This window comes from Colobus angolensis, unplaced genomic scaffold (assembly GCF_000951035.1).
Source record: "Colobus angolensis palliatus isolate OR3802 unplaced genomic scaffold, Cang.pa_1.0 Scaffold144, whole genome shotgun sequence".
In the NCBI taxonomy this organism is placed as follows: domain Eukaryota; kingdom Metazoa; phylum Chordata; class Mammalia; order Primates; family Cercopithecidae; genus Colobus; species Colobus angolensis.
Window position 1 is genome coordinate 3043199 of NW_012114533.1, and position 103374 is coordinate 3146572.

At 39.9% G+C, this 103374-nt stretch overlaps 3 protein-coding genes and 1 pseudogene across 4 annotated transcripts in view; 3 read left to right on the forward strand and 1 right to left on the reverse strand.

Moving 5' to 3' along the window:
• The window catches only part of LOC105507166, a 2663-nt pseudogene extending 1319 nt beyond the window's left edge, over nucleotides 1–1344 (reverse strand).
• The window catches only part of CWF19L1 (CWF19-like 1, cell cycle control (S. pombe)), a 41038-nt gene extending 27631 nt beyond the window's left edge, over nucleotides 1–13407 (forward strand). For both annotated transcript variants that reach the window (XM_011935556.1, XM_011935555.1), the window contains 6 exons: nucleotides 1499–1578; nucleotides 7192–7401; nucleotides 8466–8585; nucleotides 9624–9721; nucleotides 12021–12700; nucleotides 13014–13407. In XM_011935556.1, the coding sequence (XP_011790946.1) occupies nucleotides 1499–1578; nucleotides 7192–7401; nucleotides 8466–8585; nucleotides 9624–9721; nucleotides 12021–12165 (653 nt within the window). In that variant the 3' untranslated portion in view covers nucleotides 12166–12700; nucleotides 13014–13407. The remainder of the gene's footprint in view (nucleotides 1–1498; nucleotides 1579–7191; nucleotides 7402–8465; nucleotides 8586–9623; nucleotides 9722–12020; nucleotides 12701–13013) is intronic.
• Nucleotides 13408–16393: 2986 nt separating this feature from the next.
• Nucleotides 16394–59832, forward strand: CHUK (conserved helix-loop-helix ubiquitous kinase). Its single transcript, XM_011935557.1, has 21 exons — nucleotides 16394–16585; nucleotides 20004–20098; nucleotides 23004–23118; nucleotides 23803–23872; nucleotides 25632–25720; nucleotides 26942–27031; nucleotides 27169–27293; nucleotides 27479–27586; nucleotides 28177–28312; nucleotides 36851–37045; nucleotides 39294–39396; nucleotides 42628–42751; nucleotides 43181–43332; nucleotides 45986–46047; nucleotides 47337–47446; nucleotides 48106–48155; nucleotides 53673–53769; nucleotides 54067–54214; nucleotides 54782–54915; nucleotides 57230–57329; nucleotides 58571–59832. The coding sequence occupies exons 1-21, from the start codon at nucleotides 16481–16483 to the stop codon at nucleotides 58598–58600; spliced, it is 2238 nt and encodes a 745-aa protein (XP_011790947.1). The 5' UTR covers nucleotides 16394–16480; the 3' UTR covers nucleotides 58601–59832.
• A 2297-nt stretch (nucleotides 59833–62129) lies between these two features.
• ERLIN1 (ER lipid raft associated 1) lies at nucleotides 62130–97748 on the forward strand. Its single transcript, XM_011935558.1, has 12 exons — nucleotides 62130–62219; nucleotides 62541–62664; nucleotides 64357–64438; nucleotides 69139–69185; nucleotides 70181–70242; nucleotides 72352–72477; nucleotides 74411–74484; nucleotides 80990–81048; nucleotides 84002–84093; nucleotides 91853–91942; nucleotides 92801–92880; nucleotides 95488–97748. The coding sequence occupies exons 2-12, from the start codon at nucleotides 62552–62554 to the stop codon at nucleotides 95707–95709; spliced, it is 1047 nt and encodes a 348-aa protein (XP_011790948.1). The 5' UTR covers nucleotides 62130–62219; nucleotides 62541–62551; the 3' UTR covers nucleotides 95710–97748.
• Nucleotides 97749–103374: the final 5626 nt, after the last annotated feature.

Sequence of the window (103374 nt, forward strand, 5' to 3'; positions counted from 1 at the left end):
AGCCAGGATGGTCTTGATCTCCTGACCTCGTGATCCGCCCGTCTCGGCCTCCCAAAGTGCTGGGATTACAGGCTTGAGCCACCGCGCCCGGCCAGGGTGATGCTTTTATATACTTCTTGGACTCTCTGTATTTTCAGCCCATCTACTTGAGAGAGATGAGTTCCTTTTGCTAATTACCATTTAAAGAGATTTTCTTTGTCCTGAAAAGGCAGTCTTCTGTTGCTTATATACCCATATTGGGATAAAAATGTTGATATTCTTGGCCAGGTGTGGTGGCTCATGCCTGTAATTCCAGCACTTTGGGAGGCTGAGCCAGGCGGATCATGAGTTCAGAATTTCGAGACCAGCCTGGCCAACATAGTGGACTCCTTCTCTACTAAAAATACAAAAATTAGCCAAGTGTGGTGGCATGCGCCTCTAGTCCCAGCTACTTGGGAGGCTGAAGTGGGAGAATTGCTTGAATCCGGGAGGTGGAGGTTGCAGTGAGCCAAGACCATGCCATTGTACTCCAGCCTGGGTAACAGAGTGAGACTCCATCTCAAAAAAAAAATTGATATTCTTTTTATAGCTTCAGATTCAGAAACTAGAGCTACATGAATTTTTATCTAGATTTATGTAATGCTGCAAACTGATTCACACTAAGTGTAATCCCAGCACTCTGGTAGGCCAAACAGCTGGATCACTTGAGGCCAGGAGTTCGAGACCAGCCTGGCCAACATGTTGAAACCCTGTCTCTACTAAAAATACAAAAAATTAGCAGGGCGTGGTGGCACCCACCTGCAGTCCCAGCTCCTCGGGAGGCTGAGGCAGGAGAATCGCTTGAACCGAAGAGGTGGAGATTGCAGTGAGCCAAGATCGCGCCACTGCACTCCAGCCTGGGTGACAGAGCAAGGCCTTGTCTTGAAAAAATAAAATAAGACTGGCCTGACTTTTAGGCTGTTCTGAGGCGCTTCCTGCAAGAACTATGGAAAAAGCATCTTTCCTTTATGTCTGTAAAACATGATGAGGTAAAGAGCCTCCAAAACCAATATAGGTTCATAAAATAATAGAATGATCAAACTCGGAGGAAGGACTTTAAGGGTGTTTCATTGAGATTCTCTTTCTTCGTCTTTTTGTTTCACGGAAGAAGCTGACCTTAGGAGGGTAAATTTTCCAGGGTCATCGCTAATGGCGTAGTTGGGGCTATAATTAGGGCTCCTGATACCCTGTTCAGTGTTCTTTTGTTGTAGCCTATTGCCAGTTATGTGCTACTTTAGTCAGTGTGTGATTTTGCACTTGTGGGTTACCTACCTGTGGATTGGTTACAAATTCTAATGGAAGTTTAATTTCATTGAAAATGTTCATAGGGGGTCATAGTGAGGAACACAGGCTCAGCCCATTGTGGCAGTGTTGTATACCAGTCTTTTCAGGATATAAAAATCAGATAAGGCTAAGTTCTGTGGGGTGATTATATGCTGTGCTTGGACCATAGTAACACCCGGCTTTCTTTTACATGAAGCTCAGCCTCCAGGACCCTGCTGGTTTTGCCTTGCTAGCCCTGAAGTGGAAAAGCATTTGGTGGTCAACATCGGCACACATGTGAGTTACTTCCTTGGACCTTTATAGAGAAGGAGATGCCTATTTGTTTTTTAGTAACTTTATTGAGGCATAATCTACATATAACATTTACCCATGTTTAAGTGTACGATTCAGTGATTTTCATAAGGTTACTGAGTTATGCCACCATCACATAGTATAGTTTTAGAACATTTTTATCATGGCAGTAAGATCTCTTATGCCCATTTACAGTTAATCCCTGTTCCCAACTTTAGCCTCAGGCAGCAAGTAGTCTACTTACTATCTCCATAGTTTGCCTTTTTTGGACATTTCTTATAAATGGAATCATACAACATGTAGTCTTTTGTGTCTAGCTGTTTTTACTTAGCATCATATTCTTGAGGTTCATCCATGTTGCAGCATGTATCAGTATTTCATTCCTTTTTATTGCCAAATCATATTCCAGTATATAGATATACCACATTTTGTCTATATCTGTTCATCAGTTGATGGACATTTGGGTTGTTTCTACTTTATGGCTATTAGAAATAATGCTCCCATAAAATATCTGCATGCAAGTCTTTGTGTGGATATATGTTATTTATTTTGGATACACCTGGAATGGATTTGCTAGGTTATATGGTAAATTTATGTTTAACTTTTTAAGAAACTGCTAAACTGCTTTCCAAAATGACTGCACCATCTTATATTCCCACAAGCAATGTATGAAGGCTTCTGCTTTTCCACATTCCTGTCAACATTTGTTATAGCAATAACCAGTTTTACAAGATAGGTCTCTCTTTTCCTCTCTCATAAATAGGTATGGTTCTCCAGGGGTGATGCTTTTATATACTTCTTGGACTGTCTGTATTTTTTAGCCCATCTACTTGAGAGTGATGAGTTCCTTTTGCTAATTACCATTTAAAGTGATTTTCTTTGTCCTAAAAAGGCAGTCTTCTGATGCTTATGTACCTGTATTGGGTTAAAAATGTTGATACTCTTTATAGCTTCAGATTCAGAAGCTAGAGCTTTATGAATATATATATATATATATTTGAGATGGAGTCTTGCTCTGTTGCACAGGCTGGAGTGCAATGGCACGATCTCAGCTCACTGCAACCTCTGCATCCCGGGTTCAAGTGATTCTCTCTCTTCGTCTTTTTGTTTCACGGAAGAAGCTGACCTTAGGAGGGTAAATTTTCCAGGGTCATCGCTAATGGCATAGTTGGGGCTATAATTAGGGCTACTGACACCCTGTTCAGTGTTCTTTTGTTGTAGCATATTGCCAGTTATGTGCTACTTTAGTCAGTGTGTGATTTTGCACTTGCTTCCTGAGTAGCTGGGATTACAGGCACCTACCATCATGCCCAGCCAATTTTTGTATTTTTAGTAGAGACAGGGTTTCACCATGCTGGCCACGCTGGCCTCAAACTCCCCATCTCAGGTGATCTGCCCGCCTCAGCCTCCCAAAGTGTTGGGATTACAGGCATGAGCCGCCACACCCGGTCTATTAATTTTTATCTAGAATTATGTAATGCTGGAAACTGATTCACAGTAACTGATCACATCAAAGATAAAATTTCAGTTTTGCTTAGTAGTGGAGGGTGTAGCTTACTAATGACAGGAATACCCATATTCACACTCCTGGTGTGAGTATCTAGGAACCCAAGATGATGATAAAGTTGTTTAGTAAGTATTGAATCAGACTATGAGAACGGGACAGTCTTGAGTATGATTTTATTCAGGTGGTGGAAAGCTTGAATGTGTGTGTCTCATGGGAAAGTCATTCTACTTCACATTTCCCCAGATACTTTTCCTTGTGTAGGGCTGGATTAGATATTAAATAATACCCGTCTTCGACTCTCTTTTCCCTGGGTTTTCTATAGACCATTGTTCTTTTTCATTCATTTAGAATGCAGAAAGCTTAATTTTTAACACTGTAGTCACTGATGACTGGAACTGGATGTTCCCCAGGATTCCTGAGGAAAATATTTACAAGCTGTTTTTGTTTTGTGACGGTTTTGGGAGGTGGGGCCTAATAAGTGGTGATTAGGTCATGAGGACTCTGCCCTCATGAATGGATTAATGTTATCACAGGAGTGGGTTCTCATGAGAGTGGCTTTGTTAAAGTGAGTTCAGGTCCCCTTTTGCTCCTTTACTCTCACCCTCACTTGCCCTTCTGCCATGGGGTGATGCAGCACAAAGGCCATTGCCAGGTGTCAGTGCTATGCACTTGGACTTCCCAGTCTACAGAACCACAAGCCAAATAGATTGCTATTCATATAAATTATAGTCTGTGGTATTCTATTATAGCAACACAAGATGGACTAAGACAGTTCCTTAAATGTATAGTGCTTCTGAAGACAGGTGCTGTCATCCATTTCTCATTGATTTGTTCTACTTTTGGTTTCCGGGGTTGATCCTTTCAACTTATCCTAACAATCTGAGGACCCTTTTTTGTGTCTTCCTTCCTATAGACTGACTAGCGTTTCAATTTCATCTTGTACTTTAAGGGGTTACTCTTCTGCCTGTGTTGTTTCCACCTGCAGAGTCTCAGTCTTTTACATTTTAAAAAATGTCTTGGCCAGGTGTGGTGGCTCACGCCTGTAATCCCAGCACTTTGGGAAGCTGAGGCGGGTAGATCACGAGGTCAGGAGTTCACGACCAACCTGGCCATGATCGTGAAACCCCGTCTCTACTAAAAATACAAAATTTATCCGGGCGTGGTGGCGGGTGCCTGTAATCCCAGCTGCTCAGGAGGCTGAGGCAGAGAATTGCTTGAACCTGGGAGGCGGAGGTTGCAGGCCGAGATAGTGCCACGGCACTTCAGCCTGGGGGACAGAGCGAGACTCTTGTCACAAAAACAAAAAAAAAGTCTTAATTAGTGGCACACTCCTATCTCTAGGGGGAGCACTAATGGGGTCAAAGCCTATGACTCAACTGAGCCACAGAACCTATTGGATGACATCTTGGGTGGAATAAGAGCAAACTTGAGAAGCTCTAGCTTTTACAGCAGTGCCCTGTTTGGATGATCTCTTTTGCATCTTTTTTCCTTTTTGGATTAGTTTATGCCATTTTTCTCTCCCACACAATTTGTATAGTAAGGCAGGCTTTGAATTGCCTTCTGTTTGGGAAGCTTCTGTAGGTTCAAGATCACACGCAGGAGATAAGAGATTTGGAATGTGTGACATAACTCAGTGCTGCTCTAGGCCTCAGTGAGAAGAAGTGACTTTTCTTTTCCATTCATCTTTCTGTTGTCCAGGTTATCTAACTCAGGGTGTGGGCCTGGGCAACAATCAAGGAAATCTGTTTTCTTCTCATCTAGGCTTGAAACTAGAGGGGAAAAGGTCTTGTTTGTGGGCCAACCCAACATCCCAAGTAGGCCACATGAGTATTTGAGCCTCAAGCCTACACTGTCCTTAGGTAGAAACCGCTTACAAACCTGTAATGACCTTTGGGTGTCTGGGGAAGGGTTTGGGATCTCCTCCCTGCACCTTTTCTTTTTGATTGCCTTTTTTTGTTTGTTAAATTTTTTTCCCCTGGCTTTCTCTTTGCCATGCCTTCCTCAAAGGTAGTACATAGAATTGTGCTGATGGTCCATAGCCACAGATTAATTAAAAGGGGGAAGGGCTGCTGACAGTCTAAAAAGTTATTGCAAAATCAATGCATTTTACTTATGGGGAGAACCATTTATTCAGGTCCTATTTATACATGGTTAGAGATAATTCTAGTATGGAACAGATTAGAAGGCGAGATTTTGAAAGAGAGAGGAGATTAGGCAAGTGTGAAACTATTCACAAAAATTGCAAGTACAGGATTAGAGATGGTGCGGAGGAGCTATTTAGTTTAGACATCATTACCTAAAGAATGCATATCATCATAGAAAAGCTGATGTTTATGGCAGTGACCTTCTGACAAAAAAAGCTAGAAGACTCAGGTGTCTAGAGTAACCTTTTAAACAAATACAATATAAAGCGGTTATTATAAAAATAAAAAAAAATTTTAGTGCCTATGAGGTTTTCATCAACTTTAGTCATCTGGAAAATTAACTTTGTCAACATGCCCAGTCCTCTCTGCCAAACAAATCAAGGACAATCATGCTTTAGTATCTTTCCAATACATATCCTGTCATTCTATTGGACTTTCTTATTTAGATGAGAAATTATTATCTCCTTCAGCCTTAACTTTGAGCCCACCACACTAAGAGTATACTTGGGATAAGGTTTTTTTTTTTTTTTTTTTTCCCCCCGAGACAGAGTCTTGCTCTGTCATCCAGGCTGGAGTACAGCGGCACGATCTCGGCTCACTGTAGCCTCCATCTTCCAGGTTCAAGCAATTCACCTGCCTCAGCCTCCCAAGTAGCTGGGATTATAGGCGTGCGCCACCATGCCTAGCTAATTTTTGTATTTTTAGTAGAGATGGGGTTTCACCTTGTTGGCCAGGCTGGTCTTGAACTCCTGACCTCACGATCCACTCGCCTCGGCCTCCCAAAGTGCTGGGATTACAGGCATGAGCCAGTGCGCCCAGTCTGAATAATTGTTTTCTAACATATCTATGTTTGCCTATACTGCTACTCAATGGGCCCTTCTGTGCTCACTCATGGCATCTTCCCATCAGAAAATATCTGAGTGGTAGAACATTCTTGCATGTTTTGGTTTTTTACAGAAATATTTTTAGTTGCCATTAAAGGCTGACATCCATTGTTGGAAACCATTCTTTTCTGCCTCTTTGGATGCATCTGAGTTTGAGGTTTTACTTTCCTTCTACCCCATTAGGTTGTATGTTTGCTTTTGTTTTGTCGAGTTTAGTCAGCAGCTTAAGGCTTAGGAACATTAGATACTAAGCATGCCATCTTAGCCTTTTTTGTGAGCCCAAGGAGTAAGTATATTTGGGGGTGGGGGGTGGGAATGAAAGCTACTGGGGAGGCAGAAAGTGGTCATTTTCTTTTTTTTTTGAGACGGAGTCTCACTCTGTCACCCAGGCTGGAGTATAGTGGCACGATCTTGGCTCACTGCAACCTCTGCCTCTCGGGTTCAAGCAGTTCTCCTGTCTCAGTCTCTCAAGTAGCTGGGGGACTGCAGGCATATACCATCACAGGCCTGGCTAGTTTTTGTATTTTTAGTTAAAATGAGGTTTCACCATATTGGTCAGCCTGGTCTGGAACTTCTGACCTCAGGCGGTCCACCTGCCTCGGCCTCTCAGAGTGTTGGGATTACAGGCGTGAGCCACTACCCCAGCCATAAGTGGTCATTTTGAAATCAGAAGTTGTATCTTTTTGTGGTTCAGGGTGATAAAAACTGAAAAACTGTTTTCAAGTTTGGAGCCTGGGAGGGAAAACGCAGCGATTTGTTCTGGTCTCCCTCAGCTCAGTGTGTTTGAAGCCAAAAGCCTGTTTGTGTGCCTCTCCCAATTCATTTACTCCTAGTTCATTTGCTACTTGTATAGAAATTTTTTATGTCTAATCTGATTCTTCAGCGGATACTTGAGAACATTGTTGCTGCTATCTCTAAAATCAGAGTTTTTAAAGAAAGAATTTTTATTAATAACCTCAAGTACTTCCCCTACATCCTAAGACTCACTCTTTGTATAAGATTTTCTCCCTGGAGAATCCTACATGCTGTATTGATGTCTCAATTCTGTGTGCTGCTTCTTCAGTGCTACCTCGCCCTGGCCAAAGGAGGCTTATCTGATGACCATGTCCTCATCCTGCCCATTGGACACTACCAGTCAGTGGTGGAGCTTTCAGCAGAGGTGGTAGAAGAGGTGGAGAAGTATAAGGCCACACTGAGACGGTTCTTTAAGAGTCGAGGGAAACGGTGTGTTGTATTTGAGAGAAATTATAAGAGCCATCACCTCCAGCTACAGGTAGGTGATCTGTTCATAGAAACTTGGAAGGGCACTGTGGGGACCTTCATATTGGTAAATAAATATTTAAATAGGCCGGGCGAAGTGGCTTATGCATGTAATCTTAGCACTTTGGGAGGCCAAGGTGGTTGGATTGCCTGAGCTCAGGAGTTCGAGACCAGCCTGGGGAACACGGTGAAACCCCGTCTCTACTAAAAATACAAAAAAATTAGCTGGGCGTGGTGGTGGGCGCCTGTAATGCCAGCTACTCTGGAGGCTGAGACAGGAGAATCGTTGGAACCTGGGAGGTGGAGTTTGCAGTGAGCCGAGATTGTGCCACTGCACTCCAGCCTGGGTGACAGAACGAGACTCCATCTTAAAAAAAAAAAATTTAAATAATGTTTAGCTTTAATATTTAAAGTATTTAATATTTTTATATTAATATTTAAATAACGTTCATTTAAAAAGTTTTTAAAAAGTATCTAGTGGTAACCCCAGAGACTTCACAGAGAAGTGTGTGGTCAGTACATGTAAACAGCATAGATAGTAAGTTCTTTGTTTAGAAAAGGAATGGGTAGTTGAGGAAGTTCCAAGGAAGTGCCAAAGAAGATGTGCAGCTTGTTGGATAAGAATTTGGAAGAAAGTGAGTATTTTGTGTGGAGGCCCAGCATAAGGGAAAACTTAGTGGCAGGAAATAGTCTCAAAGCCTGCATGGGGCTAGCAGCTCAGAAAATCAGATTGTAGATCATTTGTAGTTGTGGTGGTTTTCTTTTTGGCACATTTGTTAAGTTTTCAAATGGGCCTAACTCTGCCACATATATAATATCGGAGATGGCAAAGGCTTGTGACAGAGATATCTCTCTTAAGCCTTTCCTGCATCAGAGAATGACTCCCACATGTGGCAGGCTATCTCATAAGTTTAAGTCCTTACAGCCGGCTGACACAGGCTTGTCTGGCCTGAGGAGATTCTGTGCTGAGGGGTGTTTCTCTACCCCTGTGATGGATTTGCTACTTCTCAGAGACCGTGCAGGCACAACTTCTCTGGGACCTGCACAAAGAATTTCTCCTTTCTCCCCAACCCCCAGGTCATTCCTGTCCCAGTCAGCTGCTGTGCTACTGGTGACATTAAAGATGCCTTCATTACCCAGGCCCAGGAGCAGCAGATAGAGCTGTTGGAAATCCCAGAGCACTCTGACATCAAGCAGGTGAAACGGGATGGTGATATTCAGTGAAGAATAAAGATCTGTTTTTTCTGTTGTTGTTGTTTCTTTGTGTTTTTGAGACAGAGTCTCGCTCTGTTGCCCAGGTTGGAGTGCAGTGGCACAATCTTGGCTCACTGCAACCTCCGCCTTCCAGCTTCAAGTGATTCTCCCGCCTCAGCCTCCCTAGTTGTTGGGACTACAGGCATGTGCCACCATACGTGGCTACTTTTTGTATTTTCAGTAGAGATGGGGTTTCACCATATTGGTCCGGCTGGTCTCGAACTCCTGACCTTGTGACCTGCCCGTCTCGGCCTCCCAAAGTGCTGGTGTTACAGACGTGAGCCACCCATGCCCGGCAAGATCTGGTTTTTGACTTGTTGAGCCTAAGGTGCTATCAGGCATTCCAAAAATGTTATTAAATAGGCAATGGGTTGGGTATGGTGGCTCACACCTGTAATCCCGAGGCGGGAGGAGCACTTGAAGCCAGGAGTTCAATACCAGCCTGGGCAACAAAGTGAGACACCTTGTCTCTACAAAAAATTAAAAACTAAGCTGTGCATGGTGGCACGTGCCTGTAGTCTTAGCTACTCGGGAGGCTGAGAGTCAGGAGGATCACTTGAGCCTAGGAGTTTGAGGATGCAGTGAGGTGTGATTGCACCACTGGACTTCAGCCTGGGCAACATAGCAAAACCCTGTCTCAAATAAAAAACAAAAGAGGCAGTGGACAATTTGGAACTAGAGTACTGGGTATTGACTAGACTGGAGATGAAGAGGGCATTACTCCAAAGTTTAGTGCTTTCCTGGGAAGAACAGGAAATTAGAATTTCCTAAGGTAGGAACTTAGAAGGATGGATGCCACTGGGAGGATATTGGTAGTATCTTCCAGTTAGGCTTTTTAAGCCCTAAGTGGCTTGGGATCTGTAGCAACATACACATCTTTTTTCTTGTGCATTTAGACTGAATTCTTTGCCTAGAGATAAACTAGGATTATCGATTTTTAAAGCATTATTGGACATCCTCATACAACTCTGTTTACTTTAGATTGCACAGCCAGGAACAGCATATTTTTATGTTGAACTTGACACAGGAGAAAAGCTTTTCCACAGAATTAAAAAGAATTTTCCTTTGCAGTTTGGAAGGTATGTTTTTCTTCTTTTCAATGTATTTTCACTAGACTTTGTATGAACAAAGTGGTGGGTACATGGGACAATTGATAAAAAGCTAAATTGTAAACAGTCCTTGCCCCAAAGGACCCATGGTCTTAGGGCAGATGTTTACATATATGACAGTAATGAAATGTAGAATGTGAAGAGTACCATGACAGAGTTTTGGAGAACAATGTGCTGTAGAAATTCAGAAAAGGGACAGCTCATTTCTACTTGGTGAAAACCTTTAGGAAAGTGGCAAAGTTGAACCTGAGAGTCATATTTAGAGGGCAAAGATTGGGGTGAGGGCATTCTAGCCAGAAGTGCTATGGAACTTTAATTGAGCACATACCCTGTGCCAAGAACTGTGCCAAGAACTTTACACATACATGACTCATTTAATCTTCACAACTCTGTAAGGTAGGTACTGTCATCCCGATTTACCAGCGTGGAGAATGAGGCGCTAGAGTAGTGCCCAGTAGACTTTTCACAACGATGGAAATGCTCAAATATATGCACTGTCCAATACAGTAGTGACTAGCCACTTGTGGCCACTGAGTGCTGAAATATGGCTAATGTGACTGACGAACTAAATTTTTGATTTTATTTAATTAATTAGAATTTAAATTTAAATAGCCATACCTGGCTTATGGTTACCCCACTGGATAGCAGGCTGTAGAGAGGTTAGGTAACTTGTCCGTAGTCACACAGTGGTAGGTTCAAATGCAGGCCTGTTGGACCTCAAAACTTGAGATCTTAACCTCAGTGTTCTACAGTATGGTAAAGTCCTGGAGGAGGCTTCAGTTCCTTTCCTCGTATCAGGCAAAACATGACTGCAAAACCATAGAGGGAGTAACATAACTTAGGTAAAGATTGAAGATGGGAAGTTGCTGACAAGAAGATACAGTTTGAAGGGGAGTGGAAAGTGTGTAGAAGAGAGTATCTGATGCTGGTGTCTGTGATTTGCAGCTATTTCTTCTCCTCTAGTTAACAATGGGCTTTGAGTGAGCCTTAAACCTGTCTTGGACTAATTCAGAAAGCCTCCAAGAGACTTGCCCCCTTAGATAAGTCCAGTAAATGTAGTTGCCTGCATTTTTCAGAAAGATAAATGGGAACAAGTGTGTTGTGAGCTTCAGACATCTGACATGATTTTTTGTTGTTGCCTCAGCAACAGATGCAGTTATGAACATTGACAACATAAGCACACGATTGCAGATACACATAGGTGTATAAAGCACACAAAAAGGAGATTCTCTGAATGGTTTTGTGCTTATGATAGTTGTATTTTCAATATTGAGTAATTATCAAGATACTAATTTATAGTTATATAGCATTTTATAGTTAACAAAATATTTGAAATGGCATTTTTTTCAGCTGTACAAGAAAGGTAGTTCTATTTTCCTTTTACATTTGAAATAGGCTCAAAGTTTGCCTATTGAAAAGAGCGTAGGTTCTTTGACTTTTAGAGCATTCGTGATTTGTTTCTAACTCTTCTATTTATTGTAACTTCAAAGTGGAAAATGAACCACATAAATGGGTAATAGAATTATTTCTAATATATCAAAATAAATAAAAATAAAAATATAAAGCAATGGCAATTAGAAGGCAGCTTGTGTGTGTGTGTCTGTATGTAGTTATTCTTTAGTCCTGAGAACCAAGATAAGTTGTTTTGTTGATATTGGGCTTATGCTGCTGTTATGTGGGCCTGAGTCCCCTAGAAGGAGAGGCAGAGGAGTTTTAAATCAGAGTGGGTATGACTAGGCTCCTGACTCTGCAAACTCATGTCTAGTTGAGGTGACAAAACTACAGTTTAAGGCAGGTTGTAATCACAGTTAATACGGCACTTTGTGTTATCTCTGTACCTCACAAAAACCCTGTATAGTGGGTATTCTTATTTGCATTTCATAGGTGAGGAAATCAAGACTCAGAGATGAAATATTCTGTCTGAATCATAGATAGCAAGCGGCAAAGCTGGAAATGGAATCCAGTCTCTGATCTTTCTCACACCAGGGCCTGCCCTTTTTCTACTATGTGGTGTTGCTTCTCTAAGTACCAATAATATAGTTCCGAGTTTTTTAAGAGAGGGAGAAGCAAGTGGAGTTTGAAGGATCAGGAAATAAATAGTGCCTGAGCCGGTCATTTAAAATGGGTATGATTTGATCAATAGTATGCCAGAGATGGCACTCAGGGCAGGAGAGCAAAGTCAGATAAATCTGCATACCTTCTTTGGGTGATGTTGAGGAGAACTCAGGCTTTTAGTTTCCATTTTGACTTCTTTGTGCTCTTTCTGCAGGGAGGTCCTGGCCAGTGAAGCCATCCTTAATATTCCTGGTAAGTCTGACTGGAGGCAGTGTCAGATCAGCAAGGAAGACGAGGAGACCCTGGCTCGCCGCTTCCGGAAAGACTTTGAGCCCTATGACTTTACTCTGGATGACTAAACAAAGGGAAGACCTTTTTATGAACTTCATAGGAAGTAGTAAAGCCTTTTTGTTTTTTATTTTAATTAAAAGAATTTTTTTCAAGACAAGGTCTCGCTCTGTCACCCAAGCAGGACTGCAGTGGCGCAATTGTGGCTCACTGTAGCCTCAACCTCCTGGGCTCTAGAGTTCTTCCCACCTCAGCCTCCTGAGTAGCTGGGACCACCAGGCGCATGCTACCATGCCTGGAAAACTTTTTAAATTTTTGGGTAGAGGGTAGAGACGGGGGTCTCCCTGTGTTGCCCAGGCTGGTCTGTAATGCCTAGGCTCAAGGGATCCTCCGCCTTGCCTTGGCTTCTTAACCTGCTGGGATTACAAGCATGAGCCACCATTCCTGGCCTAGAAGCATATTTTTAAAGAAACTACAATCTCCCATGGGGACTGTTTCCCCGCCTCTTTTGTGCAGTCCCATGGAACTTGCCTGCAGCAAGAGGCCTAAGATTGAATCTTTTTGGGGAAAAGTCATTCTAGGATGAAAATCCTATGTGAAGGCTGGGCGTGGTGGCTCACGCTTATAATCCCAGCACTTTGGGAGGCCAAGGCGGGCAGATCACAAGGTCAAGAGATGGAGACCATCCTGGCCAACATGGTGAAACCCCGTCTCTACTAACAGTACAAAAATCAGCTGGGTGTGGTGGCGCGCACCTGTAGTCCCAGCTACTCAGGAGGCTGAGGCAGGACAATTGCTTGAACCTGGGAGGCGGAGGTTGCAGTAAGCCAAGCTCGCACCACTGCACTCCAGCCTGGCAACAGAGTGAGACTCTGTCTAAAAAAGAAAAAAAATTCCTATGTTAAAAGCATGTCGCCAGGCACAGTGGCTCATGCCTGTAATCCCAGGACTTTGGGAGGCTGAGGCAGGTGGATCACCTGAGGACTGGAGTTTGAGACCAGCCTGGCCAACATGGTGAAACCCCGTCTTTACTAAAACTACAAAAATTAGCTGGGTGTGGGGCCAGGCACTTGTAATCTCAGCCACTCGGGAGGCTGAGGCAGGAGAATGGCTTGAACCCGGGAGGTGGAGGTTGCAGTGAGCCGAGATTGCTCCATTGCACTCCAGCCTGGGTGACAGCGAAACTCCATCTCAAAAATAAAATAAAAAAATAAAAGTATGTCTGTCATCCAGCTTCAAGTACAGCTTGTGTATATCAACATTTTCAAAAACCTTTAAACTACTAAATGAAATCCAGATGTTTTTCCATGGTTGAGAAGTGTCTTATGTTCATGTTGCCTATGACCATTGAAATGAAGTAGTATGTGTAATTGGAGGGGCTAGAGCTTTAGGCCCAGCTGTTACTCCAGAATCACACAGGGTGGTTTCTCCCTGAGCAACCCAAAGTGGAGAAGGGATCCAAGGCTTTTACTACTTTTCTCTTAAAGCATTCATCTTATTCATAGATAACAGCCCATTTAGTCCTTCAAATATTTAACTCTTATGTGCCAGGCATTTTTCTAAGCTCCAGGACCATAGTCATGTACCAATATGGTCCCTGTTGTCCCAGAGATTACAGTTTAATGGGGAAGAGAAAGGACAGATTTTTAAAAAAAAGATAAATTCTGCTTTGGATATTGTTGTTTTATGTGCTTAATATATCTAATGTGTGTCTTTTTTGCTGCTGGGCAGTTCTAAACTCATTGGTACCTGGGTTGGTTACAGGGCTTTGGGGATCATCAGGGTTTAGGCCATAGGTGAAATTAAGATAGGGTAAATAACAGTCCTGAGCTGAAGATGATTACCTAAGAAATATCAGTTTTTTTTTTTTTTTTTTTTTTTTTTTGGAGACAGAGTCTTGCTCTGTCGCCCAGGCTGGAGCGCAGTGGCCGGATCTCAGCTCACTGCAAGCTCCGCCTCCCAGGTTTATGCCATTCTCCTGCCTCAGCCTCCCGAGTAGCTGGGACTACAGGTGCCCACCACCACGCCCGGCAAATTTTTTGTATTTTTAGTAGAGACGGGGTTTCACCGTGTTAGCCAGGATGGTCTTGATCTCCTGACCTCATGATCCACCCGTCTCGGCCTCCCAAAGTGCTGGGATTACAGGCTTGAGCCACCGCGTCCGGCCAGAAATATCAGTATTTAAGGAGGGCTTGAAAATAGTGATCTAACATTTACATGGAGAAGGAGCAAAGAGAATACTACATAGTAGGAGCAAAAAGAAAAATATTTTTACCTTTATATTGGGCACTTATGGTCCAGACACTGTTTCATTTAATCTTCACAAAATCTCTGTGAGGTAGGTATTACCTCTATTTTACACATGAAAAAGAATAAAAACTGAAGACTCAGAAAATTGAAGATTGTGGAGCCTGGGGTCAACAGGCTTAGGCTTTTTAAAAAATTTGAAGGCTGGGCGAGGTGGCTCACGCCTGTAATCACAGCACTTTGGGAGACTGAGATCAGGAGTTTGAGAGCAGCTTAACCAACATGGTGAAACCCTGTCTCTACTAAAATAGAAAAAATTAGCTGGGCATGGTGGCACGCGCCTGTAATGCCAGCTACTTGGGAGGCTGAGGCAGTAGAATTGCTTGAACCCGGGCGGTGGAGGTTGCAGTGAGCTGAGATCACACCATTGCACTCCAGCCTGGGTGACAGGAGTGAAACTCTTGTCTCAACAACAAAAAACAACTCAAATTACTCATGGCCCTGGGAATGGGGGCATTTAAAAAGTTAACAAAGGCAACCAACCTGGTTTCCACAAAGATGGCCACTTCCAGGTCAACCCAATCATCAGTATCCCTGGGTCCTCAGCATCCCTTCCTTGTTTGAGTGGGAATTATGAGATTACAGCCCCACCTATGGAAATTGAGCACACTAGCACTGGCCATGCTGTACATACAGCAAATGAGAGGGCTTCATACTGTTATAACAATCTGTACCACAATTCTCTGTGCGGTCTGCCCAGGTCTAAATGACATGTCCTCAGAGGCACCATCATCTCCAAGTCCATGGAAACCATGCACTTACAGAAACCAGAACCTCCCATACCACGTTACTAATGACCTACAACATCGACTTGGTCTGTATCATGCAGTGCTCAACATTCTGGTTGCAGCATCACATTTCTCAAGAATTTGATTCCATGCTGACTCCTTTACTTGGAGTATTGAGATTCCCCAGGTACAGTGAAAGTATGAGCCTCTGAAATGGAAGACCAGGAGCTGGTTTCCCTATGCTATGGCAATCCGCCACCCGGAAGCACTTGCTGCACCAACAGCATTCCCACAGCTTGCCTCTGCAGCCCTGCAGCACCCATTAGAAACACTTCTCACAATGAACTACTGTGCTGGCAGAGCCATAACTAGACTGCTGGACAGCAAGCTCTGTGAGGCATCTAGGAGAAAAGTTCCCGAAATCCTGAGAAACATTCTTCACTCCGGAATAGCGTCACATCATTGAGTCATTTGGGATGATGGGGGATATGATGGAGCAGGTGTATTGGGAAGTCAGTGAACAATAAGGCTAATTCATTAGTGGGCCCGCTGGCGTAGTATTTTTCCGATTCCGCAGCCGTTAAATCATTGGTGGTCTTTAGCGTGCCGGAACAGCGGGTGGTGGAGTTGGAAGATAGATGGCAGGGATCTGAAGAAAGGTGAAGTGTAGACAGGAGTGGAGACAATGTGAAGTTTAGAAAAAACTAATTGCCGGGCGTGGTGGCTCACGTCTATAATCCCAGAACTTTGGGTTGCCGAGGTGGGAGGACTGCTTGAGGCCAGGAGTTCGGGACCAGCCTGGGCAACGTAGCAAGACCATGTCTCTACCAAAAAAAAAAAAAAGCCAAGCGAGGTGGTGCGCTCCTGCAATCCCAACTACTCGGGAGGTGGGAAGATCGCTCAATTCCGGGAGGTCGAGGCAGCAGTAAGCCGTGATCATGCCACTGCACTCCAGCCTGGGCAACGGAGCGAGACCCCATCTTAATTAAAAAAATATATATGTATTTAATACAGGAGAGACTGGATTGCTTTGAAAAGTTGATTTGATGGGAATGTGAGGTTGGAGAGATCTTATGTTTTCCAAGACTAGAAAAACATTGTGGTTCCGTTCAGCCCTCCCGGAAAATACCTAGGGGACATAAAGAGCGGACCGAGTACCTGTTCGTTTCCCCAGCCCTTGGCCGGCAGGGCTCCGGCAGCGCCCTGGGAAAACTTAGGGAAGGGCAGGTCTCACAGCGGTTACCGGAAGTGACGCATTCATTCTCGCGAGAAGGAAGACGCGCGAGCATCGGCGGCCCGGAACCGGCCTTGGAACAACGGCGGAGCCTGAGGCCGCTTTCCCTCCCGCCCCATGGAGCGGCCCCCGGGGCTGCGGCCGGGCGCGGGCGGGCCCTGGGAGATGCGGGAGCGGTTGGGCACCGGCGGCTTCGGGAACGTCTGTCTGTACCAGCATCGGGTGAGGCGGGGCGCGAGAGGGAGCGGCGGTGGTTTTGAGCGTCTGTGGAACACAGAGCTGACAGTGTGGGATAGATGGTTGGTGGGACCTTGGGCCGTGTTTGTGGGCCAGTGGGCTTGTGTGTGTGTATGAGAGGGAAGGATACTCTGCCTGTATGTCCAAAGTTGTATCTGAGGTACTGGGCACAGATAGAGCTGTTGCGGGGAACTTGGGTATGACTGTCAGGCTGTGACCAGGTGTTTAGTGAGTGTGACAGTGCGCGTGTGTCTCTGTGAATGTAGACTGTCAGGGTGTGTGAGGCAGATGCACGTCACAGTGTGTATGTGCGAGCACGAATGTGTGAGAAGAGGGTTCCACATTCCAACTGCCTGTTGGAATGTGTGCGTTCGTGTGTGTGGGTCCGTGTGTGCGCGCGCGCGCGCTTGGAGGCCGTGTGGTATCAGTGGGGACTGCAGTAGACAAGGAAGGCTTCACGATGGGTCGAGAGTTAAACCTTTGGAAACATGGATGGCCTTTGGAATTGGGGATGTATTCCAGGTCGGGACAGTATGAGGGTAAGTTGGTGCAGATCATGGCTTCAAACGGAAGGCGATATTAATAGACTGGAGATGGGAGGCGCTCCAGTCGGTGGAGGACAGTTAACATCAGACTCAATAATTTTACTTTGATTTAATAGAGAATGTTTAACCATTGTAGCAGCAGTTAAAAAATAATATTTGGGTCATGTTTGTGTGTTTGTTTGTTTTTTGTTTTCGAGACGGAGTCTCACTCTGTTGCCCAGGCTGGAATGTAGTGGCGTGATCGTGGCTCACTGTAGCCTCCTCGTCCGGGGTTCAAGCGATTCTCCTGCCTCAGCCTCCTGAGTAGCTGGGATTACAGGCGCCCGCCACCACGCCCGGCTAATTTTTTTGTATTTTTAGTAGAGACAGGGTTTCACCATGTTGGCCAGGCTGGTCTCGAACTCCTGACCTCAGGTGATCCACCTGTCTCAGCCTCCCAAAGTGCAGGGATTATAGGCGTGAGCCACTGCGTCAGGCCTGGGACATGTATTTTTTGATATAAAAAATGATAATAAAAGCTATGAACCCTTTCCCCAGAAAAATTCACAGATGCACATCCACACAACCATGCATTGCCATTTGAGAGGTTCATGCTTTCCTAAAGGACATTTTAGGTAAATAGACCCTGGACTAACACTTCCTGTAATACAGACTTTGTTTTGTTCCCTGTAAAATAGGTATAGTATAATACTTGCATGCATCATGGGTTTGAGAGTTAAATAAAATAATAATGTATGTAAAGCTAAATACAGTACCTGACCCGTGAAAGCCCTCAACTGTTAGTACCTGCTGCTACTTTGTTGTTGCTGCTGCTATGATCATAATGCTCCTCATTAATTGGCCTTAAACAAGGAAATGTCAAGATTAAAAGTGTTGTTCTAGGAAAATGGTTTTGTGGAGGATAAATTTGAGTGGAACAACATGTGGGACAAGATGAACAGTTAAGATTTTACTAAAATGCCTGGGCTTGGATTGTGAATAGAGAAATGAATTCAAGAGGAAAAGTAATAATTTGTTATCTAAAGGAACATGGGTGTAGTGAGAAAGCTCATAATTTGGAGTGGGAGAAAGGGGAGATAGGTGTCTACCTTGGGGAAATAGACATGTTTAGGGTAATTAGAATGACAACTGAAACTGATAGAACTGAGGAAGTTTTGTGAACCAGGTTTCTAGATAGGGCATGGGAGAAAATCTTGGAGAAAGAGAATGGAAGGTGAAGGACTAAGGCATTAAATCCTGTGATAGCAGGATAAGTAGTAAATTTAATAATTCTCACCATCAGAGGGAATATAACACACTAAAAAAAAAAGTGGGAGCCAAGTGCTTCCAGTGGCATGTTGCCTGTGTTATCTAAGCCTGCCTATCGACTGGTCATAAGGAAAAAGGATGCATGTTGGCAGCTTTTGTGACTTCTTTTTTTGGTCCCTGGGTGGGGATGGATGAATTCGTCACTTTTTGTTTTATTATGGTAAAGTATACATAACACAACATTTATCACTTTATTTTTAAGTGTACAGTTAGGTAGCATTAAGTATATTGACGTTGTTGTACAGCCATCACCCTATCCCCAGAATATTCCAGCTTTTTAAGCACATAACTTTGTTGTTGTTGTTGTTGTACATCTATAAACTTCCCATGGAACATTCTTTGTGAAAAGGTAGAATTTCACAGAGTGGATGAAATATAAATTAAGGAGTTGAAGGATCTTACAAAGTGGGATTTTTGAAATAGATAACTTACTGCTCCATTAACATGAGCATTTAGGACTCAGTGCTGTTCGTGGTTGTGTCTGATTCTCATCTCCATGGTGGTAAAGGCCTGCATGGGACATAGATATAACTGGCCACCTGCTCATAACAAAAGGAAGACTGAAGGGAGTGAGAACTGTGGGTAGGCTAGCTTGTAGTCTATCCTATTTTCCTTCTTCTCTATGCACCAAGTATCATCTTATCTCTAGCCTCTTTTTTCCTCTCAGCCCCCAATTCACACTACCCTATCCAAGCTGTGTCTTGCTTCCCCACCTATAATATATTTTTTCTGTCCTGGCCCCTGGGCTCTTCTTTCTTTATTCATACATAGCCTTTATTACAACTCTGGTTTTTGTCAGAGATTACATATGTTGGAAATTCTTTTGAAATCTCTTCGTGATATCAGAAACATAGTGTAGCCTGTTTTGCCCTGGCTGCTGTTTCTGAGCTGCATTATTAGTGTTGCCAGAATATCATGGGATCTGGCTATTTCCTGTAATGTACATCAGAATGGGTTTAATTTCAGTCAGAATTGCCTAAATTACTAGTCACAGACCAGAGATATTAGGTTCATTGTGTAGGTATGGAAACAGAAGTACACTCATTGGTAGGATTTTTTTCCTTCATGTCATTTGAAATGCATACAGTAAGATTAGAGTTTTTTGCTTTAGGCTTGGTTATATTAAAACTTTCTCTTGCTGTTTGGAGTCCAGGAAGCCCTGAATTACCTTCTTCATTCTAGTTATGCTGGGAGCTGGGGCCCATATTAGTTGTCTTGATTAAGCTCTGAATGAGATTTGCTGGGGAGACAGGATCTTTTTTTTTCTGACATTACACACGAGAGACAGTTCCAAAGAGACCAGTTGTAAAATCAGTTTCAGTCACTTTTCCCTTGTGTGCTGTTGTGTGTTTGAAGGTCAGTTTTAAAGCATTGGTGTAATAGTCTCATGGTTTATCTTTTTAAAAAAGCGTTACTTCAAGAGAGCTGTGAATAAATATATTTAATTAGTAAAGCTAAAAAGTTTTGTTTTAGGTTATTTCTTTGGTAGCAAATAAATCTGCACAAGAACCTAATTTTTTTTTTTTTCTGTTGATTTTCTATTTTGGCAGGAACTTGATCTCAAAATAGCAATTAAGTCTTGTCGCCTAGAGCTAAGTACCAAAAACAGAGAACGATGGTGCCACGAAATCCAGATTATGAAGAAGTAAGTGTACTCCTTGACTTATATTCCCCTGGTTCTACAGCCCAACCAGATGTCATCATCGGGAAAGAGACCAGGAATCCACTCCTCTCAGGATCTTTTCGGGAACATGTATTTTTTTCTCTCATTAAATATATTATGTTTCAAATAACATCACATTAGGATTAAGAAGGTTTAGTTAAAATCAGCTAGGACACTTACACACTGTTGGTAGGAATGTAAAATTGTGCAGCTGTTATGGAAAACAGTATGGTAACTCCTAAAAAATTAAAAATAGAATTACCATATGATCTAGCAATTCCATTTCTGGGTATATACAAAAATGAATTGAAAGCAGGGACTTCAATAGTAATTTGTACACTCATATTCATAGCATTATTTTTCACAATAGCCTAAAGGTAAAAGCAACCCAGTATCTACCAACAGAGACATGTATAAACAAAATGTGGTATACTCATGAAATGGAATGTCATGCAGCCTTAAAAAGGAAGGAAACTGACACATGCCACAGCATGGATGAATCTTGTGGAGATTATGCTAAATGAAATAAGCCAGTCACAAAAAGACAAATACTGTTTTATTCCACTTATATGTGGTACCTAGTCTAGTCAAACTCACAGTGAAAGAAAGTAGGATGGTGTTTGCCAGACAGTGAAGGGACCAGCAAATAGAGAATAATTTTTAATAGGTGCGGAGTTTCAGCTTTGCAGAATTCAACAGTTTTGTGCAGTATAGTGATAGTAGCAAAATAATGTGAAAATATTTGATGCTAGGCTGGGCACGATGGCTCACACTGTAATTCGATCACTTTGGGAGGCTGAGGCGGGTGGATTGCTTGAGCTCAGGAGTTCGAGACCCGCCTGGGCAACCTGGCAAAACCCCATCTCTACAAAAAATACAAAAATTAGCCGGGTGTGGTGGTACATGCCTGTAGTCCCAGTTACTCGGGAGGCTGAGGTGGGAAGATTGCTTGAGCCCAGGAGGTCGAGGCTACAGTGAGCTGAGATCATACCAGTGTACTCTAGCCTGGGTGACAAGAGCAAGACCCTGTCTGAAAAAAAAGGAAAGCATCTGATGCTACTAAACCATACACTTAAAAATGGTTAAGGTAGTAAATTTTATGCTATGTGTATTTTACCACAGTCAAAAAAGTATTTCATTTCAGTTAACGAAAGTCAGTTAGGGTATGGTGACTCACACCTATAATCCCAGCACTTTGGGAGGCCAAGGTGGGTGGATCACCTGAGGTCAGGAGTTTGAGACCAGCCTGGTCAACATGGCAAAACTCCATCTGTACTAAAAATACAAAAATTAGCCGGGCGTGGTGGTGGGCGCATGTAGTCCCAGCTACTTGGGAGGCTGAGGCAGGAGAATTGCTTGAACCTGGGAGGCAGAGGTTGCAGTGAACTGAGATCATGCCACTGCACCCCAGCCTGGGCGACTCTGTCTCAAAAATAAATAAATTACCCCAACATTTTGTGGCTTAAAATAGCAAACATTTAGTATCTTATAGTTTCTGTGACTTAGGAATTTAGGAGTGGCTTAGCTGGGTGATTCTAGCTTAGAATCTTTCCTGAGACATCTCAAGATACTGGTTGGAGCTACAGTAATCCAAAGGCTTAACTGGCACTGGAGTATCTGCTTCCATGCTCACTTATATGACTGTTGGCCAGAAGCATCAGTTCTTCACCGCGTGGGCCTCTTCATGGGGAAGCTTGAATGTCTTCATGACATGGAAGCTAGCTTCCCCAGAAAGATCTTTTCCCCAGGAAGAGTGAGTGATCTGAGAGACAGAGACAGTGAATGAGCGAGCAAGATGAAAACTGACATATCTTTTATGATCTTTCCTCGGAAGTGAGACTCCATCCTTTTCCACCATATTCTGTTTGTTACGGTGAGTCACTAAGTACGGCCTACATTCAAGGGGAGGAGAGTTAAGCTTTTAAAAAGAGAAGTAGACATATTTTAAAACTTCCACAGGTAGTGTGCTAAGTGCTTTACAGATCATTCTTCCAGTTATCACAGCAATCTTATATTTAGGTATTATTTTGTAAGTGAGGAAGTTGAAGCATATAGAGTCACATGGTTGGTAAAGTGTGGATTTGAAATAAATGCTTTCTGACTCTAATATATCTATGCTTAATTTCATTTTGCTTCTCAAACTTGGTTATGTGGCAGAATCACCAGGAAAGCTTAACAATATAAATTATCAGGCCCTACATGTACATGGAAATTATGTTTGTTTCTTTTTTTTTTTTTCTTTTTTTTTTTTAAAGAGATGTGGTCTTGCTGTGTTACCCAGGCTTGACTTGAACTCCTGGGCTCAAGTAGTCCTCCTATCTCAGCCTCTGGAGTAGCTGGGACTGTAGGCATGTGCCACCACACCTGGCTAATTTTTAATTTTTTGTAGAGATGAGGTCTCAGTGTTACCCATGCTGATCTCAAACTCCTGGCCTCAAGCAATCCTCCCACCTCAGCCTCCCGAATTGTTGGGATTACAGTTGCAACTGCATCCAGCCTTTTTAAAACGCCCGATTTGAATCCTTACTTGACTACCTACTGACTGTGTTACTTAGCCAATTTGTGCTTCAATTTTCTCCTGTGTGGTGAAAGTATTAATAAATCTACCTATATTAGGATTATTGTGACAAGTAATTGAGTTAATATATTTAAAATGCTTACTGCTTGGCACTTAGAAATGTAATAGTAGTAATAGTGATGGTATTTTTATGTATGTTTTCTTTTAAAAAATTACTAATTTTTAATTATACAAATCAGAGATTAGAGTATATAAATAATACCGATCTTTCCCTCTCTGTTCATCCACCCTCAATTAAGTAGCATTTCAAATCCAGTCCCTTTTTATTGGAAATAATTTTTTTATTGTAATGTTTTTCTTTCTTATTAGGTTGAACCATGCCAACGTTGTAAAGGCCTGTGATGTTCCTGAAGAACTGAATATTTTGATTCATGATGTGCCTCTTCTAGCAATGGAATACTGTTCTGGAGGAGATCTCCGAAAGGTAGTGTGGATGTTTTGAGATGAGAGATAGTAAATCTCAAACTTTAGCATTATTTGAATCATGTTAAATATAATAAACTAGAATAAGGATCGGAAAAACTATGGTCTGCTTCCTGTTTTGTAAATAGTTTTATTGGAACACAGCCACATTCATTTCTTTACACATTGTCTATGGCTGCTTTCTTATGACTACAGAATTGAGTAGTTTAACAGAGGCTATGTGACTTGCAAAACCTAAAGTATTTACCATATGGTTCCTTACAGAAAATGTTTGTTGACTCCTGATTTAGAAAATGCATTTTTGTTGTTGCTGTTTGATGGGACTATAGCAGTGGTATTAGATGAAATTTTCAGTGGTTAAGGTTCTTGTAAAAAGTTGTTTTCTGTATTGCAATCTTTCTTTTCTACCTAATTTTAAATGTGCCCATATGACCATTTTTATATATATCCCTGAGATTTGTCAGCCTTTTCCAGTTTCAAGTGCTTTTTGCTTCTTTTTACTTTTATGAGCCTTATCATGAAATTTACATGCCCTCAATATGGATTTGGTAATTGTATTCCCTTGTATTTTATTATGACTTATTTTCTCATTGAATATTCTCTTAGAGTATAGTAATTAATGTGTGGTCACTATTACAGCCCAGCAATTTGCAGAACACATTTTTAGATTTCTTTCTTTTTTTAGCTGCTCAACAAACCAGAAAATTGTTGTGGACTTAAAGAAAGCCAGATACTTTCTTTACTAAGTGATATAGGTATGTAATCAGTATTAAAATACCATTGTGATGTAATTCCCCTTTGGTCCATAAAAGATTCTGTACCTTTTTGGGAATTCAGGAGAATTGTTGATACACTGTACAAAGTCTATAGAATTTCAACATCTATAAGAAGTTATCATATAAATCTATTACTGTTGATGCTAAATTAAAACTAGGATATTTTGACTGGGTGCGGTGGCTCACGCCTGTAATCTCAGCACTTTGGGTGGCTGAGATGGGTGGATCACGACGTCAGGAGTCCAAGACCAGCCTGGCCAACATAGTGAAACTCCATCTCTACTAAAAATACAAAATGCCTGTAATCCCAGCACTTTGGGAGGCCGAGGCAGGCGGATCACAAGGTCAGGAGATCAACACCATCCTGGCTAACACAGTGACACCCCGTCTCTACTAAAAAATCCAAAAAATTAGCTGGGTGTGTTGCGGGTGCCTGTAGTCCCAGCTATTTGGGAGGCTGAGGCAGGAGAATGGCGTGAACCCAGGAGGCAGAGCTTGCAATGAGCCGAGATCACGCCACTGCACTCCAGCCTGGGCGACAGAGCGAGACTCCGTCTCAAAAAAATAAAAATAAAAATAAAAATAGAAAAATTAGCTGGGCACGATGCCACATGCCTGTAGTCCCAGTTACTCGGGTGGCTGAGGCAGGAGAATTGCTTGAACTCAGGAGGTGGAGGTTGCAGTGAGCCAAGATCGCGCCACTGCACTCCAGCTTGGGCAACAGAGTGAGACTTTGTCACACACACACACACACACACACACACACACACACACACACACACAAACTAGGATATTTTATTTATTTTTGGCTAAGAGTCCTTTTTTTATCTAATAGGTGTTCCAATAGCTGACAAAAAAATCATGTGAAATGACCTTACTCAATTTCACTCCCCTTACACCATTGACATAGTAATTTTTTTTACAGTGGAATTACATCTCCTTGAGAGATGGGTCCTCAAGTCGACTCTTTTTTGTTTGTTTTGAGATGGAGTCTAGCCATGTCACCCAGGCTGGAGTGCAGTGGTACAATCTCAGCTCACTGCAAGCTCTGCCTCCCAGGTTCAAGTGATTCTCCTGCCTCAGCCTCCTGAGTAGCTGGGATTACAGGCGCCCGCCACCATGCCTGGCTAATTTTTGTATTTTTAATAGAGACCTGGTTTCACTGTGTTGGCCTGGCTAGTCTCAAACTTCTGACCTCATGATCCGCCCGCCTCGGCCTCCCAAAGTGCTGGGATTACAAGCGTGAGCCACCACGCCAGGCCAAGTCAACTCTTGGGGTGAAAAATCTCTGCTTAATCAGAATGACTCCAGAAAAATTCCTAAAATAACCAGTACCTAACCTTTTGGAGGAACCTCAAAAACCAAAAATTTGTTTCCGCGTAGATTTTGGTTTTGCCTCTTTTCCAAGGTCATGAGAGCTAAAGTCCAGTTTAAATGGTTGATTTAGTTGGGAGAAGGGGGCTTATTAGAGTTACAGGGATTTTCCCAATTGCTTGTTGCATTTCTATTTAATGTTAATTCTAATGAGTTAAATGAACATATAGTATAATTTTGTAGTATTTGTTTAATGTTACGTTTTTCTGTGAAGAAAACCTGAACTACTGTAATATTAGTTGTGTAGTTACGATGATCCATATAAACTTGAGCATCAGAGCAGATTTGTACAAAATGTGAGGTGAATTTTTCTTTTAACTCAATGCTTTCTGTTACTTCAAAGTGTATTTTAAACTTTATTTAGGGTCTGGGATTCGATATTTGCATGAAAACAAAATTATACATCGAGATCTAAAACCTGAAAACATAGTTCTTCAGGACGTTGGTGGAAAGGTAGGTGAAACCTGAAGTAATGTTTCATGCCTATTGAATATAGTCTGTCTGATATAGTTAGTCCTTGAGCTTTGGTGTCTTTGCTGTATGCCCGTAACACTCTTACTTTTTCCATTTCAGACCTTACCACACTGAACTGTAGTTTTGTGTTTAGTTTTTTGTCCCTTCTGCTAAACAGTGGTTCCATTAAAGAAGGAACTACACTTGTCTTTTCTTTTTCTTTTTTTTCATTTTTCATACTTAACCCAGCTCCTAGACTTCACCTGTCTTGTTCATGTCTGTTTTTCCAGCATAGTATCTAGCAAAGATACTGGCAGTGAATACATAATATGTTAACACTTACTATTTTATTCTTATGAAGCACATCCAAAACACATACACACACATCCTGGGTTCACTTTAAGAAAAAAAAGCAAGTATATATATCTTTAAAACTTATTTTCCTTCCCCTAATTTAAATGAGTTATCTGGAGAAGAACCAGAAATTGTGAATTGACTCTTAAAATGTTCATTTAATTAGTAATTTTTAAGCAGTTTTCTTGTTTCCAGCATCCAAATTTCATTCCAGTAAAGACTGAAAAGCCAAGAGTCTGCGCCTTGTGTTGAGTTGTGTGTGCTGTCTCTTCAGTTAGTGAAGATAGTTGTTGGTCTTGTGGGAGTGTTGGAAGCTTAGTGATGCTTCTTCTCTTAGGAGCCTTTCATGTATGCTTGGCACCAAATATCTCTGCTTTTTTTTTTTTTTTAATCCAAAGACTTCAGGACATTCTTGAAGTTAGATCTCAGTATTTACTCACATTTAATCCACTCTAAGGGGGTATGATGCTTCTTCAAGTTTGGAAGTCACCCTTGCCTTTACTTTCCAGTTTAATGGATCGAGCAAATTTTGATTATAGCAAAATAAAAATTAATAGCCCACCTGTATTTAATTTTTACCATGTACCAAGCACTGTATTACCTTCTTTACTTTCATTATTTCATTGGATCCTAATAACAATTCTGTGAAGTAGGGACTGTTAGTCGTCCAATTAGATGAGAGAGGTTAAATAACTTGGTAGATCACACACCTAGTTAAGTGGTGGCACTCAGACTTGAAATATTTTTGTGATATTACAGAGCCCAAGCTCCTCACCACCACCTTCTCTATAGCCTTATAAGGATATTGTTGTCTTTCCTTTTTAAATTTCTCTACCATTTAATACTTAATCTGTCATTATTTTTCAGATAATACATAAAATAATTGATCTGGGATATGCCAAAGATGTTGATCAAGGAAGTCTGTGTACATCTTTTGTGGGAACACTGCAGTATCTGGTGAGGCCTGTATTGTTTCTTTGAATTTAAGTGTGTGTAGGATTCTCTTATTTCTGAAGATCATGAATATAGTAGTTCAAAAATAAAGTAGTTTTTCCCATACAGTGTTGGTGTTTAAAACATTTTCTCTTTTGAAGGCCCCAGAGCTCTTTGAGAATAAGCCTTACACAGCCACTGTTGATTATTGGAGCTTTGGGACCATGGTATTTGAATGTATTGCTGGATATAGGCCTTTTTTGCATCATCTGCAGCCATTTACCTGGTAAGAAATGGATGAGAACTTGGGCATGCTTAATGGGAATGGAAATATTTTCATTTGTCTGCTTTTTTTTTCTTTCTTTGTTTAATTGCCTTTGAATATACAATTGAATATAATTAAATGGCAAGAAATCTTAAGAGTATTTGTAAGAATCACTTTGTCAGCTGAGGTAGCTTTTGATTTTATAGGCATGAGAAGATTAAGAAGAAGGATCCAAAGTGTATATTTGCATGTGAAGAGATGTCAGGAGAAGTTCGGTTTAGTAGCCATTTACCTCAACCAAATAGCCTTTGTAGGTAAGTATATTTTAGTTAAGAAAGTTTGCCTCAGTTTCTCCGGAGTTGTAAAGGAACAGTAGAGTAGTTTTCTGTTTCAAGTTGCATTATCCAGTAGCACTTTCTGTGATGATGTAGAAACTTTCTATATCTCTGTTCGCCACATGAGGCTATTGACTACTTGACAGGTAGCTAGTTTGGCTAGGTAACTGAATTTTGAATAAATACTAAATGTAAACAGCCATTTGGGACTGACTAGTGGCTACCATATCGGACAGCACAGATCTAGTGGAAACAAGAACTGCCATTTGACTGATTGACATAGGTCCTAAGAAGGTTCTTAGGATAATGAAGGGAATGGGTTCTTTGCAGAATGGATTTGGACTCATCTGTTGAAGTTGTCAGTAACTAACATGTGGAGTTTTGAGTAGTTTTTGATGGAAAAGAGTTTGTTCCCTGTCATTTCATGAATTTGAAAGTAAGTTATGAAATGGTATAGACAAGTGATGTGGGAAAGAAAGTGGACAACCTACAAAATTACCTTTCTAACAGTATAAAGGGAAATTGGAACATAATGATTTGCTTTTCACCCTATTTTGTATGTTTTCTAGTTTAATAGTAGAACCCATGGAAAACTGGCTACAGTTGATGTTGAACTGGGACCCTCAGCAGAGAGGAGGACCTGTTGACCTTACTTTGAAGCAGCCGAGATGTTTTGTACTAATGGATCACATTTTGAATTTGAAGGTTAGTCTTAATGGGTCTACTGCATAAGACCAGCATTGAAATTAACAAGTTTATTTGGAAAATTAGCATAAATGTAGTTTAATAATCTTTTCCTGTTGCTTACTTATTTATTTATTTTGAGTCAGGGTCTCGCTCTGTCACCTAGGCTGGAGTGCGGTGGCACGTTTTAAGCCCACTGCAACCTTCATCTCCCAGGTTCAAGCAATTCTTTTGCCTCAGCCTCCCAAGTAGCTGGGACTACAGGTGCATGCCACCACACCCAGCTAATTTTTGTATATTTAGTAGAGAGAGGGTTTCACCACGTTGTCCAGGCTGGTCTTGAACTCCTGACCTCAGGTGATCCGCCTGCCTTGGCCTTCCAAAGTGGGATTACAGGCATGAGCCACTGCGTCCAGCCCTGATGCTTATTTGAAAAAAGAAAATTATATTCTTAGAGCTGATTTTTATTTTATTTTATTTTATTTTGAGATGGAGTCTCACTCTATTGCCCGGGCTGGAGTGCAGTGGCCGGATCTCAGCTCACTGCAAGCTCTGCCTCCCGGGTTTACGCCATTCTCCTGCCTGAGCCTCCCGAGTAGCTGGGACTACAGGCGCCCACCACCGCGCCCAGCTAGTTTTTTGTATTTTTTTAGTAGAGACGGGGTTTCACTGTGTTAGCCAGGATGGTCTTGATATCCTGACCTCGTGATCCCCCCGTCTCGGCCTCCCAAAGTGCTGGGATTACAGGCTTGAGCCACCGCGCCCAGCCTAGAGCTGATTTTTTAAAAAAAATTTCTTTAGCAAGCTGTCTCAGTTTGCTTCTCTGTGGTCTTTGTTGATTACTCCTTTGAAGCAACTTTTTAATTTACCTTTTCCCATGTTGTTGCCATTATCCTCATTCATTTAGGTCTAGTCATACTGGATTTTATTTGGTAAGGAAGGTGCCTATCTGCCTTTCATGGCTCTGCACTTACTCCCTAACCTATAGTTAATTCAATATGTACTACCTATCTCATCTTCTGAAAATGCTTTTTTATTCTTCTGCCCAAGAAACTAACATAGTTCTTTTTTTTTTTTTTTTTAACAAGTCAAGTGTAAACTGATCTGCTTGGCTTTTTTGGGGGGCTTTCCCTAACCAAGTTTTGCCTTGTACCTGCCTCTCTTAACCTTTACCTCATACAAGACCAGCTTGTCACTACTCCTTATACCTCAAACCCATTATCTACCTTTATGCTTTGACAGATGCTATCCTTCTGCCTAGTATGATATCCATTTCTGTGTATCTCCTCACCTACACTGGCATGTCTTCAAGAACTTTTCTTTAAATGGTCTCTGTCACACAATTTGTCATTTAAAGGCTATATTCTCTATTTCTCATCTTCCATTCATGCATCCTCATATAGATGGTTTTCTTCTTCAATGTTGGGATTGTTTTACTACTTTTATTAACAATCACCCACCCTACCCATCCTAACCATGGCAGAGCAGAGCAGGGCATGTATCAGGTTCTTAGTAAATTATTTATTGATATGAATGACAGCTATAGATAGTTCTGTTGGGCAGTGTACCCAGAAACAACTCTCATCAATAGTCTTTACATTTTTATTGATAGTTTATAGTATACAGGTTTCTAAAATTGAAATGAGAAATTATAATCATTTAATGTTAGAGTACATGGCGAGATAGTTCACTTTAGTCTGGAACTCCTGAGCTCACGTGATCCTCCTGCCTCAGCCTACAGAGTAAATGGGACTGCAGGTGTGCGCCAGCTCTCCTGCCTAATTTTTAAATTTTTGGTAGAAATGGGGTCTCGCTGTGTTGTCCAGGCTGGTTTTGAACTCCTGGCCTCAAGTGATCCTCCTACGTTGACTTCTCAAAGTGCTGGGATTACAGATGTGAGCCACTGTGCCCGATCTTGGCATACTTTATTAAATAGAAACTTGAGGCCATGTGGATGTCATTCTTGGCTAACACTGAAAAGATACCTAGCTTCTTCTTGATTTGGTTTCCTTCTACTGTGCCAAAGAATAAATTATCCTTCAGTGCGTTAGGAAAGCAGGGCTTTAGTTCTGTGTTGCCTCTGAAACATTTCGGTTGTGAATGAATCACATCTCTTATTTGTTTCATACTCGTCTTAGGAATTATAGCATCATTTCTGCTTTGAAGGGCATGTGTGAGCCTCTTGTTTTAGGGCATGGGGAAAGATTCCACATTATGGAGTTTGTAGTTTACAGACTTAAATTCAGTTTGCAGCACCACTATTTACCTATCTGTGAACCTGAGCAAATGTTTTTTGTCTATCTCAAGGACAGTAATATCTTCCTCAAAGCATCAATATTATTATGAGGTTATACAGAGTAAGGTATATATAAGGTACTAGTTATAGTAGTTCAAAAAGCTTCAAGGATGCTTGTTAGACATGATAATAGGACTGAATTTTGAAGAATGAGACTTTTTAGGGAAAGGGTGGGGGTGGGATAGATTTATAGGCAGCAGAGCATCATGAGCAAAAGTACAGAAGTATGAACTACAAAACAGCTTGGTGTTACTGTAGGACATTTTCAAATCTGAAATGTTTATATATATTGTACAAGAAAGGAATGATGTCTGATTTTCACTTAAAAAAGGAAGCAACAAAACAGTTACTATTTCCCTTTTGAAAAAACAGCTTAGCAAGTCTGATTGTATGCATACTTTCCAACTGTTTATTATGAAATTCTTTAGATATGTAGAAGAGTTGGAAAAAATGTACTGAACCTACCACTAAAAATAATGGTGAAACAGCAACATTTAATTATTTTTTTCTTTGCCTCCTCTTTCATGCCCCTAAGTGTAACTATATTCTGAATCTCTTCTTGGTTCTTTTTCCATTACATTTCCTTTTTTTTCTTAGGCAGTCTCTTCAACTGTATAGCTTTACCTATAAACTGCACATGGATAACTCCTAAGGTTATTTCTCTCCATAGCTTTGACTTTTCCACCAAGGACTTATAACTGTCGTATAACTGTATAACTAACTGTATAACTATCTGGTTGTTCCACTGGCACTTAAGACTTAATTTATTAAAAACTGAACACATTTGTTCTATCCATTACATTTTTTTCTTTTTTTTGTTTGTTTTTGAGATGGAGCTTCACTGTGTCTCACAATCTCAGCTCACTGCAACCTACACCTCCTGGGTTCAAGTGATTCTCCTGCCTCAGCCTCCTGAGTAGCTGGGATTACAGGCGCCCACCACCATGTCTGGCTAATTTTTATATTTTTAGTAGAGATGGGGTTTCACCATGTTGGCCAGGCTGGTCTTGACACCCTGACCTCAGGTGATCCTCCCACCTTGGCCTTCCAAAGTGCTGGGATTACAGGCATGAGCCACTGCACCTGGCCCCATTAAATCTACCTCTATAGATTTCCTGCACTCTTATTTGCACTGTCACCTTTTCAGTTACCCAGATGGGAAACTTTGGCTGTCTTGACTCTTCCTTTCTCTTCAATCGATATATCCAATTATTTTATAAATTTATCTTTTGAATATCTTAATAATTTTGAGCTTGCCAGGTTCTCAATTTAGAAAGGCTTGCATAGTTCTCTTTCACTTATTGAATAAAGTTCAGACCCTTTCATTGGTACTCAGAACCTATCTTGGTTTCATATCAATTTATACTTCCGGACTTACTCTTACTAATGCCCCGAGAGAGCATCATTTTAGGTACATTTGAACTGGATTAATTGTATTCTCTGATTATGCCCATCCCTTTCTACTTTTCTGCTTCTGCTCGCCTTGTTTTCTGCCTAAAGGAACTTATTTTTCAGCCCTTTCCCATTTCAGTCTTTCTTTCATTTCAAAGTTTAGCTCAAGTAGTGCCTCCTTTATGAAGTGCCCGCTTCCTACTGCCAAGTGTATGATACTTTACGCTGATTATAACACCTATCACATTTTACCTGGTACTTTAGTTCTCTTAGTATATCTTAATACCTTCTGTTTGACTATAACTGTATGGAGGGCAAGGATCATCAGGTACTCAGTTTGTATACCCACTACTACCACCACAACACATTTAATATTATGTGCCAACAGTATGTACATACCAATAGTAGGTACTCATTAAATATTATAGTGAACAAAAAAATAAATTTAGGTTGTATTTCCTCTTTTTTCTTTTGCTCCCTTCTGGTCTGGAGCTTTGGTAGTGGGATGCCATGATGACATATCCTAATATCCTGTGTAAAAGTAGATGTCCATTATAGGATTTTCATCCTAAGTTTCTGCTATTGCTATAAATGGCAGCTGTCATAGTGTGAAATCTGCCTAAATTGGGAAGGCGTGGAAAGTCTTAGGTAGTATAATTGTATTGTAAATCCATATCAGTTTTGAAGATTTCCCTACTCCCCTTTTAAACATAAAAGATTTATATTAAAGAGAAGTCTCTTAATAAGAGAAATACTGGCAATCATGTTGTGACATTTGGAATTCACATGAAAAGGATCAACTTCAGGTTATAAAAACAGTTTGGTATTTCTTTTTAAAAATTTTGTTAATACAGGTGCGGTGGCTCATGCCTATAATCCCAGCACTTTGGGAGGCGGAGTCAGGCAGATCACTTGAGGTCAGGAGTTCAAGACCAACCTGGCCAACATGGTGAAACCCCATCTCTACTAAAAATACAAAAATTAGCCAGGGAGGGTAGTGCGTGCCTGTAATCCCAGCTACTCGGGAGGCTGAGGCAGGAGAGTTGCTTAAACCCGGGAGGTGGAGGCCGCAGTGAGACGAGATCGCAACACTGCACTCCAGCCTGGGCAACAGAGAGAGAGACTCTGTGTCAAAAACAAACAAAATTGTTAATATACTTTTAAGGTTTTTTTTGTTTTTTTGTTTGTTTTGTTTTTTTGAGATAGAGTTTTGTTCTGTCACCCAGGCTGGAGTACCATGGTGCGATCTCCACTCACTGCAGCCTTCACCTCCCGGACTCAAGTGATTCTCTCGTGCCTCAGCCTCCCACATAGTTGGAATTACAGGTGTGTGCCATCATGGCCGACTAATTTTTTTGTATTTTTAGTAGAGACAGGTTTTCGCCATGTTGGCCAGGATGGTCTCAAACTCCTGTCCTCAAGTGATCCACCTGTCTTGGCCTCCCAAAGGGCTGGGATTACAGGTGCGAGCCACTGCACCCAGCCTAATTTTTTAAATTGACAAATAATTGTACATATTCATGGGTAAATAGTGATGTTTCAATACATATACTGTGTAGTGATTAGATTAGGATAATTAGCATATCCATCATCTCAAACATCATTTCTTTGTGTTGGGAATATTCAGTATCCCTTTCTTTCTTTTTTCTTTTTCTTTCTTTTTTTTTTGTTTTTGAGACGGAGTCTCGTTCTGTCGCCGAGGCTGGAGTGCAGTGGCCGGATCTTGGCTCACTGCAAGCTCCGCCTCCCGGGTTTACACCATTCTCCTGCCTCAGCCTCCCGAGTAGCTGGGACTACAGGCGCCCGCCACCTCGCCCGGCTAGTTTTTTTTTTTGTATTTTTAGTAGAGATGAAGTTTCACCATGTTGGCCAGTCTGGTCTTGAACTCCTGACCTCAAGTGATCCACCTGTTTTGTAATCCCAAAGTGCTGGGATTACAGGCGTGAGCCGCCATGCCCAGTCTCAGTTTAGTATTTCTGTAGCACCACTTATTTGGGCATCTGTGTTAGGATTTGTAAGTGGAAATAATAGTGGGCCTTTAAACTAAAAACTGTACAGCAAAGGAAGCAATTAACAAAACGAAAAAGCAACCCATGGATTGGGAAAAGATACACACCATACATCCAATAAGAAATTAACATCCTAAATTTATAAGAAACTCATGCAACTCAATACCAAAAATGTAACTAACCCAATTAAAAAATGTGCAAAGGACCTAAATTAGACACTTCTCAGAAGAAGAAATTCAGATGGCCAACAAACATATGAAAAGGTGCTCAACAATTCTTAGCATCAGGGAGATGCAAATCAAAACCACACTAAGCACCCCCCACCTGTTGGGATGGCTATTATGCAAAAGAAAAAAGGTTAGAGTTAGGATGTGGGAAAAAAGAAATCCCTTCTGCACTGTTGGTGGGAATGTAAATTATTACAGCTATCTTGGGAAACAGTATAAAAGTCCCTCAAAATTAAAAATAGGACTACTGGCCAGGCGTGGTGGCTCACACCTGTAATCCCAGCACTTTGGGAGGCTGAGACAGGTGGATCATGTGAGCTCAAGAGTTTGGGACCAGCCTGGGCAATATGCGGAAACCCCGTCTCCACTAAAATTACAAAAATTAGTTGGGCATGGTGGTGCACATCTGTAATCCCAGCTACTCAGTAGGCTGAGGCAGGATAATTGCTTGAACCCAGGAGGTGGAAGTTGTAGTGAGCTGAGATCATGCCACTGCACACCAGCCTGCATGACACAGCAAGACTCTGTCTCCAAAAAAGAAAAAAAAAATAGAACTGTAAGATTCAGTAATCTCACTTCTGGGTATCTATCCAAAGGATTTTAAAGCAGGCTTGTGAAGAGATATTTGCACTCCCATGTTCATCGCAGCATTATTCACAATAGTCAAGATATGGAAATAGCCTAAATGTCCTTTGGCAGATGAATAGATAGGGAAAAGGTGGCATATATACACAGTGGAATAGTATTCAACCTCAAGAAAAAGAAGGAAATTCTGCCATTTAGGACAATGTGGATGAACCTGGAGGACATGCTAAGTAAACTAAGCAAGACACAGAAAGAGAAATACTGCATGATCTCACTTACATGTGGAATCTATAATAGTTAATAGAAGCAGACAGTAGCATCATAGTTGCCAGGGGCTGCAGGGACGGGGGTGGGGAGGTGTATGTAGAGATGTTCATCAAAAGGTCCAAACATGGCAGCAAAAGAAAAAAATACAAAAATGACAACTATGAAGAGGTGACAGATATATTAATTAGCTGAAATGTGATAATTTCACAATGTATATCAAAACATCAAGTTGTATATCTCAAATATATAACATTTTTATATGTCAAAAAAATTAAATTGTCACAAAATAAAATATTTAAAAGATAAAGCAGTAAATGAGGAGAGGGCTATGACAGATGAAACAAGATAGGCTCTATGTAAATGATGGTTGAAACTAGGTGAGGTATTCACGGTTTTGGGAGGGGGCTTATTATTACTGGGGCTTATTATTACTGTTGTCTATAGTTTTGTGTCTTTGAAAACATCAATTCAAATTTGTGTTTTAAAGGGAAAAAAAGAAGTAATAGTGGCCTTGGATTAATGCCCACATTTGTAGTAAGGATTTTCAGCAGAGAGAATTTTAATCATTTGCATACACTAGTCAATGTAAGGCATGGAGAAATGTAGGCATTAATTTTGTATGGCTTTTCTAAGGACACTAGAAGGAAGAGAATTTAAAATCATGTTCTTTTCAAAAGACTGAAGTCCAACTCTGTTGCTGTCCACGCTTACATGGGCAGAGCCCCACCTGACTCAGCCTCACACTCACTTGGCCTGTATCAGGTTACTTTTACTGAGGCTTTAGGAGAGAGTGATAAAACTGTTCTTGTTTGATTTTGGGCCCTTAGGCAGGTTGCTGCTCTGGGGTTAGGTTGCCTTATAAAAAGGTAACTCACCACGCATAACAATGCTTTTTCCTGTTTAAAGAGAGACCTAGTTCTTCTATCAGATGATTTCTTAAGGCAGCACAAAGTAGCCAGATACAAAAAGAGTTAAGATCCAAGCTCTACCAGTTATTACCTGTGTGATCCCTAACAAGTTATTTAACTTAGAACTCTGGTTTCTTTCTCTGTTTAAAATGGAGATTAAAAGATCTAATTATTGGGGATGTTATGTGAAAGTGGTTTACCAGTCGGGTGCGGTGGCTCACGCCTGTAATCCCAGCACTTTGGGAGGCCAAGGCGGCAGATCACAAGGTCAGATCGAGACCATCCTGGCTAACACGGTGAAACCCCGTCTCCACTAAAAAATACAAAATATTAGCTGGGTGTGGTGGCGGGTGCCTGTAGTCCCAGCTACTGGGGAGGCTGAGGCAGGAGAATGGTGGGAACCCAGGAGGTGGAGCTTGCAGTGAGCCGAGATTGTGCCACTGCACTCCAGCCTGGGTGACAGAGCAAGATTGTCTCAAAAAAAAAAAATAAAGAAAGAAAGAAAGTGGTTTACCCCAGTGGTTGTCTTCTGTTAGGCACTTCATGAATTGGAATGTTTCCTTTTAGGTCTATGATAATGTTTTTTTCAAAATAAATAACTGTTCTTTCAAATTGGGATTTTTATTTATTCATTTTGTGCATCCCTATAACTTTGAAATTTTATTGTTGGAACTAACATCTATTGTAGAAAAGGAAATTGTTCAGTTTTCAGAATGTCATTTTGTAATTATAAAAGGAGATCTCACTTTGGAGAATGAGTGAACCTTGTTTAATGTAGAAACAATGCCTGTTGATATTCACCTTTTAGTATCTGGCAGTGAATCTTTTATGTAGCAAATGATCAATAAATTTACCTTTTTTTCTCATTTATACAGATAGTACACATCCTAAATATGACTTCTGCAAAGATAATTTCTTTTCTGTTACCACCTGATGAAAGTCTTCATTCACTACAGTCTCGTATTGAGCGTGAAACTGGAATAAATACTGGTTCTCAAGAACTTCTTTCAGAGACAGGAATTTCTCTGGATCCTCGGAAACCAGCCTCTCAATGTGTTCTAGATGGAGTTGTAAGAAAATTAATTATAATATCCCTAGAGTATATGAAATCTAGAGGGATTGCATGCCCTGCAATTTTTATGCATACTTGGAATTCCTTGGTCTGGGGAGCACATTCTGTTTTGGTTTTGTCCTACTCCCAACTCTTATCATTGCTTTGCAAGGTGAACAGGATAGAAATGAAACATTTGTTGTTTTGATCTGTGGTGCCAGTTTTCTGCTCCTGTACCCAGACCAAACTGAGGGTCAGGCTGCTTACTCTCTCGGCCCAATAACGAGATGCAGATGAACTGGGAGAGGAGGGAGTTTTTATTTCAGTAACCAGTTACAGGTAGAAGGCCTGGAAATTATTGCCAGACCAACTCAAAATTACAAAGTTTTCCCAGAGTTTATATATCCTCTAAGCTATATGTCTATGTGTAAGTTTGCATTCATCTAAAGACATAAATGATTATTTTAATCTCTAACTAAGGTCTGAGTCTTGACATTCCTCTGGAGCCTCGGTAAATTTATTTACTCTAAATGGGTCCAGGTGCTGGGGTGATTGCCTTTATCTTGTCTCCTATTAAATCACAGAGGTTTGAGGAGTTCCTACAGACCTCCAATAAACTTGTTTGTGGAAGCCTGAGGACTTTCTTGAGACCCCCAATAAAACATTTAATCCTAAATGGGTCCTGTTAAGAATTCCTTCATTATTTTGCTTTTAGGCCCAGGAAAGGCCTGGGTGGAACTCTTGGTAGGCTTTGGTTACATTTCAGCCGTTGTGTAAGGGCACTGGCTCTTCCAGTTGTTGTTGTTGTTGTTGTTGTTTTTGAGACAGTCTTGCCCTGTTGCCCAGGCTGAAGTGCAATGGCGCAATCTCAGTTCACTGCAACCTCTGCCTCCTGGGTTCAAGTGATTCTCCCTGCCACAGCCTCCCAAGTAGCTGGGATTATAGGCGCCCGACACCACGCCCAGCTAGTTTTTTGTATCTTTGGTAGAGACGGGGTTTCACCACTCCTGACCGACCTCAGGTGATTGGCCCACCTCGGCCTCCCAAAGTGCTGGGATTACAGGCGTGAGCCACTGTGCCTGGCTGCTCTTTCAGCTTTTAGTATTTAACTTCACCACTCAATGAGTGCTGAAACAGTTGTTATGGAGGCCTGTGTTAGTGAGACCTGGCCTGCCACACTCCCACTTATTATTCCTTCTTGGCTTGGTGCAGTGGCACATGCCTGTAATCCCAGGACTTTGGGAACCCAGGGTGAGTGGATTGCTTGAGTTCAGGAGTCGAGACCTGCCTGAGCAACATGGTGAAGCCCTGTTTCTACAAAAACTACAAAAATTAGCTGGGTTTGGTGGTGCAGCCCTGTAGTCTTAGCTACTTGGGGAGCTGAGGTGGGAGAATCACTTGAGTCCAGGGAGGTTGAGGCTGCAATGAGCCATGATCACGCCACTGCACTCCAGCCTGGGTGACAGAGCAAGACCCTGTCTCAAACAAAAAAATTTCTTTTCATATTTGAAGTCCAGTACTCTGAAACTACTGTGAGACCAGCAGTCTCATAGTTTCTGCCAAAGGATGGATGGGTGGTAAAATACGACTGGTCATGACTTTTTTCCCTATTTTTCTTTTTATGACTTTATTCAGGCATATTAATTATCATGTTAGTTCTCATTTAAGGAGTACAATATAGTGATTTTTTGTTTCTTTTTTATTAACTTGTCACTGACTTGATGCTCAATTGCAGTGATTTTTTTTAAATTTACCAAATTTGCAGCTATCACCATAAATCAGCTTAAAAACGTTTCCATTAACAGTCCATTAACTGTTAATCTCCATTCTGCCCACCCCAGGCAACCAGGAATCTATTTTTTATCTCCAAAAGTTTACCTTTTCTGAACATTCCATATAAATGAAATTATGTAATATATAGTCTCCTGTCTGACTTTTTTTACTTGCCTTGTATTTTTGAAGTCCATGCATGTTGTAGCATGTATCAGTACTTAATTCCTTTTGATTACTGAATAGTTTTTTCACTGTATATATCTTTTTGCATTTGTTCTTTGGGTTTTGGTGATTGTTCACTTTAGCCCATACAAAAGTTTGGGTCTTTTTCCTCAACAAAAGTATGGACTCTGTTATTTGTAAGAGATATGCTAATACACATTGACTTTGTTCATTTGCATTTCAAAGTAGAAAATCTGGTGCATAAGTATTTAGAAAACCTAGGATTTTCAAAGATCCTTGAGCAGGATTTTAATTGTTTGTTTCTTTTTCAGAGAGGCTGTGATAGCTATATGGTTTATTTGTTTGATAAAAGTAAAACTGTGTATGAAGGGCCATTTGCTTCCAGAAGTTTATCTGATTGTGTAAATTATATTGGTAAGTCCAGTCTGTTTAGCGGCTGAGCTTTAAACATGAATTAATTTAACTTTAACTCTCAGTATGATTAGTAGAAATGGACTTTTGATGTTGTGTTCTGTATCTCATACTTGAAGTTTCTATATGGGGTTATACGAGAATTCTGAAAAATTGATTTATATAGTTTGGAAGGTGAAAAGGTAGATATTAAATCTCCACCAGATCATTCATTTAAGAGGAGATTTAATTTCTTGAGGATAGGACTCTTACAGGAGAATGAAACTTCATTATTAGTTAAACCTACTTTTTAATTGTCTCTTCATTGTCTAAGCATGTTCAAGTATTTATTTCATTTTTCCTGTGAATACTGCTTGATGTTCAAATGTTTTAATTTATCATGTGAAAATTATTCTTTTCTTTTGAACAAGTTAAGTGTTTGATCACTGTATGTCTACCCAAATAAAATAAAGCACAAAATTACAAAATCAACAACAAAATTGAGCAGAGGGGCTGAAATATATGTAATCTTACTTTTTAAAAAATCTTTTTATTAGTTTTCTTTTGAAATTTTCGTTTAAATTGAGGCAGTTTACATAGAGTGAAATTTACATAGTGTGAAATTCACAGATCATGTATTTTGCTAACTTTTGACAAATTTATATACTTGTGTAATCCACACCACAGTCACGATGTAGATCATTTCCTTCACCTCAGAAAGTTCCCTCATGTCTCATTTCAGTCAACTCCCCTTGCCCCAGACTTTATTATTATTAATTTACTAATGGACTTTTTTTTTTAAAGAATGGTTTTAGATTTGCCAAAAAATTGGGCAGATAGTACAGAGTTTTCATATAACTCTCCTCACTCACGCATGTAGTTTTTCCTATTGTTAACATTTTACCTGGGAGGTGGAGGTTACAGTGAGCCAATGTCACACCACTGCATTTCACCCTGGGCAATAGAGTGAGACCCTTTCTCAAAAAAATAAATAAAAAACATAAAATATTAAAAAATATTAAAAAGTTAAAAAAATCTATTTTACATTAGTATGATGCATTTGTTACATTTAATGAACCCATATATTATTAATTGAAACCCATACTTTATTCACATTTCCTTCATTTTTACCTAATATCCTTTTTCTGTTCTAAGATCTCATCTAGGATACCACATATTTAGTTGTCATGTCTCTTTAGCTCCTCTTTGCTGTGACATTTTCTCAGACTTCAAATAGTCCTTGTTTTTGATGACCTTTTGATGACAGTTCTAAGGAATACTAGTCAAGTATTTTGTAAGATATCCCTCTGCTGAAATTTGTCTTTTTTTTTTTTTGAGACGGAGTTTCAGTCTTGTCGCCTAGGCTGGAGTACAGTGGCGCAATTTTGGCTCACTGCAACCTCCACCTCCCGGGTACAAACGATTCTCCTGTCTCAGCCTCCCGAGTAGCTGGGATTACAGGCACGCACCACCATGCCCAGCTAATTTTTGTATTTTTAGTAGAGACAGGGTTTTGCCATGTTGGCCAGGCTGGTTTTGAACTCCTGACCTCAGGTGATCCGCCTGCCTTGGCCTCCCAAAGTGCTGGGATTACAGGCATGAGCCACCGTGCCTGGCCCTTTTTTTTTTTTCATGATTAGACTGGGGCAGTGGGTTTTTGAGAGAAAGGTCACGGAAGTAAGATTGCAGTGAATTGAGATCATGCCACTACATTCCAGCCAGGGTGACAGAGCGAGACCCTGCCTCAAAAAAAAAAAAAAAAAAAAGAGGGAGTTATGTTCCCCTCTTTTAGGACAGAGTATCTACATAATTTATTTGGAATTCTTCTGCATAGGAGATTTGTCCTTGCTCTCCCATTTATTAATTTCAGTCATTTATTTATATTAGTATGGATTCATGGATTTTTTTTTTATACTTTATATTATAACCCAATACTAGTTTATTCTGTTGCTCAGATTGTTCCAGCTTTGGCCATTTGGAGCTCCTTCAGTGGGCTCCTGTACCTCTTTTACATGCCCCCATCAATGAGTTGTTTTTGTTTTATTTTGTTTAAAAAGTTTGATTTTTTTTTGGTCTGTTGTAGGAAGCCACAGGTGGAAGTTTGGGTATACAATAGGAGAAAAGTTAACTGAGAATATTAATAATTATTAAGGGAGGCAAATATTTTTCCATTTATATAGCTTAATTTATTTAAAGTCTGCTTCAGATGATGTGTTTTCTCATAGGAACACTAGTGTGTAGCAAGTTTTGCCTAACCTTTCTCTGAAGTTTTCATTAGAAAAAAGTAACAGAGAATATACTTGCTACCTTACAGTATGAATCTGTTTCAATGTTGGAGAATTTCATATGTTAAAGCAGAATTTCATTGAACTTAACACATGGTTTTAGAAAAGTAGCATTCCCTTTACCAAAGAATGGGTAAGATAAAATCACAAATAGATAACTTTTTAAAGTCTGGCATTGAAGAAAGCATATTTTATTAAACTGCCATTTACCCTCTGTGTTTTCTTTTTTTTTTTTTTTTTGAGGTAGAGTCTCACTCTGTCACCCAGGCTGGAGTACAGTGGTGTGATCTTGGCTCACTGTAACATCCACCTCCTGGGTTCAAGCGATTCTTTTGCCTCAGCCTCCTGAGTAGCTGGGACTGTAGATGTGCATCACTATGCCCAGCTAATTTTTGTATTTTTAGTAAAGACAGGGTTTCACTATGTTGGCCAGGCTGGTCTTGAACTCCTGACCTCAAGGGATCCGCCCGCCTTGGCCTCCCAAAGTGCTGGGATTACAGGCGTGAGCCATCACATCTGACTCTTGTGTGTATTCTTAATGCTGGATTGTTGGTCCAGGATATGATATTTATTATTTAGAGGTAGGAAAGACCCAGAGGAGATGGGACTTGATTTAGAACTTGAAAGAAATAATTTGGATTAGCAGAGAGAAAAAGAGTATTCCAGGTTGCAGAAAAGCAAACAAAAAAGACGGATATAGGAATAATCTCAGGCTCTGTGAGTGTAGTGATTATGTCATTCATTTTTTTTCCCCTCTTGTATCTGGAGCAGGGCTTATGTATTGCAGGTGCTCTGTAAATGTATATTGAACTGAATTAAATGGAAACAAGTGGCTGTTTTAGCATCAGTTTCTAGCATCTATGGGAATCCTGTTTTTGTAGACAGAAAATCACAGAGAACGATAAATCACCTCTAAAATCCTCAAAAGTAACTAACTCCCTTGCCCCTTTTCTCATCTTCTTGTATATAGTACAGGACAGCAAAATACAGCTTCCAATTATACAGCTGCGTAAAGTGTGGGCTGAAGCAGTGCACTATGTGTCTGGACTAAAAGAAGACTACAGCAGGCTCTTTCAGGGACAAAGGGCAGCAATGTAAGTGGATTCTGTTGTTTATAAGCACAATGCAATGTGCATCATATACTCAAGAATTAATCTTGCTGGTTTTCACTAATCAGTATTTCATGTAATAGTAACATACTGGGCCAATTTGAAGTGTAATGTTCTGATTAAACTTGTAGAATTCTCACTAATGGACTGAGACCATTCTATTATAATGACTTGAGGGTAATAATTCCCATATGGTCCTAGTATAAAAAGATTGTTTATCACAGAATATTATAGGCAGGAAGTCTTTAGAGATCAGATTCTAGAGATCAGTTATTTCTCATAGATTGATAATAGAAACTTAGGCTTTGGCCTTGTGGCAGTTTATGTTTTTAATTTATTATTCAATGTTTCTGAATGCTGAATGCTGATAATATCTTTTTTCTTTTTCTTTTTTTTTTTTTTGCTATGGTTTAGGTTAAGTCTTCTTAGATATAATGCTAACTTAACAAAAATGAAGAACACTTTGATCTCAGCATCACAACAACTAAAAGCTAAATTGGAGTTTTTTCACAAAAGCATTCAGCTTGACTTGGAGAGATACAGCGAGCAGATGACGTATGGGATATGTAAGTGTCTGAGTAATATATTTCAAAGGAATATCTGGTTTCTTAAAGCCATCTGTTGTTTTGCCTTGTTAACTCACCCAGTTGTTTTACTTACCTTCACATTAGAACAGGAGACAGGACAACTTAGATTACCATAAACCATGTTTGTTTTGAATGTTACCTCTTTTTAAAAATTTGCTTAGTTGAGCAATTTAGTTTCACAATTGGGCTAAAATTATGTAGCTCCAAAAAAATACAGAAGCAATTTAATAATCTTGAATTTCAAACCTAATTTAAAAATAAATACAAAATCTGGACTTCTTAGCCAGTGCTGTGGACTGAATGTTTGTGTCCCCCATGAAAAACATATGTTGAAATTCTGACCCCGAAGGTGAAGGTGTTGGTAGGTGGAGTCTTTGGGAAGTGACTAGGTCATGAGAGTGAAGCCTTCGTGTTTGGGATTAATGCTCTTACAAAAGAGGCCTGAATGAGATCCCTCATCCCTTCTGCATGTGAGGACAGAGCAATAAGATAGTCATCAGGAACCAGAAAGCAGGCCTCACCAGATACCAAATCTGCCTTGTTCTTGGACTTCCCAGCCTTCAGAACTGTAAGAAATAAATGTCTATTGTTTTTATGGCACTTAGTCTATGGTATTTTGTTATAGTAGCCCAAATGGACTAAGACAACCAGGGGAGTCTTAAACTACTTACCTTTCTGTAAATAATGACACAAATATTCTAAGGCTATGATTTTTTTCAAACCATCTACTGTGGAGTCCTACTATTTTTTGCGTACACGGTCTCCAAATTTTCAGTATTTGACTCCAAGCTTATCTCCTTCAGATGCACTAAGGAAATGTAAAAAGACAGAGTTAAAATATGAGTAAATTGAAGGAGTCACTACCAGTATTTCTGTTTTCTTTTATAAAACAAATCCTTTTTAGGAAACAAATACTGCTTGTACACTTGTCCTGAGCAAGGTATGTGTATCTCAGAATAAACAATCAATAGTGTCCAGTTGGGTGAATGAATTTACTCTCCAGAACTGGTTTTATTAATGTTATTGTTATTTTATCTCTATTTGTATATTATTGACATTCTGGCAAGGGATAAAACATAATTATTTCATTAAAATACCTTAGACTTGTCAAAGGCTTATTATACAATTGTTAAAGAAGAATGAGGTAGATCTATATGTGCTTTTATTAAAAGATCACCTGGGTCTTTAGTTGACAGCAAAGTTTTAAATTGTGGGAAAAAATAAAGAGTATACCGGTGGTTTCACTTGTGAGGGAGCAGGGTATGTGTCTGTGTAACAAATAATCATAGTAAGGTCTGTTGAGGTGGATGGTAGAAGGGAAGAAGAGAGAGTCTTTTCTGTTTATATCCTTTTATAGTATTTAATTTTAAAAAATCACATTCAAGTATTAAATTTCTTTTCTGGCCAGGTGTGGTGACTCACGCCTGTAATCCCAACACTTTGGGAGGCCGAAGCTGGTGGATCCCTTGAGCTCAGGAGTTCAAGACTAACCTGGGCAATGTGGGGTGGAACCCCATCTCTACAAAAAATACAAAAATTAGCCGGACATGGTGGTGCACACCTCAGCTATTCAGGAGGCCGAGGTGGAAGGATCACTTGAGCCCTGGAGATAGAGGTTGCAGTGAGCCGAGATCATGCCACTGCACTCCAGCCTGGGTAACAGAGTGAGATACTATCTCAAAAAAAAAAAAATTATTTTTTCCTTTATCCACCTATCTCCACACTGATATACATATTTTTTTTTTAAGAAAACAATTGGCCGGGCACAGTGGCTCATGCCTGTAATCCCAGCACTTTGGGAGGCCGAGGTGGGCAGATCACGAGGTCAGGAGGTCAAGATCATCCTGGCTAACACGGTGAAACCCTATCTCTACTAAAAAATACAAAAAATTAGCCAGGCATGGTGGTGGGCGCCTATAGTCTCAGCTACTCGGGAGGCTGAGGCAGGAGAATGGTGTGAACCTGGGAGGCGGAGCTTGCAGTGAGCTGAGATTGCACCACTGCACTCCAGCCTGGGTGACAGAGTAAGACTCCGTCTCCAAAAAAAAAAAAGAAAGAAAGAAAACAGTCATCTGTATTCATTTCGTAAGGGTTCCATAATAAAATCCCATAACCTGGGTGGCTTCAGCAATAGAAACTTATTGTCTCACAGTCCTGGAGGCTAAAAGTCCAAAATCGAGGTGTTGGCAGGGCCATGTTTTCTCTGAAATCCGTAGAGAAGAATCTTTATTTGTTTCTCTCTAGCTTCTTATGGTCTTATGGTCTGCCAGCCATCATTGGCATTCCTTGGCTTACAGTTGGAGCACCTTAATCTGTCTCCATTGTCACATAGCATTCTCCCCTGTGTATCTGTATCCTGTGTCTCGTCTTTTCTAAGTACACTGGTCATATTGGATTAAGAGCCCAGACCATTCCTGTATGAGTATTAATTTATCTAATTACTTCTGTAACGACCTTATTTCCAAATAGGTCACATTTTGAGATATTGGGGGTTAGGAATTCCACATATCTTTTGGGGGGCCACAATTCAACTCATAACACATCTTTGATGTTGATATGGCAAGGAAGCAGGCAGGCCAGTAATTAAAGATATGGCTATTTCTGAGATAACCAATTTAGACTTTTCTTTTAGCTTCAGAAAAAATGCTAAAAGCATGGAAAGAAATGGAAGAAAAGGCCATCCACTATGCTGAGGTAAAATCATTGACCTCATTCTATATACTTATTAATTCTTGATGTCTCCATTAGAAACTGTCTTTGGTTTTGGTATATAAAGAGCATTTTTCATGTCATTCCCGAAATTCAGACAAAATTCTAGTAGATGCTTTGTATATAAAGAGGGAGGTATCATAGTGATTAACAACAAGGGCTTTTTGAAAATTACCTAGTGCCTTACTGAGCTTCAGTTTCCTTTATTTATTTATTTATTTTTTGAGACAGGGTCTCACTGTGTTGCCCAGGTTGGAGTGCAGTGGCATGATCAAAGCTCACTGCAGCCTCAATTTCCCAGGCTCAAGCAAGTCCTCCCATCATTTTAGCCTCCTGTGTAGCTGGGACAAGAGGTGCACCACCATGCCTGGCTAACTTTTACATTTTTTTAGTGACAGGGTCTCACTATATTGCCCAGACTTGCATCAAACTCCTGGGCTTAAGCAATCCTCCCACCTCAGCCTCCCATAGAGCTGAGATTACAGGCGTGAGCCACCACATCCAGCTAGTTTCCATATTATGGGCACAATTTCTTTTCTAGTAGGGTTATGAAGATTAAATGGGAGTCAGTATTATTTTTGTGACTGGTTTAGATAGGATGGCTGCACATCTGGGTTTACTGGGACTGTCCCAGTTTATACCTAATATCTTGCCATAATTATCAGTAGTAGTCCCTTTCACTCTCAGAATTACACTGGTTTGGACAATAAATTATATGGTGTCCCTAGGCATAGATCATTCTCTAGGTGGCAGATTTTTTTCCCCTTATCCTGTACATTTGTCCATGGTCCTAAGTTATTACACTCCTTAATGTCAGTACTTAACCCTGAGGATGTGGGTGGGAATACCCATGGTGTCCTGGGGTGGGAAATCCAATGTCTTTATCTTTTTGTGTCCCTATTGAAGGCAGTGGGGGCCAGGAGGCAATCAAAATCATAGAGCCAAGATACAAGTAATACCAGTGGTTTTGGTCTTTCTTGTTAGTTGACACCTGTTGTACCTTTTTGCTTCTCCAGAGGTAAAAGCAAATACTAGTAGTTTACTGTTGTCAGGAGAGAAAAGAAAGACGACTAAGAATAAGTGTGTTCTTATGTGAAGGATTAAGTGTCAGAATCTGGAGAATAGAAAGGCTTTAACAATATCAGTGTTTCATATTATATTATTTAGTTCTCTAATGAAGCAGGAGGTCATTCTGTATCCTTAAGATCTGAATTATGTTTCCAATGATGTAGTGGTAAGCCTTTCATTTCTTTTGTATTTTCATCATATTTTAGGTTGGTGTCATTGGATACCTGGAGGATCAGATTATGTCTTTGCATGCTGAAATCATGGAGCTACAGAAGAGCCCCTATGGAAGACGTCAGGGAGACTTGATGGAATCTCTGTAAGGATGTACTTGTGTTGTTGGTCTTGACATCTGTAATATTTTGTAGCAGATTGTTCTTTCTGCTTACATCTGGCAAATTAAACCTCTGTGTGGTTCTTTTCTAAATATATTTCCTTTCCCCAAATATATTGGCATTATCTTTAAAGTGGAAGCTTTTTCTTAGTCACAGGAAACTTCAGAAATAATTCTTTGGGTTGGTCTTTTTTGGTTTTGAATAAAAAGCATTCATTTCATATGAGTGTTAAGAATTTTCCAAGTATAACTAAGTTACAAACTGTTTCCCTACTCATAGTACCTCTGGTCCAAGGTATTGACTCTTAAATGCCCTAAAACTTGAGATTTTTTCTGAATTAAAGTTCTGGATTAAAAACTTCAGATATTTTCTCTAATTATAGGTCATAATTTTTGTCTGTTTAAGTGTCTCTGAAATGTCCTCATGGTAGATCAGAATAGATATGAACTATATTAAACTTTGCATTTTAAGAACTTGTGTAGTTCTTATTACTCAATAAAATGCTCTGTGAAATACTCGTTGGCAATATGAACTTGCTTTAAAATGGGTTCATTATTCAAATAAAATAATATTGTTTCAAGTTGTAGATTACTGAAGTCATTAAATTACCTTCACATATCAGAGCATGTTTTCTCTTTTACAGGGAACAGCGTGCCATTGATCTATATAAGCAGTTAAAACACAGACCTTCAGGTAAGACACTTCTATCACAGTGCCTGAAGGCATTTTAGGTAACTATCACTAGCCTAACAAATGTGGGGGATTTAATATTTTTAAGTTAAAAATTTTCTTAAAGCTGCAGAATAAATTCCAGTTTTGGTATTGCCATTGAGACATGGTATAATAAGTTTTAAGTTTGTGAGAATTTAGGAGATTAAAAAGAGAAAGTAACAGAGAAAATGTAGAAAAATTTTAGAAGGGGATGTGAAAAGAAAGAATGGAAGACAGAAAAAAGGAACTCAAAGAGGAAGAAGCAGCAAGAAGATGTTTAGAAAGATGAAAAAAAATAAGTGTTGCTTAAGATTGGAGAGGTTGGGCAGGTTGTGGTGGCTCATACCTGTTATCCCAGCACTTTGGGAGGCCAAGGTGGGTGGATCACCTGAGGTCAGGAGTTCAAAACGAGCTTGGCCAACATGGTGAAACCCCATCTCTACTAAAAATACAAAAGTTAGCCGGGCCTGGTGGCACGTGCCTATAATACCAGCTACTTAGGAGGCTGAGGCAGGAGAATCGCTTGAACCTGGGAGGAGGAGGTTGCAGTGAGCCAAGATCGCACCACTGTGCTCCAACCTGGGTGACAGAGTGAGATTCTGTCTCAAAACAAAACAAAACAAAAAAATATTTAGAGAGGTTGGAAAGAATTTGAGGCAATGGGTTCAGGTTTGGAATGGTTAGAGGGAAGGCCTGTGCTGTTCTAGGCCAAAGCAGATTGCCTTGAAAATAATGCCTTCATCTGCACTGGTCACTGATGACTTATTTTGTTGGTAAAACAATTCCTGTTGAACACTTGCTAAATACTGAGCAAGGTCTGCTGGAAAGAGTACTGGATGGGGAATCAGAAGGCTTGAATTCTAGATTGAGTAATTTACCGACCGTTACCTCAGACAAATCTCCGTTTCCCATTTCCTTCTGCAAAATGGGGTGGAAACCTAGCGTTCCTACTCAGTGAGTATATTGTGACAATGTATTTAAGAGGATGTTTGTGAAAATGCTTTGAAAACTGTAAACTGTTATGTACCTGCAAGATATTATCATTTAGTTAAAAATTTGTTTTGAAGGGTAACAGAAGAAATAAAGTCTGTGTCCTAATGTGCATTATACTTAAATGCATATGTTAAAAAAAGATATACTTTTATACTTTAAAATTTGTAGACACATAGAACACATGCAAATTAATATACATGTGAAACTGTATTTCATATACTCTTTTCACATTTAAAAAAGAACACTATCTCCTCTTATACTGCTTTTATTTTACTGAAATGTATTCAGTTTAGTCTGACCAGCAGTTTTCAAAATGTGGCATATGGACCTGTGAGAATCCTTGAAACTTTGTCAGAGAGTCTGTGAGGTTAGAACCATTTTCATAATAAGATGTTATTTGTGTTTTTCACCATGTTGACATTTTCACTGATGGTGCAACGTAAAATGGCTTGCATCTTAGTATGAATCAAGGCACTAGCGCCAAACTATGCTAGTAGTCGTTATATTTTTTATCACCATGCATTCAATTTTTAAAAAATGACAGTTTCACTTAAAAATGTTCTTGATAAAGCAGTAAAAATAGTATTTTATTTAAATCTCAACCTTTGAGTATGTGTTTTTAATATTTTGTGTGATGAAATGGGAAGTACTCATAAAAGTGTTTCTTGTATACAGTGAAGTATGATGATTGTCTTAAGGAAAACCACTTCAGTAATTGTTTACGTTGCCAGTTGTCTGGCCTCTTTCAGGGAAGACACCGTTTTTACTTGGAAGAGCAACTGTCAGGCAAACTATGATTATTCAGATTTGCATACATGAGATAATTTCTAAGAAATTAAATGAAAATAAAAAGTATAGCGCACTTACTACTTTAAGGGAAAAAAAACAATATTTGTTGTCAATGATAACATTCCATGTTTCAAGCAAAAAGAATTTTAGAAAACTTGTATTTACCAGCTGGAATTTGTCAGCTTCTCAGCACTTAAAAACTTTTCTGACAAGATCAGTAGTATATCAGAAAGATTTGCAAAAATGTAAAACAGTGCAAGGGTTCTAACCCACTAAAATTTTTTTGATTTAGAAAATAATGTTTTTTTGGTTTTTGTTTTTAGAGGTGGGCTCTCGCTATGTTGACCAGGCTGCTCTTGGACTCCCTGGGTTCAAGCAATCCTTCCACCTCAGGTTTCCAAGTATCTCAGGTAGCAGTAGCCAGGTGAAAGGAGGTGGCTCTCATAGATATGAGTATTCTGTGTAAAGACATGTATGTATAGTACTTAGCATGTCTGAGGAAATGCAGTATGACTGGAGTCTAGAGTTTCAGGAGAGAGAGAAAACCTAAATACAGGAGAGAGAGAAAACCTAAATAAAGGTTTTTTTGTGTGTGTATGTTTTTAATAAAAACATGTTAGTGGGCAATAGGTTTGTTGTTTTTAAATGAATTAAGACACGAGTATTTTTAAATTTCTGTTTAATTCCTGAAAAACCTTTTGGAGTTCTCGAGAATTTTCTAGTGTAAAGGTGTTCTGAGACCAAAAAGTTGGAGAACTGCTTATCTAGACTATTCTCAGAAGCTTGGCTGCTCAGGAAAGAAGAGAGGTGGGTGAGTAGCTAAAAGGAGATGTAGAGCCAAGGGAGGTCACTTCTCAGAAGGAAGACTTAAACATCAGGTGCCACATGATGATGTTTTAGTTAACAACAAGCTGTGCATACTATGGTAGTCCCATAGAGATTATACTACTGTATTTTCACTATGTATTTTCTATGTTTACATGCACAAATACTTACCAATGTGTTACCGTTGCCTACAGTATTCAGTACAGTCACTTGGTGAACAGGTATGTAGCCTATTGTCAAAAGGCTATACCATACAGCTTAAGTATATATAGCAGGCTATACCATCAGGGTTTGCATAAGTACACTCTAATATTCACACAGTGACGAAAATGGCCGGTGATGTATTTCTCAGAACATATATTCGGGGCCAAAAAACCCTGTGGAGAGGGAGGTCCCTGAACAAGTTGAAAAATTGGCTCCAAAGAACAGTAGGAGGGATTAGCCTTGATACTATTGATATTGGAAAGAGAATGAGTGTGGATACAGATACTTTTTTGGGAGTAGAGGTTGGAAGGTCAGGGTCTTACTGCCTGCCTGAGGTCAGGCCTCTTATCCTGCAGTGGTAAGTGAGGTTAACTGAAATGGAAGAGGTGATGACCTCATAGATTTGAATAGTGTGCTAAAGACTTCTAAAGGCCATTGTGTGCAGTGGAAGATGTTGCTGACCCAAAACATACATTAAGAATCCAGGCCAGGTGGCTCATATCTGTGATACTGGGGGCTTTGGGAGGCCGAGGCAGGAGGATCATTTGAGGCCAACAGTTTGAGACCAGTCTAGGCAACATAGTGAGACCCTGTCTCTACAATAAATAAATAAATAAATAAATAAAATTTTAAAAAAGCTGGGTGTGGTAGTGTATGCTTGTAGTCCCAGCTACTCGGGAGGCTGAAGTAGCAGGATCGCTTGAGGCCCAGGAGGTCAAGGCTGCAGTGAGCCAAGATTACACTATTGCACTTCAACCTGGGTGACAGAGCAAGACTTTTTCTCTAAAAAAAGAAAAGTACCCAGAGCAGAAATGAAAAACCTGTGAATTAGCAGTGGCAAATAGTGAACAGTAATATTAATTTTTTGTTGATAATTTAGTAGCTTGGATACAGGAACTGATAGAGCAGATGGTTGGATTAATCCAAGGTTAGGATTTTGCTGATGGAATAAGAGGATAAAAAGGTTGACGATGTTAACAAAATAGTGATTTAAGTAATAGAAGTTGTTGTAGCTACAGTAAAATATTAAAATCTAAGATTTCAAATAGAGCAAGTCCAATTCTTTTTCTTTAATCAATATTTCTGGGCCAGGCGTGGTGGCACATGCCTGTAATCCCAGCTAATCTGGAGGCTGAGGCAGGAGAATCACTTGAACCAGGGAGGCGGAGCTTGCAGTGAGCCAAGATTGTGCCACTGCACTCCAGCCTGGGCGACAGAAAAAAAAATTGTGACTTCCAGTCTTCTGGCTAATGAATCAGATTCCGCAGATACACAGTGATAGCAGTGATTGCTATCACAGTGATTGTTTAGGTTATATTTTTAAAAACTTTGAGGTAGCCCTGTCAACATAGCATGACGCTCAGAAATAAATTGCTATCCAGGTAGCTTGAGTGTCACCTTGAGTGACAAACTGTAACAAGATTGTGTCTGTCATTGGGGCCTATTATATAATCACACTTGATTTGTGGCCTCTGTTGTCTTTTCTAGCTTAGAGTTGACTTGAATCTCTTGTTCATCTGAAAATGGTTAAAACCAGCTTTCTTCATCCTTTAGCCTTGGAGAAGGCTAAAGTTCTGAGGGCTTTCACTATCTAAAAGAGCTAGTTATATGAGAAGGCTCTTGGCTTGGTCCATGGTATTTAGGAAGGAATGCTGTTTGGAGAAGAACCTTTTTGGAGCTTTTCATTTGCTTGTTGGTGAGGAGGAGACAACACAGATATGTGAGGAATAAAGTTGGGCTATGGGGGAGGTATTTGGAGTGATAACAAAGGACACAACGTTTTTTAAACCTTCTTTGATGCTCCTTTCATCACTTCCTCTTTGTTAAAATGGGGGTAACAAAAATAGTCCTCACAGGACTGCTGTGAGGATTAAATGGGAAAATTATAAGCAGAGAGTAGCAAATATTATTATTATTATTGCATTTAGGCTTAATTATTGTCCAAAGAAAATACCAGCATGATGCATGAGCAACTTTCAACTCCTTTAGTCATTTTCTGAAATATAACAGTTAATGATAGTTTTTTGTTTTTTTTGGTTTTTTTGAAATCGAGGTCACATTATAAACTGTAGAACTCATTGTGACCAACAGCTATCCCAATTGAGGGTATCTGGCTGCTGCCAGTTAAGTCTTTAAGATGTCATACTGCCCTCAAATGGAACTTTCAGGCTGTCTATAGGTCCCTTTACTAGTTGGTTTCAGTGAGCTTTTTTCAAAGTTTTTCTGGGCTGTAAACAGATGGAAAAACATGAAATTCCAAGCAACCTAGTTCAAGGGCCTCCTTCCTTTAGGCAATGAAAGTTTGATGAATTGTCCTACTGTTTCTAAATATGTGGTTAATCATCCAAGAAAAATTGTTCTCTTGGCCAGAGGCTGCATTTGTGTCTGGGGCTTGGGTTAGTACGGGTTAAAGATAGCTAAGACTATTCTTCTCAAGCACAGGCAACTAAGGTCTCTTACTGATAAATTTATATATATATTATACACATACAAACTTTATTTTTTATATATAACTGGATTTTATTTATAGGTAATCTTTATATCTTTTAACCCAATTTTTAATTTAAATGGAGATGTTTATTAATTAAAATTAGTTTCAGAGTTTCAGGGATTTTTGAGGAATTTTTTGTTTGGAGGTTGATATGTTACAGAAGAAAGATTATACCCACTGACTGATGTCTTTTATAGATCACTCCTACAGTGACAGCACAGAGATGGTGAAAATCATTGTGCACACTGTGCAGAGTCAGGACCGTGTGCTCAAGGAGCTGTTTGGTCATTTGAGGTAGGAAAATTGCTTCATTTCCTACTGAAGAACCAGGATACGTTTATCTTGTTCCTCTCAAAGTACAAATGCCCTCTTTGGTAAAGTATACTTACCCAGGAAGGATTCTGAAAGTACCTTGGGTAGCTTGGCCATAGCTATCTGCATTTATGTGTCCTTTTGTATGCATTACTTTGGAGATCAGTCATTAAATCTGATGCTGATTGTGGTTCATTTCCTCAGCTGGGTTTTGGGAATATGGTATACATACAGTCCTGGGGAACATGTAAGTGTCTGACACTGATTTAATCTCTCCAGCAAGTTGTTGGGCTGTAAGCAGAAGATTATTGATCTACTCCCTAAGGTGGAAGTGGCCCTCAGTAACATCAAAGAAGCTGATAATACTGTCATGTTCATGCAGGGAAAAAGGCAGAAAGAAATATGGCATCTCCTTAAAATTGCCTGTGTAAGTAATTATTAATGAATTATTTAATGTGACATTGAGTTGCTATTATTCCCTGCAAAGGGGATTTTTATCAGCATGAGGTGGGCCCTCTTGAACACATTTTGCGCTGGCATGTATATATTTTGCACTGGCATGATGTCCATGTTCCTTGCTTGGTGTCCAAACTAGCAGTTGAGATGCAGGACTTATTATCATCTTTCCTTTCCAATTTCTCTGTTGTTATACTCCTCTTAGCCCTTGACCACTGTGGTATTCCAACCCAACTTGGGGATAGATGTACCTGACTAGATAATGAAACTGACCATCTATTTAACTGGGTGTTTTTTCTTTCTTCAACTAAAATGGTATAAGATGAATGGATACATTTGGTTTTAGTCAATGAAGAAAGGGGCCAAGGACAGTTTACTAACGGTGTGTAAAGGTGGGAATAGTTTTGCACTGAGATACTCTGGTTGTGCATATTAGTAGTAATGGAAATGTAAGTCTTAGGAATATGGTAAGAAATTGTGTGAATCAACAGAGATGCTTGCCTGTAATCTTTTGATGATTTTTTTTCTTTTCCTTCAGACACAGAGTTCTGCCCGGTCCCTTGTAGGATCCAGTCTAGAAGGTGCAGTAACCCCTCAGACGTCAGTATGGCTGCCCCCGACTTCAGCAGAACATGATCATTCTCTGTCATGTGTGGTAACTCCTCCAGATGGGTGGGTTTACTTTGTAACAATAGATAGCTGTGTTTTCATAGCAGTGGTATAGGAATGAGGCAGTAGTTGTTAAGGTAGTCTTCTGTGCCTTCAGACCAGGGTTGAGTCCTGACTATCCCTTTGTAATAATCTTAGGCAACTTACTTGACTTTTTTGATGTTCATATTTCCTCACCTGTAAAACAGGAATGTCTCATAGAACTGTTGTGGAAATTTGATTAGACAATGTATATAAAGTGCTAGGGAAATAAATGTTCAGCAAATGTTGCTTATTATTAGCTCAGTCCAAGTTCTAAGTCCTTTCTTTTATTGTCTTATTACTTTCTTTTACTCAAACCTTATTCCTTCATTAACAGTTTATAAGAAAGTATGCTATCATTTTGCATTTATCATTTTGGGGATCCTTGATTACCCTTCTAATAAATTTTTAAGATCTATTTTATAACTTTGCATTTCTAAGATTAGACTTTTTTTAATGTTTTAAATCAGTTTTGCAAGTAAGAACTCAAATTCCAAGCCCTATATTTTATTAATTCCTACTCTTTTGCTAAAGCTGAATGACTATCCATTTCTGTTATTTTCTCAGCATAAGATGTGCCGTATCCAAAGCCAGTGGCTCTTTGCTAGCTTGTGTATTGTCGCTTTTCTCACAACTCATGGAGACCTCTACAGCACCAGCATTTCCTGGAAGCTCTGCCCATAATTAGTTTTGCAGAAGAGCAGCCATGTTACATCACTGCTCAGGAGGTCATGCAGTTGCACATTCTGTACTCTACTTTTATGAGAGAAAAGCACATGGCAGGAAGGCAAGCTGATATCAGGTATTTTATTTTTTTAAAGAAAGGAAGTTCCAGGGTATATATCTTGGGGTCATTATACATGTGGCCCAGTGCAGTACACCTACAACTGTAGCATAGGCTATAATTAAATACATGGACTTTACAAAATATTCCAGTAATCAGAGTTGAAGGAAGTAAAATTTAATACTTTACTTACTTTTTTGCCTTTATTAAAGGCATTTAGGTTTTTTAGCGATGCTAATGTTTGCAAATGTCACCGCAATACAGGTAATTTCCAATTTGAGGTGTGGTTGTTTGCAAAAGTATATGTGACATATTTTCAATGTATTTTCTAGAAGGAACACATTATATTTTATTTTGAGATGGAGTCTCGCTCTGTCGCCTAGGCTGGAGTGCAGTGGCACAGTCTTGGCTCATTGCAACCTCCGCCTCCCAGATTCAAGCAATTCTCCTGCCTCAGCTTCCCAAGTAGCTGGGATTACAGGCGCGTGCCACCATACCTGGCTAATTTTTGTATTTTAGTAAAGACGGGGTTTCACCACGTTGGCCAGGCTCGTCTTGAACTCCTGATCTCAAGTAAGCCACCTGCCTCGGCCTCCAAAAGTGCTGGGATTACAAGCATGAGCCACCGTGTCCAGTCAGAATACACTGTATAAGAAAATTGATTTCAATTATTATGTACCTGTGGTACTTAACTACCAAGGATTGGGAACTGTTTGGCCACAATTTTTCCATCTGTTGGATAAGAGCTGAATCAGAATGTCATTCTAAGCTGATAGTGACTATCATCCATGACCTAAAACAGACTCTTGTTAGGGGACTGAAGTTGGCTAAGGGAGAAGATAGAGGCCATGTAGAAGAGGAAAGTATGAAGGTAGAAACCACAATCAGGATTGTCTTCAAATATGAACTTCCAGGGATACTTCTTGGTTCTAGGTAGCTCCCCCACCACACTGTTCACTGTTTTCTTTTGCTGTCCTCAGGAATCAGCTTGCTTGTTTTATTTCATTGCTATCTGTAGTTTCAAATGAGTTTTTCACTTTCTGTGATCTCTACAGAACAGATTTTACTTTTCTCTCTTCTCCCCTACATTTGTGTCTGTGAAGTATGCATGCTGGTGTTTTTACTACTTTTAAGGAAAGAGAAGTATTTAGAAACAAAAAGAGATATTTCATCTGTCTTTGCCACAAGGATTTTTTCCTCCCTAGTTACATTTTCAGGGGAAAAACAAGTTGTACCTAAGTGCCTCTTACGTTTCAGAGGAAAGTCAGATTGGAGTTATAGTGGATTTCTTATCCTTAGAGGTAGGTAGAGGTAGAGGCAGAAGCTTGTTTTAAACAGGACTCTGCCTCTGTAGGGAGGGATGAGGAAACTAAAGACTACAGGAGTCAACTGCACTGGGGTACTGGGTTATAGGAAGGGTAGTGATTGTGCTAACCTAGAAGACTAGAAAGTAGAGGAAATTCATATGCCCTTTTGCTGAATTTGAAAAGGCTTTGTTCTTTCATCTCACAGGGATACTTCAGCACAAATGATAGAAGAAAATTTGAACTGCCTTGGCCATTTAAGCACTATTATTCATGAGGCAAATGAGGAACAGGGCAATAGTATGATGGTAAGTTTTGTGTGGATATGGGTGCCTGCTTTGGCTATGTTGGGTGCAAAAGGTTTAACTTTCCAAGCTAGCCTATCTGGCATTTGGGATGCATATGGGAAACAGAAGAACTCAAGAGGAAAGAGCATTTGGGGAATATCCTCAACCTTAAATCCTTATCTGCTGTTACTCAGGGATATACTAGGATTATGTCATCAGTTATCTTCAATAATAGCATTTTTGGTCAAATTTAATGAGTGGTAAGCTTTCTTAACAATGTGACCATTGAAATTGAATGGTTTGTTCTGTACCTTTTTGCTTCAGCAATCCATTTTCTTCATTAAGATGGGACTTGTACTTTAATTCAGATATGGTACCTCCTGAATAGAAAATAAATTATGTTTATATAGCTGTAATAATAAAAGTGTGTATTAAGATTTGGTTACTATAAACTACTGATTTGTTAAAACTTGGGGAAATTACAATAAAACGTTTACTGCATCAACTTTTGCTGCATTTAGTCTTAATGTCAGTTCTGTATATTTCCTCTTTCATTAAGAAAAATAGCAGCGGCCAGGCATGGTGGCTCATGCCTGTAATCCTAGCACTTTGGGAGGCCAAGGCAGATGGATTGCTTGAGCCCAGGAGTTTGAGACCAGCCTGGCCAACATGCGAAACCCTGTCTTTACAAAAAATATAAAAATTGGCTGGGTGTGGTGGCACACACCTGTGGTCCCAGCTACTTGGGAGGCTGAGGCAGGAGGATCGCTTGAGTGCAAGAGTTTCAGGCTGCAGTGAGCCATAATCCTGCCACTGCACTCCAGCCTGGGTGACAGAGTGAGACCCTGTCTCAAAAAAAGAAAAAAAAAGAGGATGATAATGGCGGCCAGCCATAGTGACATGTACCTGTAGTCCGAGTTACTAGGGAGGCTGAGGCAGAAGGATTGCATGAGCCCAGGAGTTCAAGGCTGCAGTGCATTATGAAGAGCCACTGCACTCCAGCGCTTGGCAACGTAGCAAGATCCTGCTCTCTTAAAAAAAAAAAAAAAAAAGAAAAAGAAAAGGAAAGAATAATTGTTTGCTTCAAATATTTATGAAAAAAACTCTGAAATTTTAAAATCAGGAAATAAGGTAAATGAAATGATTTTTCAACTTTTGATTATAAAATGTCCAAACAGACAGAAAACTTGCAAAAACGAACACCCATATACTTATTACTTATAGTCAACATCTAATTATAACTTTTTCATGCCTGGTTTTAGAATCTTGATTGGAGTTGGTTAACAGAATGAGTTGTCACTTGTTCACTGTCCCCAAACCTATGGAAGTTGTTGCTATACATGTTGGAAATGTGTTTTTCCCCCATGAAACCATTCTTCAGACATCAGTCAATGGAAGAAATGGCTATGAACAGAAACTACATTTCTACTATGATCAGAAGAACATGATTTTACAAGTATAACATTTTTGAGTAATTTAAGCCTCTAAACTGACAGAAATTTATAAAAAGTCAATGTACGTGTTTGAATATTTGTTTTAATACCACAGCTGTTTAGGAGCATCATCATGACACATTTGTGCCTTCAATCTTGGTAAAACATTACTTACTTAACTGATTTAAAATGCCTTCTATGTATTAGTTTCCACTTTTAACTGTTGGGCATAAGGCCAGATGTAGTTTTGTATACAGAGAAGAAAACCTCAACTAATAGGCATTTTAAGTAAAAGCTGTCTATGTTTTTTCTAAAAAGGCTGCTCACAAGTTCTGTTTCTTGAGGAGTAAATTCTACCTCCTTGTGTTGCACTGAACAGGTGCTCTTCCTGGCATCATAAGGAGTTGGTGTAATCATTTTAAATTCTACTGAAAATTTAACAGTATTCCCTTCTCACTGAAGGGATTGTGTATCTATGCTTCTAATATTAGTTGGCTTTCATAAATCATGTTGTTATGTGTATATGTATTTAAGATGTACATTTAATAGTGTCAAAGAGAAGATGCCTGTTAATTTATAATGTATTTGAAAATTACATGTTTTTTCATTTGTAAAAATGAGTCATTTGTTTAAACAATCTTTCATGTCTTGTCACACAAATTTATAAGGGTCTGCAATCCTTTATCTATAATTGTAATTCCAAAATCCAAAAAGCCCCGAAAACAAGGTTTCCATAAGCTTGGTGACAAAACTCGTTTGCTTGCAATCTAATCTGAACTGACCTTGAATCTTTTTACCCCATTTAGTGTGACTATTCCTTTATTTTGCTGCTTGATGATGAGAGGGAGGGCTGCTGCCACAGACTCTGATGAGGGCTGGTTAATGTAGTATGGTATATGCACAAAATTACTTTTCTAAAATCTAAAATTTCTTAATTCTGAAACATCTTGCCCCAAGGGTTTCAGATAAAGGACTGTGGACCTCTATCATCTGTTAAGTAATTTAGAAGATATTATTTGTCTTAAAAAATGTGAAATGCTTTTATATTCTAACAGTTTTTCACTTTGTGTATTAAATGGTTTTTAAATTACTTTTTTGATCTCTATTCATTATAAAAATCAGATTATAATAAAACAGTTGAATATGGCTTAGGAAAATATGAAGGTTCCATGAAGTGGAATTAAGAGCACAGGATACATGTACTTTCCTTAGGGATACCAGGACGTATGGTAAAGGTAGTATTGGACAACTTCTTTAATAGTGTTTTCCTCTGAGATGTCCTGTCACCACTATCTACATCTAAAAAACATGCTCGTATCTTGCCCTATAAACTGATGTCACAGTCCCACCATCCCCATTCTTGCTAAAGTGGTATCATTTTCCTAGTCAACCAAATTTTTTAGTCATCACATACCACTATTCGTCATCTGTTATAATAGGCAGTCTCTAGCTTGTTTCCCTACTTTTAGAAGATTTTAATAATAAACATTTATTGGGTACCTATTACTTGGAGGGTATTAAGCTAGATGGCAAGATCAGAAACAACATAGGTAGTACAGTAAAAGTGCTTATCTGGGAGTCTGAACATTACAAGTTATCCAAGCATTGCAGTTACTGTTAAGGATCATTTTTCAATGGTCATGCATTTCCTAAATATTTTAATAATTGGTGAAAGATTTGCTATAGGGTGGGAGCCGCTGCTGGTGTGTGGCTGCGGTTGTCAGGGCAGCCTGACCTATATAATTTGGGCAGATGGTGTGAGTCAGAACAGACTATTATAGTGGGATCCCCAAACTTGCTTTTGATGCATGAGTTGGACCACTATTTTTTGGTGGGTAACAACTTTTCAGAGGGGAATGGCAGTTGTGAATTGTATACATTTCATTCTTTAAGCAATATTATGAAAAACTTAAGAGAATGTCTACAGAAAACAGGGTATGGAACAAGTTATTTTCCATTCTTTTTGCTTTTTGGAAGTTGAAATACCCAAGCTCTGCAAATATCATTTATTAGGAACAGATAAGGTTCCAGACATTCCTAGATAATAAAAATCAAATGAATGATATAGGTAAGTGTATTTATTGAAGGGTATGGGTAAAGTGGTCTGGGAAGGTTTCCTTTAATGAAGATAAATTGATTCTATTTACCTCTTCTCACTTCCACTACTAAAGTAACCCTGGGCCTGCAGTTTCCTAACCACTTGACTTTCTTGCCAACAGTCTGTCTCCATTTTCAGCCTTTTATAGATTTTGACCCTAAAGCACTGCTTTCCCATACTTCCCTACCCAAGAGGGCAGGGGTCCTCAAGCCCTGGGCCGGTACCAGACAGTGGCCTGTTAGGAACCCAGCCCTATAGCAGGAGGTGAGCGGCGGGCAAGTGAGCATTATCGCCTTGAGCTGAGTGGCATCAGATTCTCATAGGCACGTGAACCCTATTGTGAACTGCACAGGCGAGGGTTGCGGGCTCCCTGTGAGAATGCCTGATGATCCGAGGTGGAACAGTTTCATTCCGCAACCCACACCCACCCCTACACCCCGTCCGTCTTTACGGGGACTTTAAAGGTCTTGATAACCCTAGTCCACCTTGTCCAGTTATAGTTCCACCTCTAGCCTTTCAAGGCTTAAACCATGAATGCCCTTAATTTTTCTTGTATTCATCTATCTCCCACCTATACCTTTTTCCTTCCCTTTTTTATTTTTGGCAATATGTGCACATGGGTTAGAATTTAAAACGAACAGAGTATGTAGTGACGCCTACCATAGCACTCCTTTCCATCACACAAGCCTTCAAGGAAACTGAAGTACTTACTTTTGTCTCCCTGGAGGATTCCCTCTGCCTCCCGCCCCATGTGCTTAGCAATTCTGTTCCTGTTGTCTGGATGGCCTTCATAAAGCCCTCACTAGACCAGCATTCTGGCACATAATAGGAACATTTAAAAAACGAGAGAATGATGCAGTTATACCTAATGTCTTCCTCTTCTGAACTCTGACAGCACTTTATTTGCAACAAGTTTAGTTGCTCCTGAAGTGCAGGATCTGTGCTGGAAGTACGTGCGTGTTACACAGTGGGGCTCCGCATACACTGCAAAAAGACAAATAAACCAAACAGCTACCGCTTGAGAGTGACCGAGTGGGTTCTCTGCACAAGAACAAACCAACCAATCCCTTGTCCGAAAGGCCCTCTCCTTTTCTTTGCTTCGCTGCTCACTCCAGATCCTCGGTTGTCCTCTTTTGGAGCAGTTAACCAGCAGTGTGCCGAAAAACAGCGACTTGCCTCCAAAAAAGCCTCCGCGGCCCGTGGCTAGGAGAATTTTGTCCCAGGCGCTTTCCGTCTCACTAGTCGCGGGCCGGGGCTACGCCTTGTGCGTCCCCGCGCAGCCGCAGTACTGGGCGAGTAGGCGGGGCCGGCTGTTGGCGGCGGTTGGCTTGGCCCGGGAGTCGGCTGCACGTGCGGGCGGGGGCAATGCGTCACTGATCGGTGAGGAGCGGCCAAGAGGTCGGCTTTCCTCGTGAGCCTGCGGCTGGGCTCGTTCTCAGTGCCTTCCACCCGGGAGCGACCCTTGGGAGAGAGGGTGTCAGGAAGCTCACCTAGCAGGGGCGGCCCACTGGCCTCCAGGGGCGGAGGAGTTGGCAAGGGGTCAGCGGGCTCCTCCAGAAGGGAAGAATGAGGGGACTGGGGCACTGGACTCCGCGGCTCAGCCTGCGAGAGAGCGCCAAGCTTCCCGAAGGGAGAGGGTGGAAACTGGAGGGGGTGGACCTGTCACTCACGGGACTGAGGGTGCTTTTCTCCCGCTCCCAGGAGGAACGAGGATGAATATGACTCAAGCCCGGGTCCTGGTGGCTGCAGTGGTGGGATTGGTGGTTGTCCTGCTCTACGCCTCCATCCACAAGATTGAGGAGGGCCACCTGGCTGTGTACTACAGGTGAGCGGCTTGTGCAGTCAGTCAGGGCTCTAGAGAACATTAAAAGGGTACTCCAGAGTGGAGTCTGGGAAGTTGTTCCTTCTGCAGCGTTCGGGGGCGCGTGTCCCATCTCTAGGGAAAGCACAGGGGTCGAAGCGGGCTTTTGCGGAGCACCGTCCAGATGTTGGACAGTTTTAGTGCTATGTTCATTTTGTTGCAGACATTGTCTCCCTACGGTTATTCCTATACACAACAAACTCAGATTATTTGTGGAAAAATGAAAAAGGAAGAAAGAAAATAGTCATTCTACCTCTAACTGAAGAGATGGATAAATTATAGTTCGTCCAACTGTACAGACTTTAGTATGCCGCCGTAGACTATGCTGTATAGAAAATTTGGTTCTGTTTATGATTGTTTCTTAGACTTTTTCATGTAAAAGCTTCCAGTGTCTGGTTACGTCTTGTAACACCATGATGACCATGATAGTGGTTATATCCCTGGACATCCAGGGACATAAGCATAACACTGATGGGCCATTCTCCTCCCCCCTTACTGTTTCTGTTCAAGTTGGGGACAGGAGTGGTGTGGGAGCTGTTGCTCTCTTGTTGAGCTCTCATAGCTTTTCCTTAGCCTAATTACCGCAAGTTCCTTTTGATGTAGACTAGTAAGAGAGAGGCCAGTTTGTGAAGAAATTGGGATAATGGTGTATTTAAAAAGAGGGTCAACTTTTTGCTTGCTTCCACTATCCCTCAAAACTGATATTTCTACTTTCAGATCCATCCTGAATCCTAGAAAAAGAACAATTTTAATGGTATATCTTAGCAGATGGAGCTCTAGCATAAGAAATTACAGATTAGTCCAGATTTCCTTCCAGTTTAGCATTGTCTTTCTGGCAGTAAAACCAGAGAAAGGACATTTCAAGGAATGACTCAAAAGAATTAGTGATGAACCTCAAACAGTTCATCTTTTCTTGTTATTATGACTTACCAAACGTGTTTATATTTTCAAGACAGGAAGCTAAGTTCTATGAATTTACAAGGTGCAAAATAAGACTTCTTTATTTGCTCTCCAAATGCCTCCTTTTTATAATTTCCAGGGCTTGCTTTCATAGTTTTCACATTCCAGGATTTGGTGAACAAGCCCTTAACCTATCCGTTTATATAGTCTTGTCACTCTTCATCTTTTCATGCTAATTTTTTTTGCTTTTATATAGAAATTTTATGTTCCTAGTATTTTAATTACCTTGCAGATAGATTGAAAGAACTATAAGCCTCAGAAATTTTCTCTTTACTTCAAAGTTTACATTGTCTTTTTTCAACCTGGTAATTAAATGTATTATATATTTTGATTTGGCTCTTGTTATGTACAGTTAATGTACCTCTACAGAAAGCCATTAAAATTTTTTAAACAAATATTTCTCAGAAGGTTAAAGACTGAGGAGAATCCTTTGAACCTGAGAGCAGTGCTGGAGACCCAGAGGTACGGTTGGTTGAGCTTATGAAACAAGGTGTAACATTGGCAGTTTAATTTGATCTTTTTGCCTTTTTAGGTGTGGAGGTATTTTAAGCAGTTGTTCATTATGAGTAATTCATATTAGTGAGGCTTTAGTAGGTCAGCAGCATGAGCAAGATTGAATATTTATTATAGCATTTTAGATTTAGAAAGATAATTTTTCTTTTTATAATTTTGTCAAATTGAAACATCTTTTTGCAGGGGAGGAGCTTTACTAACTAGCCCCAGTGGACCAGGCTATCATATCATGTTGCCTTTCATTACTACATTCAGATCTGTGCAGGTGAGTGATTCCTAGGGAAGCCCCCATACCAGATAGACAGGTGTGACAGGAGTTACCACACTTCTGGATGGAGATAGATTTCCTTATTGCTTAAGCGGATGGTGGTATTTACTTAAATGCAGAAGTTAACGTTCAGAGTACAGTTGTTACAACACAAGTTACTATGTTAAACCACCTCACTTACTTGAAATGAATTAAAGGTATGAACCAGGTAGCTTGAAGGACTGACTTCTACCATCTATGTCGTGGTATGTAGGAAATTTTTTGTTGCTGCTATCACAATAAAAGTAAGAATTAGGAACACAACTAGACATACAAACCAGTGATTTGATTATGTGGTTTAGAACAGTGTTTGGTTTCCACAGAGGCAGGCTCCTGGGTGCAGTGGCCGGATCTCAGCTCACTGCAAGCTCCGCCTCCCGGGTTTACGCCATTCTCCTGCCTCAGCCTCCGGAGTAGCTGGGCTAGAGGCTCCCGCCACATCATCCAGCTAGATTTTGGATTTTTTGGTAGAGACGGGGTTTCACCGTGTTAGCCAGGATGGTCTCGATCTCCTGACCTGGTGATCCGCCCGTCTCGGCCTCCCAAAGTGCTGGGATTACAGGCTTGAGCCACCGCGCCCGGCCCAAAATTTTTATACACAGCTTTTCTGCCTCATGTTTTTTTGCCTGGTATATTAAGCACAATTTTATGTGGAACCTTAGTGAATGTTATATTTTGATGGCATCCCAGGATATTTGAAATAAGTGTCTGATCATTGAAAAGTGTCTTGGCCATGGGAGACAATAAAATAAGTATCTTTCAATGTAACAAGATGACAAAACCAGGATTAGACTGTGACCACTTTTGCAAGCCTAGTGTGATCATAAATCTTTGGATTCAGAAGTTTGTCTGCCATCTGCTGCTAATTTTTCAGGACTCAGGAAAATTCTATGTTATTTAATCTTGTAATCTTATGTCTAGGCTTCCTGCTAAGTGAGAGTTTAATTATAAATTCTTAAATCCCCCAGGTTTTCTTCCTGTCCCGTTTTAGATGGCTTAGGGAAAAAATTGTGTCTATTGAAGTGAAATATATGCTTCCCCTAGTCAGCCTGATTTCCTTATGTTGTTCCATATTTATTTTACCCATTCTTTCCTTGGTTCATGCCATCACTTCTTTATCTACCATCTCACTCTCCATTCCTTCTCTCCTGTCTAAATCTTGCCAGGCTTTTGAAGGCTTGTCCCAGATTCTTCCTCTTCTGATCTATAGCTCTTAAAATCTGTATTGTAAATTTTGGCCCTTTGCCTTATTTTCTTTAATAGTGTTGTCTTGCATTGTTTGCTAAGTTTTTTTGTGTGTTTTCTTTCCAGAAAGGCTCCAGTTTTCTTAGACAGGAGTTGTAACACATTTGTATTTCTGGCTTTCTCTTTATGGTGGAAGTTGTTAAATTGAGCTGATTTCTCAGGAAGCAATGTGGTGTAGTGAACATGGGGACCTGGCATTGCCACCAGTTGGTGGCATGACTTTGGAAAAATTGGTTAACTGTTGTAGACTTCAGTTAGTCTTCTGTGAAAGGAGAAGTTTTAATTACGTGACCTCATGAGTAGCCCAAACAATCTATAATAATGTTAGCAATGGTAGCTTTAGACCCTTACAAATCAAGACTCTAAGGCTGGGCACAGTGGCTCATGCCTGTAATGCCAGCACTTTGGGAGGCTGAAGCAGGTGCATTGCTTGAGCCTAGGAGTTTGAGCCCAGCCTGGGCAACATGGGGAAACTCCATCTCTTAAAAAATCAAGACTCTAACAAATAGATTTTGTTCAAAACCAGGTAGATCTGTCTCTGCTTTAATGCTTAGTATGTTAAGTCATACTGATGCAAAAATATAAATAAAGGATATAGATAATAGTAAACAGATTTGAGAGTTTAATTGTGTATATATATAACAAATATATAGTGTGTGTGTATATATTAGTAATAAACTATCATAAGAGATGTAAATGAAATTAGTACAGACTTCAGTGTAAACTAAAATACTTTGCATCTACAAAAAAGTTTTACATGCTAGAGCCAGTCAGTGTGACTAAATAGGAATGTTCTTTATGTGTAAAACAGTAACATTCTAGGAAATAATTATATTAATAAAACCATATTTAAAAAGTGTTCTTGGCCGGGCGTGGCGGCTCCTGCCTGTAATCCCAGCACTTTGGGAGGCCGAAGCAGGCAGATCACTTGAGGTCAGGAGTTCAAGACCAGCCTGACCAACCTGGTCGAACTCCGTCTCTACAAAAATACAAAAATTAGCTGGGTGTGGTGGTGTGTGCCTGTAATCCCAGCTGCTTAGGAGGCTGAGGCAGGAGAATTGCTTGAACCTGGGAGACCGAGGTTGCGGTGAGCCGAGATCGCACCCTTGCACTCCAGCCTGGGCGACAGAGCAAGACTCCATCTCAAAAAAAAAAAAAGTGTTCATAGGAGAGTAAGACAAATTTATTTTTAGGAATTTTTGGAACATATTAGAAGACATAGTTCAATAAATGGTTTAACAAACTTGACAATTGAAAGGAATGTATATAAATGTGAAATTCCATATATGATGTAAGAAGAAAAAGCAATAGAGAAATTATATGAAAACCTTCAGCCTTCGTAAAGTAGTCATAGATTCACTTTTTAAATAAATGTTATGTCATACTGGGAAAGTAATTTTTAAGACATAAAAGAAATATAAAAGTACATGAAGATAGGATGTTAAACAGGAGATTTAATGTTTGAACTCTTTTCTAGTTCTTCTCACTTTGAAAATTGGCTAGAGAATATCCTTTTGGTTTAAATAGGAATGTGTATGTGAAGTTGGTGTGGAATATGGAAACTGAATTAATGTTTTAAAGAAATAAATAGAATTTGTCTCTTCATCAATCCCCCTAACTTTACCTAGAGTTACTGCCAATGTTAACTATCATTCTAATCTCTCAACCTAAGAGTTATTTTTTATTCTTTCCCCTCCTGAAATTTTATATCAACCAAGTATTAGATTCCTCCTCTATTATGTCTGGATTGACAGCTTTCATTTCATGGCCTTTACTCAATTAATCCAAATTAATTAATTATTTAGCCTCCCAGCTGGTTTTCTTACCTCCATATAAGATGGAGAATGAGAACTACGTCACATATGAGAAAAGGAATTAAGTAAACATATTTTTGAATGGTTTGTTTTGTGACTGTATATAAGGTGAACTAGAGAGAGCCCAAACTCTCCAGCCAACATTCAGGGCCCTCTATCTAATATCACCGTGGTCTCTTGTCAGAATTTCATCTCTCATCCAAATTGCCCCTTCTGCTCCAGGCAAGCCTATCTACTTTTGTTAGCCTATACATGTATTGTCTTCTTCAACTGTGTGTGTTTCAGTAGGATATTTATTGAGCTTAAGATGTTCCTCTGCCTCATCTGTTCTTATTTCTCCCACTCTAGACCTGGCTTATAAATCCTTCACCTCAGAGAGATTTTCAAACTACTGTTTTTTTAACTTTCTGTAATTTACCACTTAACAGTTCAGTTTATAATCTGTGTTTTTGGTTTTGTTTGGTTTTGGTTTTTTTGTACATGTTGATGGATTGCGTTGTACTGGATTGTGAACTCTTTGGAAACAGGGACTGTGCTTCCTTTTTCCTTTGCTTTGTGCTTGATAAGATGCAGTGTGTCTAGAATGTGCTCGTTAGGTGCTGACCTATTTGAGGCCTTAGAGTACAGCAGGAAGTCGTTCATTCTGGATCTGAACAAAGGTGTGACATGGGCAAAGCAATTAAGTACCAGATTGTTGGTTCACCAGGAGGAAGCAGTACTGGTGGTGGCACTTCTATTAAAAGGAAACTGAATAAGACATGTGAGAGATCACTAGGTACTAAACTAAAATGTTGACCACAGCTTTAGAGAAGAAAGGTTGCTGTTGGGTTCAAGGGCAGCTTTGAGTCTTAGAGTACTTGTATGCGTATAATCTCTTTTATCTTCAACATAAATAGTAGTATTAGCAGTGGAATCGAAGTTCAGAGCACAAGTCCTAGCCAGAGTATCTATGTGAGCAAGCTGTGTTGTTTACGACCCCTGGCCAGCTCCAGGCAGATAAGGGACTCTGGAAGAGTTTTCTGCTTATTAGCAGATTGAACATTGAACCTTTCCCAGTGCATCTTGATTCAAACATTCGCTGTAGGCTGGGCACAGTGGCTCACTCCTGTAATCCCAGCACTTTGGGAGGCCAAGGTGGGTGGATCATTTGAGGCCAGGAGTTCAAGACCAGCCTGACCAACATGGTGAAACCTCGTCTTTACTAAAAATACAAAAATTAGCTGAGCGCGATGGTGCATGCCTGTAATTCCAGCTACTTGGGAGGCTGAGGCATGAGAACCGCTTGAACCCAGGAGGCAGAGGTTGCAATGAGCCAAGATTGCACCATTGCACTCCAGTCTGGGTGACAAAGCAAGACTCTGTCTCAAAAAAAAAAAAAGAAAAAAAAATTGTTGTAAAATATTTTCTGTCTCAAGTCTTTCATTTCTACTAGAATACAAAAAGAAATGACTATTCTGAGAGCTAATCTTTGGGAACTGAAATTGTGATGGAGCTCTGCTGTACTTACTGTCAGCAGCTCTCCAGAGATTTGCCTCTGGCACCAGTAGTTTTTTGACAACATGTGTCTTGAGTGTTGATGAGATATCTTTTCTTCCCTAGACGACACTACAAACTGATGAAGTTAAAAATGTGCCTTGTGGAACAAGGTAAGCTTTCTCTTTGCCTACCAGCCTCCCTTTAGTTCAGATGGAGTTTCTGTTCCTACACCTATGATCACTTAGACATCTCTCAAATAGGCATGATAGTTAACCCAAGGGGATTTCTGATTTGAGCATTGTTTGAGCAAAGGCCTATCTCCAAATAGGAGCTTTTCCATCTTAAGAACCGTTAGGATATTATTGAAAAAAACTGGAGTTTTAGAGCAAGTAGACCTAACTGTATTAGCACTGCTGCATCTGCTTTGTTGACTGTTTTTTAAAGACTTTATTTTTTACAGCAGTTTTAGGTTCATAGTGACATTGAGCAAAAAGTACAGACAGTTTCTATATACCTCTTTCCCCAACAGATTCCTTTATTGACACTTTAAAGCTTAGTTTCCTCATTTATAAAAGGCAGTAAAATCTACCTTGCAGAGTTATTGTAAGGATTAGAATTACTGTATATGAAGTGCCTAACCAGTACTTGGCCCAGAATAGATGCTTAATAAAACATAGTTTAAAATTAATCATCCCACCTTCTTCTCATCTGTAGTGTTAAATGCCATCTAATTTAGAGTTTCTGATTCAGTAGGTCTGGAGTGAGGCCTGAGAATTTGCATTTCTAACTATAAAAGTTCCTGTGTGATGCTGATACTACTGGTCTGAAGACGTCACTTTGAGAATTGCTGTCCTAAAGAGGTTTAGGGAAAGAAAGGCAAGCAGGGCCTAAATTATTTCTAGGGTATAATCACTGCATTGAATTGTATCAAAAGAAGAATGTGAAGTTCAAGGTATTTTTTAAATTACTTATTTTAAATAACTATTGCAAGTGTACAGAAGACATTGACACCTATAGAGGGGCAGAAATGCTATGAAAAGGGAAGTGAATTCTTTCTGTGTTTAAGTGAATATTAGTATGTTTGATTATCAGCTTCTCCACAGGTCTATAACTATATTTTATGGATTGCCTTTAGTAGTTCACACTTTTTTTTCTTTGTTTTTAGTGGTGGGGTCATGATCTATATTGACCGGATAGAAGTGGTTAATATGTTGGCTCCTTATGCAGGTATGTTACCCGTCTATCTGTGGTTTTTGTAGTTATAGCCAGAGGCTTTATAGCTGAGAGATTATTTGAGGAATAGAGGGGTACTTTGAAAGTTTTGTGACTTTATTGATCACTGATTAATAAATTTCTGGGGAATAGAGGCAAAAATAGGTCAGAAGTTCTGGACAGAGTTGACTTTATGCAACTGTATAAGTTACTTTTCCCTGAGCTTAGTGTTTCTAAGAGCAAGATGGTCATTGGTTATTTCTAGAATAGGAAAGTAGTATTTTATCCAGTCAGGACAAGAGATAATTTCCTTAGGTGTTAGAAATCTGTAACTGATAATTCCTTGGCCCACACTGATTTGCCATCAAAGAGAAGTATTTTCTAGTTGACATTTGCTGTAACTTGCAAAGCAGTGTGAAAGCCTTCAGTGTGGGGAAAGCATTTTCTTGATAAAAAGATGAAAACCTACAGAAATGGGGTGGGTAGGTACTGTTGTAATCAAAAACTTAATTAGAAGCCGTGAAGAAAGATACGCCGTTTTAGATGCATGCTTGTTAATAAAACTGGCATGTCTAGTATATACAGAATATTGTGTTTGGCAAGAACAATTTAAAAAGATGAAATTAGAGCCTTTGCCTTCAGGGGTTTTAATTGTACTTGAGAAGACATAATACAGACCTAAAAAAGAATATATTGGGATGTAAGGTCATAATAAATTTTCACATCACCAGTACAGGCACGAATAGTGAAAAGATTTCAGAGTAGAGAGCCAGGTGTATTACTGTCAAGTGCATTTGGATTATATTTTTCAGAGATTAAGCATTTTCCTTGTCTTTTTTTCATCTCCTTTCCTTGATCACAAATCAATGAAATGGATTATGATTGAAAAAGGGAAGGGACTGATGATTCTTTAGCCAGAGATTAAATAGGAAACTATTAGATATAATTCATTTGGGAAATGATCAGGCAAATGATTTAGGTATTAAGTATTTATTAATGGCCTGTACATTAATTTTTTTTCTTTTTTGAGATGGAGTCTTGCTGTTACACCCAGGCTGGAGTGCTGGAGTACAGTGGCACGATCTCAGCTCACTGCGACCTCTGCCTTTTGGGTTCATGCAGTTCTCCTGCCTCAGCTTCCCTAGTAGCTGGGACTACAGGTGTGCGCCACCACACCAAGCTAATTTTTGTATTTTTAGTAGAGACAGGGTTTCACCATGTTGGCCAGGCTGGTCTTGAACTCCTGACTCAAATGATCCACCTGCCTCCATCTCCCAAAGTGCTGGGATTACAGGCATGAGCCGCCGTGCCCGGCTGTGATTTGAAATCCAGTTATATCTAATATCCCACATGGGAAGGCCAGTGGAGCAAATTCTTGGATCTGAAGACAGAAGTAGAAAGCAGCATGTTTTTATAGATAGAGAACAGGTTCTGACATGGTCTAGTATGTACCTTTTGGGGCATTTCTAAAATTCTCTGGTTCTTAGTTTCCTGATATGCAAATTTAGGAGACTTCAGTGCTAATTTATGTAAATTACCTGAGATAAAACCCAGCTCAGTTAATGTTTGCTCCTTTCCCTTCTAGCCTGGTATCTTTTTTAACAGCTTTAAAAAATTGCCTTTTAAAAAATGGTCTTTTGCAGCTGCTTTCTTCTTTTATTTCTACTGTTCCTCAGTTTGCTTAGTCGCTCTTTACCTCTTAGCTAAACTTTTGCAGTAATTGCCTTATGCTTTCCCTGTCTCTGATCTCTGTGCCTCTCAGTTCATCTTCACACTGCTGGCCGAAGCGTAAATCTGACTGTCATACCCTTGCTTGAAAACTTTGATAGTTCCTTATTACCTCCAAACTAATGTATACTTTTTAGTATGGACTTAATTAAAGTTAGCCTCTGTTTGATGGGCTAACCAGCAGGTGTTTGGTATTAGTATTGCAAATGCAAGGGTATTTGGAAAATTGAGCACAAGCAACACATCAAGATTTGTTAGTTGTGGTTTTTGGTTTCACTATTTTGTTGGCACTTTTCCTCATGTGTAGTATATCACCCTGACTTTGACCCTGGCTGAATTTGAAGGTACCTGAGTCATTGTTGGGTAAAACAAACATGGGTTGTACCTCTCCTTCAGTGTTTGATATCGTGAAGAACTATACTGCAGATTATGACAAGACCTTAATCTTCAATAAAATCCACCATGAGCTGAACCAGTTCTGCAGTGCCCACACACTTCAGGAAGTTTACATTGAATTGTTTGGTAAGTGTCTTAATTCTTTTAAATATGTAAATAGCCAACTGGAAATCTAGTTCAGCTTACTTATTGAGATTATATTGGTAAACCTTAGTGCTATTTAAGCATTTGTTCTGAATTTATCATAGAGCAATTGTCTTTAAAATATTTTTTATCTTAAGTTTTAAAATTTTTATATAATTTGGTAGAGATTGGAAAAACTACTCACAGACTATATTCTGTTTTTACTGTAATAACTTACCGAAAATAGCTTTGTTGCTATTTTAATAGATAATTTGAAAAATTTAGAAACCTGTGTCTTGAGGCTCCCATTTCTGATGATTTGGTAGGAGACTGACACGACTCAGCATATAGTTGTGGTCACAGCTAAGATTTATTACAGCCGAAGGGTACAAAGCAAAATCAGCAAGAGGAAAAGGCACATCAGCAAAGTGCAGAGGAAAGGAGGTGCAGGCTTCCAAAAGTCAAACACGTGTCTAATTCCCACAGCAACAAGCTGTGACGACACATGTGAAGTGTTGTCTACTAGGGAAACTCATTAGAGACTCATTGCCTAGGGTTTTCACTGGGGGCTGGTTATGTAGGCACCCTCTGCCTACTACATAACAAAATTCCAGACTCCTAGAAGGAATACATGTGTTTGGCATAAACCACATTGTATAAACAGTTCACAGCAAGTCAGTTGTATTAGCTCTGGGGATGGTGGGACCCTTCCACAAATTCAAGTTCCTAGGTACCAAACAAGGACCAGTTTGCAAAAGGCCTTCCTAAGGATCGCAGTATCAGCCCTGCTTTCTTAACTCACTTCTGTACAACTTAACTTTTCATTTATGATAGTGGAAATTCTGACCAGGCAATGAGTTGTTGCTGTTGGTAGCTCACTTTTCCCTCCTGAAATTTTTAGTGAGTTTCTAAGATGAAGGAATAAGCAAGAGTAATCAATTTAAAATCTATCAATTGAGTCCTCTTTGGTGATTGTCAACCGCTGCAGTGGCATGTGAGGAAACTGATGGGTCCTGCTTTGTCTCACCAGCAATCATTTAAATAGCTGAAGTACCATTGAGGTGAATAGAAAGTGCATGGTTACAAGCCCAAGTGTTCATGCTGTGTGTACTTCAAATACTTTTCTATGAGTTTTTCTCTCTGTCTCTCTCTTTCTCTCTCTTTAAATCCAAAATAACAGTAAGGCTGAGATCCATGGAAATGAAGTTTAGTTATATGGGAATTCGAGTAAAGATTTACTGAAGATAGAAATTTGCTTTTCTTTGAGAATCAAAGAAAATTATTGAGTAAGAGCCCTGAATTAAGATACTAGAGATCCAGATTCTCCATTTATTAGATCAACATATTTTACCCAGTAGTTGTTTATGCAGTAAATAAGTCTAATAAGTTACCCAGTAAATAAGCTTATCCATAGTTAAGTAATACATTTAGTGGGTGAACTTACTGGATAAACAGACTATCTGCTTGTCATCTTCCTTCCTTAATTTATTAAATGGGCGGATCACGAGGTCAGGAGATAGAGACCATCCTGGCTAACACGGTGAAACCCCGTCTCTACTAAAAAATACAAAAAACTAGCCGGGCGACGTGGCGGGAGCCTGTAGTCCCAGCTACTCGGGAGGCTGAGGCAGGAGAATGGCGTAAACCCGGGAGGCGGAGCTTGCAGTGAGCTGAGATCCGGACACTGCACTCCAGGGCGGGCGAAACAGCGAGACTCCATCTCAAAAAAAAAAAAAAAAATAAAATAATAATAATAATAATAATAATTCTGCACAATTTTTTTTCCCACACAAAAGAGAAGAAAAGGCAGTTTAAGCTCTGTAAAAGAATAGTACTGTGGAAACTTTAGGTCTAATAGTGATTAGTTTTGTTTCGTGAATACAATGTAAAAAAAATTGAGTATCATGAGATCTGTTGTTCTTGGCTTAAAAAACAGATCAAATAGATGAAAACCTGAAGCAAGCTCTGCAGAAAGACTTAAACCTCATGGCCCCAGGTCTCACTATACAGGTAAGTTCTTTTCCTAGGGAAGTTCTCTGGGGATTTTGAGAGTTTTGAGTTTGTTCCTCCTTTCATTGGATTGTTTATTCAGCAATTATTTGAGATGCTGTGGTGATTTATAGAATACCTTTCTCAATTTGACTTCAGATCTCTGCCAAAATAAAATACTCTCGTAGCTTATTATGGGTGACATTTGTGAACTCCTAGAGGGAACTGATAAGCCGAGGCTCTTAAAAGGAAGTCAAATTTATATTTCTGCCATGTATGAAGCACTAAGATACAGTAATGGTTATAAATCAGTGTAAGCATAATCCCTGCCCTCAGTAAGATTATGGAAAGGGAGTTTAAGTGTAAGATTTGAACAATTCTGGACAGAATAGTTATCACAAAGTATTAATTGACAGATAAATCTATTGAATGATTATTGCTGTAAGAGTAAGAGATCATTGGAAGACAGCGTGTCTAGGAGAGGGCTATGATTGAGTTGAGATTTTAAGTAGGTTTGGAAAAATTAATTGGATTTAAATAGGGGAAGAATGAGAAAGGTATTTCAAGTGGAAGGGAGAGCCCTAGTAAAAGCAAGGTAGCAGATGAATTTAGTGGTAGTGGTGATGGTGACATTGGGAAATGGAATGGTGAGAGGTTTTACCCCTGCTTTTTTTTGAGTCACTGTGTTTTCAGATTGTGGGTTTTAAATCAACTTTAGTGAGTCATGAACAGCATTTTAAATAAAATGAAATAGAATAGGAAAAGAAATGGCATGTAATAAGTTTAAATATTCTGTGAAACTTGTGTTTCACAGTCTGGGGGGGTAGGCGTTTATATTGGGTGTCAGTGCAAAATGTGTTTCTCACTGTGTCCACAGTCAATAACATTCGAAAGCCACTGCTTTGGATCTAGATAACCTAAGAAGTGGTATTGAGGCTTCTCCAGTGTCCTTTTACAGGGGCTCTAGGAGACCAGTTGATTGTTGATTGTTGTGATGAACATTACTGCAACTAAAGCTTATCACATGTCTCTCAATTCTTTACACTCAGTGCCACTGCTACTGAGAGTGTGCACTCACTGTGATTGTATTTGTTTGTGCTTCCTCATAAACCAGACTCAAAAGATAGGTGGGGTTTTTCTCATGGCCTCATTCATGCAATGTCATTATCTCAGGCGCCTGAAGGTGAGCCACCAGAGTTAAGGGGTAGTTTGAAATATCCAGAGGTAACTTTGGAAAATCCTCTGAGTTGTTCAAGTCAGTTGTAGCTGGAGTAGCTTTTTAATTTTAAAGATAGTGAATGTGAAGGTCAGCTCTTAGAGTCTGCCCAGGGTGTTACTCAGAGATCTAGCTTATTCAACGGCTGTTTAGAATTCCTTGCCTTATATTAGCCATTTTTCTGTTCCCAGTTTTTTGCTATTAAACAATAGTGTGATGAACATTCATGACACATGTTCTTGTATGTACAAATTATCTGTACAAACTGACTGTACAAATCTATATTCTTTTTTTTTTTTTTTTTTTTGAGGCGAGTCTCGCTCTGTCGCCCAGAGTGGAGTGCAGTGGCTGGATCTCAGCTCACTGCAAGCTCCGCCTCCCAGGTTTACGCCATTCTCCTGCCTCAGCCTCCGGAGTAGCTGGGACTACAGGCGCCCGCCACCTCGCCCGGCTAGTTTTTTGTATTTTTAGTAGAGACGGGGTTTCACCGTGTTAGCCAGGATGGTCTTGATCTCCTGACCTCGTGATCCGCCCGTCTCGGCCTCCCAAAGTGCTGGGATTACAGGCTTGAGCCACCGCGCCCGGCCCGTAAGCAATTTTTGACTGGGCATAGCGGCTTACATCTGTAATCCCACCACTTTGGGAGGCTGAGGTGGGAAGCTCCCTTGAGCCCAGGAATTTGAGGTCAGCCTGGGCAATCCCTTCTCCACAAACATTTTTTTTTTTAAATTAGGTGGATATGGTGGCTTGTGCCTGTAGGCCCAGCTACTTGGGAGGCTGAGGTGGGACGGTGACTTGAACACAGCAGGTTGAGGCTGCATTGAGCTGTGTTCATGCTGTACTGTTGTCTGGGAAACAGAGCAAAACCCTGTCTATAAGTAAGTAAATAAATAGCATTTATATAGAGAGAGCTTGTTTTTGAACCTTACCCTTTGAGAGGGGTAGAATTCATTTTTAAAAATAAACTATTTTTCATATGTTAGTTATTGTAGCTCTTTTTTATATTTATAGGAAACATTTTCTTCCAGTTTTTTCTTTGTCATTTAACATTGTTTTTGCCTTGCTGATAACTTTGAAGTTTTCATCTTTTACATAGTAATTTCAGTGATTTTGTCTTTATGGTGTGTTGCTGAGCTGGCATGTTTTAAGAGCCTTTCACTACCTTAAAAGTATAGGAATTAAAATTAGAAATTACAAAAATTGTATCTGCTTTTACAGTTGTATTCTTAGATTTAAATCTTTTAATTCATCTGGAACCCATTTTGATGTCAGTTGCAAGGTAGGCCTTCAACTCCATCCCTTCAACCCCAAATTGGGTAACAGCAGTAATTACTGAATAGTTTATTTTTCCATCTTCCTCATTCTTTGAAATAGTTTTTATGTTACATAACTACATTCCATTATATACTAGAGTCTTTTTCTGAACCTAGGTCTGTTCCATTGATCTTCCCATTCCTACTCTTTCATTAGTTACTGAGTCCTTGGTGTTTTCTCGTCAAATCAGATTTTCTTCTGTTTTTTTCATCTTGTCAGTTAATGGTAACTCCTTCCCCTCAAGCCAATCTAGAAGTGTAGGAGGCATCTTTGACAATTGTCTCACCCTCAGCATCTAATCAGTCCCTGTGTCATGCAGATTCCACTACCAAAATCCATGTATTAATAAAACTGACCACACCTCCATCTTTACTGTCGTCTCAAGCCAAGCTACCAACTCTTACCTTGACATGTGCAGTAGCAGTAGCTGCCTGTCTTCTTTCCCCACTTTCACTTTTACCTTTGTATATTTCATTTTCTGCACAACAGCCAGAAGGATCTTTTGAATTTACTTACATTCGTTTTTGTAAAAAGTTATTGAGTGAAAAAATGTAGTTTTGTTATACATTCTTAAAGTGGTAGAGAAGATCTCCGTTGTTTTAGGGTTTAAAAATTTTTTAAATAATTTTTATATTTTGCAATAACTTAAGCATACCCTGAGAAGAGAAGAGCTCTTTTGGTTGCTTTTGTCTTGTTATAAATTTTTTTTTTTTTTACAATAGTTGAAATGCATTTTAAGAATTCCAAGTCTGTGTTTGAGCTTTGTTATTTTTAACACATTACCATATGGTTGTGATAGTTCAACTTTTTATTTTAAAATCTGGCAAGAAACATCATCTTTTAAAAAATAATGGCCTTTGCTGTTTCTGCCAGCTTAATCTTCCAGATAAGTTTTCATTATCGATATTTTTAAGCTATATCAGGCACCTAAGTAGTCATATATGTGTTGTGTTGTTTTGTTTTGAGACAGGGTCTCCCTCTGTTGCCCAGGCTGGAGTGCAGTGGCATGATCATAGCTCACTGCAGTCTTGAACTCCTGGGCTCAAGTGATCCTCCTGCCTTAGCCTCCCAAGTAGCTAGGAGTACAGGCACACACCACCACATCTGGCTAATTTTTTAATTTTTTGTAGAGATGGGCCCTTGCTGTGTTGCCCAGGATGGTCTCAAACTCCTGGCTTCATGCAATCCTCCAATATAAGTTAAAAATAGAAACATAGTTTATGGCTTTACTTTATCATATCAGCCTTTCTGGTTTTTAGAATTTCTGATTTGGGCCAGGCGTGGTGGCTCACGCCTATAATCCCAACACTTTGTCAGGCCGAGGCAGGTGGATCATGAGGTCAGGAGATCGAGACCATCCTGGCTAACACAGTGAAACCCTGTCTCTACTGAAAATACAAAAAATTATCCAGGTGTGGTGGCGGGTGCCTGTAGTCCCAGCTACTCAGGAGGCTGGGGCAGGAGAATGGCGTGAACCTGGGAGGCAGAGCTTGCAGTGAGCCGACATCACGCCACTGTACTCCAGCCTGGGCAACAGAGTGAGACTCCATCTCAAAAAAAAAATAAAAGAATTTCTGATTTGGGGGAGAAACTCATATCCTAAGTTAAATTAATACCAATGGATTTAATGTATTTTAATGCCGTTCAATCGTTGAGGAATGTGATTGGTTCTTGGTAGATTTATCGTATGTCTACAGCTTGAATTCACTGCCTTCTAGTAATTTTTGGGTTAAATTACATGAGAGCAACCTTACCTTGTTGTTCACTGCTATATCCACAATTCCTGCAACAAATAGCACTTGACACAGAGTAGGTACCTGATAAATATTTATTGTTGAATGAACATTCTCTGTTAACAGTCATTTTATTTTTTTCCTTTCCATATATTTATATCCCATTTTTCCTCTTGAAAAACTACTCTGGCAAATTAGAATGATGAAAATGGTGATCTTTGATTTTTTTTCCTATGTTATTTAAGGGAGCGACAATATTTTAGACTGACTTTTGATTTATAATATATGCTTAAAACCTAGGGGTTAGTTTCAACACATATATTCATTTCATTAGCCATTTTTTTTCCTCCATTCACTCTGTGTATGTGAGTGGTGTGGGGGCATTATTTTATTTTATTTATTTTATTATTTGAGGTTAAGAGCGGAGGTTTAATAGGCAAAAGAAGCAGAAAGGAGAACAGCTGTCTCTCCTGTGAGGGAGAGGGATACCCGAGTGGGACTTTCCTGTCATTTTACTTTTAAAATCTCTCATGATGCAACTTACTCATGGTATCTGTACAGTAAGTATTTATGCTTTCACATATTTGAAAATCCGTGAGATTTCCCAAGATTGGCAAGCACAATGTAGTATGTTCTTCAGCCTCATTCAGCAAAATAAGAGTCTTCGAAAGACAGTCCTGGCTGGGTGTGGTGGCTCATGCCTATAATCCCAGCACTTTGGGAGGCCGAGATGAGTGGATCACCTGAGGTCAGGAGTTCGAGACCAGCCTGACCAACATAGTGAAACCCCACCTTTACTAAAAAAAATACAAAAATTAGTCAGGCATGGTAGCGCATGCCTCTAATCCCAGTAACTAGGGAGGCTGAGGCAGGAGAATCACTTGAACCTGGGAGGTGGAGGTTGCAGTGAACTGAGATTGCACCACCACACTCCAGCCTGGGTAGCAAGAGCAAAACTCCATCTCAAAAAAGAAAAAAAGAAAGAAAAAAAGACAGTTCTACTTTATGCTTCTTTTAATAAGGCTGAAAAGATATGTAGCCAGTCTCTTAATTAAATGCAGTATGACAGTGCTTCCCTCAGAGTCGTATTAATCCATATTGGAAGTGATCTTATGTCTGCTAGTCACATGGTGAAATCTGACATCTCACAAAATCTGGTCCTGAATTTTTATTTGTCTTCTGGATGTCTCCACTGAGTTGCGAGGCCTCACATGTGTCACTGCCAGTGTGTTTCCACACAGCCTTCAGCTGCTTATTTCATTCCACTGTAATGCTTATATTTAGTTATGATAGTCCTCAAAATTACCTACAAATTTGACTCATCTGTTTCATGTAGGGAATGCTATATTGCTTAAAAGTTTTAAAAGCCTTTAAAGAAGACTAAGTGCTTAAAGGCTTTGTTATAATACCTAAAAGGTTAGCCAGTTTGCAGAAGGAAAACTTCCTCAGACCAACAGAGTGTTTTTTGTGTGTTTGCAGTATAGTTGGGGCGGCGGGGTGTCGTATGTTTAATAAAATCAAAAGCTTTTGAGAGATCAAGTCCTTGATGTAGAAAAGTCAGCCTTCAAAAAACAGTACTGTCCAGGTAGATAATCTTAATTATGTCAAAGAACACTATGATTAGGGAAACAAAGTGTCTAGTAAACAGCCTCTACAAAGACAGACTTTCTTCTAAGTGAGAGTTCAGGAAGAAAGAATATAAGCTTTTAATTAATATTTGTTTTCCTTCAGCCACTGGGCTGTTTACTTTATAGCAAATACCAAGTGATCGCAGGGGTTGGAAGTGATGGATTAATTTACTCACTACTCACGTATTAAATTGCATACACCAAACTGGGATTTTTTGTTTGTTTTTGTATTTGACTAATTGTTTCTGACTTTACAGTTTCAGTCTTGGAAATTTGCCTTCCTGACTTCTTTGGTTTACAGGGTTAAAAAAGAAAGCAAAAGTATCTAACGACCTTTGTAAAACATCTTTTAAGGGAGAACCTTTTTCCTAAGGCAATTGTTTCCTCAGTGGGTAGAGTGATTTTTCCTGTAATCTGGCATTGTGTAAGGAAGTAAGAAGCAGCTTGTCTTTGATTCTTGGTGTGATGGCATGAAAAGTAAATGTTCCAGTGGGATCCCCAAACATGTTAGTAGGCCGCTATATTATAGCTGTTGTTTTGTTAGGTTAGTATCATTTGAGGAGCTTTTCTATAGAAGATTTAATTGAAGATTTATCTTTCAAATATACTTTGGCTTTTTCACTTTTATTTTTTAGGCTGTGCGTGTTACAAAACCCAAAATCCCAGAAGCCATAAGAAGAAATTTTGAGTTAATGTGAGTAATATGCATGGGATCCCAATTTTTCTGTTCAGGGCTGTCTGCATATTAACACTCCAGTCCAGGAAACGTGAGATAGTACACTCTGGGGTGGAGTATATGTCTGTCTTCTTTACTCTTACTCTAGTAATATTGCCTACTCTTGTGTCTTAATTCCCACTAGACTCTTATTAGTGTTCTTCTGTATGTGTGAACATTTCAGGAGCAGTGTCAGTGTCTAAAGATGCAGTTTGCTGTAAAACTATTGTTGGAAGCTTAAGGAGCTCTAATTTTATATGAATAGTACCTTGAATTAAATATTTAATAGAGGAAAGAGTCCTGAAGCTGTGTTAGGGTTGAAGAGAGTGCTCATATTTTGTTTCTGTGTTGTAATGGTAGGAGTAAATATCTTGTTGGTATAAAGTTTGGTTTTCCATTGTATGTGATTGTATATCTAAAATTAGACCTGGTTCTTTATAATGTGCCTCTAGGGAAGCTTTGCTTCTGTTGACTCCTGATGGTCTTCTCTTTTATGTATCCAGGGCTGGCTGGGAATGAGAAGACATGAAATTAGTTTCTAAGAGGATCCCTTTTAGGGGAATACTTACTGTGTTTGAAATGGCAATATTGTTTTCGTATGACTGGTACTGGAAAGAAGAAATAAAAGTCTTCAGGAAATTTGGCTGTTATGTTAAAGGGACAGATGCTGAAAAAATAAATTTGCACAAGTCAAGGATACCACAGATGTATAAATACTGGAGGTCCAAGGAGCAGTAATACTGCTTTATGAGGTTATTTACTTCTGAATCCTTTTCATTACCATGCATATTTTTATTGTTTTTTTCTTCTTTTATATTTTTCTTTTCCCTCATACCTCTCTGAGCTCATACAGAGTTTTATTTCTTTTTCTTATTTATTTATTTTTTGACACAGGGTCTCACTCTGTTGCCTAGGCTGCAGTGCAATGGCACAATCACGACTCACTGCAGTCTCAACCTCCCAGGCTCAAGTGATTAATCAATCCTCCCACCTCAGCCTCCTGAGTAGTTGGGACTACCAGTGCATGCCACCACACCTGGCTAAATTTTGTGTTGTTCATAGAGGCAGGGTTTTGCCCTGTTGCCCAACCTGGTCTCAAACTCCTGGGCTCAAGCAGTCCTTCTGCTTTGGCCTCCCAAAGTACTGGGATTACAGGTGTGAGTCACCACACCCAGCCTGTTTTCTCTTTTTCATTGTAGACAAGGCACTCTTCTTTTAAAACTGTGAAGTGTAGAGTGCCAGGCTGGGTAGATTATGGGTGTGATCCACTTATTTAAAAAATACTTGTAGGCGGGACATGGTGGCTCATGTCAGCCTCCTGAAGTGCTAATCATAGCACTTCAGGAGGCTGAGGCCAGCGGATCACCTGAGGTCAAGAGTTCGAGACCAGCCTGGCCAACACGGTGAAACCCTGGCTTTAGTAAAAATACAAAAATTAGCTGGACATGGTGGCAGGCACCTATAATCCCAGCTACTTGGGAGGCTGAGGCAGGAGAGTCGCTTGAACCTGGGAGGCGGAGGTTTCAGTGAGCCGAACCACGCCATTGCACTCCAACCTGGGCAACAAGAACAAAACTCCCATCTCAAAAAAAAATTTTTCTTAAAGGCTCAGCATGTCTTAGGCTTTAAATATGATTGCTTCTGTGATGGAAAAATGAATATTGTGTGTTTTCTGCTCTCAAATAAATCATAGTATTCAGACTGTCATTTGATGTCTTTATCATTGTTATCAGAGGAAAGAGGGGAAACTTTGAGGGGAAGTGTTTTGGGGAAACTATTGGAGTTACTTTTCAGATGATTCTGGATCTTTCTTAATTTTATAGACTATTGGAATTCCAGAATTAAAAGCTACCTTGAGATGATCCAGTATAACCTTGCACCTGATAGTAGTGTTTTCTTATACCATTTCTGCCACGTGGTTACCCAGTAGCTACTTGTACATGCTTAGTAATAATGCCAGCCGTTTCTGTTATGGGTTTAGTATCCTTTATCCGAAATGCTTGGGACCAGAAGTATTTTAAATTTTGGATTTGTAAAGATTTTGGAATTTGCATAGACATAATGAGATATCTTGGGGATGGGACCCAGGTGTAAATATAAAATTTATTTTTGTTCTTCCTTGTTGGTATAGTGGTTAGTTTGTTTTTTTATTTTCCAGATATTTATTTATGTCCCATATACACCTATAGTCTGAAGATAACTTTATAGAATATTTTAAATAATTTTGTGCATGAAACAAAGTTCACCTTAAGTGCTTATGTGTGGAATTTTCCACTTGTGTCATAATGTGGGCACTCGAAAAGTTTCAGATTTTGGAGCATTTTGGATTTCAGATTTTCAGATCAGAGATGCTCAACCTGTATTAGACACTGGAAACCTTAGAAAATTCTCCTTACACTAAGCCCCAGTTTACTACCTAATAGCTACCACCTAGTTACATCTTCTGTGCAACAAATATGGCCACTGCACATGGGTGCCCGCCTGAGGAGGGCAGGGGCTGAAACCCAGCTTCATTCTGCATGTCAAACCATGCACCTGCGGGACTGCATCTGCCCAGAGGCTGGTGCCATTTTCTAATGGGCACAGAGCTACCGTATGGACTAGCTGGTGGTCTAACAGCAAAGGAAGTATTGATATATTCCCTTCGAAATCACAGGCTTTACACAATACAAGTAGGAGAAGAAAGCCAAACTAAAATTCAAATGTACTAGATTTTTTTCCTATCTCTAGGTGACTTTGGGCAAATCAGTGAATCTTTCAACCTCAGATTTGCTATAAGTAAAATAAAGTAACACCTCTCTTAACCTACCTTAATGGATCCAAAAGCTCGTGTTGAAAAAACGGTTCTCCAACTCACTATAGGGTCAGAATTACTAGCTGTGACTGCACATAAGAGAATCATTTCTAATTTTCATAACATTTTGCTTTACAGGGAGGCTGAGAAGACAAAACTCCTTATAGCTGCACAGAAACAAAAGGTTGTGGAAAAAGAAGCTGAGACAGAGAGGAAAAAGGCAGTTATAGGTACTTGGATTTCTCTCTGAAATGATTGTCTCTAAGTACACTTGTTGTTTGTCCTGTTCTTTGTCAGTCTCATTTTGGGTATCATGGGACTCAGTAAGATTGCATCATAGGTAGTGGGGAATTCTGGAATCTCCACTGTACATTCCGATGTTCTAATGCCTTTAAAAGTAGGTGAGACCAGTACTTAATGACGTGCTGTGGCTCTCCATCATGTTGTTGGCTGCCACTGTTGTCTCTTTCAAGAACAGGGAGAATGGATAGGGTTTATAGGCAACTTGAGTCTGTGGATAGCATTTTCATTTGTACAGATTAAGAATAGGAAAATTTTTTGACCAAAGTTTCAGATTGTAGTATGCATCCTTGTTCTTGACATGCACTTCGTTTTACCTGGATAGATAGTGCCGTTTATGAAAGCATGGCAGGGTTGTTTACAGTTCATTTTGGATTACAATGGCTTCCCTTATACTCTAGGTCACTGTGTATTAGACTGCCCTCTTTGGCCTTCAGTTGATGCTGAAAGTTGAAGACATCGTTAATTAAATAATTCAATTATACGGGAATGTACAGAGAACAATATAATGAAAGCTTAAGATTTTGCCTTATTCCCTTCAGGTCAATTTTTTTTTTTTTTTAAGAAAAAAATTAAGTATCTGTTTGAAGCCTCCTTTGTATGTTCGCTGGTCCTACTCCTTGACTTTTCTTCTCAGATTAGCTTCTATTCTGAAGTTGATGTATATCCTTTCTGTCCATATTTTTATACTTTTACTGTTAAGTGTGTAACAGTTTATAAAATTGTTTTACCTGTTTGAAACTACAAAAATGATATCAAACTCTTATTTTACAACTTGCCTTATTTTCACTAACATTGTTTGAATTTTATCCATATTGATATATGTAGATCTAGGGTTTTTTTCTCTTTTTTTGGCATTTTATCCTTATTCTCTGTGAGATGGTAGATCGTTTATTTTTAGCTGCTATATTTTTCGTTCTATGAGCAGACCTAGTTTTATTGTAATGAATTACCAACGAAGAGTAAGGTAGCTTCTAGTTTTTCCTTATTACAAACACTACCACAATAACATTCTTATCCAGTGCCTCCTGGATACAGTGTACATGTGCAAGTTTCCGTAGAGTAGCATTACTCAATGTATCGTGTGGGCCAGTGCCCTATCACTAGCTTTTCGTTTCTAAGCCTCAATGAGATAAGTGCAGAAATTGAGAATGAGTGTTTAGAAGTTTTTATAGCATTTTAATACAGCAGTTTTATGTCTGTTGAATCAAAAATAAAAAATCAGAGCTTATATATTTATGTTTTTGTTTTTTAATTTCTTTTTTCTAGTACTATAATTTGTTTTTGTTATAGTTTACAATTTATTGATTCCTCATAAATTGAAATACACACACAGAAAGGTAAGGTACTTTTCCACAGGTAGTTTGAGAAGCACTGCTCTAGAATAGCTATCTCAAAGTAGAATTGATGGGTCATAGGGTAGCATGTCTTCACATTCAACATATTGACAAATTGCTCTCTCAAGTACTTCTTTGATTTTACTGTCTCTTCAATAGTATTTGATTTCCAGTTTCTGTGCTACCGTATTTGAATTCCCATTTCCACACATCCTTCTTGGTCCTTGGAGTTATCAGACTTAAAAATTTATGCCAGTTTAATGGAAGACATGGTATCACATAATTTCAATTTGAATTCCCCTGATTGTTAGTAAAGTTGAATATTGCTTATTGGTTATTCAAGTTTCCTTTTTTTTGTTGTTATATGAATTGCCTATTGTCCTTAGCCCATTATTTGATTGCTTTTTGCGTTGATTTGTAAGAGTTTTTTATATCTTTTGGATACTAATCCTTTTTCAGATTTATGCATTTCCAACATCTTATTTCAATTTGTGGTTTGTCTTTGAACTTTACAATGTCTTCGATATACATATATGTGTAGTTCTTGTATAGTCAAATTCATTAGTCTTTATGTTTTGTGCTTTTCCTATCTTAAGAATTCTTTCCCTAGTCCAAAGTAATACTTTTATTCTAAAAGTTTTAAAGTTTTGCTTTTCATATTTAAGTCTTAACCCATCTGGAATTTATTTTGATATTGAGTATGACATAGGGATTCAGTTTAATTTTTTCAGATGGCAAGCCAATCTCAGACTGTTTATTGAATAGTTTATTATTTCCTCTACTTATTTCTAATGCCATATCCATCATATAATAAGATACTATACATAATTTGTTCTGATGCCAGAATCTCTATTATTTTCTAATTTTTTGGTCTCTCCTTCCTCAATGCTACTTTTTTAAAAATTATTGTAGCTTTTATGTTAAGTCTTGCTATGTGGAGAGTGAGTTGTGTAACTATTCCTCTTACCTGTTAACTATTCCTAACTATATTTAAAATTATCCTGGACTCTTCTAGGCCCTTTATTCATCCACATGAATTTTAGAACCAACTCCTTAAGTTTTGTGAAATATTGTGTTGAGATTTTGATTGGAATTGCATTGAATGTATACATCAATTTGGAGAAAATTATGCTATTGAGTCTTATAAATCTATTTCTCTATTTATGAGAGATGTCTTTTTAAAAGTGTCATAATTTTCTTCTAAAGTTCTTGCACATTTATTAAAGATTTGTTCTTATATATCTTTATGTTTTTTTGTTATTGACTTTTTAAAGGCACCTTTTCTACTTGGTTTTGTGTAAGTGTGCTGTTGATTTTTTTATTTAGCAATATTGCTGAAGATGCTCTTATTTCTAATAGTCGCTTAGATTTCCCATGAACAATCATATGGTCTTCAGACAATAGGTCATTATCTTCACAGAAGTACAATTTTATTTTTCTTCTTTATAGTCACATACCTTTTATTTCTTCCTATCTTACTGCTTTAGGCTATGACTTCTAGTACAGTGTAGAAAAGAAAGTGACAAGCATTCTTGTCCTTAACTTTAAATAGTCCCAGTGACATTTACTGTACTTAACACTGGTTAATAAAGTTTCAATCTGTACTTGCTGAGAGCTTTTATTTTGAGTGGCTGTTAAAACTTTCAGAATATTTTTGAAACAGGGTCTTGCTTTGTCACCCAGGCTGGAGTACAGTGGTGTAATCACAGTTCACTGCAGCCTTAGCCTCCTGGGCTTAAGTTATCTTCCCGCCTCAGGCTCTCGAGTAGCTGAGACTACAAGTGCACGCCACCACACCCAGGTAATTTTTGTATTTTCTGTAGAGACAGGGTTTCACCGTGTTGCCCAGGCTGGTCTTGAATTCCTGAGCTCAAGTGATCCACATGCCTCAGTCTTCCAGAAGTGCTGGGATTATAGGTGTGAGCCACTGTGCCCAGCCTGAAATTTTTTTCTACATATATTGAGATGTTTTTAAAGCTGTTAGTATGGTAAATTATATTAACAGATTTATCTTTGCATTTCTGGGATAAACATCCACTTGGTCATTATATAGGTCATTATATACATTTTTATATCATTTGCTGATAATTTCTTTAGAATTTTTACCTTTATTTTCATAAATGAGATCAGCTTATAATTTTCTTACACTTTTAGTGTCAGGTTTTTTGGTATCATGGTTATACTGTCCCCAAGATGAGTTGAAGAGCATGGCTTCCTTTTCTGTGTTCTGTTGTAAATCAGATCATTATATATCAGATCTGTATAACTTCATCTTTGTAGGTCTGGTGGAACTTGTAAAAGCCATCTTAGTCTTGTGAGGTTTCTGCTTTATTTTTGTTTGCTTTTTGTGGTAATATTTAACCTATTGATTTAATTTCTGTATTGAGTATAGGTCTAAAACATGTTTCTTTTTAAGCCAGTTTTGGTAGTTATATTTTCATAGAAAATTGTTCATTTCATCTGATATTTCAAATTTGGGGGCATAAATTTGTTTGTAGAATTCTCTCATGATTTTTAAAACTTCTACCAAATCTGTGTGCTCCTTTTCATTGCTAATACTGTTTGCTTGTGCCTTTTCTTTTGCTGAATCAGTTTTGCCAGAGGTCTGTTTTATTTCATTCATCTTTTCAGATAATTGGCTTTTGGTTTTGGTTTTGTTGACTGTTACTTTGTTTTAATTATTTACATGTTTTAAAAATTATTTCCTTCCATCTTTTTTTTTTTTTTTACTTTATTCATTTGTTCTTTTTTAACTTCTTGAGTTGGATAGTTAAGTTTCAGTCTTTTCTAGTGGAAACATGGAGGATTATAAATTTTCTTCTAAGTACTGCTTTAGCTATGTTTCACAGATTTTGAAATGTACTTTGTTTATTGGTGTTCAGTTTTAATTTTTTTAAAAACCTTTTCCTTCTAATTTCTTCTTTAGCTCATGAATTATTAAAAGTATATGTTTCAATTTTTGGTTTAGCAGATTTTGAGGGGCTACCTTTTTATTGTTGATTTCCAGTGTTACTACATTGTAGTCAGAAAATAAGACCTGTTATATGAATTCTTAAATATTTATTGAAAATTGCTTTGTGGCCTACCTGTACGTGGTCCTCTTTTGTAAATGTCTGTGTGCTTGAAAAGATTGAATCTGTGTTCTCTGGTTGTTGGATGCAGGTTTCTTTATACACCCATTTGGTCAGGCTTATGAATTGTGTCGTTCACATCTTCTGTATTCTAATTTTTGCCTTCTTGAGCTATCAATTACTGAGAAAGATGTGTTTAAAATCTCCCACTATGACCATGGGTTTGTTGACTTGTAATTTTTTTCTTTATATATTTTGAGACTATATCATTAAGAACATTCTGGTTCACGATTGTTATATCTCCATGGAGAATTGCTTCTGTTTTGTAATAACTTTTATCCCTAGATACGTTTTTAACTTAAGAGCTATTTTGCCTGATAATATAGCTATACCAGATTTTTCTTGGTTAGTTATTTTCTTGGTGTACTTTTTCCCATTCTTTTACTTTCAACTTTTCTATGTCATTATGTTTTAGGTGTGTCTCTTGTAAACAGCATATAGCTGGATTTTGTTATCTTATCCAATGTGAGAATCTGTCTTTTAACTGGTGAGTTTAGTCTTTTTATATTTATTGTGGTTACTGCTATATTTGGATGTGTTTGTATCATTTGATTATGTGCTATTTACCATGCATTTTTCTCTGCTGCTTTTTCCCTTTTCTGATTGGTATTGAATTGATTGAATTTTCTTTTCTTTTCTTCCTTTTACTTGATTGGAAGTTTTACATTCCATTTCTGGAATGTATAACTAGTTGTTAATCATTCTATCCTCTTTTTGAACAGTACCTTAGAATGCTTTAACTCTTATCACTGTCCTCTAGTCTTACATCTTATTATTGCATAGTATTTTAGTTTCATGTTGTCTTTATCCTCCCATTGATTATGATCATTATGATTAATCCTTGCAGTAAACATTTATTTTGATTGGACTTGTGTTGAGTAATGTTTTTTCCTCTCCATTGCTTCTGGTGATTTTTTTTTTTCCTAGTAATTTTTTTTTCAGTGAAGACTAAGGAGTAAAAGTTATCTTCAGTCCTCCTTGGTCTGAAAATGCTTTTATTTCATTCTTGAATGGTAATTTAGCCTACAATTCTAAAGCAAGCTAATTTTTCCTTATCAATATGGCAATATTATTTCAATTTTGTTTGGCTTCTTGTACCTATTTACTACGTATGCTGTTAGTCTAATTGCCCCTTTTGGGTAATCAGCCTTTCTTCTCTTTTTGCTTTTAGCATGTTTCTCTCTGTATTTGGGTGTTCTTCAGTTTCACTGTGATGCGGCTAGGTAGAGAAAAGGTCACTTCTTAACTGGGCTGGTTGGTAGAGTGTTTTAGTTCCCCTTTCTTTCATTAGAGTTGCAGCCCTCTAGAGGTCTCAGTTTTATGCAAGGGTCTTAGTCCTAACATCACAAGACCTCATCTCCTGGTCTTGTGTGGGTAATAACCCAGGTCCCATTCCCTTCTTGTCTAATAACCACCCCGGGGACGCCACCATACAGACTCTTGGCTCCCCCTTGGCTTAAGTCACTTGAGGATCTCTCATTCTTTCTTACAACTCAGCCATGCATTAAAAAACAAATTTACTAAATTTCATCTAGCATTTTAAGATGTTGTTAGATGTATAAAGGGTTTTCTCTCTGGGCTTTTGCACCATTTTCCTACAAGTCTGGTTGTGCTTTTTATTGATTTTATTCCCACATGACAGAGAGCTTTGTTAAATGAGATTACGACAATAGTCCCCCTAGGCTGAGGCAGCATTCTCTGGGTTCTAGCTGCAGGCTTCAGATCCCTCACCTTTTATTCATGTTTTATTTTGAGTTTCTCCTTACAGTTCAATTTCTAGCCCCATTGAACACAGTAGTTTTTGGATGGTGTAATATAGATGGATTTTACATTGGTGGAGAAAGAGGGAATTATTTCCTGGAGTAGTTCGTAAAGCATACTGTTTTCTGGAAAGAAAAAATCGCTTGGAAGTTTTCTTTCCGTTATGCACTTTCTCTAGGGGTCAGAGATAAGATGTCTCAAAATACCCATCTTCTTTGAAAAGGAGAATTGAGAATATTCTTTAAGAATAGCAGTGATTGAATGTAAAGTGTAATTCGAGTCTTTCTTCCTTGTCCTGGGTCATTTGGTAGGCCAGAGGTTTGTTAAAGATGTTGAGTTTCCCCTGCATGTACTTGCTTGCCGCACCAACATGTTCACTCCCAATGCTTGTTTTCACCTTCTCAAATGAATCACCCTGCTTTCTGCTTTATTTCCCTACAGCAGTTGGAATACTCCTCTTCTGATACCATTTTCATCATGTCATTTCCCTAATGGTAGCTTAATAGTAGATCCTGAGTACAGTAAAACTAAGCTCCTTAGCCTGTCACTTGACAGAGGTCTCCTAGCCCTCTTTCTGTTGTTATTTTTTGTTGTCTTGTCGGCTGGCTCCGTACCACCTCTCCATTGTGACTTGTTCATTTGTGCCTTCTTGTCTTTCTTGTTTTTGTTTTTGTTTTTAAGGGAGGGCCTCACTCTGTCACCCTGGCTGGAGTGTAGTGGCATGATCATGGCTCACTGTAGTCTTGACCTCCCAGGCTCAAGAGATCCTCTTGCCTCAGCCTCCTGTGTAGCTGGGACTGTAGGCACGCATCATCATGCTTGGCTAATTTTTAAATTTTTTTGTAGAGATGGAGGTCTCACTATGTTGCTCAAGCTAGTCTTGAACCCTTGGGCTTCAGAAATCCTCCTGCCTCAGCCTCCCAAACTGCTGGGATTACAGGCGTTATGCCTGGCCCTTCTTGTCTTTCTCTGTGCTTCCTGGCATGTCTTCTTAGGTCATATCCATTATTTCCTTTAAGGTTGCTTCCAGAAGGCCTTCCTTGGTTTGACTTATCTCACTCATTCTTTCTTTCTCCTGCCAGATTAGTTAATTGTCCTGTATTGCCATGCATTTATGTTGCTCTGTTTTTGTTCTCTGGTACTTTCATAAAGTATCTTTTTTTCCCATTAGCTTGTGGACCATTGCTACAGGTCCACAAGCATGCATGAAGGACTGGCACTTTAACCTTTTTTTCTCCGTCCCACAAAACTAGCACTGTCAAAATAGAACAGTAAATTAGGAAATAAATTCCCTTTTTTCCTTTGAGTAGTTTATGGTCTGATTAGATAAAACTTAGTGAAACAATTAGCACTTTAAAACTTTCTGTAATTAAGTGTTAGACTGTGTGCTGCTGGTTCGAAGTGCCTCAGGTACTACAGAAATGGTTTTGAATGTGTCTTCTTATGTTACATGATTATAGAAGCAGAGAAGATTGCACAAGTGGCAAAAATTCGGTTTCAGCAGAAAGTGATGGAAAAAGAAACTGAAAAGCGCATTTCTGAAATTGAAGGTACATTGTGGGGAGAGGATGAAGCTCTGACTGTCCTGAACTGCCTCCTCTCTGCCTTTGATTGTGGTGGGCGAGAAGGCCATGGAATAATCTGGTCTGGAGGAAGTAGCTGTCCTGATGATATGAATCAGTTTTTTTTAATTGCTGTCACATATCCAGCTTTTGGGTTTGTTTGTGACTATGGGTAGCTAAGCTTTCCTTTTCTTCCTTAAATTGGGGCTTATTAGCTACCACTTTATTTTCAGGCAGACAAGATCTGAAAATTACCCATAATCGACTGTAAAGAATATACAAGATAATAAACCCCATCATCACCACCAGTTTCTTTTCCACCTGTCCAAAATAAAAATAAAATGGAAAAAAGTTTTCATGGAGGGCCTCATACTCCTTGATTTCACATAGTGAGATGTTGATATTCTTAGCTCAGTCTTGAAGTCACTTGTTTATATATTACTGCTTCCTGTCTGTCTCTGTTGACTGATTCTCGATCAAATTTGGAGGGGCTGGAGACAATGCAGTAAATAGAGCTTTTATGTCTGGACTTATTTTACTTGAAGCTTAGTACCTGGGTGGAGTATGAGGCTTTGAGTGATAGGAGGTGGGAGAGTGGGTAGAGGAAAGAAGGAGCAACTTAGAGTAGAAAACAAGTGGGCTCAGATGAGCTGAGAGTTACTTGACAGTGAAAAGAGTATTCCTCTTGGAGAAATTGCTGTCTGGGGACTGGGACTCAAAAACTGCTAATATGTTTTTTAAACTTTCAATGTGAAATAAGCAGTCAAAATATTAGGCAGTGGGGAAAGGGACTTTTAACTAGCTGAGGGAATGGATTGACACCTTTCCTTTGTTTTTATTTGCTAGATGCTGCATTCCTGGCCCGAGAGAAGGCGAAAGCAGATGCTGAATATTATGCTGCACACAAATATGCCACCTCAAACAAGGTGACTGGCTCCCTGGCCACTTTCCTAATGATGCATGTCGGGTGTTTGCTTTCTCTTTTCAGGGGCTCTGATATGATAGAAGTGATTTTATCCATTGTCAAGAAAGTGTTGTGACCAAGACATCCTCCAGAATTAGTCAGTTAGCAAGAAATATTTCACATTCATTTGGGTAGGGAACTTTATATAGTCCCTTATAAAAGCGGGAAGCTTAGGACAAAGGCTAATGTATGTAAACACAGGCCAAACGCCATAAATCCATCTCAATAATTAGTCAAGTTGAAGGTCTTCTGAAATAACTTTATATAGTCCCTTATAAAAGCGGGAAGCTTAGGACAAAGGCTAACGTATATAAACACAGGCCAAACGCCATAAATCCATGCTGTATAAGGCTCAATAATTAGTCAAGTTGAAGGTCTTCTGAAATAAGAGGGACAGGAGAAGAGTAGAGTCTATTTACAATTGCTTTCCAAATAAGGTAGTTTTTTGGGTAGATACTTAGCTTGGTTAGAGCAGTGTTTCTCATCAAAGGCATTCCTGGCATTTGGGGTTGAGATACTTTTTCATCATTGAAGACCATCTCATGCATTGCAGGATATTTTGTATCCCTAGCCCATGTCTACTAAATGTCAGTAATGGTCACCAGTTGTTTTAACTGCCACACACACATACACGTATTTCCATATGCCCCTTGTTGAGTACTCCTTGTTTATTGGATTTAAAAAACTATTCCAGTCATGAGGAATTTCATGTGGGATAACTTAAGAAGGGAGGTTGGGTGATCTGTAGGTGATAATTTGGTGTAAGGACTGGGGTAAGCTGGCTAGAGGGTACAGGGCTAGTGAGCAGGGGCTATATAAGAGGCAGCTAGAATTCTGATAGTATTCTGAGAAGGTTATTGTGGAGCAGATTGGAAGAGATAAAGGGTTGAGAAAGAGATTACTAAAGTGGATGATGCAGTTTGAAGGATTAGAGACAAGATATAGACAGGGCTTTCAATTTAGAAAGGAACAACATAATCTGTATTTAGAAGAAAAGATATGATAGAATGAGAGTTGTCAGTACTTTGAAAACCAATATACATTTTAAAATGAACGTAACATTGAAAGACAGTTCTATAGACACAGAATGGAATTTGACCAAGAGAAAGGCATGACAGGAAACTCCAGTTGAGGAAGCTAGGAGTCCAAATCTAATGGGAGAAGCTCATCTGGCACAAGTTTCAAGACCTTGCCATTGAGGTCTACCTTATTCAGAAAGAGGCAGTAGTTTTATGCCATTTTGAAAAATGTGACTCATATACTAACCTATATTAAAAAGGCTTGAGGAAGAAATGTGGTTGTACACTATGACCAGATTTGATTTGAGTGTTTTGACAGAGGATATGAATCACCTGGGGAAGATAGAGATCCAGGGAGTGAAAGATGTCAAAGTGTAGAAAATAAATGCTGTAGGACTGTGAAGGACAAGATGGACTTTTGCCTGGGGGGACAGGCCAGGACTCAAGGAGAGGATCTGAGGGGCTTTGAAAGGCATATGTTCCAGGGAACAGTGGAAATAGATTTTAATCAAACCCAGGTAGATTCTGGTTAGAGACATCTTGGCATCCTGATTTAGGGGAAAAAAAAAAAAAAAAAAAACTCTATGACAGAGGGAGATCTGGTGGTCGACGAGTTTTAATCAAACCCAGATAGATTCTGGTTAGATAGATAATCTTGGCATCCTGATTTAGACAAAACAAAACTCTGTGACAGAGGGAGATCTGGTAGTGGACAAATACCTGTCTGTCACAGACAGCTTAAACATCCAGCTTCTGGGGAAAGGCAAAAGACCAGATCAGATGACCTCTTGAGATTTTATTCTAGTTCTAGAATTTGTTCAAGAAAAGCAGCACCAGCCCTTCCTTTGAAGTTCTGCTCTCATCCATTGATCTGTGTATCTCTCTCAAGAGAATCAACAGAGAACCAGGCATGATGGCTCATTCCTGTAGCCTCCCTGGAGACTAAGATGAGAGTATCGCTTGAGCCTGGAAGTTTGAGGCTGCAGCAGCGAGCTATAATTGAACCACTGTATTCCAGCCTAGGCAACAGAGTGAGATCTCATCTCCAGAAAAAAGAGAGGCTGGGTGCAGCGGCTCCCATCTTTAATTCCGACACTTTGGGAGGCCAAGGTAGGAGGCCAGGAGTTTGAGACCAGCCTGGCAACATAGACCCCATCTCTATAAAAATAAAAATAAGTTTTTTAGAAAAGAAATCAACAGAAACTCCAGACCAATTCCAGGTTGAATTCAACTAGATGAAATGAAGATCACTATAGAAATATTAGTTATTATCATTAGTTATCACAAATTGTTTTCTAACCTCCCCATCCTTTTATTAAAAAGTAGACAGCTTCTCTTGCATTAAGTCAAGAGCTTATTGAAGGAATTTTAAGTCAGGAACGCAACTGTTAATGTGATAGCCACTCTCCAAAGTGAGAGAGGGTCATTGGCAATTATTCAGGGTTGACTCGTGATACTCAGAAGAGCAATAGGAGAAACGTATGTAGAGAGAGAGAAGACTGTTGCACCAGAGTATCCTGATGCCTTTGCCCTTGTTTGCTCCCACACAGCACAAATTGACACCGGAATATCTGGAGCTCAAAAAGTACCAGGCCATTGCTTCTAACAGTAAGATCTATTTTGGCAGCAACATCCCTAACATGTTCGTGGACTCCTCATGTGCTTTGAAATATTCAGATATTAGGACTGGAAGAGAAAGCTCACTCCCCTCTAAGGAGGCTCTTGAACCCTCTGGAGAGAACCTCATCCAAAACAAAGAGAGCACAGGTTGATGCAAGAGGTGGAAATGTTCTCCATATGAAGATGTGGCCCAAGGGGTTAAGTGGGAACAATGGTTATACGGACTCTTCAGATTTACACAGAACTTACACTTCATCTGTTCTGCCTCTCCTGCGATAGTCCTGGGTAGTCCACTGATTGGAGGATAGAGCCAGCTGTCTGACACACAAATGGTCTTTTCAGCCACAGTCTTATCAAGTAACCTATATGTGTTCCTTTCTAAACTGCTACTCATGAGTGAGGAAAGTCTGATGCTAAGATACTGCCTGCACTGGAATGTTTAACACTAAATACATAACAAGCTGTGTTTTCCTAAGTGGAGATCAGTTGAATAATGTTTACATTGGTCCCCCGGGGAAATGTGTGCTCAGCCATTCAAGAGATGACTGAGAAGGATATGGTAAGTTCAAGAAGACTGATTGCACTTGGGACCCAGGCCCTTTCTTTGGGATCCAGTCCCAGCCTTCATCCATGTGATTAAGATCCAGGCCACTGAAGTTCCCCAGGAAATGATCTTCCACTTGAGCAACCTTTTACTTGATACGATTTGCACCTTTCTGTTTTCCTACAGGATGGTGGTGGCCTGCAGGGACCTGAGCTTTGCTACCCAACCAGAGATTCCTCATAGAGATTCCTAATCACTAGTTTCTTGTATTCATAAGCTCAGAGATACAGAGGGCTTGGTTTGAAGTTTGGGGTGAGATGAAACCTTTGCTCTGAACCAAAGCTCTGGGGCCCTGCATTCCCTCCATTGGGTGATGACTGTCAGCCTCACTGCCGCAGGCCATGCTTGGCTAAGGTGCCTGGTTTTAGCCACAGCCACCTCCTTGTGTGTTACCTTTCGGCTCTGACTGGCCAAGAGTGGGACAGGGCTTTAACCACAAATAGGAGCAGCATACAATTCCTAGTGATTTGCTGCACAGTATTGTATCATAATTGCAGGAAGTTCTTATTTTTAAAACTGGATCTGGGGTATATTCATTTCCCCCATCACCTCTGTCTAAAGGCCCAAGTCCAAGGGCTGCCATGGTCACAAGCACACTGATGCTCCTTAAGATTGTTTGTCTGGAGCCCACATAGCGTGGAACAAAAAGTCACCTAGAAAGCATCCTTGGTCATTGTCTCCTTCCCACCTGGCCCAGAGATGCTTAAATCCAAGTTGTTTCTCCAGCTCTCACCTCCCCCAGGAGATCAGGATTCCACTGACATCCTGGGCAGCCAGCGAATTTAATTTTCCATGAGAAACAACAGAGTTAACCTGTGGCAATAGGAGACCTACTTCATGTGGACCTTTTTTTTTCCTTCAGTTTAACTTTTCTGGAGCAATGTGCTGCGTAGTTTGGCCTGAGTTTGTGCAGCTTGTTAAGACACCTCTTGTGTACACTATGTTGAAGCTCAACAGAAAAGTCATGGGACCACTTCTAGAAACCTTTCAGCTGTCAGGCCTGTCAGTCTCAGACAGCTTGTTGGTTGTGCCAAACACTTTATTTGGGAAAGGAAAGCCCAGATTTGAGTGGGTCTTTCCCCTGGGCCTTATCCTATAGAGGCATTTGTAATATGGAGAAAATAATTTTTCATTTTTGCTTATTTAATTCTATAAATTCTCTTTTATGAATGAACTTTGTGTTCTTTAGTTCTCCTTAAAAGAACTTTTGAATTATAAAAATAAATTCTTTACCTGTTGAATTGTTGCCTCAGATGATTGTCGTGGAAAATCTGGATCACTGACCTCTGTGCTTTCATTCCTAGAGATGTTTTATAGTTACATGAGCAAAGCTGTTGCCCCAAAGTGATGGCCCTGGAGGCAGGGCTGAGGAACAGGGAAATGCCGCTGTGAAGTCTTAAAGCACTTCTGCTTAAACTCCACATGTGAGGAGTGTGCCTCCCTGTGCCCTCTCAGCTCTGAGGCTGGCCGTCTTTCAGGGTGTTCCTTTTGGCAAATATACCCTGTAATCTTGAGTCTAAATTTATATGTTGAAATGCTACCTTTTTTAAAATAAGAAACTAAATAAAATTATTTTACTATCAGTGATTTGTGTTTTTTTTCCCATGTCTTCATTTTTTTGTCATCTTAACATGCTCCTAAGGCCGTCTTGCACATTTGAACTAGGGAGCCAGTTTATTTGCTGGTTTAACTTAACTGTAGAGGCTTTTATTATACTCTTCCCAGAATACTGCCTACCTGCTGTAAGAATGTTTAAAACAAGGTGTCCACTCTTTGCTGACTCCTGGAATTTAACAAAGGATGTTCTTCTAATTCTTTGTGGGACAGGGCCTGCAACAGAGGGGCAAGGAGGGAGGATGGAACATCAGGCTACTGGGATCCGTCCCTAAGAGCAAAAATACATCTACACCGAGCAGGGGAGGAGACAGACCAAGCCAGAGGAACAACAATTTGTGTAAATTATAACTGGCAATGTAATGGTACAATATAACCAACCTCACTATTAAGATGTGAAGATGTGAATATAACCAACTTCACTATTAGTGGCGCAAGAGCCAGAGGTGGACTTCCTCTTCCCAAACGTTCTATATTCCCTCCTGGGGTCAATTTCCTGGTGATCTTGGGCCAGCAGGGAGTGGTAATGGGAGTTTTGGGGAAAGCAGCTCTTTCCTCCTGTTCTTATGGGATCAACCCCATAGTATCCTATGTCAGTTGTTGTGGACCTGAGAATAATTTGAACTGATCATCCTATAGGCTATTGGTAGGTATTAAAATGAAGTGATTTCTGCCTCTTCTGTGGCAAAAGAATTTTGTCAATTGGAAACCGGCTTCTAATCGCTTTGGGATTAAGTCTCAAATGTGTGCACACGAAGTTTGTGATCTGACCCCTGCTGTCCTCTCCAGCCACCCTTCTCTAAGGTCCCTGAATGCACCTTCTCTCTGTCCCATCTCATACATTGTTCCATCTGCCTGGTTCACTTTCCTTCCCTCGTAGTGCTGACTTTCCTTGGCCAACTCCTGAGTCTGCATCACTTCTTCAGATGTAAAAGCTTCAGTTCACTTTGAACTGCTTGGCCTGCGTTAGCGTCCTGTATTTTCCCCCGTCACATGTTATGCACACATTGTGTCTCTCATTATGTGTTCGATGTCTGTTTTCACAAATGCTAATCAGGGCGGGGGCTGTGGCTGTGCTGTTCCCTGGGGATTGTTTCTGTTGCTAATGCCTAAGATGGCATCTGGCCCATCTGAGATGGCTTTGTTGCATGAAAGAACAAAAAGTTGAATATGACATGCAGGTAAATCAGGCAAGTGAGTCATGGAAAAAAGAACTTAGGAGTGAGCCTACAGTGTCCATGTCAGGACTTTATGTGTAACCATGGGAAGTTACCTAACATCTCTCAACCTGATTACTCATGCTTACAGGGCAACTCTTCAGTGGGTTCAGGAGGATATGTTGATGCATCTAGCTTAGAGATTTGCACATGGTAATTGCTGGGATGCATTAGTTCACCTTGTCTACAGGAGTCAATATATGTGTCTGTCTCTGAGTAGCTGTAAGTTCCCATAGTGGAGAGAGCACAGTGCCTGCTATCTGCAATTGCATAATAGAACACGTTGATTAATGTCTTCAGCGGCTATGAGCTAAGCCAGCTGGATGTTAAACCCCAACCACAGCCCTCCAGGAGCATCCCAACAAGCTTGGCCAGCTTCTCATCTTTCTCCTGGTCTCTGCCCTGGTATAAACACTTAAAATGAATTTACTGGGCCAGGCGCAGTAGCTCACGCCTGTAATCCCAGCACTTTGGGAGGCTGTGGTGGGCTGATCGTGAGGTCAGGAGATCAAGACCAGCCTGATAAACATGGTGAGACTTCATCTCTACTAAAAAATACAAAAATTAGCCGGGTGTGGTGGCGCATGCCTGTAATCCCAGCTACTCGGGAGGCTGAGACAAGAATCACTTGAACCTGGGAGGTGGAGGTTGTAGTGAGCCAAGATCGAGCCACTGCGCTCCAGCCTGGGCAAAAGAGCAAGACTCCATCTCAAAACAAACAAACAAAAACTAATTTACTGTTCATTCATTACTCACTTCTAGTGTCTATTTTGACATAGACCGTAACTCAGAATGATGTTTTACTTGTCTCCCTTACTATATTTCTTCTGAATTAGTACCTGTCTTTCCAATCAGTTTTTCTACTTTTTTTTTTTTTTAATTTTAAAAAATGTGTCCTTCCGGCAGGGCTCGGTGGCTCACGTGAGCCTGCAATCCCAGCACTTTGGGAGGCCGAGGCGGGTGAATCAACTGAGGTCAGGAGTTTGAGACCAGCCTGGCTAACATGGTGAAACCCTGTTTCTACTAAAAATACCAAAAAAAAGTCTCCTTTCTTTCTTTCTACAAATATTTATTGAGCATCTACTGTGTGCTAGTTGCTGAGGCAACAAAAAGCCATATAACCTTGTGTGTGTGAGAGAGAGAGATGGGGCAATATAGCAAGTAAGTAGGCAAGTGTGATAGTGTGGTAAGTAAGCAGGGTATTCACTGGGTGCTGTGGGGTACCGGTAAAGATCAGCCCAGCCTTGTGGTTTCTAGGAAGCAATGTCTGACCTGAGCCACATTTTTAAGGATGGGCAGGAGGCAGCCAGCCAGCTGAAGAGAGCAATGGTGGTGGTGGAGTGTGTTCCAGGCAGTGGGAGAAGCACTTGCTATTGCATTTCAAAATGCAGTTTACTGGGTCCCCTTGCCTCAGCAGTGCCAAGAGGCATGAGGAGCTGTCCATTGCAAACCTTATGAGGCTCTACTGTTACTTCATTTCGTAGCTGAGATCTAGAGAGATTACATTACTCAAGATCCCATGAATATGAGTGGCAAAGGATTTGAACCTGTCATATTCCAGATCCAAGTTTACCACAGCCTTTTATATTTGCCTTTGAAGCCATTACGTTTAGAGTGATGGAAGCTCTAAATTGAGGGGAGATTTTAGAGGATGTTTAGAGATTTGTAGGCCCTGCAGTCAAGGTCAGGAAAAAGGATAATCAGATGGTTCATGTGTGAAGTGGTGACCTATGGGTGACTTCTGTGCCCTCTGCAGGGCTTGGCAGAGGAGCTCTCAGTAAGCTGAGCAGTATGACAGCTGATTCCAGAAAGATCAGCCCTTTGGAGCCTAGGGGAGCAGCTTCCCTTATTTGTGTTACAAAGCAAGTGGAGGTGAACAGTGCAGGGCTGAGGGCACAACCCCCAGATCCCGTTTGCAGATGTGAACCACTCATTTTCCCAGTTGCTGGGAGTGTTCGTGGTGACAACTTTTAGCAGAGTCACTCTGCAGAAATTTTCCTCGGCTAAAGACCCCTGCCCCGGGCCAAGGTCACATCCCTTCCCTGGGGACAGCACATTCCATAAGTGGTTGATGTAGGGGTCGAAAGGCAATTTGTCCTAAACGAAATCTGTTAGGGTGTGCATCTTAATGGGCACAATAACTGTAACTGGATTTCAGACACATAAGGCAGGTTCTGACACACTGGGTGTGTCTGATGCCTCTGGCGCCCTATCACAATTCCACTCCACCCCACCTCTAATTCCAGCTGTGGCCATGGTAGACAGTTCCATGAGGCATCAACTCACTTTCCTCTGAGTGCATCTCGCCTCGCACGAGTTGCACTTACTGCTTTTCACCCTAGGGATCCTCCAACACTATGGAGGCTGCAGTCAGTCCAAACATATGCTCAACTCGCACGAGAATAGCCTCTGGGACAACCCTCAACTGGTAGGACACAGGACTACAAACGGTTAGAGAGGAGGTGACCCAAAAAAACCTTTTCAATGGAGACAGCAACCCTACTCACACAAGAGAAGCTGTGAAAATCACATTAAATACAATTTGACAGATGTTTGTTGAGTACCTGATATGTGCCAGGAAACCTAAAATGTATAAAGTAATGGGCCAGTAATGAACAACAGTGAGTAAGACAGACATAGTCTCTGCTCTCTTAGAATCAACAGTCTCGAGCTGGACATAGTGGCTCATGCCTGTAATCACAGCACTTTGAGAGGCAGAGGCAGGCGGATCGCAAGGTCAGGAGTTTGAGACCAGCCTGGCCAACATGGTGAAACCCCGTCTCTACTAAAAATACAAAAATTAGCCGGGCGTGGTGGTGTGTGTCTGTAGTCCCAGCTACTTGGCAGACTGAGGCAGGAAAATCACTTGAACCCGGGAGGCGGAAGTTGCAGTGAGCCGAGATCATGCCACTGCACTCCAGCCTGGGGGACAGAGTAAGACTCTGTCTCAAAAAAAAAAAAACAGTCTGGTGGGAAAGTAGGCCTTAACCAAAGCACTTGAGAAACTTATCAAAGTGGGAGGAATGCAGTGCTAGTAGGGTCTAAAAAAAGAGGGAGAAGATAAAGAATGAGAAAGAGAATAAGCCAGTTAAAGATCGGGGAATAACAACTCAATAAAATGGGCAAAGGAAGAATGTCAACAGACATTCTCCAGACAAGATACACAAATGGTCAATAAAAACATGAAAAAGATGGTCAACATCTTTAGTAATTAGCGGAATGCAACAAGATAGCCACTTCACACCCACTAGGATGGCTATAATAAGGCAGTAACTAGTGTGGGCAAGGAAGTGAAGCAATTGGAATCTGCATAATTTGCTGGTAGGAATGTAAAATGAGGGAACTGTTTTAGAAAACATTTTACAGTTTCTCAAAATGTTGAACAGAGAGTTAACATACGATCCAGCAATCTCACTTCTGGGTATCTACCCAAAAGAATGGGAACATGTCCACTTGCGAAGACTTGCACATGAATGTTCATAGCAGCATTATGCATAGTAGCCAGAAAGTGGATACAACCCCAAAGTGTACATCACCTGATGAATGGATAAATCAAATGTGGTATATCTATATGATGGAATATTCTATAAAAAAGGAATGAAGTACTGATGCATGCTACAACACGAATAAGCCTTGAAAACATTAGGCTAAGTGGAAGAAGCCAAGTCCTAGTTATATTAAATGTTCATCATAGACACATCCATATGGACAAAAAGACTGGTGGTTGCCTGAGGCTGGGAGGAGAGGGAATTGAGTGGCTGCTAATGGGCATGGAGTTTCTTCTTGGGGTAATGAAGAGATTTTAAAATTTGATTTTGGTGGTAGTTGCATAATTCTGTATACACTAAAAACTATTGAGGCTGGGTGCGATGGCTCACGCCTATTATCCCAGCACTTTGGGAGGCTGAAGTGGGCAGATCATTTGAGGTCAGAAGTGGGCAGATCATTTGAGGTCAGGAGTTTGAGGCTAGCCCGGCCAACATGGTGAAATCCTGTCTCTACTGAAAATACAAAAAAATTAGCTTGGCATGGTGGCGTCTGCCTGTAATCCCAGCTACTGGGGGAGGCTGAGGCAGGAGAATCATTTGAACCCAGGAGCAGAGGTTGCAGTGAGCCAGGATCGTGCCACTGCACTCCAGCCTGGGCGACAGAGCAAGACTCCATCTCAAAAAATAAAAATTAAAAAAATAATAAAAACTATTTGATTTGCTTTAATGCGACCCCCAGAGCAAATGCCAGAGAAAAGGCAAGTAGGCAAGGCAAAAACAACTTTATTTACAAGCCAACGTGAGGGAGGGGCGAGGTTCACCGGTCTCCGGCGGTGGAAGCCAACGAAGTCGCTCTGGCATTCTCGGAGGAGGTTCCTGGGTCCCCCGCACGAG

Coding starts and splice junctions, on each gene's coding strand:
- ERLIN1 (XM_011935558.1), top strand. CDS start 62,552: ATGAATATGACTCAAGCCCGGGTCCTGGTGGCTGCAGTGGTGGGATTG. Junction 74,485..80,989: donor CCCCAGGTCTCACTATACAG/GTAAGTTCTTTT, acceptor TTTATTTTTTAG/GCTGTGCGTGTTACAAAACC. Junction 81,049..84,001: donor AGAAGAAATTTTGAGTTAAT/GTGAGTAATATG, acceptor TTTGCTTTACAG/GGAGGCTGAGAAGACAAAAC.
- CHUK (XM_011935557.1), top strand. CDS start 16,481: ATGGAGCGGCCCCCGGGGCTGCGGCCGGGCGCGGGCGGGCCCTGGGAG. Junction 23,873..25,631: donor TTCTTTACTAAGTGATATAG/GTATGTAATCAG, acceptor AACTTTATTTAG/GGTCTGGGATTCGATATTTG. Junction 27,587..28,176: donor CAACCAAATAGCCTTTGTAG/GTAAGTATATTT, acceptor TATGTTTTCTAG/TTTAATAGTAGAACCCATGG.